Raw genomic sequence first — 144,179 nt, forward strand, 5'->3', positions numbered from 1 at the left:
ACAGCTATAATATATATGTATGTCATATTTGGATTACTATTTTTAGCTCATACGTGTTCTCAATATTTTGTTGTACTGATTCCTTGATTTTATATTAATTAGCCTATTGAAAGCTTTATTTTATAGAGGTGTGCCCCTGCATTTAGGAGTATTTTTTCTTTTGTGTATTTCCTTGCGGTAAGTGTAAGTGACTTTGAATGCAGGGTTGCTTGCAGGCCAATCTGTTTTTGCTACTTTTGTACTTTGCAGTTGCGGGATACCACACCTCTCCTTTGGCTCAACTGGTTGGAGCACTGGCTTCAAGTCACCAAGTTTCTGGGATCAAATCCTGAGAAACTCACAAAAATCTTACATTGCAAGCTTGTGCTTCATCAAGTAATTTGCAAAGTAATCCAGAAGAAGCTGAAGTAAAGCATTCATTGTGGTAAATTCACTAAGAATCGTGTCTGGTCAAGTATTAAACACCTTTGACATTGCATAGATACGAGTGAGTTTGTTTAAAAAAACCACAAATTTACTAAGAATCGTGTTTGACTGAATTGTGTCTATTGCTGTGTATGCAATCCTGTTTGCAAGTGTGAGTGTTCAGTTGTATTTGGACTGAACACAACAGAGCAGCCTGTCAGCAGTGTGTTTAGCAGAAGCATGCACAGGTCAGTGTGAACTCTGCATGCTTCTGTGAGTAAATAAACATTAAGGTGCAAATTAAAAAAAAAATGACTTAGGTTCCAAAAATAACTAAGATGGCAAGGGGGTGAATGCTTTGGCTGGGGAACTCTGCCAAATGTGTCCTCTGGCTGTGGCATTACCGCTAGTGGAGCCCAGTTCCAAAAATATGGTGGACCCCTACACAAGTTTTTCCCCATATTTTTTGAACTACGGCCAGATCCAAGAGTCCAGTGCTGGTTCATTAAATACTGGAGACCCCTACACATTTTTACCAATTTTTTTTTTTAACCAATGAGCCCGGGTCTGAATATGCTTTTGGGGGGGACCCCACATATTTTTTCATTATTATTTTAGCCATTTAATGGTTTTATTACACTCAAAAGCATTCACAGATCACACTGATCTGTGCATGGTTCTGCTAAACATGTTGCTCATGAGATAGTTTATTTCAAACTCCTGTTTTGGCCTGAGTTTGTTTAATTTACACCCCTGTTTGCAATAACGATTCTTGGTAAATGCCTGTGTTGAATTTCTTGTGTATGGAAATGACTTGCAAGTTTGGCCGATGGTGTATTTATTTCTATTTAAGTTTTCACCCGTGTTTTGCAGAGAGAATCATCCATCATGATTTTACACCCGTGTTTGACTTTAGCAAATCTCTGTAGTAAATTTACCCCATAGAAACCATACTTCCACACAGTCCCAATTTTTATGGGACAGTCCTGATTGTTGGAGGTCAAATGAGCATGATTACTTGGAAGCGAGGTTTTGCTCTTGCAGGGAAAGTGTTCTGCTCTTTGTCATCTGCATCTTACAGATAGCCCACCAATTGCATTTTAGCTAGTAATGGAGCAAATAGATTTATTGAGCCACATCTAGCTGATTCTTTTGTCTTTTGTGTGCTGATTTCACCAACAATATGCAGTTTTTTTCAATTGCCATATTCTATAATAGCCCTCAGTGCCGCATTATATACTATAGGCACACAAGTCTTTGCATTGGCAGTCCTGCAAGTAAAATGTGTAGTACATATATTTTTATTACAGAAGGTCCTTGAGGATACCAGTCAGCGAGGTTAGAAATGTTATTATGAAAATGTTTGCAATTAATCATAATTTGCTAATCCCGAAAGACTGGTTACAATTTCTACTTTTCTTCAAGTCTATTAATAAAAAAAGCAACTATTATTTTTCTGCGCTGATTTATACTTGGAAAATTTGTATAGATGATAATTTTACTTCTAAGCAGTGTTTCAAGCACGTTAGCTCAAGTTTTTGCAAAGATGAACATTTCTGACAAGCTTAACACATGCTGCCAGTTTCTCCATTGTGCAGAATATTGATCAAAATACTTCTAATTATACCTGTATGAGAGTCTTCACTGGATATGCAGGCAGCTACAAAATGAGCAATATGTCGTTTTTTCTTAGAAAAGGCTTTTGGGAATAAAAATCATTCAAAGTCACTAATTGTCTTGTACAAATATCTTTCATTTATCATAATGTGCCATTGACTAGAAGAAAAGTTAAACAGAGACAATTTCTGACTTACTGTTTTTTTTGGTCAGCAATTAAAGACCCCAGCCAAGCAGAAGGGTGCAGGGCCTCCCTGTTACTGTAGATGAGATTAACAGCTGTTCGGAGGCTTTGAACATGATGGGGCTGACGCTGGTTTTCAGATCATAGCTTGCATGAAAGTGCTCTGCGTATACCCAGAAGCTGACGTAAAAGAGATGGAGCGTTGCATTTGCAGTATTATCGAGTTTGAAGTGTTATTAATGCATAATTGTGAATGTGCATTTTGCAAGTTAGCCAAATGGTTTAAAACATTGCCCATAAATATGTAAATGCCTGGGCAAATCACGCATGCAAGGGTGTTTCATGTAAAGGTACATTTGACAATTTTTCATGCACCAGTTTGATAGGAACTGCATATTACAAAATGAGATGAGCGGGATCAGTTTCCTTGAAACCGAACCATCCGGATTTCAGCTATCCAACAGGATACGAGTCCTGACGTGGTTATCTCCGAAAGAGTCGGATTTCAAAATGAGGCAAAATGTCATCTTCCCAGTGTCGGATCTCGGGTGTTTTCGATTGCATATAAAAGTCCCTTCCTCGTGTTCGGGCACATGGAGAGGGTGTGGGCAGGCAGGGCTCCCTGAAATTTTGTAAAAAAAAAAGATAGTAGTTAGAGGTTAGTTAACAGCAGCAGCCACAGTGCATATAGTGTGTACATAAAGCCAGTAAAGGCAGGGGCACTGTATCTTTCATTCATTTATAAAATGTCATTGTGATCAAGCCAAGGGCACTGTATGTAATTAAAAAAATGCCATTAGCATTGTGTCTTCTTTTAAAGGGTGTGTGTGTTTCATTAAAAAAAAAATTGCGTTTAGGAGCAGTGTATTGTGTGATATTGTGGTCATTTGTTAAAAAAAACAAAAACTTTTTTATTTTGTAAACTTGTGTGTGTTCACTGTTCAGGCAGGCCAGGCAATGGCACTGTGTTAAACAATAACTCTCAGTAGGTGCTGTGCCACTGTGTTAGTATCAGGGCTGTCAGTCGCAGTGTGAAGTTGTCAATAATATCAGCGCTGTCAGTCACAGTGTGAAGTTGTCTTTTTTTTTTTTTTTTTTTTAAAGAAAAATTAATTTTTATAAAACTTATATGTGTTTAAGCAGGCCAGGCAGTGGTACTGTGTTAAACAATAATGCTCAGTAGATGCCGTGCCACCACGTTAATATCAGTGCTTTGAGATGTAGTGTGAAGTTGCCTTTTTTTTCAAGAAACAATTTGTATTTTTATAAAACTTGTGTGCGTTCAAGCAGGCCAGGCAGTGGTAAACAATAATGCTCAGTAGGTGCCATACCACCATGTTAATATTATAAGTTCTGTGAGTCGATATGGATCATGATCAGTCCATAGAAGAGCCGGAGCAATAAGCAAGTACTAGTGCTGCAGCTGCTGACAGTTATAATGATACTAGTCCTTCAACATCTACTAAAGCCGGTGCTCAAAGGCATAGAGGGTTTATAAACAGGGCACCTGAAATAAAACAATATTTCACATTGTTAAAGAAAAAAACATCACCTCAAATAATAAAGGTAAAGTTATCTGCTGAAAAATATTAAATTGCCAACATGCCATACACCACATGTAGGCTGGAGTACAAACTGTGTGCCCAGAAATGTCATAAATCCCTGAGGGGAGTCTAAGGGTGTTCATGAGTGCGATGTCTGAAATTTCTGATACTGTACTCTTAGAGAAGCCTCCTTCAACTATTTCTGCATCCTCTTCAAATGGCACCAGTGGAAGCAGTTCTTGCCCGTGATAAGAAGAAGGCTAATGTCATACCTGGGCATAAGACTAAAAAATCCACCTCTTATGTGCGGAATTATTTTTACCCAATTCCTAAAAACAATTGTACAATAAGTAAAGGTAGGGACAGTAACCATCTAGGAACCTCCCCCTGTTAAGTAATTTGCAGCACGTTCATAAAAAGTTTTTGGCAAAATCTGAAAATCATGCTAAAATAATAACAACAAGCAGTCCAGCATCAGCTAGCTCCCTTCTCTCACCTAGATCTCAGCACCTGCAATCTCCACTGCCAACACCTTCATCATCAATCTCATTAATGATCAGAGGTAGTCCTGCATCCAATTTGCTAAGGCTAACTGGCTTTTTCTCTATCCAAGATTTCTCAGAATATTCCTTGAGCACTAGGCCTGCTGCTCCTGGTGTATCTTCATCCCAGAAGGAGACCAATAAGACTACTAGTAGTTTTAAAAAACAATTGACTTTAAACAATCCTTTGCAAGAGGAAGCAAGTATGACAGCAGTTACCCAGTTGCACAGCGGATCACTGAAGCTATGATGGCTATGCTAGTATTAGATCTGTGTCCAATGTCCACCAATACTGCATCTTCTTTTAGACAGTTAATTGAGGTCCTGTATCCCTGCTACCAAATTCTATCTCAATTCCATTTGACCAGAAAAGCAAGTCCTCGTCTGTACCAGGACATTAAAAAACCTAATTATTGGCCTACAAAATACCATTGGACCCACTATCCACTTAAACACAAATAAGTGGACAAGTGGTACTTGTCAAATGAAAGATTACATGATTCTGGCAGCCCACTGGGTGGGTGTATTGTCTCCAGCCGCAGGAACAGCAGCAGTATCTAATTAACAACACCAGTTTATTCACAGGCAGGGACTCTCTGTATCACTAGCTTCAATAAGAGGCATACCAGTGTCAACCTGTTAGAAAAAAATAAGGGATGTCATTTTTTAAATGGCTTACCCTGCTAAGACTCTGTGTGAGAGCTGTACAGCTGGGTAAATTGGATTTCTACATTTTGGTGACCATGCTTAATTCTAGGTTTAAGTTGTACATTATGCCTTTCTTTCCAACTGAGACAGATCTTAACAGATGCAAAGAGCTCCTTGTGAGCAAGTTGTTAGCTCAAGTTATACATGACATGATTACATCTCCTACATCTACTGAGCTTTCCCAAGAGACCCACTGGTGATGAGGATGCATCAGCATACCACAGTGACACAACATTTTGACATCTGGGCAGGTCTAAAAGAATTTCCCAAAATTAGCAACACCTCTACTGTGATTCCATTGAAACTCTAACCATTCAAAGATTGTTGGAAGATTATTTTAATGACAGTGTTCAAACCAGCATGTCAAGCAGCCCCTTTGACTACTGGGGGAAACTAAAAGGCAATTTGGAGGCCCTTGTACAAACTCTCTATGTTGTACTTAAGCTGCCCACCCTCCATTGTGTACTCGTGAAGATTTTTCAGCACAGCCAGAAATCTTGTGATTGATTGGTGTAGGAGGCTACTTCCAATGTGGAAAAGATTATGTTAATAAAAATGAACTACAAATTCCTTAAGGAAGACCTTTCCTGCCAATTATGTCAAAGTACAGAGACTTCTATAATGGTAGATTCCAGTTCGGATGAGTTAAAATTGTGTGCTGATTATGTAAACACTGATGAGGGTGAGGATGATAATGATGTCATCTTTCCATGGTAGAGATCATTTACTACACTGTTAGCTGCCTTAAGCCCATTGGTAGCTTGGTTTGTGGGGGCCCAAACAAACCAACCACTTCAGCCACAAAAGTCCCTGTTACTGAAAGTGATTACTTTGTTAAACTATGCATGTCCTTTTTAATATACAACATAAAGGTGGGTGGTAGGGCCCAAGGACAATTCCATCTTGTACCTCTTTTACTAAGCATTATGCACTGTTTGGGGCATTGGTGACTGTCTTTTTGCATAGACAACAAACATTTTTATTGGTTATTTTATTATTGCCATAACACATTACAAATTAAATTTTAACCAGAAATAATGTGGTGCTCCTTATAAATGTACTACAAGGGTGTGGAGGAGGGGGAGGGGGAAGAATGGCCAGCTTCTCTTCTAAACCTTTGTCAGGAATCCTTGGCTATTAAAATTTTATTGTTTTAAGGCTTTGTCTCAGCTGCTGCAAAAAGGTATTGATATGTAGGCCACTTATCACTTTTTTTAAAATGAATTAATCAGTCAATCTTGTATTTTTCCATGCCCTTTATTCTTCTCAATTGCTAAATAATAGAACATTGATTTATATATAGTCCACTTCTCAATTTTTTTTTTTTTTCATTAATCAAGCAATCTTGTCTTTTTTCATGGTCTTTTCTTTTCTCAATTGCTGAAAAATAGAACATCGATTTATCGATTTATATGTAGTCCACATTTAAATTTTTAATCAATTAATCAATATTGTATTGTTTATACTTTATATTTTTACCTTATACTTTATATTGTTTTTACTGTGCAATGTATAATATTGTTTTTTTTTAGGTGCATTTGTGATGGTCTTCTGTTTCTCACAAGGCTATTTGAATCTCTTGTATTGTCCTCACTCCTGAGCCCTGTGATTTGCTGCATGGATCAGTTTGCAATTGCCTTAAATGTAAAGTAAACTCACATTTAAATGCTTTGTTTTAAAAGTTTGCTCCACGTCTTAAATTTTATTTTCTTAATCAATCAATTAATCAATTCATCAATCAATCAATCTTTTTCCTGCCTTCCACTGCTCTGATCTAGTTCTTGATTAATGAAAACATTCTTGGTTTCTCTGGGGTCGTATAGTTTATTAAACTGCCATCCTGTCTGCCACTGCTGTTTGGCAATGTTTCATAGATATCTTATATTCTTATAAACTGCTGTTTGTTTGTTGCTTAGTTTAGCCAACCAGCTTGCTGCAGCCTTAGGCCAACTTAAATGACTGTGTTGTCTCTAAAGCAGTCAACTCATACAATTAATTTTCTGACAATTAATTGATAAGAGATTAGAGACCATATTAATTATGTTAATTATTGGGATCCAGGCAGACTCTGATAATTAACATTCTAACTCAAGCTGAGCGCCGGAATAATTCATCATTGCTCCGGTGTGCAGACAGCTGATCTGAAAATCAGCTGTCTCTCTGAATGGTTTCACTGCTCCTTTCGCAGCAGTGAAACTTAGCACTGCCAAGTCTGTCTCTGCAGTGCTTGTGCACCTATGTAAACTTAAGTTCACACAGGCGCACAAAGTCCTGGCATCCGGTGGAAAGAGCCGGACAGGGATGGAGGGATCCAAAAGGATCCCTCTTCGCAACCCAATGACACCTTCCCATAGGGAAGGAGCGAGTGTGCGGGAGCAAACGCCATCTGAAAAAGGTGAATGCTCCCGCAGTCAAGCTCCAAAAATATTGTATTATCGGAGCTTGATGAAATTAGGCCCCCATACTAGTGTATGGGGATAGCAGGCCACATCAGGAGAGAAAGGTAAGCAGGAGAGATCTGTGATACTAGTGTATGGGGACAGCAGGCCACATCGGGAGAGAAAGGTAAGCAGGAGATATCTGTGATACTAGTGTAAGGGGACAGCAGGCCACATCGGGAGAGAAAGGTAAGCAGGAGATATCTGTGATACTAGTGTATGGGGACAGCAGGCCACATCGGGAGAGAAAGGTAAGCAGGAGATATCTGTGATACTAGTGTATGGGGACAGCAGGCCACATCAGGAGAGAAAGGTAAGCAGGAGATATCTGTGATACTAGTGTATGGGGATAGCAGGCCACATCAGGAGAGAAAGGTAAGCAGGAGATATCTGTGATACTAGTGTATGGGGATAGCAGGCCACATCGGGAGAGAAAGGTAAGCAGGAGATATCTGTGATACTAGTGTATGGGGATAGCAGGCCACATCGGGAGAGAAAGGTAAGCAGGAGATATCTGTGATACTAGTGTATGGGGATAGCAGGCCACATCGGGAGAGAAAGGTAAGCAGGAGATATCTGTGATACTAGTGTATGGGGATAGCAGGCCACATCAGGAGAGAAAGGTAAGCAGGAGATATCTGTGATACTAGTGTATGGGGACAGCAGGCCACATCGGGAGAGAAAGGTAAGCAGGAAATATCTGTGATACTAGTGTATGGGGACAGCAGGCCACATCGGGAGAGAAAGGTAAGCAGGAGATATCTGTGATATCTCCTACATTACCTTCATGATTAACGGGCCCAAAACTTAATTTCTCCAAAAGAGCTGCAGGTGAAAATTTTAATTTTCACCCACTTTTGTTAAATTGAAGTGATAATGAACAGACCCTAAGATGAGTTCTTATATATTGTCATTTAGTTACATCATCCTTTATTTTAAATCACACAATTCTTAACAGTCATACCCAGGGATTTGAGCCCAGCACCTTTCACATAGACAACAGTCAGGAAGGCTCCTGTTAGTGCAGGAGAATATTATTATTTATTTATTATTATTACCAGTTATTTATATAGCGCACACACATATTCTGCAGCGCTTTACAAAGAATATTTTGTCCATTCACATCAGTCCCTGCCCCAGTGGAGCTTGCAATCTATGGGCCTGATTCACTAAGGAACGTAACTGCGAATGCAATGGCGATTACGCATGCAGTTCAAGTGCGATAGTATGCTAATTCATTGCAATCGCAATGCTGCTGCTGCACTACATAAGAACACCCACTTTACCTTACACACATCCGTAATGTTTAGGACTGCGAAAACATCGGTACAATCACGTACCATCGCAGCCTCACGCACACTTGCACAAGTCCTGACCTTACTTAGAAATTGCTAACACCCGCGCACGTTATCAGGCCTCAGACTGTGTAGGGCATCGCAGTGTATAATTTATGCACGGCGTTGAAATGCACTGGAACGCCTGCGTTTCGTCGACCACCCTCCGTCACCACCCACAAACGGCACTTCCTGTAAATCACTCTGCGATGGGTCTGCGTAGTCACTGCGATCGCAGTCCCAATCGCAGTGGCCGGTTTGCATGGGCACACTGCGATCTATACACATGCGCAGTACGCAACAATTGGCCGATTGCATGCATATTAGCAACTACTGTGCTTTCCTTGCTGAATCAGGCCCTATATTCCCTACCACATGTACACTGCACATTACACACTAGGGTTAATTTATGTTGAGATCCAATTAACCTGCCAGTATATTTTTGGAGTGTCCAAATCAGCTGCAGCCACTCACTACATAGATCTGTCCAGCTGCAATGCTAATTATTTTTTACAAAACTATATTGTGTCTCAGAATTTTAATTTGACAGCTACTTGTAATTGTCAGTTTAAAACCATTGCAACTAGGAAGATGTATGTAGTGAGCAGCCACACATCCAATCCCCTGCAGCCACACTCTATATATATCTGCTCAGCTGTACTGCTGATTATTTTATTATTATATTATTTCTCATAATGGTGATTCGCCAGTTATCTTTGCAGGAGCAGATAGCTCCACGTGTAAGGAGTCTGACTGCCATGTGAGAGGTGATGAGTATGACAGTATTTTGAAATAGTGAGAATAGAATGTAGACAAAAATGCGCAATAAAATAAAGAGTGCAGCCACTAATCGTGTAAAGAGGTAAACATCCACTAGTTACCCAAGAATTACAGGAAAAAATATATAGAAGGATTACACCAAATAGTAAGGCGCTCTCTAAATACCACATGCAATAAAATTGAGAAAATAATAATCATGATTAATCCTGTACAGATGCCTGGGATATATGGTCACAGGGTTTGCTTCTCCTTTTAATGATATGAGCCAGAAATATAGATTACTTTGCCCTTGTGAGTACTGCTGATTAGAAGGAAGAACCACCCTCTGTGCCTGGGGCTGGCAGCCTGTGTTACCTCTTGCAGCATCTTCTCTCTCTGCCCTGCTGCTTTCTCACTCTGGATTTACCTGTTGCCCACACATCCTCTTCCAGCACCTCCATCAGCTAAGGATGAAAGGGCAAAGTAATCTATATTTCTGGGTCATATGAAAACGGATCGTCAGCTCTTATGAGAATGTAACTGCAGAATCCGGAGCCTGGCACAAGAGACAATGGGGTAGATGTACGAAGCCCAGAAGCGGTATCAGCGCACGTTAGGTGCGCTGATACCGCTTCTCCCCGATGTATGATCGGGGGTCTGGGCGGTAAATGACAGGGGCGCTATGCGCCCCTGTCATTATCGGCGCTGCTATCTACAAGATAGCAGCGCTGATAGCCTGGGCTATGCATGAACGGTCAGATCGTCTGACCGTTCGGCCGGCAGTAGCTGTCGTTAGCCTGGCGCTAGCCTATCCCCACAGCAGGGACAGCGCTGTCCCTGCTGCGGCGGCTACTGGCTCCAGGGCTCCACGCGGGGATCTCGCGATATTTGCGAGATCCCGCGCATGCTCAGTGGAGCCGGCCGGGAAGAGACACAGCGCATCAGCACTAGGCTGATGCGCTGCTGTCTCTAGCAGGTAGCGCCGGAGGGGGGAGTTAACGCTCCCCCTCTCCGGCCGATGAGATGTTTATACATCTCATCGGTAGTGCTTCCTGCTTGGCCTCGGTAAAGAGGCGAAGCGGGAAGCGTTATAACAGCACGTTAAGTGCCGCTATAATACATCTACCCCACTGGGAGCCAATAACTCCAGCAAAACCCCTGTGAGTGATGAAAATGAGGAAGTGTTATGGGAGATAGGTTTTGAAGATACCTATCATTAAAAGGAGAAGCAAACCCTGTGACCATATATCCCAGACATCTGTACAGGATTAATCATTCTGGGTGATTATTATTTTTTCAATTTTATTGCATGTGGTATTTAGAGAGCGCCTTACTATTTGGTGTAATCCTTCTATATATTTTTTCCAGTATTTTGAAATGTGTGTTAAATAAGACCTCCATTGGTTTATTGCTGATTACATACCTTAAACATCCTTACTTAACTTATCTAATAAATAAAGACAGATACCATAACAGTTTGGCTAAAAGGTCACAGCCAGGGGCGTCTTAAGAGAGGAGGGGACCCGTGTGCACTCCCCGTGTGTGCAGGGCCCCCTCCCAACTGACGTGGCTAGCCAGCCACCGGAGCATTAGTAGACTCCGGGCACTAGAGTCTGCCCAGAGTCTACTGCGCATGCGCAGAACGCCGGAAAAATGGGCGCGGCGGCCATTTTCCGGTGTTCTGTGCATGCGCAGTAAACTCTGGCACTAGAGTGTGCCTGGAGTCTACTATGCATGCGCAGAACACCAGAAAAATGGCCATGGTGGCCATTTTCCGGATTCTTATCTATTCTCATGCTTATACAGCCTTTGTATGCTATAATGGAAGAGGTGGTCAGATGGAGGGGGAGTCGGCCAAGGAGGAAATAGGGGCGGCCAGGTGATGCTGGAGAAAAAAGAAGACAAACCTATAAGTGAGAATGACTGTAAACAGAAAATTGAAAGGCGCCACCTGCCCTCCTGTGCCGTGACACGTCGCACCCTACTTACGACTCTGTCAATAAGAACCCTCTCCGGCAATGGCCACTTCTATGGGGGCTGCTGTTTATCCCTGGGTACTGTCTCTGGGATTTTAAGAAGGATCTTTCTAATTTCTCTGTGTGTCCCCTCACTGACACATGTGCCGGCTGTGCATGACCAGTGTGCGCCGAGGACCTGAACCAGGGAGCAGAGTGATAGCGTAAGCTGGGACTAGCTCTTAATGGATCCCATTTCCCAGCAAGAGCATAATAGTATATTTTTTTGAAAATATACATTTTCATGATGAAAATTTAAGCAAAAGTTATTTATCACATCTGCAGTAAAATGTGAATTGTGATAAATATGCATCTATGAGTTGTAAACATGTGTGCCATTATTGTTCTATTGTAAATGTTTGGAAATATGTTATTGTGTTTACATTTTATTGTTATGCTTGATTATGCTCTAATAAAATATATATTAGAAAAAAAATAAACAGACTCATTGCATGTGCGGGTTGATGTGCTTTTAAGCCTATTCAGCCCAGTACTGTATTCATTCTGAATTACGCTTAGGACACTCCATTAGAGTTAGATACATTTTGAAATGGTGTCCGTATAGAAGATCGACAATAAAAAGGTCGATAGTCAATAGGTTGACACCAAATGGACGACCTGCAATAGGTCAACAGGAACAAAATGTCGACAGGTACAAAAGGTTGACTAACAAATCTATTTTATTCATAAGGGTGTGGATTCATAAAAAGATCGACAGTAAAACGGTTAATAGTCATTAGGTTGACAAGCAATAGGTCGACAGGGACTAAAGGTCAACATGTACAATAGATGGACTGACAAAAGGTCGACAGTGCAAAATGTCAACAGGGTTAAATGGTCATCAGGTTCAAATGGCACAGGGCTCACTGCTGGGTTTTTACCCTCTTCCACTTGCAGTGAGAGCTGTTGGCAAGGGCAAAAGAAGAGTGGGTGCGCAGCTAACATGCTCATGTCCATCACAGTACTTTCCATTCTTCATTATTATATATATAACCGCATGTATCAAATTTCTTGAGGTTATTTTGCACCTGGACAAAAGTGATGTTTGTCTCTTAAAAGATACCCAGATAAGCCACATGTCAATTTGTGGCTTATCCCACATGATGAGATCAATCTCCGCCCCTTTTCCGGGTCTGATTGACAGCAACTATAAGGGAGAGGACTTTTAGACAGTGACCCCCAATTTCAACCTCTGCAGTTCTTCCGACAAATCACCTTTGTCCTGATCATTGATCAGGTTAATATATAAATAAAATATATATCATACCATCAGATATTATATCGGAAAATATAAATTATTTTGCTGAAATTAATATAAAATTAGATTTTCAATTTCATGATAGTTCCCCTTTAATTTGAATATCACATTATTATGAACTCAATAGTGCACCCCTTGTTCCAGAAAGTAAAATGCACAAAGAGTGAGGGCTTCGGTTTGTTTAGTCCTACTCTGTCATTCTTGTTTAGTATTCTTGCTACATTATTCAACATTCCCTGTAATCGCTGCTAGTGTTACAGATCCCTGAACAATATACAGCGACTAAGACAAATTGATCTTGTGCACTGTCAGACGGGAGCCATGCCTATCAGCAATCAATATGTACCTTGTGTTGTTTAAGCTAATATTAGCAGATGATAAATCACAGTTATTAAATCCTTTGTAACAAAATTTAGATTAACAGCAAGTGGAAGCGTGCAATGCATACCAATTAAAATGTTATTGATGAAAGAAAGATACTGCAAATAAATAGGTTTAGCAATGCAAATCTATAGCACAGGACAGTTTTCTGATAGTAAAAACGAAAAAAATTATTGAGCAACATTCACACTAGTTTCAAAAATATGGAATGGGATTTCTATGTCATTTCAATCCACCTCGCTGTATTGGGCTTAGCTGGTTTTCAGAAACACGGTATATTGGATTACACCTACTGGCACTATTTGTCCAAGCAGACCCCACTGAGCAACAGCTGCACACCCACATAGACTGGTTTGCTACCCCACAGGACTCCATGTCTGTCTTTTGGAGCCACTCACATTTTAGTCATATGTAGTTGCTGGTTGCCTTGGAGGAACCTTTCCAAGTCACTTACTGCAGAATGGGATTGATGATAGCTGGCTTAGTCCTGACTTGGTAAAACCGGGCTCAAGGCTGGGCAGTTGGGTGATGGATTGAGGTGTAAGCTTTAATCTGTTGGTCAATGGAATATACAGTAGCCATCACGGGTCTACATGATCTAATAGTCAATGTGTTCATCATCTCAAGTTGTTGTAGGTGTACTGTATATACTGTGATAGGATCACTGGTAAAGTGGTCTGTGGCAGGTACATTTGTCCCAGATTTCTGTCCTATGTGTTCTAAAAAAAACCCAGGAGAAGTCTGTGTTGTGAGCAGACTAGAATGTCGGCTTTTGGAAAAGCCGGTTTAGGACCTGGGGGTTGTGGGTGTGAGGAGAGGGTGGGCTCCACCCGCGGCCACTCCAGGTTTTGAGCCTTGCAGCCTGGTAACAGGCTCATTAGGGCTTCCAGCTGAGAGTGGCCAAGATATGCTTGATTTGTTTGGGGCTGAGTGTCTCACCTGGGAGAGCAGGCAGGGAGTTTGCTCAGAGACACTTGGAAACCTAGCAGTGAGGACTGTGCTGGGCTTTTGTTGCTGGTGAGGGTATTAGGCCCTGCCAGGCTCTTGTAGTGAGGGAAATCACTTGTAAAGTTAGAGCCCAGACAGGGCTAGGATTTATGTTTATGTTTTCTTTATGTCATTTCTGATATTGTACAATAAAGACTGATGCCGACCAGCTTGTACTCGCATCCAGACTGGTGTGCTGTTTCCCGGCTGCTGTGTGTGTAAGGAAGGAGTCCATCTATCCCAGGACAGGGACCCCTAACCCGACTGAACGTCACATATGGTGGAGAATGCGGGCAACTACACACTGAAATGTGCAGCAAGAAAAAATTTTACGTTTAAAATTTAAAGGGACAGACACCAGTTCCTCAGTGTGGATAAAAACAGTGTCCTTTGAGGTGCATAGAGGTGTTGTCGGCAGATGCTGAGAGAAGCCAGGTTTTGCTACAAACCTACACCTAAGGACAGCATGGATGAGATAGTTAAGGCCTTGCTCCAGTCTAACAAAACTCTGCAAGAAGCTATCAAAGCTCAGCAGGAAACAAACAGGACTCAACAAGTCGCCATAGAGGAAACCCAGCAGGCCTTAAAAGACGTGGTACAACAGTTAGTAGTCTGATCTGGAGATGCATCCGCTGACCCTCCAACCAACACTCGCTCCATACGCGCCAGTCACTTTCTGCAAAAGATGACCGAGAGTGATGATGTGGAAGCATATCTTGCGGCCTTTGAGAGAACCGCAGAAAGGGAGAGTTGGCCCAAGGAACAGTGGGCAAGTCTTGTGGCACCCTTCCTGTCTGGAGAACCACAAAAGGCTTATTATGATTTGGTGCCTGGCTTGAAGTATGATATCATGTTGGGGAGAGACTTTACTCACTTCTGGAAGTTGTGGGAAAGCCGATTTGTTACCGAAGTAAATAACCCCGACCCATTTGAGAAGGTTGCTGATGCAGTAACAAGGGAAGTTTCTTCCGAGTCCGAGAAGTTCCCTGCTTCTAGCCCGATTTTTGAACCAGAGTTTACTGAGATGGGAAGTATTGTTAAGCCAGTTGGTTGTCTGACTGGTCTTGAGGTCAGAAAAGAGATCTTGGCAGGGGAGCAGTCCCGTCCCTATGAAATTGTCACTAAGCCTAGGAGAAGAAAGCCAGTAAACTTAGGGCCTTTGGTTCCTGAAGTGACATTAGCAAAAACCCTGTCAGCAGTTCAACAGCAGGAAGTAAAGGAATTTCTTAGCAGAAATAGGGTTTTGTTCTCAAATGTACCGGGCAAAACCACAGTCATTAAACATGACATAATCACTTACCCAGGGGTTAAGATTAACCTAAAGCCCTGTAGGTTAATAGAAGCCCAAAGGGAATCAGTGTCTAGAGAAATGAAAAAATTTTTGGCACTGGGTGTAATTGAAAAGTTGCATAGTGAGTGGTCAAGTCCCGTTGTGCTTATTCCAAAGCCTGACGGGAGTGTAAGTTCCGGCAATTGTTTTCGAAAGTTGAACAGTGTGTCAAAATTTGATGCCTACCCAATGCCAAGGGTGGATGAGCTAATTGAAAGGCTAGGAACAGCCAGGTATTTTACCACGCTAGACTTATCCAAAGAGTATCGGCAAGTGCCGTTGGCTGAGGGTACCAAAGAAAAGACAGCTTTTCCGACGCCAGAAGGGTTGTTCCAATATAAGATGTTGCCCTTTGGGTTACGTGGGGCACCAGCGACCTTCCAAAGGATGTTAGACAGAGTTCTAAGACCCCATAGGCGGTATGCTGCTGCTTGTCTAGGTGTTGTAGTCATTCATAGTCCTGATTGGCAGTCTCATTTGCCCAGGGTGCAAGCAGTGTTGGGTTCCATCCTTAGGGCAGGGTTGACAGCCAGCCCAGAGAAATGTTGCCTAGGGATGGAGGAAGTAAAGTGTCTTGGTTACACCGTTGGCAGAGGTATAATAAAGCCACAGCTGGCCAGGGCGCCAGCTGGTCAATGCAGATACTCGGTCACGCATTCATTGTTTGGGGGCTTCAGTTGTTCCATCCCACAGGTCGAAACAAAGGGGGGGGATATGTGATAGGATCACTGGTAAAGTGGACTGTGGCAGGTACATTTGTCCCAGATTCCTGTCCTATGTGTTCTAAAAAAAAACAGGAGATGTCTGTGTTGTGAGCAGACTAGAATGTCGGCTTTTGGAAAAGCCGGTTTGGGACCTAGGGGTTGTGGGTGTGAGGAGAGGGTGGGCTACACCCATGGCCACTCCAGGTTTTGGGCCTTGCAGCCTGGTAACAGGCTCATTAGGGTTTCCAGCTGAGAGTGGCCAAGATATGCTTGGTTTGTTTGGGGCTGAGTGTCTCACCTGGGAGAGCAGGCAGGGAGTTTGCTCAGAGACACTTGGAACCCTAGCAGTGAGGACTGTGCTGGGCTTTTGTTGCTGGTGAGGGTATTAGACCCTGCCAGGTTCTTGTAGTGGGGGAAATCACTTGTAAAGTTAGAGCCCAGACAGGGCTAGGATTTATGTTTATGTTTTCTTTATGTCATTTCTGATATTGTACAATAAAGACTGGCACCGACCGGCTTGTACTCGCATCCAGACTGGTGTGCTGTTTCCCGGCTGCTGTGTGTGTAAGGAAGGAGTCCATCAACCCCAGGAGAGGGACCCCTAAGCCGACTGAACGTCACAATACATATATCATAGCATGTAAACTCTACAATGGCAGCAAGTCCTCGTTTTAACATGTTAATTGTCGACATTATGAATATGTTGACATTTCACGACATTCTGATTGTCGACATTCAGAACCTGTCAACATTCTGGTGTTGACATTCTGAATGTTGACTTTTCACACGTCACCCCATATTAATTCTGCAAACCAGGAGAGCGCTACTGTGCAATCTCCATATTGATTCCATCTGGGAGGCTTCATTCCCTAACCAAGATGGCCACCGCTTAGTCTTCAGTGCATGTCTGCCTGACACAATCTTGCTTCTGTGCTAGCCCTGCCATCATTGCATTACATACCAGTTGTCACCTCTTGTATCCTGCACCGCTACCCCAGTACAGTTAATGGCTGGTGCCTGTACATTCCGTTCACGCTTATATCTATGCTGAGAGTCTGTTACATGCTAAACTGTGAATACAGCTGTGCATCCAGTTGACTGCGGACTAAACCACCCCACTGGCTAAGTATTGGGCTGCCTTGTGATTAGAAGTTCCGCTGGTGTCTACTATTAATCTGCCGAACCACCACCAACAGTACAAACACTATTTTCAACATTAATGACCCAGCACCTAAATGCTCTCAGAACAATTGCTTATACATACAACTACAATACACGCACGTAATGTCTGACGATTTATCAGTACATATTTTTTTTCTTGAAATGATAAATAACTCAACAAATAAATATGTTAAATCTATGTTATATATGTCGATCCTATACTCGGGAGGATTTGTTTGTGATACAAATGTACAGCTCTCTCTCTGGTTAGATCACATAGTTGAACATTGTTCTTAACAGCACTGGGGGGGGGGGGGTGCTCGATAAATGTCACCTGCAAAGGAGGATGTGATTGTGCTGCTAGCGTGCAGCCACCCTATTAATTGAATCAAACCATTTAAACAGGTAAATATTTTTCTTATTACTTGTACAGTGCTCTCCGGTTCCCCTAAAGATTGACATCATAATTCATTAAATTTGATTTTTAATGATCAAGATATTTATTTGTTGGGTTAACATTGTGTTCATAAGGATTCCAACTGTTGCCGATGTATTTGAGCATATAATGCTTTTTTACTATAATGTTTCTATGATTAAATTTTTCTATTTTTAATATTAAAATAGTTATTTTATGCTACAGTATATGTGAGTTTGCCATTCTCACTACATACTGCTGAGTGACTTAATTGATAAAAATGACTAGCGTGGGTTAAGCTGTGTAGGGGAATTCTTTCCCATACATTTGAATTAGTTTTTAGTTTTTATTGGCAACACCAGTTTGAAATGTTGGTATAAAAATGGGGTGTGGCCCCACCATTATGGGAACGTGGCTCTTTGGCAGACCCAAACCTCGGTACTTTGTACCTGACAACTTCTTGTCAACCCTACTTGGTGCCACCCAATACATGACTCTATATCAAAGTAATAGAAACCAATTTAACAGAAAATTGTAGCGTTCTGTGACTTAAGGCTAAACAGAAATCAGCCTTAAAAGTACGTACATTTACATTTTAATTTAATAAAAACATTTTTAATTTCTTTTACATGTATACCATTGCTTGGGTAGAACAAGGTTATGTGTAAATTATTATTTAAACATAAAAACAAACAATACATATGCTAATAGACCTTGTCATCAAAGTTTGATTTCTAAATTTTTATGTGATTTATTGTAGATTTTTTGCTTTTAGTTGCAGATAGTATTATCTTACTCTTTTGAAGAGTAACCAGAGAGAGAATACTGTGTTATAAATAAACATTAGTCATGGTAGCATAGAAATTAATATGAGGCTACAGTAAAGTTCTTCATTTATTGTACTTAAAAAATAATCATAGTTGCAGGCTTCTGGATTCTAAAAGGTAAATAGAACAATATAACTTTGCACTCTACAGCTGTTTCCTTTATTGAATACTCTTAGGGGTATATTTACTTAAGTAGGGGTTTATAGAAGTGGAGGTGTTGCCCATAGCAACTAATCAGATTCTACTTATCATTTATGCAGCACCTTCTAGAAGATAATAGCTAGAAGCTGATTGGTTGCTATAGGCAACACCTCCACTTCTATAAGACTGCACTTTAGTAAATATCCCCTAAGTATATAGAGTACAGGGGATTTGCCCTTTTGATCACTGATCACATTCAGTAAAATAATCATATCCACATATACGCTCATACTTTAATACATTTTCTAGATTTTTTGTTATACTTTGAAGATTGTGCCAAAATGTCAACTCATTATTTCCTAGTCAAGAGTTCTCCATCCCATGCAGCCAAATAATAAGAGCCAGGCACACATTGTGACATTATTTTCTTTGTGGCTTTGGAAAACAGTAGAATGTTTCAAATCAAATGGATTTTTTTTCACTATGATTGAATTTGCAATTTATGGATCCAAAACAAATTAAAAGTATTTTTTAATAACTAAGTTCTTGCAAGGCACAGGCACATTCCAGTGTCAGACATTGCTGTCTTCTTGATTCTCAGCAGTGGAACTGATATGAGAAGTAGGAAATTGTGCTTATGTGAATGGGAGGTTTACCTGCTGCACTACCCAGTCACAGCCTTGATCCAATGCAGTTAAATAAAGTTTTGATGTCAGTAGTACACAATATGTTACATAGAAATTAATTATTTGGCATCAGTGTGTTACCTATAACTGTGTTTTATTTGACTGCATTAGCCTACAGTTAAGGTTTTGCTTGCCCTGAATTTAACAGAGGACATTATTGAATTCTCATGTCATTACTACCACAGTTATGATATTCTGTACATATGGCCAGGGACCCTTCGGTATGAAGGATGTGCATAGGAAAATTGGAGATTTAATGATACCTTGGCTCATGGGTACAAACAAGAGTATAGGCACACTAGTGACAATGTAAGAACCACAGGTTAGTGATTTGCATGCATACTGAACTGGAACCGGAGTGGACAGAATCAGGTATTGGACTGGGCAACCACTCGCATAGTGACCTGTGAAGGCCAGCAAGACCAAGGATACACTCCAGAGACAACGTGAACTCCAGGACTCAGAACAATATACTGTAGTACTGGTAGATTGGAACTCAGAACTCAGGCCAGGAATCAGAGTCTAATATAGTCAGACTACAGCTTGAGAAAGCTGCAACTCTGGTACTGCATTGACGTAAGACCCGGAACTTGAACCCAGGAGGAACTCAGAAACTGAGAGTCAGGATAAGTAATACAGGTTACTGATCACTTCAGTGTACAGACTGTATTCTGCACATTGTACCCTAGTCCTGGAACCTGCACCCTTCTCTGAACCCGCCCAAGACAATAGCACACAGCACAGGGAAACCAATACAAGGTCAGCACAATAGTATAATCAAGAAACCTGAATAACCACAGAGCACAGAATAATATAATAAAGCTAACTGGCATGCACTGTCCCAGTCGCACTGATGTAGAGTGGAGTCCACAGAGATGTACTAGGCAGTGACGTGTGGTGAGCTTAATGTCTGGGTGTCAGGATCTGCAGTTAAGCTGATCATATTGGTTGCAGTTTCCAGCCTGAGGCACTGCATTAATTACTGCCTGTCTGTGTGCAGAGTCAGGTGCATGCTAATTGATTCTCCTGTTTGTGCACAGCCCAGCTGCACACTGGTCTATCATTAAGGGAGACTTGCTCTGGTTGGGCCATGTTTCTGTAAAATTCCAGCCAGCCCTTCACTCCATGCCGGTGATAGAGTTTCTCGTGCTTCCAGTTATTCCAGTCTCCTGTCTGTCAGTCGAGTTCCAGAGTCCTGTCTGTTGACTTATTTCCCTGCCATTTGTTTCATCCAGCTGGCACGGTCCGCATACCATCTGCCGCGTGCTGGAGTCATTGAGGGAGCACAGTGTGCATCTCTGCTGTAGCCGTGTGTGTCATCTCAGTGGTGCAGAGTGCACTCCATCCAGGACGCAGGTCAGCGTCAGGCAGCTTGTGTCATCCCGGCGACACTGGTCACATCCCTGCGTCCCAAGTGCGCAATCCAGTGCACCGTCGCCAGTGTCATCCTGGCGGCACTGGTCGCATCTCAGTGTCCCAAGTGCGCAATCCAGTGCACCATCGCCTGGTCATCTGGGCGGCACTGATCGCATCTCAGCATCCCAAGTGCGAAATCCAGCACACCATCGCAAGTGTCATCCCAGCGACACTGGCCGTATCTCAGCATCTCAAGTGCGCAATCCGGCGCATCACCGCTAGTGTCAACCCAGCGACATTGGTAACAACTTCCTGCCTTGTTCACATTACATCAAAGACTTATCAGCCAAAGGCTGCATCCCAACCTTGGCCCTCAGGCTACAACTAGCCAAGACAGACCAGCCCTCAAGGCTGCATTCACAGCCCAAAGGCTGCATCTCAACCTTAGTCCTTAGGCTACAACTAGCCAAGACAGATCAGCCCTCAAGGCTGCATCCACAGCCCAAAGGCTGCATCTCAACCTTAGCCCTCAGACTACAACTAGCCAAGACAGACCAGCCCTAAAAGCTGCTTCCACAGCCAAAAGGCTGCATCTCTCCCTTGGCCACAGGCCACAACTAATCAGCCCTCAAAGATGCCTCAACAGCCCTAAGGCTGCATCACATCCTTAACCATTGGCATGACACGTCACTGCATTCCAGCCCTCAAGGCTGGTACCAGACTTTAACTTGCCGGTTCCACTTTTAACCATTAACACTGCAGCAACGAAACACCACTCAAAGGGGTACCCCCACCAACTTCCTACTCAAATCTCCACTCTACGCTATCTTAGTCGATTCCACCCTGGAATCACAACACTGGGGGGCACACATGGAGATGGGTCTGTGTGCTGGGAGCCTGTCTCACCCCCTACTCACCGTAACTACACCAAGCTACACCATACATGCCTATCCTCCCAGAATTCGCGGAAGGCTCACAATTTTTCGGGTAACCTGCCGCACCCCCGGAAGGGTAGGCACTTCTCCCGCATTCTGCCCACTTCCTAGTGAAGTGGGCAGAATGGGGAGAATTTCTGCGGCGATCTTGGGTCCCCATGTAGTCGGCGGGGCTTAATGATGTGATTCATCATGAATCGCGTTATTTAGCCCCTCCCCCTATTTAAATTTCTGCCAATTTCTCATGAAGGGGCAGAGCTTTATGATGCGATCCATCAGACCCCACCACCATCGCGACGCACCTGCTTCTCCTCCCCGGGCTTCTCCCGGGAAGGAGAAAATAAAAGTAGGCAAGTATGAGCTACACCTACTCACCCTCACTACACTAAGCTTGATTCTACTACCTGCCTTCTCTTGCTGCTGCTGACTGATCTCCAATCTCTAAACACTGCAGTGCACTTCCTGGTCACATGACACATCCCAGGTGTCCATCAGTGCTCAAGACATGCCCCTCATACTCAGAGGCATGCCTCTATTAGCTCTCTTTTTTTGTGCAGCTTGCTACCCATGGTGTGGCCCTTTCCCCAGCTGTGCAAGCAGTGTCTGACTATACAGAAGCGAGTCTGAGCTGTTGCTGCCTCATCTTTTGTCTCCCTGCAGTCCCAGGGAGCTCCACATAGCTTCACCAGTATTAACTTTAAATTTTTTTACAATAAACAAAGAAGATGTTTATAAGTTACTGTATAAATATCATCTTCTTTGTATTATTCTAATAATTTTTATGTCAAATCTGAGGAGTATGACACGGGAGGCTACTCTGACTGCATTCCCTGGTACTATTAGCATGCCTGTACGCAGCACAGAAGGTGGAGTATACAGACCCTCCAACATGACCCGTTCCATTAGGTACAAAATGCTCTGCTCCTGGACATCCCTCTTAATTAATGATTGCAGCCACCTGTGGTGAATCACCTGTCTCATCTATTACCTAGTTCAACACAGGTGGCTGCAATCATACATTAGGTGGGAAGTCCAGGAGCAGAGCATTTTGTACCTAATGGAAGGGGTCATGTTGGAGGGTAGGCAGTATATGCAAATAAAATGCAGGTAACAATAGCAAATGGAATGCATGGTGGAAGCTGCAACACTGGCAGGAATAGTCGAGGATGGTATCCAGCAAGTCGTCCATGAAATAGCAATCAAGTCACAGGAGACATTATAACACAAGGAATGAATCCTGAAAAGGAACCATGTTGTTCAGCCCATTGGAGCAGAGGATCAGATGAGCACTGCTGTGCTGCTCAGGTGCATAAGGTAATTGCAATGGAATGTCTCTGCATAGGCCTGTACAGTATACAGCAATGAAGGAGAGTCTGATCTTGACAGAAATGCAAAGACCCAGATTCATGACAAATACTAGGCCACTTCAGATAGTCTTTGATCAAGCTCCGATTTGTAATCTTCAGCCCATCAGTGGCTCTTCAGATGAAGACTGAAGTATGTTTATCAAATTAAGAAATACATTGATAAAATAATTTTCAACGTACAGATGTAAGCTCATACACTGTTACTCAAGTTGCGCCAAATAGCCACTCTCGGTCCAACAGGTACCGGTCACCTCGGCCAGGCTGTGCGGATTTTCATTTAAAATGTGCATCTTATACGCACAAATAAAACTACTGGAAGTGACAAAACTGTATTGCTAGTGTATGCAGACCACTGCAGACCACTGCAACATTTGTACATCTGTGTGCGACTAAGTCTGAATCTCTGCAAAAAGGTCTCCAATGCTAATAGCCACATCTTTCCTCACTCCAAGTTCCATTGAGCTTAATCTGTGACTTTGTAAGTGTGTAAAACCAGTTCATGTGCGGGGAAAACACCTCGCCCTGGGACTGCCTGTCCTGTGTGTGATTAGCACATAGAGCATCCAATGGGAAACCACAGCAGGAATGTAAGCAGTGCATGGACTCACTGGTTCACTGGGGGTGGTGGATTTTATGGGGGGGGGGGCTGCAGGTAAAATCTGCCACTGGCCCCAAACATGTGGCGCACTGTGCCTGTAGGAACTTTAGCAGCAGCTTTTTGAGTTACGTCAGGGGCCTATTAAGAGAGGAGAGGGCCAGTGTGCAGTCTCCGTCCGGGGCCCCCTCCACTCTCCCCGGCAGCGCACTCCCCGTCAGAGTGCTGTAGTAGACTCTGGGTCCAGACTCTTGAAAATGTAAATCAATTAAATTGCAAAGATTGCTATTAAATTGTATACAATATATTCAAGATGATCAGTTCGGTTCTGCTGAAAACGGAACACACCCGAACTTTGGGGTGTTGAGTCAAATCCCAGCTCAGGTAACTTTGGGGGTTTTCAGTAGAGCAGAGTCCCAGCTCGGGTCACTTTGGGGATTTTGAGTAGAACGGAGTCTCAACTCTTCCCCGCAATTTGGATCTCGGATCTAATAAATTGATCTCACACATTTTGGATTGCATGTAAGTCCCTCCCTCATGATTTCAGGTGCCACAAATGGTCAAAAATGACTGGAAGTGACTATCACTGATGTTAATAACACTATAGGAACAAAAACAGGTCCAAATTACATGATTTTAGCTGTTTTTATCAATTTTGTAAAGAAATTCAAAACCAAAACACACGATGATTTAGAACCTAAACCAAAATAAGGGGGTCTGTGCACATCTCTACAATATATTACTTTTGTAAATATAGGCCCTTTGTAGCAATTCATCATAAAATTATTTGTTATTACAGGTTGAGTCTCCCATATCCAAATATTCCAAAATACAGAATATTCCGAAATACAGAATTTTTTGAGCATGACTGAGATAGTGACACCTTTGCTTTCTGATGGATCAAGGTACACAAACTTGTTTAATGCACAAAATTATATTATTGTATAAATTATCTTCCAGCTGTGTATATAAAGTAGGGGTGTGCACCGGCCACGTTTTGTGTTTTGGTTTTGGATCTGGATCTTTCTTTGTGTTTTGGATCTGGATTGGTTTTGCCAAAACCACCCTTCCGTGTTTTGGGTTCTGGGTTTTGTGTTTTGGATCTGTATTTTTTTGGAAAAAAGCATAAAAACAGCTAAAATCAAAGAATTTGTGGGTTTTTCTGTTCCTATGCTATTATTAACCTCAATAACATTAAATTCCATTAATTTCCAGTCTATTCTGAACACCTCACACATCACAATATTGTTTTTAGGCCAAAAGGTTGCACCGAGGTAGCTGGATGACTATGCTAAGCGACACAAGTGGGCGACACAAACACGTGGCCCATCTAGGAGTGACACTACAGTGGCAGACAGGATGGCAGTTTGAAAAACTAGGCCCCAAACAGTACATAATGTAAAGAAAATAAAGAGGTGGAAGATGGAATTGTCCTTGGGCCCTCCCACCCCTCCTTATGTTGTATAAATAGGACTTGCGCACTTTAACAAACCAATCATTTCAGCGCCAGGGTCTGCCACATGACTGTGGCTGAAATGATTCGTTCGTTTGGGCCCCCACAAAACAAGCTTGCAATTAATCTGTCCCTGCACAAACTGGCTCTGCGGAGGCAAGATGTCGTCCTCATCCTCCTCATCTACCAATTCCTTCATCCTCTTCAGTGTTGTGTACATCCTCATCCTCACAGAGTAATAATTCATCCCCGCTGGAATCAACCACCACAGGTCCCTCTGTACTTTCTGGAGGCTGGTCTCCCTAGAAGAATTGACAATTAATTTTGATGAACATCATCTTCTCCACATTTTGTAGAAGCAACCTCCTATGCCTTTCGCTGAAAAGGTTCCCGGGTGCACTAAACACTCTTTCGGAGTACACACTGGATGGGGGGCAACTTAGGTAAAATAGAGCCAGTTTGTACAGGGGCCTCCAAATTGCCTCTGTTTCCTGCCAGTACAGGTACGGACTGTCTGATATGCCTACTTGGATGCTGTCACCAATGTAATCCTCCACCATTCTGTCAATGGTGACAGTCTCATATACAGTGACAGTAGACATGTCAGAAATTGTTGGCAGGTCCAGATGTCCAAACTTGGTCCTGTCTGTCCTGCATCACCGCCAGCGGGTTGCTTAGGATACCTAAGTTGTTTCCTGGCAGCCCCAGATGAGGGAGAAAATGAAGAAGGAGCTGTTGACGTGTCATGTTCCGCTTCAGCTGACAGTGTTTTCACCAGCAGGTCTTTGCACCTCTGCAGGCTTGTGTTGGCCGGAAAGAGAGACACCACATAGGCTTTAAACCTAGGATCGAGCACGGTGGCCAAAATGTAGTGGTCTGATTTCAACAGATTGACCACCCTGGAATCCTGGCAAAGCGAATGAAGGGCTTCATCCACAAGTCCCACATACCGAGCGGAATTGCTCCGTCTTAGCTCCTCCTTCACTTTCTCCAGCTGCTTCTGCAAAAGCCTGATGAGGGGAATGACCTGACTCAAGCTGGCAGTGTCCGAACTGACTTCACGTGTGGCAAATTCGAAGGGCTGGAGAACCTTGCACAACATGGAAATCATTCTCCACTGCGCTTGAGTCAGGTGCATAGCCCCTCCTTTGCCTATGTCATAGGTGGATGTATAGGCTTGAATGGCCTTTTGCTGCTCCTCCATCCTCTGAAGCATATAGAGGGTTGAGTTCCACCACGTCACAACCTCTTGCTTCAGGTGATGGCAGGGCAGGTTTAAGAGTGTTTGCTGGTGCTCCAGTCTTTGGCACGCAGTCGCTGAATGGCGAAAGTGGCCAGAAATTTTTCGGGCCACCCAAAGAGTCTCCTGTACGACCCTGTCGTTTTTCAGAAAATTCAGCACCACCAAATTTATTGTGTGAGCAAAACATGGGACGTTCTGGAATTTGCCCAGATGTAATGCCCGCACAATATTGGTGGCATTGTCAGATATCACAAATCCCCAGGAGAGTCTAAGTGGGGTAAGCCATTGGGCAATGATTTCCCACAGTTTCTCTAAAAGGTTGTCGGTGGTGTGCCTCTTACTGAAACTGGTGATACACAGTGTAGCCTGCCTTGGAATGAGCTGGCGTTTCTGAGATGCTGCTACTGGTGATGCTGCTGTTGTTGCTGCATAAGGCGATACATTTACCCAGTGGGCTGTCACATACATATAGTCCTTAGTCTGCCCTGTTCCACTTGTCCACATGTCCATGGTTAAGTGGACATTGGGTACAAGCGCATTTTTTAGGACACTGAGGACACTTTTTCTGACGTCTCTGTACATTCTCGGTATCGCCTGCCTAGCGAAGTGTAATCTAGATGGGATTTGGTACCGGGTACACACTACCTCCATCAATTGTCTAAATCCCACTGCACTAATGGCGGATACCGGACGCACGTCTAACACCAACATAGCAGTCAAGGCCTCAGTTATCCGCTTTGCTTCAGGATGACTGCTGTCGTACTTCATCCTCCTCTCTAAGGACTGTTGGAGGGTCAATTGCTTAGTAAAAGAAGTAGTGGCATTCCTACTTCCTCTCTGGGATGATGAACGACTCCCAGCAGCAACAGCAGCAGCAGCAGCAGTAGGCGTAGCAATGCAGGATCCTCCGGAGGAATCCCGGATAGGAGAGTCAGTCATGCCAGTGACATGGCCTGCAGGACCACTTCTGATCCTGACTGAGGAGGAAATTGACGAGGAGGGAGTTGACGGTGTGGTTTGCATGCGCTTGGATACAACAGGACAAAGGGATTTAGGTGTACCTGGACTGCTTACGGTCTTAGCAAAAGTTTCTGAACTTGACAGTAACTTTTTATGAACGCGCTGCAGGTGACGTATAAGGGAGGATGTTCCTAGGTGGTTAATGTCACTACCCCTACTTATTCCACCTTTACATATGGTACATATGGCAAGACTGTTGTTGTCTGGATTTGGATAGAAATATTTCCAGACCAAAGAGGTGGAATGTTTGGTCTTCTGCCCAGGCATGACCGTGATGGGATTTTTCATCCCACGGACAACAACTGTCTCCCCCGGTGCCTGATTTAAAAAAACCACATCACCATCAGAATCCTCCTCGTCAACTTCCTCCTCAGCGCCAGTTACACCAATATCCTCATCCTGTTGTACTTCAACAGTGACATCTTCAATTTAAATATCAGCAAGTGGACTGTGGATGCTCCTTACAGCACTTGCAGAGGGCGTGCATATGGTGGAAGGAGCCACCTTTTCCCATGCAGTGTTGGGAAGGTCAGGCATCGCAACCGTCGCCACACTTGGACTCTCCATGAGGATTTGTGATATCATCTTAGAATTAGAATGCACAGTTCTTTGCTGTGCTTTTGCCAGCTTAACTCGTTTCATTTTTCTAGGGGGAGGATGGCTTCCATCGTCATGTGAAGCTGAACCACTAGTCATGAACATAGGGGAGGGCCTTAGCCGTTCCCTGCCACTCCATGTCGTAAATGGCATATTGGCAAGTTTACCTTTCTCCTTAGACAATTTTAATTTATTTTTTAAGGTCATTTTCCTGAACTTGCCATTTGGGATTTTATATGCCCTCTACTATGACATTGGGCATCGGCCTTAGCAGACGACGTTGATGCCATTTCATCGTCTATGTCATGACTAGTGACAGCAGCTTCAGCACTAGGAGGAAGTGGTTCTTGATCTTTCCCTATTTTATTTTTATTGGACACATTTTTGTCCTCCATTTATGTGATATTGATACACGTGCGGCTAAGGCGCACACAAACACAGAAAAATATTTTATATTTTATTTTTTGGAGCACTTTGGGGGTTACACCACCCTTCAACAGATGAGCCAGGCGGCCCTTTACTTATGACACAGGCGCACGCTTGGTACTACTTTGTTGATGCATGTGCGGCTACAGCTCACACAAGTCACAAACACAGAATAAAAATAATATTTTTTTTCAGGCACTTTGGGGGTTACACCACCCTTCAACAGACGAGGCAGCGGCTCTTTACTTATGACACAGGTGCACGCTTCTTTGTTGATGCATGTGCAGCTAATGCACACACAAACAGAAAAAAATTTTTTTTTTGCATTTGGGGGGAGCACCCCAGATGGATAGAGCACCCCCTGGACAACACTACAACACCCCTTTAGGACTACAGCCTTTATGGGACACTGCACAACACAACCCAGTCAGCCCCTATGGACTTTGGAGTGGACACTGGCCCTGATTCAGAGCCGGACACTCTGACAGAGCGCTCGCTCTGAATCAGGGCCGGCCTTCTGGTTTTTTAGAGCGGCCTCATGGCTGTGGGTGTCCACCCAGAGCTATAGTGAGCAGCCAGGAAGATGGTCGCGATGGTCAAGACCATCGCGACCATCAGGCTTGCGACGAGACCACTTGTGGTAGGGTCTCGTTGCCGCAAGCCCCAGAGAGATTTTGGCTCTCACAGAGCCGAAATCTCTTCCACTGACATCACTCGTGTCAGTGGGGCCGCCCCCAAACGGAGGCGTTCACATGGGAACGCCTCCATTTGGGCAGCCACTCCCCTGGCCCGCCCACCAAAGGGGGCGTGCTGTCACTCAACATCGACAGCACGCCCCCTTTGGTACGAGACCCGGAGCGACGGTTTGCCCATCGCTATCCGGGTCTCACGCATGCGCATGACGGAGCCGGCTCCATCATGCACATGCACGCTGGGCCACCATCGACCCGCTTGCGAGCGCACAGGCCCACAGCCCCTATGGACAACAGACTAAGCACAGCCCAGCCAGCCCCTATGAAATTTTGAGTGGACACAGCCCCTATGGATAACAGCAGCAACAGCACAGCAAACTCCCATCCTCCCTCTTCACCAGTGGCGTAACTACCGTAGGTGCAGGGGGTGCAGCTGCTATGGGGCCCGGACTGACCTAGGGCCCAGCCCTCCCCTTGCACCTACGGGACAGGCCTTGGTACGCGCCCCCCCACCCTCATCCTCCTCACTCCCCTCTCCTCGAGTCGACTTACCTGCTCTGTTCCGTAGTCGCCTCCTCCCAGCATCAATCAGTGAGGACTGAAGAGATATAGCCGACCGGGAGAGGAAGTGTTCCTGCCCTGCGCAGCGCGACCATGGAGCAGGTAAGTCTACTGTCGAGGGGAGGGGAGTGAGGAGCGTGCGGGGGGAGGGAGTCGCAGACCCACTGGGGCCCGTGACAATTTTGCTCTGGGGCCCCTCTAGATCCAGTTACACCCCTGCTCTTCACTGTCCACAGCCGGAGTGAAAAATGGCGCAGACGCAGGGACCTTTTATAGAATACAAAACCCGCGAGAATCCGACAGCGGGATGATGATGTTTTGCCCCGATTTCAGATCCGAGCCAGGTGGGTAAACGCGAACCTGACTCGGATCTGGCTCGGATCGTGAGGGCTCGGGGGGGGTTCGGATTTTAGAAATCCGAACCCGCTCATCCCTAATATAAAGTGTATATGAAACATAAATGCATTCTGTGTTTAGACTTGGGTTCCACTCCAAAGATCTCTCATTATGGTATGCAAATATTCCAAAATACGGAAAAATCCATCATTCAAAATACTTCTGGTCCCAAACATTTTGGATATGGGAGACTCAACCTGTACTTTCTGTCTGTATTTTATCAGCAGAATCTTATTTTTTTATGTTCTCGCAGGTGAATAGTTTTGTGCTGAAAGTAGTAGATTTGTTACTTCCTTTTTGAAACCATAACTATAAGAGTATTATTTCACAGTGCTAACAGTCTAATATGCATCTGATACTTTAATATATATATATATATATATATAAAAATTTTAAAAACTGGCACTCTACAGGCAGCGGAACCTCTAAATGACTGGCTCGGGTGCCTTCCTACAGGATACAAAACCCCCTGTTTATTTCTGCTGGCTATATATATATATATATATATATATATAGAGAGAGAGAGAGAGAGAGAGAGAGAGAGAGAGAGAGAGAGATTGAGAGAGAGAGAGAGAGAGAGAGAGAGAGGGAGAGGGAGAGAGAGAGAGATTATGTTGAATTTTGCACATTAACATTAATTGTTTCTAAAACTGTGATTTGTAACACTCCATCAATGAATGCATTGCTCTTTTAGTTGCTGTATCTGTGCACAATAAATGATCATATTTAGGTTATACGCATAGGGCCTGATTCAGAGATGGATGCTAATGCGATCGCAGCTGTGTTTTTATATGCAACGCAGCTGCGAAAATATGCTAATGTCTTCAAAGATCACCTGAGCATAAAGACGCCCACTGCTGCCTCCTTACCTGCGACGACATGTAAATATCGGTACCATTGAGGCACATCGGCGGCCATCTTGCCGTTGCGGAAGGTCTGACCTGCCGCAGACTCGGGGGCTCTCCTTTCACGAAGAGGGCTCTCATGCTGCGTATGCACTTGCAGTGACTAATTTATGCACGCCCATGTAGCAGCGTTTAAACGGACAGACACGCCTGCGTTTTTCTGCCACACCTCCGTCACCGCCCCCAAATGCTGACAGCCTGTCAATCACTGTGCAGTGTTTTCCAAAGTGCGTCCATAATCGCAATGCGAATGCAGTGCACACGCAGTGCGGCTTATATGCATTCTTAATGGTATACAATCGCTTGATCTGCGTATGGAATCGCCATTGCGTCCATCTCTGAATTAAGCTCATAGAACACTCTATCTTCTATGCTTCTAGCATCATATAAATCGCAGAAAAGCAGGATATGAGAATAGTTGTTAAGAGTTACCACACACTGGCCCTCATTCAGAGGCGCTAGCAAGAAGCGAGCGCTCGTTCTGAATGAGGGTGGTCGCTTGTGGTTTTTAGTGCGGCCTCATGGTCGCTAGCTAAGCTGTGGGTTACCACCCACAGATTTAGCGACAGACCAGGTTGATGGTCGTGATGGTTACCATCGCGACCATCGGGACTTGCGACGAGACCCTAAGGTTGGGTCTCGGCAACCGCAAGCCCCAGGGAACTGCCTGCTCAAATCGAGCAGGAAGCTCCCCACTGTCACGGCCAGGGTATTTCAGCATGGCGCTAGGCGAGTGTTACCTGTGAGGTCATTGTGGCGCGGGCTGTCTGGTGGCGGAGCTGGTGTCTGGCGGGGGGCTTTGGCTGCACGCGTTGTTGTGCGGGCCTGTTGTCACTCTGCGCTGGTGGGGCCTGGCGGCGTCTCCATTCCGTTTGGCATGGGCGCTGCCATCTTGCCTTCTGGCCATGTGATGCAGCTGGCCAATCCTGGTGAGTCACATGTTCCCTCCGGCCAGTAACAGCACGGCATGGGGTATTTAGGAAGGGTCAGTGCCTTCCTTCTTTGCCAGTGCAACGTGTATCTCAGCCTAGCTGAGAGGGAGTTCTCTGTGCTTTCCTGTTCCTGTGAATCCGCTGTCTGCCAGTCTGCCTGTCAGCTCCTAGTTCCCACTGGACTACCCCGCTACCTCCATCACCCTTGCCCATACCTGAGTGCCTGAGTCTGCTGACATCCTGCACTTCAGTTCACTATCTGCAAAACCTGGCTTGTTTATTTTCAGTTTCACTACCTGCACACCTGGACTGCTCTAATTGTTTCTACCTGGACATTAACCCTTTTGCTCCCACCACAGAACTCTTGTGCACATTTATATTTTCCTGGACTTTTATTTACTGCCACATTATATGTCCACTCGAGCACTTATTAAAAATCCTAGTTTTATTTACAAATCTGCTTCTGTGATCGCTCCTGCTACCACCCCGGGTCCACAAATAACCCAGAACGTAACAGTTTGCACTGGCCCCATGGAGCCGGCCACGGATCAGGAGTCAGGAGTGGATTTGTTCAGGTGCATTTCTGGTCGATTAGAAAATCTGGAAAACATGCAGCATCAGATGGCTAAATTTCTGCAAGAGATGTCCAAGCGACAGGATAGTTTGCAAACTTCCTTTTCTACCCCTGAAGTACCAGCAACTACATCCGCATCAGTGTCTGGGAATACAGGAGGCAGATCATCTCCCCGCTTACGTCTTCCTTTACCTAATAAATTTGACGGCAATCCTAAACTCTGCCGAGGATTCCTAAATCAGTGTGACATACATTTTACCCTGCAGCCTGACAACTTTCCAACTGCAAGAACTAAAGTGGCTTATATAGTCTCTCTGTTATCCGGCCAGGCCTTGGAATGGGCTTCCCCACTCTGGGAGCGCTCAGATCCACTACTGGATAATTACGCAGGCTTTGTGTCATCCTTCAGGAGGATTTTCGATGAACCTGGGCGTACTGTATCAGCATCATCAAACATCATGACACTGAGGCAAGGGGTCCATCCTGTCAGTCAATATGCCGTGCAATTTCAAATTTTAGCATCAGAGCTCAAATGGAATGAGGAAGCCCTCACCTCGGCCTTCTGGCATGGGTTGTCAGACCGACTAAAGGATGATCTAGTCACTCGAGAGCTTCCTACTAATCTGAACGACATGATTTCATTGTGTATCAAAGTTGACCTACGCTTCAGGGAACGTCAGGCTGAAAAAAACAGAACTGACCGGCAAAGGTCATTTACCCCCTCCATTTCTACCCGACCCATTCCTTCTCCTACTGAAGAGGAGCCTATGCAGGTGAATCATACACACCTCTCCAAAGAAGAACGTCAGAGAAGAATGCAAAAGAACCTCTGTCTGTACTGAAGAAGAGTCTGGTCACCTGCTGATCTCCTGTTTCCGTAAACCGGGAAATGCCAAATCCTAACTGATCCTGGAGACATCAAGTTAGGAGTTATGAACCCGTCTCCAAAAATTAAAGATTTCACGATTACCATAGCCTTGGATCTTAAACCCAAACCTGTCTTTGCTACTGCTCTACTCGACTCAGGAGCAGCCGGAAATTTCATAACGTCTAGTTTCATTGATAAATTTCAGATACCTTGTTTGACTCTCAACCATGCTATCTCTCTGACCTCGATAGACGGACGCCCTCTGACTAACGGGATAGTCACCAAAGAGACTCAACCTGTATTGGTCCGAATTGGGGCACTTCATTCTGAGTCCTTAAAATTCCTGGTGATATCAGAGGCCTCTCAAGAAATTGTTCTTGGTCTACCCTGGTTACGTAAACATAATCCCAGGATTGATTGGAGTTCTATGCAGATTCTGTCATGGGGTATGGACTGTCAGAAATCCTGTCTTCCAAAAATTCGACCTGTGAGAAAGACAGTTTCATTAGTTTCTTCTGCCATTCCCAAGGAATATCAGATGTTTGCCGACGTTTTTTCTGAACAACAAGCCAATATCTTACCCCCTCATAGGGAATGGGACTGTCCAATTGAATTGATACCTGATAAGATGCCACCTCGTGGTCGTACCTATCCGCTGTCCTTGTCTGAGACTCAAGCCATGACCGAGTACATCCGGGACAACCTGGCAAAGGGGTTCATCCGCCCCTCCACTTCACCTGCCGGAGCTGGGTTTTTCTTCGTTGGCAAGAAGGACGGTGGTCTAAGACCATGTATCGATTATCGAGGCCTTAATGACATTACTGTAAAAAATCGATACCCTCTTCCCCTGATTACTGAGTTGTTTGATAGGGTCAAGGGCTCTGTCATTTTTTCTAAATTAGATCTAAGAGGGGCTTACAACTTCATTCGTATCCGAGCTGGCGATGAATGGAAGACCGCTTTTAATACCAGAGATGGACATTTCGAGTATTTAGTAATGCCTTTTGGATTATGTAACGCCCCTGCTGTCTTTCAAAGTTTCGTTAATGAGATTTTCCGGGATCTGTTATATGTTTCGGTTGTTGTCTATCTGGATGACATACTGATTTTTTCACCCTCAGTGGCTAAACATCAAGAACATGTTAAGGAGGTCCTGACCCGTTTGAGAGAAAACCACCTTTACTGCAAACTGGAGAAGTGCGTCTTTGGAGTGCCCAGTGTACCTTTTCTCGGCTATGTAATATCTGGCTCCAGTTTAGAAATGGACCCCAAGAAGGTACAAGCAATTCTGGATTGGACCCGACCTCAGACACTGAAGGCCATCCAGAGATTGTTGGGCTTCGCCAATTATTATAGACGCTTCATTAAGGGATTTTCTACACTGCTGGCTCCCATTACAGCCTTGACCCGCAAAGGTGCTAATCCTGCCCAATGGTCACCTGAGGCAGAGTCTGCCTTTCATCTTCTAAAACAGGCCTTCATCTCAGCACCAGTCCTTCGACAACCAGATCTGGACAGGCCTTTTTTGTTGGAAGTAGATGCATCATCTGAAGCTGTGGGAGCAGTCTTGTCTCAACGTTATGAAGACAACCGAGTCCATCCGTGTGGGTTCTTTTCTAAAAAATTCTCTCCTGCCGAAAGGAACTACGCCATAGGTGAGCAAGAACTACTAGCTGTAAAGTTGGCGTTGAAAGAATGGAGATATTTGCTAGAAGGCGCCAAGTTTCCATTTACTGTATTTACGGACCATAGAAATCTCCTATTTCTCAAAAACCTCCAGTGTGTGAGTCCTCGTTTGGCCCGCTGGGCAATATTCTTTGCCAGGTTTCAGTTCACCCTGACCTTTCGGTCTGGAGCACTTAATCAGAAGGCTGATGCCCTGTCGAGATCTCTCCTCTGTGATGATCAATCTGAAAATCAAAGCAATACCCCTGTCTTGGAATCAAGAGTTTTCGCCGCATTACAACTTCAGCCTCCTATGGGAAAATCATTTGTGGCCCCGGAATTAAGGAAGCAGCTTCTCACTTGGGCACATTCCTCTCGCTTCGCAGGGCACTCAGAAGACCTTGGAGTTCCTGAAAAGACACTATTGGTGGCCTTCTATGAAGGCAGACATAATGGAGTTTATCTCTTCCTGCTCCTCCTGTGCCCAGCATAAATCATCACGACAAGCTCCAGCTGGGGAATTGCTTCCATTACCTACTCCATCACGTCCATGGATGCATCTCTCCATGGATTTCGTCACAGACCTGCCAGTCTCTCAAGGTTTCAACACTATCTGGGTTGTAATAGACCGATTTTCTAAGATGGTCCACTATATACCGTTGAAGAAGTTACCTTCTGCCCCTGACCTGGCACAGTTGTTTGTCCAACACATATTTCGTCTACACGGCCTTCCTGCTGAAATTGTCTCTGACCGTGGTGTGCAGTTTACTGCAAAATTCTGGAGGGCTTTGTGTTCTGTTCTTCAAGTGAAGTTAAACTTTTCCACGGCCTACCATCCGCAAAGCAACGGCTCCACCGAGAGAGTTAATCAAGATCTAGAGACTTTCTTAAGAATTTTTATGTCATCTTCCCAGGACAATTGGGCTGCCTTGCTGCCGTGGGCTGAGTTTGCAAATAATGCTTCCTACCACTCGTCAACTAACCAAACGCCATTTCAGGTTGTATATGGCCTTCATCCTCGTGTTCCCGAATTCCGAAGCCTGCCTGTTTTCGATGTTCCGGCCGTGGAGGACACGGTGCAGAATTTTGCTGCCATCTGGACTCAAGTACGGTCTGATTTGTTGAAGGCATCCTCTCGCTAGAAGACCCAGGCCGATAAGAAGCGTAGAATAGTTCCACGCATGCAAGTTGGAAGCCAGGTCTGGCTATCCACCCGGAATCTTCGTCTGAGGGTTCCTTCTATGAAATTTGCACCACGCTTCATCGGTCCCTTCTCCATAACAGAAGTCATTAATCCAGTGGCCTATCGTCTACAGTTACCCCCATACCTAAAAATCCCTAATTCCTTCCATATTTCCTTATTGAAGCCCCTGGTCCTGAATAAATTCCATAGTGCTCTACCTGCTTCTCCTCGAGTCCAGACGGAGAGAGGAGTTGAGTTTGAGGTCGCCCAGATCTTGGACTCTCGTCTACGCAGAGGTCATCTACAGTATTTGCTGGACTGGAAAGGTTACGGTCCAGAGGAACGTTGCTGGACCGATGCTCGTGATGTCCACGCTCCCACGCTCATCAGGAGATTCCATTCTGCCCATCCGGAGAAGCCTGGTGAGTGTCCTGAGGCCACCCCAAAAGGGGGGGGTACTGTCACGGCCAGGGTATTTCAGCATGGCGCTAGGCGAGTGTTACCTGTGAGGTCATTGTGGCGCGGGCTGTCTGGTGGCGGAGCTGGTGTCTGGCGGGGGGCTTTGGCTGCACGCGTTGTTGTGCGGGCCTGTTGTCACTCTGCGCTGGTGGGGCCTGGCGGCGTCTCCATTCCGTTTGGCATGGGCGCTGCCATCTTGCCTTCTGGCCATGTGATGCAGCTGGCCAATCCTGGTGAGTCACATGTTCCCTCCGGCCAGTAACAGCACGGCATGGGGTATTTAGGAAGGGTCAGTGCCTTCCTTCTTTGCCAGTGCAACGTGTATCTCAGCCTAGCTGAGAGGGAGTTCTCTGTGCTTTCCTGTTCCTGTGAATCCGCTGTCTGCCAGTCTGCCTGTCAGCTCCTAGTTCCCACTGGACTACCCGGCTACCTCCATCACCCTTGCCCATACCTGAGTGCCTGAGCCTGCTGACATCCTGCACTTCAGTTCACTATCTGCAAAACCTGGCTTGTTTATTTTCAGTTTCACTACCTGCACACCTGGACTGCTCTAATTGTTTCTACCTGGACATTAACCCTTTTGCTCCCACCACAGAACTCTTGTGCACATTTATATTTTCCTGGACTTTTATTTACTGCCACATTATATGTCCACTCGAGCACTTATTAAAAATCCTAGTTTTATTTACAAATCTGCTTTTGTGATCGCTCCTGCTACCACCCCGGGTCCACAAATAACCCAGAACGTAACACCCACTGACATCACTACTGATGTCAGTGCGGCCGCCTACATAATGGCAGGCGTTCCATCAGGAACGCCTCCATTTGTGTAGCCACCCCCCTGCCCCGCTTACAAAACGGGGTGAGCTGTCGATCAACATCGACAGCCGCCCCTTTTGTAGTGAGCTCCGGATCGAGAGAATTTATCACTCACTCCGGGGCTTGCGCACGTGCAGTGCGGCCGCTGCGCATGCGCAGGGCCTTAACATCAACCCGGTTGCGAGCGCTCAGCACTTGCGACCGGGTCTGAATGAGACCCACTGTGTACTTTATATTTCTCAGTGTGCAAAGGAGCATTAGCTGCAGCTGAGTAAAGAACAGGAGAGAGTTTCATTAATTGAAGCAGCAATTTCTTTTACACTGTAGATAGTACATTTTGTAAGCAATATAGCCGTCTTCCATAAAACAAAGGACATGAGAAATATAAGATTTTTCCACCCCTTTGAAAATAATAACGTGGCGTTTCAGTTGGATTAATAGTGAAGAGATGGTTATTTTATTTATTCAGGAAAAATATTAATTAAAAAAATACAAAACCATTAAAATCTCCATTTATTACCGCTGTGTATGCACATATATTATCACGAGTATATGTATTGTGCTATAAGACTCTGTGGCCATGGCCTAGAAGTATCAGTATTAATTGCGGTACAGTGTTTGTTTCTCTACTTTAGCTAGAAAAAAAAAAAAAGAGTATTCTCTCCGTTGAGAACTGTAAGTGATACAGGTAGAGGGCTCATGCAGTCGCAATGTCGTACGCAGGTGGCCGATGTTTTCAGTCTGCACATGCGTCCGAGTCGGCTTGTGTGATGGTTACCACTCTAAGCAGTAGCGGATTTACCGCTAGGCAACCCAAGCGGCCACTTAGGGCCTGGCGGGTCCCTGGGGGCCCGCAGACAGGGCTGTAGAACAGAGGCTTGTTATATTATTGTTTTGCCCGGCAGACTGTCAGCACATTGATTGGACAGCTGCCGGGTGCTGCTCTGTGTCTCTGCACTCCTCTAGTCTCCCCTGCTGTGCTGTGCTGTGCTGCATGTGACCAGTAACGTCACACGCAGAGAGAGGAGCGGAGCCTAGAAGTGGCTGAGGTGCCCTCCATGCTGACATTTGGAGAGTGTATAATAGAAGGTGAGTGCCATTGCCTGTTGTGCCACATACTATGGTGCTGGCGATTGGGGGGGGGGGGGGGGGGAGAATTGTCCACCTGCACCTGCTATAGATCACAGGGGAGAGGGGGTGTTTGATGTTTCTATCACCCTCCTGCTCCTGCTGTAATCTCTGCAGGATGTGGGGAAGGGTGTTTGCTGCAAGCAAATTAAGACTGTCTTGTGCTGTGTGAATGTATAATAAATGAATGTCTGCGTCAGTACGTGGTGTCAGTGTCAGTAAGTGTGTGTCAGCCACTTGGTGGTGTGAATAAGTGTGTGTCAATAAGTGTGTGTGTCAGTACATGTATGTGTATGTGGGGGCAGTGTGTGTATGTATGGGAGCCGTGTGTGTGTGCGGCTATGAGAGCAGTGGGTGTGTGTGCGGTTATGGGGGCAGTATGTGCGTGTAAGATTATGGGGGCAGTGTGTGCGGTTATGAGGGCAGTGTGTGCGTGTAAGATTATGGGGGCAGTGTGTGCGTGTGCGGTTATGAGGGCAGTGTGTGTGTGTGTGCGGTTATGAGGGCAGTGTGTGTGTGTGCGGTTATGGGGGCAGTGTGTGCGTGTAAGATTATGGGGGCAGTGTGTGCGTGTGCGGTTATGAGGGCAGTGTGTGTGTGTGCGGTTATGGGGGCAGTGTGTGTGTGTGTGCGGTTATGGGGGCAGTGTGTGTGTGTGTGTGCAGCTATGAGGGCAGTGTGTGTGTGTGCGGTTATGGGGGCAGTGGGTGTGTGTGCGGTTATGGGGGCAGTGTGTGTGTGTGCGGTTATGGGGGCAGTGTGTGTGTGTGTGTGTGCGGCCATGAGAGCAGTGTGTGCGTGCGGCTATGGGGCAGTGTGTGTGTGGCTATGGGGGCAGTGTGTGTGTGCGGCTATTAAGAGCAGTGTGTGCGGTTATGGGGGCCGTGTGTGTGTGTGCGGCTATAAGAGCAGTGTGTGTATGGCTATGGGGGCAGTGTGTGTGTATGCGGCTATGGGGCAGTGCGTGTGTAAAATTGTATGCTGTTGAGGGAGTAGGGCCCCAAACTGATATCTTGCTTAGGGTCCCATGAGGTCTAAATCCGCCTCTGACTCTAAGGGCCGGATTCAGCAGCGGACGCTGATGCCTCCTGGTCCTAGCAGGGAGCCCCAACCTCTCCGCCGCTTGCAACCCCCCATCTCCCTGCTGGTACTGCTACATTAAAAAAGGACTAGCAGCTGCTCTGAAGCAAGGGGGGCGGCCAATAATGTTGTGAATAGGTGCGTCCTGACCATTAACTGCACCACTGCACAATGTTTTTAGCTCCGGAGTTGGTTTTATCTAGCAGTCACAATGATTGCTGCTTTAATAGGTTGGCAGCACCTTTGCAGATTCTTTGGAAACTTGATGTACTGTATGTGTTTCAGATTCTCTGGGCCAGTTTCAGTGGTTTACGCTAATTGCACGCAATGCTGAAGTTCATGTAGGTAAGCAATTATTTGCTACAGCTCATCTGAGAACTATTCTAAAAGCCAGAGACGGCCAGTAATGTCCCTGTAGTAGTGCCCAAATACCCCCATAGTAATGCCCCTGTAAAAGTGCCCATATACCCCCATAGTAATGCCCCTGTAGTAGTGCCCATATACCCCCATAGTAATGCCCCTGTAGTAGTGCCCATATACCCCCATAGTAATACCCACATAGTATTGCCCCTGTAGTAGTGCCCATATACCCCCATAGTAATGCCCCTGTAGTAGTGCCCATATACCCCCATAGTAATGCTCCTGTAGTAGTACCCATATACCCCCATAGTAATGCCCTTGTAATAGTCCCCATATACCCCCATAGTAATGCCTCTGTAGTGTTGCTTATAAGAAAAAAAACAACACTTACCTTAAACCCCGCTCCTGCATCCGCCGCCATCCTGTTCACCCAGCTGCTCCTCAGAACTGTGGGAGAGACGTCATGACGTCTCTCCCATAGTGCGCATGGGGAGAGCGGGAAGCTGGAGTTCAGGAGAGAACTCCAGCCTCCGGCTAACGCGGTGCTGCAGGGAAGGAGCGTCAGGCGTCCGGCTTGGAGCCTCCCTACAGCACCGGGCTATGTATATAAACTACATCTCTATGTGAGGTGGCCTGGAGTGTAAACTAATCCGTTGCATGGTCGTGTTATCATTGGTGTGTTCTCATACACAGTGACGCAGCCACAGATGCTATGTTCAGATGGAGACACTGCACTTGTCATAGGGCTGGTGCGCCGATGGTGGATTGTCTAGAACCACTGGCAGTGCTGCAGCGTGCACAGGCACTAAAAGTGGGTGTCTCAGGACTGGAACATTCACGTACATGCTAGTACACAAGGGGAATAGCATTTGCATATTATTGCCGCTGCAGCACAGAAAAAGATGCAGTCAGAATTAGGGGTGTGCACCGGCCACTTTTCGTATTTTTGTTTTGGATCTGGATCTTTCTTCGTGTTTTGGATCTGGATTGGTTTTGCCAAAACCACCCTTCCGTGTTTTGGGTTCTGGGTTTTGTGTTTTGGATCTGTATTTTTTTTTAAAAAAGCATAAAAACAGCTAAAATCACAGAATTTGTGTGTTTTTCTGCTCCTCTGCTATTATTAACCGCAATAACCTTAATTTCCAATCATTTCCAGTCTATTCTGAACACCTCACAATAGTGTTTTTATGTCCAAAAGGTTGCACCGAGGTAGCTGGATGACTATGCTAAGAGATTGGAGTGGGCGGCACAAACACGTGGTCCATCTAGGAGTGACACTGCAGTGGCAGACAGGATGGCAGTTTGAAAAACTAGGCCCCAAACAGTACATCATTCAAAGGAAAAAAAGAGGTGCAAGATGGAATTGTCCTTGGGCCCTCCCACCCACCCTTATGTTGTATAAACAGGACATGCACACTTTAACAAACCAAACATTTCAGCGCCAGGGTCTGCCACACGACTGTGGCTGAAATGATTGGTTCGTTTGGGCCCCCACAAAACAAGCTGGCAATTAATCTGTCCCTGCACAAACTGGCTCTACGGAGGCAAGATGTCGTCCTCATCCTCCTCATCCACCGATTCCTCACCCTCTTCAGTGTTGTGTACATCCTCATCCTCACAGAGTATTAATTCGTCCCCGCTGGAATCCACAACCACAGGTCCCTCTGTACGTTCTGGAGGCTGGTCTCCCTGGAAGAATTGATAATTAATTTTATGAACATCATCTTCTCCACATTTTGTGGAAGCAACCTCCTACGCCTTTCGCTGACAAGGTTCCCGGCTGCACTAAACACTCTTTCGGGGTACACACTGGAGGGGGGGCAACTAAGGTAAAATAGAGCCAGTTTGTACAGGGACCTTAAAATTGCTTCTTTTTCCTGCCAGTACAGGTACGGACTGTCTGACATGCCTACTTGGATGCTGTCACCGATGTAATCCTTTAACAGACAGATGCATGCTTGTCACTGCTGCTTTGAGGATGCAGGTGCAGCTACTGCCCACACAATTCACAAAGACAGAAAAAAAAGAAGAATTTTTTATTTTTTGTGGAGCGCACTTTGAGGGTTACACCACCCTTTAACAGACAGATGCACGCTTGTCGCTGCTGCTTTGAGGATGCAGGTGCAGCTACTGCGCATACATTTCACACACAAACACAGAAAAAAAGAAGATTATTTTATTTTGTTGGAGCGCACTTTGGGGGTAACACCACCCTTTAACAGACAGACGCACGCTTGTCGCTGATGCTTTGAGGACAGTATCATATGCAGTGACAATAGACTTGTCAGAAATTGTTGGCACGTCCTTCAGTCCGGACCAGATGTCCAAACCGGCCCTTGACTTATGACACAGGCGCACGCTTGGCGCTGCTACTGTGTTGATGCACGTGCGGCTACATCGCACACAAGTCACAAACACAGAAAAAAAAAGTTTTTTATTTTTTGGAGCACTTTGGGGGTTACACCACCCTTTAACAGACTTATGGGACACAGGCGCACGCTTGGCACTGCTCCTTTGTTGATGCACGTGCAGCTACAGTGCACACAATTCACAAAGACAGAAAAAGAAGAATTTTTTTATTGCTTGTGGAGCGCACTTTGAGGGTGTCACCACCCTTTAACAGACACACGCATGCTTGTCGCTGCTGCTTTGAGGATGCAGGTGCGGCTACAGCCCACACAATTCACAAAGACAGAAAAAAAAGAATTTTTTTATTGTTTGTGGAGTGCACTTTGAGGGTTACACCACCCTTTAACAGACAGACGCACGCTTGTCGCTGCTACTTTAAGGATGCAGGTGCGGCTACAGCCCACACATTTCACAAAGACAGAAAAAAAAGAAGAATTTTTTTATTGTTTGTGGAGCGCACTTTGAGGGTTACACCACCCTTTAACAGACAGATGCACGCTTGTCGCTGCTGCTTTGAGGATGCAGGTGGAATCTACATGGGATTTGGAACCGGGGACACACTACCTCCATCAATTGTCTAAATCCCACTGCACTAATGGCGGATACCGGACGCACGTCTAACACCAACATAGCAGTCAAGGTCTCAGTTATATGTTTTGCTTCAGGATGACTGCTGTCGTACTTCATCCTCCTCGCTAGGGACTGTTGGAGGGTCAATTGTTTAGTAAAAGTAGTGGTGTTCCTACTTCCTCTCTGGGATGATGAACAACTCCCAGCAGCAGCAACAGCACTAGGAGGAAGTGGTTCTTGATCTTTCCCTATTTTATTTTTATCGGAGAAAGTTTGGTCCTCCATTTATGTTATATTGATATATACGTGCGGCTAAGGCGCACACAAACACAGAAAATATTTTTTTATTTTTGCTGGAGAGTAGTGCACTTTGTGGGTTACAGCACCCTTTAATGGACAAGCCAGCCGGCCCTTTACTTATGGGACACAGGCGCACGCTTGGCGCTGCTCCTTTGTTGATGCACGTGCAGCCACAGTGCACGCAATTCACAAACACAGAAAAAATTTTTGTATTTGTTTGGAGTGCCCTTTGGGGGTTACAGCACCCTTTAGCAGTCAATCCAGCCGGCCCTTTATTTATGGGACACAGGCGCACGCTTGGTACTACTTTGTTGATGCACATGCGGCTACTGCGCACACAATTCACAAACACAAAAAATATATATTTTTTTATTTTGTTTGGAGTGCCCTTTGGGGGTTACTGCACCCTTTAGCGGTCAATCCAGCCGGCCCTTTATTTATGGGACACAGGCGCACGCTTGGCACTACTTTGTTGATGCACGTGCAGCCACAGTGCACACAATTCACAAACACAGAAAAAATATATATTTTTTTGCACTTGGGGGGAGCACCCCTGATGGACAGAGCACCCCCTGGACAACACTACAGCACCCCTTTAGGACTGGGACACTGCACAGGACTTTGGAGTGGACACAGCCCCTATGGACAACTGACTGCACAACACAGTCCAGCCAGCCCCTATGGACTTTGATGTAGTGGACACAGCCGCTATGGACAACAGCAGCACAGCGCAACACAACACTACACTACACTACACTACACTACACAGCCCAGCCAGCCCTAACTCCCAACCTCCCTCTTCACTGTCAACAGCCGAGTGAGAAAATGGCGCTGACGCGGGTACCTTATATAGGATCCAAAACCCGCGAGACCCGGAAGGTGGGATGATGACGTTTTGCCTCGATTTCAGATCCAAGTCAGGCGGGAAAAGTCGAGCCTGACTCGGATCGGCCTCGGATCGGGGGGGCTCGGGGGGGTTCGGATTTCAGAAATCCGAACCCGCTCACCCCTAGTCAGAATGGGGACTGCGTGCACCTCTGAACCAGGCCCTCTGAGTGCAATCATGCATGTCTAAACTATTTCAATAGATCAGTTTGATTTTTTTTTCAATCACTGCCAGTCACCTGCGGGATTACAAACCCGTTCTGCACATGCGCAGTATGGGTCATGCGCCTGCACAGATTCTCGATCATTGGGAATACACTAGCGTACACTGCTGAATAAGGCCCACAGATCGCAGGTGTGCAGGGCTCTGGACTAGTATTTTCCCAGGGTGTTAATCTAGCTCTGACTGCACATAATATCCATTCAGGACAGAGGAATAGGGTTTTGAGAAATATGTGGCATTTCCTTGAAACGTTTACAATAAAAAAAACACATATGGAATATATTTAAACAGTGTTGTGATTACAGTTCTATGAAGTCCTGAAATTTGGCAATATGGCCAAATTTTTATCAAGATTAGTGAAAGATTAGTGAACCACATCAATTTTTATTTTAGTTTATTGGCTTGAAATCCTTGATTTACTGATTCGCCAGATCCGAGCTCTGATTTGAGTTGCATTGCCCATACCATGTCTTCCATCTATAATTTATGTGTTGGCAAATAAAACAAAGATTGCTTTGTTTCAAAAATAAATGTGACTGGGTTCTTGCCATATAGGTTTTGCAGGGGCCATCAAAATCTGAAATGACACACAAGCAAAACAACTTTAAAGGCATTGGGGGTCATTCAGACCCGCTCGCAAGTGGGTCAACGTTCCCCACTGCACATGCGCACGACGGAGGGAGCTCCGTCGTGCGCATGCGCGAGACCCGGCGAGCGAAGGACTTTCCTTCGCTCGGAGTCTCGCACCAAAGGGGGCGTGCTGTCGATGTTGATTGACAGCACGCCCCCTTTGGTGGGCGTGCCTGCCAGATGGAGGCGTTCCTATGGGAACGCCTACCGTCTGAAGCCGGCCCCACTGACATCACTAGTGATGTCAGTGGGAGTGATTTTGGCTCTGATAGAGCCAAAATCACTCCAGGGCTTGCGGTTGAGAAACCCGACCACAGGGTTTCACTCGCAAGTCCGATGGTCGCGATGGTCTAGACCATCGCGACCATTTTGTTGGATGCTCGTATATGCTGTGGGTGGTGACCCACAGCTATACGAGCGTCCAGGAGGACACTCCATTTTAATGGAGGTGGGCCCTGATTCAGAGCGAGCGCTCTGGTCAGAGCGTCCGGCTCTGAATCAGGGCCATTGTTTCTAAAGCTATCATTATTTGTTATTAAGTGTTCTAGGATGAGTCCTGCTGTACTTTTTCCCTCTGGCTAATACTTTAACCGATCATAGTTGGAAGGCATAGTATGCACTTGACCAATGACATGAGTGGAATGCAATGGTGACTGCAATATATAGTATACAGTGTGCATTTCTCATACTGTATGTCAGTGTGATACCCCTGGCACTATAGGAGCTAATGGACACTGTAATTCAGAAGCCTGCCACTAGATGGAGCGGAAATGTGCCAAAAAGGGACAATCCACGCGGAAAGGGGATGTGGCAAACTGGAAGGGGAGTGTCCCTGTGACATGTCCCCAATTTGTCACTTTTGAGGGTAGGGAAACTGAGGTGGAGTTGCAATGAGGGTGAAGGCAGAGACACTGAGGTGAAGTTACAGGGACGGTGAGAGCAGGAACAATGAGTAGATGTTACAGAGAGGGAGAGGGAAGGGAAACTGAGGGGTACTTACTGGGAGGTACGTGGCCCGCATAATTTAACCAATTTTTTAACATATTAAAGAAATTCACTTGAAAACGGTCATGTTAGTATTGGCCATACTGTGCCCTTTAAATGCCTCCAAGTGCCTGATTATTCATTGTCAAAGGTGTACGAGAGGTTTGGTACTTTGTCTAAGCATTGGTAACTTTAATAAATATATATATTTTTCGCCCACCTTCTCCCAGAATCATGAGCACGCGAGGGAAAAAATGCATTTTGCTGTAAAATGTGTCAGTGAGTCTGGAGTTGAATTATTACATTCCGTTCCAAATACACCTTACCTGTATGGTGGTTTCTCTGCAACGTGGAACCTCTGAAGAAACTGATCCTCTCTGGGCAGACGGTGTCTCTTTAGTCGGTATTCACTATTCATGTAGTAGATCACATGGTCCAGAAGATGCCCGTTTGTGTAGAAATATAACCAATGTCATCATAATATAACAGAGGTTCAACAAGACTCGTGCCCCGTGTATCCCCACCAGCCCCTTGTGTCTCTACAACCTCCTTTCTTTACAGCCTCATGCCCCATCTCTCCAGCTTCCTGCCTCCTGCCCCCACTCCAGCCTCCTGCCTTTACAGCCTGCTGCCCGTGTCTTTCAGCGTCAATCCCTCAGCCTCCCAATGTGTCAATCAGCCAGGCCCCCCAGACCTTTCCCTGTTTGTCATCAGCCATACCCCCACCGTGTCATTCAGCCAGACCCTCCCCCTGTTTGTCAGATAGCCAGACCTTTCCCTCATTTGTCAATCAGCCAGACCCTCCCCCCATTTGTCAATCAGTCAGAACCTCCCCCCCTTCTGTCAGCCAGACCTTCCCGCCATTTGTCAGTTAGCCAGACTTTCCCCCCCTTTGTCAATCAGCCAGACACTCCCACCCCTTTTTCAATCAGACAGAACCTCCCACCCCTTTTTCAATCATCCAGACCCTCCCCCATTTATCAATCAGCCAGACTCTCCCCCCATTTATCAATCAGCCAGACCCTCCCCCCATTTATCAATCAGCCAGACTCTCCCCCATTTGTCAATCAGCCAGACCCCCTCCCTGTTTGTCAATCAGCCAGACCCCCGTCATTCAGCCAGACACTCCTCATTTTACAATCAGCCAGACCCTCCCCCTCAATTTGTCAATAAGCCAGACCCTCCCCCATTTGTCAATCAGCCAGACCCCCTCCTGTTTCTGTTATCATGCCTCCGCAGCCACCAGCGCAACGCACACTTACCTCCTTCTAGCTGCTGCTTGTTTCTCGGCATCTACTCCTGCAATGCCGCACCCGCTAGCTCCCAGGCCAGTCTTCTCTTCTGTGTAGAGCCGAGACTGAGCGCGCGTGCAGCGTGATGTCATCATGTCCAGTTGCACGAGGCAAGGGTAGAGTTGCTTAGATGCAGCATGGGAGGCGTGGCTCGGAAGGTTCAAAAAAGTAGTGTGTTAGTCCTCCCGACTCTTACTTACGGGCTGCACAGTGCAGACTGGCTAATGGGTGGTCTGCAGTGAAGGGGTCAGGGTCCTAGAAACGGCCCTGATGGTACACTGGGGACTGCTGCAGAAGCACCAGCAGAGTGAGTCTGAGATCCGAAGACAGTGTGACAGTTCTGGTAGCCACAGTAGAGATCCGTGAAGGCTGTCTGAGATAAAGCTGTTAAAGGTTAAATACATTAGGGAGATGTCCCTATTGCCCACATATTGAGAACATTGAAAGCATATTGAAAGTACTGAGTAACCCTAATACTTACAAGAGACTGAGCTAGAGACCTGAATATGCTGACAGCATGAAATACTGTATCTCCTGTTATCAGTGATCACTTCCTGGGGATAGCCGACCCTCCTGAACATGTCTATCAGTGCCTGGGCCACATGCTCTGCATCTATGATAATAATCTAGATAATAATGTAACTGCCTCAGGATAACCGGTAGCAAAATGCACCAGGGTCAAGATAAAACTTTTCCCTATATGACATATCAATGTCTACCCAGGTGAAAGGTTCCTGAACAACTGAGAGTGGACAAAGTGGTGCCTTCTGGGGAGGGGGGGGGGGGGTTCCCTACTCTTTGACAAATTTCACAGGAATCAATATACCACTTCACATCCTGGGAAACACAGGGCCAAAATAAAAATCCAGCCAGAGTTTATTTTATTTCCAAAATGCCCTGCTGCTGGAATATCATGTGCCAAGGCTAACAATCATCTGCTGTAGGATGTGGGCATTACTAACTGCTTCCCGTCTGTCTTAGATTCCTGACTCCTAATAACCCAACTCACCCGGTACAACAATCCATTTTGCCATACAGTGGAGAAGTTTCTCAGAGCAACCAATCAGCTCCTACCTATTATTTTATAAACTGTACTTTAAATACCATTTCAAAAGCGGATTTGCTGCCATGGACAACTTCTACACAGGTCCACGTCTCCAAGCTTTTCACTGCTTGATAAGCCCCACTGATGGCTCAGGATACGGCCCGGGTGAACAACTGAGAGGGCTGAAATGTTCTGGCAGATTCCAGTGGCTGGAGTGAAGCCAGGTACATGATGGGGAAGAAGTGATAAACACCTGTGCTGAAGGGAGAACTGTGAGTGAAGACGTCTGCAGCTCATCTCCACTGATGGTATCAGTGATCGATGTCATCAGCGACTATTGGCTGTGGACTGTGGAGAGGGCAGGTGGGAAAATAGAATCCAGCAGAAAGTAAGGCGTGCAAAGAATTAACTCACAGATACTGAGTGGATAAGTGTATTCTGGATTGGTGAGCAGCCCAAACCCAAGTCAACCACTCCAAAGTGTAAAAACATATAAATACTTCAGCTTGCTAATTATTATACCACAATGTTGGATATATCATCATCTGTAGCAGTACCTAGAATTTCCCTGAATTCATCTAGAGGTTGAGCAACTAACTTTGCGGCACCGACTTTACGGAACTCACTCCCCCCCCCCCCGCACAGTTTGAGAGGCTTCCACTCTAGAATCTTTCAAAACAGACTCTAGACTCACCTGTTACCTCACGCATTTCACTTATATCCCTTAACTAATGGCTCTCTTTGCTGTTAAACTTATTTCCTACTTTCTATTTTAAATGCAAATGTAAACCACTCTGAGTCCTATTGGAAAAAAGTGCTATATAAATATTATTATTATTGTTATTATTATATCAGTATATAGAAATAGATAAGAACTGTTTTTCACAACTATTCCAATTAGTGAGAGGACAACCTGAAAGTCAGAGCATCTAGCCAATCAGTGACTGTGGGGTCTATTTATTAAGCCTTGGATAGAGATAAAGTTGATGGAGATAAAGTACCAACCAATCAGCTTCTGTCACTCCGGACTCCGGACAGCGCTGCTGATCTCTGGACTGTCCGGAGGAATACTAGATGGGTGCTAACCCTATTTCTCCATGACAAAATCCAGGAGCTTTTTGGTCTCATCACACATTGGGGCAGATGTATGAAGCTCTGGAAAGTGATAAAGCGCAAAGTGATAAATGACCAACCACTCAGCTCCCATCTGTCATGTTACAGGCTGTGTTTGAAAAATGACAGTTGGGAGCTGATTGGTTGGTCGGTTATCACTCTCCATTTTTTCACTTTCCCAGAGCTTCATACATCTGCCCCATAGTAACTGATATTTGTTTATGTAAAACACACGTGGCTACAAAGGGACTGATGCAGAGTTCAGCAAACCAAATCGGGGGGTACCATGTGAACCCCCATGTCAGAGCATCTTTTGGGGGGGTGTCAGGCTGATTTCCCCAAATCTGACAGTACTTTCTGCCTGGACAAGTTTCGCTGGGTCCTGTTTTCGCGTACTTTCAAATTGAATACGAGGTAAAGCGGGCACACGCGCGATACTTTTCCGCCTACAAAACAGGCGAAGTAGGCGAAAAGTCAGGCCTGCGAAAAAGTATTGTGGCTCGGCTTAAATTGAATACGGCTCTAAGTTAGCGAAAAGTCCTGCATGTGAAAAGTATGGGACTGTTCGCTTGGACTTGAATATGCCCCTAAGGAGTAAATTTACTAAAGTGACAGTTTTTAGAAGTGAGTTTTAGAAGACACGTTGCCAATAGCAACCAATCAGATTCTAGCTATTACCTTCTAGAAGGTGCTAGTTAAATGTTAAGTAGAATCTAATTGGTTGCTATGGGCAACATATCTTCTAAAACTCACTTCTAAAAACTCTAATTTTAGTAAATTTCCCCCTAAAGCTGCATACACACACACAACGAATTTGTTACCAACGATTTTATGAATGAGTTTATGAACGATTTTCTGTCAGATTTTTGAAAGTGTAATGAACGATTTTTTTGAACTACAAACGATTTTTGCATATTCCCTTAATGAAAATCGTTCAGTTGGTCAGTCTGACTGAACTACAACTACAAACGTGAATGCGCATAAACAATAATCGTTCATCGTTTTAACTCAGAAAGTGAACGATTTTTTTCAACGATTGAACGATATAGTTATCGATAAGCGTTCAAAAAATCGTTGTCTGTGTATGCACCTTTAGTATTAAACTGGCCACAAACTAGACCAACTTACATCCAACCAGCCAACTAGTTGTTTGGTTGGAATGAAAATCTGGTAAGGTATGAAAGCAAATGACAATTAGCAATTTGCTCCCAAACGCCGGAAAATGGACAAAAACTGTCGTTTGAACAAATTGTTTAGATCAAACATTTAACAAACTTGTCTGACGACCATTTTCATCTGTTTTCTGGCATTTAGGAGCAAATTGTTGATCATCATTTACTCCCATAAGTTACCGGATTTTCATTCCAACCAATCAACTAGATGGATGGTTTGATGAAAGTTGGTCTAGTGTGTGGCCAGCTTTAGACATGTGCTCTCATGCAGGCAAAGTTCAGTGAGGTTATGCAAATATACCTGTTTGAAAGCACATCGTTTGCGGCTAGTATACACTGTGCGCTATTGCCACTGATGATGATGACAAGCATGGTCTTTAATAAATTTGAGATATCCAGAATATAATCAATTAATTAAATAAACCATATTAAATACATATGCACACCTGGTGGATAGAATCTCCAATCTAGCTACACATGAAACCAACCTAAAATTGTCCATTGTGTGTGAGTGTATAGCCGCCACTCTGTGGTCTTGTTCTACAGCCTACATGTAATGATTCAAACCTGTGCATCTGTGTTTTATCAGGCAACAAATTGTTCACCATAAACACTTCTACCATTTTCTCCAAACCGACATCAACTTCTAAACACCATTTTACCAAAGCAGGATCCTAGCACTTGCAAAGTCATCATTGTCTCCCTAAATGTTCCACGTGTACAAAATTCTCTGCTCCTGAACTTCACTCTTAACTTATGATTGCAGTCACCTGTGCTGAAACACCTGTCTCATCAATTACTGAGTTCAACACAGGTGGTTACAATCATAAATTAAGAGGGTCCAGGAGCAGAGCATTTTGTACCTGATGGAAGAGGTCACGTTGGAGGGTCTGGTATTATAGGAGTTTCAAGAAATAGTAGCAAAATAACACTTATGGAGCGTACACACGGTCAGATTTGTCAGACTTGTCAGACTTGTCAGATTTGTCAGATGAACGACTAAACGATTTGAACGATTTGAACGATTTGACCAAAGTTTTGAACGATTTGAACGATTGAACGATTTTTGACTGCATTAAAATGAATGGAATCGTCCAAGTCTGACTGCAAACCCATCAGATGTCAGATATCGTTATCTGACAAACGGGAACGCGCATCGTTGATCGTCCATCGTTCAGGCATGTCAGATATGAACGATTTTCCTTCAGATATGAACGACTGAACGATTTTTAAATCGTTATCGTCCATATCTGAAGAACAAATCTGATCGTGTGTATGCACCATTAAGCTGCATATACACACAACGATTTTTTTAATGAACGATTTGAGTAAACGATTTTTTCCCTTGAAAAAATTTACTAAAATCGTTTACTAAAGTTGTTCATTTACTAAATGTCATGAACGATTTTTATGAACTACAAACGATTTTTGCATATTCCCTTAATGAAAATCGTTGAGTTGACAAGTCTGACTGAACGACAAACTACAAACGACAAACTACAAACGTGAACGCGCATGAACAATAATCGTTCATCGTTTGACTCAGAAAGTGAACGATTTTTGCCATCAATTATCGTTAAACGATATCGTTTAACGATAATCATTAAAAAAATCGTTGTGTGTGTATGCAGCTTAAGGAGGAGATGTATCATAGCTTCTAAAAAAGACAAGTGGAGAGGTTTACCATAGCAAACAAATAGATTTTAGCTATTATTTTATAGGATGTACTAGATAAATTATATCATCTGATTGGTTGCTATGGGCAACTTCACTTGTCCTCTTTAGATGGTTTAATACATATGCCCCTTATAGAGTACCTGTTTCCTTTGTGTATTTGAAACCAATACGTTTGGGTTGTCATCCCTATTAATTCATTAGGAACTAGAGAAATTTCTGATATGTGATGTATTCTAAATAATATTGATTCAACCTAAAACATGGCTGGCTCCACTGATTCATCCAACACTTTGACTACCTTCACTGTGAGTGGGCAGCTGATGTAAGGTTCCCATACAAAGAGGGTGAAGGAGCAACTGTCTGTGGGGGAGATGTTCTAAGCCTTGGAGAAAGAGTACCAACCAATCAGCTCCTGTCACTTTACAGGCTGTGTTTGAAAAATGACAGTTAGGAGCTGATTGGTTGGTACTTTAATTCACTCCACTTTATCTCTCTCCGAGGCTTAGTTAATTGACAGTACCCCTATTTGTTAATGTCTGACCATGTGTGCCAGTTTGTGCACAACACTGAATATGTAAGGTAGGAAGGTATTGCACTACCCTTTGCATCTAGAATAGGTGGCATCTCTGATTCTCTTTAGCAAAGTCAGGTTTTGGCAATGTCTGCCCTATCCATTCATTGAATTTTCATTTTGGTATGAACCTTAATAAGGGGTGTAGAGTAAATGTTGGGCACCAAAAGTTTGAGGAAATGAACTGTAGCCTAAAAGTTGGCCACAAACAGATATATAAATATCCTTCCTCAGGAGGGAGTGAGCAGAAATCAGGGTTAACTGCTGCCTCGTGAGTTGACTGCAAGGTGTAAATTTACTAAAGTGAGAGTTTTTAGAAGTGGAGATGTTGCCCATAGCAACCAATCAGATTCTATCTTTATCTTCTAGGGGGGCCCACACCGCACACCCTGCACCCATAGGTAATTATAATTACCTCTCCGCCATTCCCAAAGTGCTGCTCTGTAGCGCCGGACCGTGCTGCAGAGCAGCAAACATTCACTTTGAAAATGGCGGCGTCCATTTTCCCAGTGATCTGCACATGAGCAGAAAAGATGTACCCGGGAAAGTAGGCACGGGTGCCATTTTTCTGGAGACCCGCGCATGTGCAGTAGATTCTGGCTTGAAGCCAGAATCTACAGCGCTGTGCTGTGAGGCAAGCCAGGCCCCCTCCTCTCTTAAAATGCCCCTGCTTCTAGAAGGTGCTAGTTAAATTTTAAGTAGAATCTGATTGGTTGCTATGGGCAACATCTCCACTTCTAAAAATTCTCACTTTAGTAAATTTACCCCCAAGTCTCTAATTGAATAGCTCCAGACACTTTTCCTGGGAGAGGAAACTGAGAGACACACCCCATGCCCAGTTGGAATGGGTTTAATGCAGAATTGGATGTAAATTAGCTGTACATTAAGCCTGATGCAGAGACTGATGCTAATGCCACCACAGCTGCTAATTTGTATGCAGTGTCTATGCAAAGATATGCAAATGTCGCAGACGCCTAGATTTGCATTGAGACACCTACTGGCAACTTTGCATATCCGAGTATCTGTGTACAAAGATGCAGCAGCGGTCGCAGATCCTTAGATAATCCGCCTCCTGAATAACCCTGTGTTCGCCTAAAATGGCCACATGTACTGAGACACTGGACTAAATTTTATACTTTTTGTTACATACGGGATAGCAGATGCGGGCTGAAACACACGCAGAAAATGGTCTTCATACGCCTGCATTTTTGCCGCCGCTCTCCCGTTACATCTCCCAGAGTGGATTAAGGAGGGGCAAAGGGGGCAAATAACCCCGGGCCCCCTTCTCACAATGGGCCCCCCTGGACCTGTAGAAAACTTTGTGGTTGGGTCCAGCGCTGCTGTGTGTTGAGCAGTACTCTATGCACTGTATGCAGTATGCACTGCAGTAAGGAAGCCTCTTTCTTATCTGAGCCCTCCTGGCTGAGACTCCGCCCCTTTGCCTCTATTAAGCCCCGCCTCTTTCCTCACTCTACCCTGTGTTTAACCTTGCCCTTCCCTAGTTTCCACCCACCACCCAGTCCTCTTATCTCCTCCAAGTACCCTGTCTGTATAAGGGCAGCCTGTCTCTACCCTCCTCTGGACCTCTGCAGTGACAGTCTGCTGAGACCAGGACACCATAATATTCCTGCTTAGGTAAGTACAGTGTATGAGAAGGTGTAGTGGTATGTTATTGCAGTCTGGGGGAGGATTAATGCTATCTGTGGGGGGTAGTGTAAATGGGATTGGGGTGTAGTAGTATTATGGGGGGTATATTACTGCCATCTTGGTGATGCGGTGGGGGTGCAGTAATATTATGGGCGTATATTACTGCCATCTGGGTGATGGGGTGGTGGTGCAGTAATATTATGGGGGGTATATTACTGCCATCTGGGTGATGGGGTAGTGTAGCAATACTGGGCCTGATTCAGAGGTGGATGGATCTGCAGGAGCAGCTGCGACAAAGTCACAGCCACTACAGTGTCTTGATGCTAATGCCGCGGTCGGTAAGCATCTTTTTGAGACATCCACCGGCCACAAACAAATCCGTTGCACCATCAATCGAACTTCAACTGCACAATCAGACATTAGAGCAACCTTTTGGTTGCTATTAGAGATGAACTGGTTCGGATCTCAGAGATCCGAACCCACCTGAATTTTGCAGATCCGAGTTGGATCCAAGCAGGTTCGGAGTTTCCCACCTGACTCGGATCTCAAAACCGAGGCAAAACCATAGTCGGAAATCTCGCGGTTCGCGAGCTTACGTCTCTATGATCAATGTAGTATATAGGGACCACGCGACAGACGTCATTTCACTCCAGCTGTGGAGGGCTGGGAGAGCTGCTCGTGCTCATGTGCTGTGCTATCTGCTGTCTGCTGTGTCAGGGGCAGGTGCACTGATAAATTCTGGGCTGGTGCTGTCTGCTGTGTCCTGGGCTGGTGCTGCTGATCCATTCTGGTCTAGTGCTGTGCTGTCTGCTGTGTCCATCTGGGCTGGTGCAGATACATCTGGGCTGGAGCTGCGTCCATCTGGGCCCAAGTTCTGGGCTCAAAAAAATGATAAAAAAAAAATATATATATATATATATATATATATATATATTGTCAAAAACAAACAAACAATAAAAGTGTCTTTTTGTGTAATATTTTTCTGTGTGTGTGCGTGTTAGGCTTAACCGCACAAGTTCCAGCCAGCAACGCAAGTTGCAACCTAGTGCTGCCCGACTCCAGTCGTCATCAATCGGTGCTCTGGGCCCAAGGTCTTGACCTGCAAAAATAATTCTAAGTGTCTTTTTTTGTGTAATCTTTTTCTGTGTGTGTGTGCATGTTAGGCTTAGCCGCACAAGATCTAGCAAGTCGGTAACGCAAGCTAGTGCTGCCCGACTCCAGTCATCATCAATCTGTGCTCTCAGCCCAAGTTCTTGAGCTGAAAAAAAATAAAAAAAATAGTCTTTTTATTGTGTGCGTGTCAGCCACACCTGGCTGTCGCTGTCATCGGCGTAACTGCGCAGGGGTGCTGTGCTCCTGTCTGTCGAGGGGCTGCTGCCCAAAAATAAACAATTTTTTTGTTTGCATGTTAGCCATACTTGTCATCGGCTTAGCGGTGAAGGGGTGCTGTGCTGCTGACTGTCAAGGGGCTGCATGAATATTGCAATGAAAACTTTTTTTTTTAAGTTATTGGGTTACAAAAAGTTTTTTTTTAATCTTAAACATAGCAGAAATGTTATTCTAAAAGCTTATAAAGTTATATGCTCTAAAAAACTAAAGCCTATATTTATTAACAAACCTATATAGACTGAGTAGACATCCTAAATTCTAAAACTGTTCTATTCAAAAACGTAAACAAAAGCAAAGATTATAAGTCTAGTGTGTTATTATGATGTTAGAAATGAATGTACAAGGCCAAAAATTGAGTGGACTACACATGGCTGATTGATCAACCATGGCGACTGGATTAGTGTCATAAGGAAGAGGAGGCTGTAAACTGGGTGTCATGTTATGAGTTGACCATATGGGGTATGTTGCTGTTAAGGGATCATACTGGTTATCAGTATCAGTGGACACATTATTATTATAGTTGTTGTTATTTTGGGTTGCCATCTCCTGAATTGTGTTTACCAACAGACAGAGACTACCTATCAGCTCAGACATAGACACTTCCTGAGGAACATAGCTCTGTTCTCTGGAGGGAAGCCAAATAGGTGGGAGCCCCTGTTCCAACATCTGAAGTTCTTATCTCTCCACATCATCTATTATAGAAAAAAAAAAAAAAGTAATCGGGCACATCTAGCTCCTCTTTCTGTACCCTGCTCACCCTTTTTGGACAGGAAGTCCAGGATGGATGGTTTGGAAGAAGGCCTAGTAACAGAAGGGGATGGTTATTATCAAGACCTGGTGGGTGTAGACTGGGAGGTATTGGTTGGCATGGAGGCAGTGGAATAACAAAGGCCTCCATGTTGTCTGTGCTTACTATTTCATATTTCAGTTTGCGATTCAGGTAGGAATAAAGTCGGCTATGGAACACAGTGACAGAATCACTGGATGTCTTAGTAACAATGTTATGCGATTTTACAGCATCCATAAAATATGGACAGTATGTCTCTTTTGTACATGTGGCTTAAATTATATTGGCATGACCAAAAGGCAAATGAGACAAAGAATCTCAGAACATATAAGAAATATAAAAAAATGCGAAAACAGATATCAGTAAGTTTAAACCATTAACAACAGTGGCTAAACATTTCCTGAAGAAACATAATAGCAATCCCGATGACCTAAAGGCATATGGCTTAGAAAAAATCAAATTGGGTATCAGAGGAGGAGACATTAATAAAGAACTCCTGAAGAAAGAATCCAAAATGATATTCATGATGAATAGTGTAGACCCATTTGGTCTAAATGAGTATAATCACTATGGCGCCTTTCTGTGAATTATTAAGGGTACGACATGAATCTCTTTGTCCATATTTTATGGATGCTGTAAAATCGCATAACATTGTTGAAATCCAGCCATTTATTAATAACAGATCCCTTAAAATTATAGTCCACATCAAAAGATCTAATTATTAATAGGATGGATCTATTTATTATTCTATTTGACCTTCTTATAGGTATATCTATTAACACACTGATACATATTGGAACACATTCTATTTGAAATCAGAAGTGCTGATATTAAGAAATAGTAAACCTTTCAATAGTAATCAGGGGAATAATCATATACACATGATAATATAACACTCTTAATCTGCCCCCCTCTTTCTATATACTTCATATAAATCATATGCATGATTCTAGCTTGGCACTTTTAGCTCACTCATTATTAAAAGATTTTCACATATATCACGGAATTCTGAATTTTATAAGTACATTTTAATTTATTTCACATCACTGTTATAATTATTTACATTAAGGGATACTACACTTATTTTAAGTTATACACAGTAGTATGATGGGACATTTTAGTCACAGGGACTTCTTTTATTATCTATATTATATCTAATAAAGGTGATGTATAGAATTATGAAACACATTAGGATTATCAGGGAAACACCGGCTAACTAATATGTACACAGTAATACTATGGGATATTATGAGAGATAGGTTTTAAGATATATCCATAGTAATTAATTATATATGACACCAGTTTAGCACTTTTAGTTTTATTTATTATTTTTATCACAGTTATCACGGTTTTGATTTGAGAATATTTCATAAGCATATGTTATATGGTTCACACTATGGTTATAACAATATAAATTACACTTAAGGGATATTAATACACTAATTTTTAGTATTTTATGGTACACACAACAGTATGATGGAGATTATGTATCACTTGCATCACAAGAATTTTTTATAATGAATGATGCACGGTATTATGGTATATTTTAGGATCATCAGTTAGACATCGGTAAACTAATTCTCATATAATAGTGTTATGGAATATCATGAGAAATAACTATCAATAGAAATTAATTAACGAATCAACTCGTATAGTATAAGGAGGTTAACACTTGGGAGTACAAATAATTGCTATAGCAGCTTAATTAATTAAAAAATTAAGAGACTAAATATTTTTACAAGTAAGAATATAGGAGATATATATAAAGAAAGAACAACAAGATATAAGTAGAAATGAATGTCTATTTAATCAATATAGAACAGATAGGGTTAAAAGAATAGATAGATAGGGTTAAAGAGGATAGAGTAACTTATAATTATATTATAATATGCTATATTTACTAACAGAAGTATGATATATTTCTCCTATACACCTATATATAAAAAATTATGGTTAACGTATGATTAACTAATCAATTAACAATATTTGCTATTTAATACACTTATAAATATACGATGTGATACCAATATACTAAATATTATTTGGAAGGATATAAGATAAGGAATGGGTTAAGCGCTGATCAAAATATAATATATTTATTTTATTTAATTGCCATATATCATGGAATAATGAATACACTGATCGGGAAAGGCTGCCATAGAAACCATGGGGGGACCAATGGGAAGAGAGAGTGAAGGAGCTACTTTCAAATCAACCTATGAAAAATCCTTAGGGGATATATAAACAGGACACGGGAGACATTCGGGTTGCACTGCTTTGATAAAGCCAATCCTCGGCGAAACGCGTGTCAGCACCTCATGCTGCCGCCGGTCTGAAAGCACAATTGTATGCTTAAATATGTATAATATACTTACATGATTGAAACTGGTAGTCATGATACTGTCGATGTAGCCATGTGTATAAACGCTAGCGGCATACATAGAGCCCGCATAGGAGAAACATAGCGCTTATACACGAGAATATAAGCAAATTAAATGGCATGTTGTTTTCACAGGCAGACATAACTGATCACTTTGTATCAGATATAGATACAATTATTTTCTAAGGAAAGTTGGGTCTTGTAACTGATATTGTGTTGAAAGAAATTTATACGCAGAACAACTATCCCATTGTAATAATATCTTTGTGATCACAGTCATGCTATTCCAGAGAGTTTTGAAATGTTATGCAGTAAATCAATTCATGAGTGAACAAGAGATAATTTAAAAAAACAGCCTCAGAATAACTACTATTACAAGTATTATTGAGTAGATACAATTGTATCTCGATTATAACAAACTTATTCCTCTGATAACAAATGATAAAATAAACTGCTACATTGTGAATCAAGTGAATACTCAGTGGATACTAATCTGTTTATTTAAAGACTCTATCAATAAACAACTATCAGTTCACTTAATACTGGTGATATTTCACATTGATCTCGACAGTATCAGGGAGCACATTCCCCATGATATTAAAATTGTACTGAGAAAAATATAGGACTATTGTTTAAGAATATAATAAACTAACAGTACATAAGATCCAGAAAAATTATATATATACATAAAACAGACCGGCGATAATGATATTTTAAATCACTTCTTTTTGTTTCTTATATATCTATGTATAGATATTACACATTCTACTCTATTTATTTTAAATTATTTCGCCTTCTAACGATTTTGGACCTAATATTATCTTTTAATGAATCTAAATAAAAGTTATATTTTATTATGCAAACAGAGAAATTGATCTAAACCACAGTGATCCCTAAAGTGCACCAGACTATTATCCTTTCTTTCTCTTTGTTTCTGCTGTATTATTATAGGATTGTCAAGTAGCACCTTCATACAAATTTATTATTATTGTAAGACAAAATTTATGAAGAGTTACGGTATTAGATCATACAACTTTATCTCTGTATCAGCAAGAATTATAGATATATGTTGGTGCGAGATCCTATCTTCTTGTGGATGCTTTTGTAGGTTGGGAAATGCCTTTATAGGAGGTTTGCAAAGCATTATTTGAGTCAATTGTTTATATTTTTTTGGAAAGCACTTTTCCTGGTCCCCTTCTGGGATGAGAAAATCAACTCCCAGCAGCAGCAGCCATGCTCAAGGATTCTTCTGTGGCAAGGACTGATGTAAATGTACTGTATCACAGTTTTTCTGTAAATGCCACCTCCCCTCCCCTTCTCCCTCATAAATTTCTTTTGAATCACAAAATTAAATTAAATTTACTACCAATCAACCCTTCCTGTCCCTGCCCTACCTTCAACTACATACATACTCCAACTACCTCAGGCCTCTCTTGAATAAAAAGTGTTTCCTGATGTGCCATGTTTGAAGTTGAACTGCCATGTGTTTGTTGCCCTCCCACTGCTGCAGCTTAGCTTAGTCAGCCAGCTATCTTGGTGCAAATTTTGGGCCTAAACAAGATGAACAAATCAATATTGTGAGGTGGTCAAAATTGACTGGAAACAAGTGGAAATAAATGTTACTGATGTTATTAATACTGTAGGAACAAAAAAAGGCCCATTTTATATGATTTTAGCTGTTTTTTTTTATTTTTTAAGAAAAAGCCAGATCCAAAACCAAAACACGAAAACAAAACACGGAGGTGAGGTTTTTGCAAAACCAATCCAGATCCAAAACCAGGGAAGATCCAAAACCAAAACACGGGGGTCGGCACACATCTCTAGTTGCTATGAATGTCTGCGGCGGTGCCAGTGAAACTGCGTCTTTCGATGCAACACTGACACCAACACGCCCATTGCCATTTAAGGCCCCGTCCAGGAACACCTATTGAAATTGCATCTCCGTTCAATTTCAATATGTGTCCCCCGGCGGTAACCATAGCTGCGCCCACCTCTGAATCTGGCTCACTATGTGGGGTGAGGGGTATAGTAATTAGAGATGTGCGCCAACCCCCGTGTTTTGGTTTTGTATATGTATCTCCTCTGGTTTTAGATCTTGATTGCTTTTGCCAAAACCACCCTTCCGTGTTTTGGTTTTGGATCTGTATTTTTTCTAAAAAAAAATCATAAAAACAGCTAAAATCACATAACATGGGCCTTTTGTTGTTCCTACAGTATTATTAACCTCAATTACATTTATTTCCACTTGTTTCCATTCAATTTTGACCACCTCACAGCTCACAATATTGATTTTTTTTCATCTAGTTAAGGGCCAAAAGGTTGCATCCAGCTAGCTGGCTGTCCCGGTTCCTAGACTGAATCAAAACTGAGTGATAAATAGAGTTGAAGACTGTGCAAAGATGATGGTTGGGGTACCCCTTGAGGATTGAAGAATTGATAGTTGATAATTGATACAGTCACTGACTGAAGGAGGAATTGATAGTTGATAATTGGTTCAGCCACTGGCTAAAGAATTGATAGTTGATGCAGCCACTGGCTGAAGTAAGAATAGTTGACACTTGGTAATCGGTGCAGCCACTGGCTGAAGTAAGAGTTGATAGCTGGCACAGCCACTGGCTGAAGTAAGAATAGTTGATACTTGATAATTGGTGCGGCCACAGGCAGTACTCTTGCGCAGCTACGTTGTTGATAAGGGCGGCTAACGCGCACACACACACAGAAAAAAAACACTTTGATTCATTATTGGGATTTTTTTTGTATACTGGGGCGTGAGCACTCCTGAATGAGGCAGCAGCCCCTTGATAAATGACACAGGCAGCACCCCTGTGCAGCTACGTTGTTGATAAGTGCGGCTAATGTGCACACAGAAAAAAAACACTTTTATTAATTATTTTCTTTACACTGGGGTGGAGAGCACCCCTGAACGAGGCAGCAGCCTTTGATAAACAACACAGACAGCACCCCTGTGCAGCTACATTGTTGATAAGGGCAGTTAACGTGCACACACACACAAAGAGAAATAAACTTTGATTTTTTTTTTACACCGGGGTGGAGAGCACCCTTGAACGAGGCAGCAGCCCCTTGATAAATGACACAGGCAGCACCCCTGCGCAGCTACGTTGTTAAGTGCGGCTAACGTGCACACACAGCAAAAAACACACTTTGATTCATTTTTTTTTTACACTGGGGGAGAGAGCACCCCTGATGGACAGAGCACCCCCTGGACAATGCAGCAGCACCCCTTCATGGACTGCAGTGACACAGGAGTCACTGAAGCCCCTCCTCTTCTGTCTGCAGTACAGCTCCTATAGAGTATAGAGTGGACAACAACATAGCCCTTATCGACAACAGCACAGCCCTGGACACAGGGCCGGCAACAGAAATCTTGGGGCCCAGTACACTATCATCTCTGAGGGCCCCAACCTCCCCTCAACCCCCCATCCACAACCACCCCCCATCCCTGACCCCACCCATAAATATTAAATATACACATAACTACACACACGCACATACATATATATATACAGTATATATATATACATACATACACACACACACACACATACACATATATATATATATATATATATATAGTATATACACATACACATATATATCTATATATATATCCGTGTGTGTATATATATATATATATATATATCCATGTGTGTGTATGTATGTATGTATGTATATATATATATATATATATATATATATAAAGAATGCCTAATAATCTTTATACCCTAAAGTCGCTATCTAGCGTTGCAAGTCGCACAAGAAATAATTGCTTTCCAGACTTTGAGTGTGGTTCCAAAGCACAAAATCTTATTATTATATAAAAAGCATTCAGTTACACGCCTTGATCTAAACACAATTTAGCGCAAAAGATTATACATGTACAAGGTACAGTCGATACATACGCATGCTCTCTGGATCCAGATTTCCCGGCATCAAATGTGAAACCTCCGCCAACAGAAAGAAAGTGATGACTAACTACCAGATATAGAGTACTTGCATATATACCCTTACAGAGATAGGCAATACAATAGAACAAGTTGGCATAATGCCATTGGTTCTTCCTCCTGGTTCTTCTGTTATGATACAGTTCATAGGTCAGTTTGTATTGTAATAGTTCAGCCCTCCAACGGCTCTTTGTGTGCATTTTCCCGCCGAAGATTAAGTCTAAACTGGCTAATAAACATTACATTACAGAGTACATTTCAATGCCTATCTCTCTATGATCCATAACTTGCAAAACGCATGTTGCTATTTCCTTGCCGATGGAACCGGAAATCTGCAAATAAACAGTGGTTTAGAATGGCACCAAACATGGTCTGCTTATCATGTACTAAACCTTAGATACCAAATATATGTATTTCACAATAGACTTGATAACATATAAAATCTTTAATATTAACCTTAATGCTAGGGAACCTTTTGTGTAAGTATGTAATGTGTCAGTGTGGGGATATCAAGAAAAGATGCTAGTATGCGTTTTTCGCCTACGTGTTTGTGGAGTACACCATGGTACGTGCTTTGCTGGGTTGTTCATATTATATGTAGTAATAAATATACGTATTGTTTTTGTCAGGACTTTTAACAGTGTTCTATTGCGTGGGAAATGCACGACGGTAAATAACAACATAGCGCCATATATTACTGATAATGTGTGAGGAACGCAAAATAGCGCTGTGTAGCCATTCGCAAAATGGGGTCATGTAGCCATTCGCAAAATGGCGTCGTGCAGATTTTGATTTTACAATTTAGGTCTCAGCCAAACATCCGGCTTCGACAATATATATATTATCTATCTATATTCACATAATAAATATATATATATATATATATATATTGTCACTTGATTTGACTTACCACGCACTCCACACAGTCTTTAGGTGCATGCTCACTCAGGCTGCTGTGCTGTCACTCAGTGTCAGTCACTCTGGCTGCTGGCTTGTGGGTGGGACTGTTATCCAGTGAGAGTGTCTGTAGAGGAAGAGTGCTGGTACTGCAGGCCGGCTGTTGATGCTGGGCGGAGCTATTCTGTGCCCGGCAGGTGGTGATTACATCCTGTGCCCTGTGCTCTTCTTCAGATTACCGCGCCGCGGTGGCATGGGGGGGGGGCGCCTGGCAACGCGCTGCAATGTCATTCTGTGCCGGACCAGACCAACTGATGGGGTAAGTGATGGATGTTAAGGAGGTTAATACATTTGTTTTGCCTACATGTGTCGGACAGGCAACAGCACCGGTTAGTTTATAAAAAACAATTAGTCGCCACGGCCCCATTTTGTGCCCCTGAGCATCGGGGCCCCTCTAAACCTCGAGGCCCGGGACGGGTGTACCCTTCCCCCCCCTTCGCTGGGCCTGCCTGGACAGCAGCCAGCCAGCCCCTATGGACAACAGCCAGCCCCTATGACAAGTGACAACAGCAGCCAGCCCCTATGCACAGCAAGTCAGCAACAGCACAGCCACTATGGACAACAAGAGAACAGCCCCTCCCTTGCTTCCTCTTCACTCTCCATAGTCGCATTGAAAATGATGGCGAGCGCAGAACCTTTTATACAATAGGAAAATCGCGAGAATCTGACAGCGGGATGATAACGTTTTGCCTAGCTTTGAGATCTGAGTCAGGAGTGAAAACCCAAGCTGGCTTGGATCTGCAAAATTCAAGTAGGTCCGCTCATCTCTAATAGTAATACCAACTGGGAGCAGATAAGGCAAACATGCACCCACACACACATACATTATATTGTAACAAAATACATATCTTATATATATAGTGATAATTCATCTGCCTATCTCTGTAATAGGTCCCCCCTGTCTGAAGTGCCCCAGGCCCCCCATAGCCTTAATCCGGCCCTGATTTCCCCCACACTATCCCTGATTGTCAATCAAACCGCAGGTAAATAGTCATTGCGACGGTAATTTATCTTGACGCATGTGCGTTTATATATAATTACTTTAAGTCACCCATAGTTTTATTATTTTACACAACACTCTTAAGCTATAACTTAACTAAATAAATAAGACACAGACAACTGTATAGAATTGGTAAAAAGAGGTCACAGCCAAATTTATTATATGAAATTAGAATTGATTAATTAGTCCTGGTGGCGAAAAAGCAGTGCTACCTCGGTCCACAGCTCATAATTAATTGAACGCTTTACCAAAATGGGGTGGAGTTTTCCCCACCCCCTGCACGAGCTAACCTGGGTAGAACCACCCCCCCTTAACTAGAATAGTGCTGGCCCCTCCCTAGGATGAAGACCTGGTTCTCCCTTAAGGTAGCAACCGACTCGCTTTTCTCAAAGGGGGAATGCTAGCCAAGCTCTGCCGCGCTAAATTGAGCCGCCGAGGAGCACTGCTTTCCGCCAACAACGTGGACAAAATGAAATGGACACGTAACGCCACCAAACAAAAAACACAGCCCCTACTAACTATTCCAATGAGGCTAGAATGTCAGATACGAAAAAACCTAAACCCTCCTCAGTGAGGTGCACTCCATCTGGCCTATATAAATGTACCTCCTCATATCGAAGACGAGGGTGCTTGATAGCACGCCCGCCCAAGCCAACCACAAACCGAGAGACTGCAGCATTCAGCTTCCTTCTTACTCTGTCTAGGGCCGCCCCACCTTGTGTACCCCGCCAGAACCTCCTTGGAATCATCTCAGACCAGCAAAGTTTAACTAGTGGCCAACGTTCCGCTACTAATTTCAAATCATGCTTAATGGCAATGATCAATTCCACTCCTTTACACGTGCCAAGGTCATTACCACCCAAGTGCACGACCAGACAGTCAGGGGTCCCCCACTTACTCTCTGACTGCCATAGCAGGTCCAAAAGGCCGCTCCACCTGAAACCTCTCAACCCTATCCAACGGACCTTGAAATGGGCTAAACTGGCCCCATTATGCCTGCTAGCCCAGTAAACAAAAGAATGCCCAACAATCCACACCCGGCAATCTTTCTCCAAAAAACCTGTGATGGGAAAAAACAGTATAACATAACGTTAATAATTTTGAATTAACTTTTAAACAACTTGAAAACAGAACGAAAACATGGAAGGGGAAAACTGAGTTGTCTAGGTGACCCAGATGGAGGTGAACAACACCAAACCTCTTTCTTTGAGGGCAAAGGTGAAAAGAACTCCAATCCCCCCTAGCGGCGGGTAGCATAAGGCACTGGGTTTCCTAAATAACAAACTCGCCAGGGGCGCCACTACTTCTGTAACTTATCGCCCCTTATATAACCCTTATAAGCTGCCGACTTCCATCTACCCAAGTGCTTGATTGCCTCCGCTGAAGAACCTGATGCCGCAGCGCAAGTTGCCGCCCCAATCCTAAACGAATGGGTGCCAAACTCTTCCGTCGGCACATCCAAAGCTATTAAGCATCTATCGAAAACGCTTGCAAACTGGAACTTAGATAAAGGGGATAGATCTTCATGGATAAGCCATTGAGCTCCCCCTTTTGGACGCTACTGATTATATCTGTTGGCTAGAGTGACCGGGCAGATGCAAGGCTCAGGGTGCGAAGGAACAGAAATCCAACGCCCCCGACCCATCTGATCCGTTTTTGATTTTTGTATTTTTAACAGTATGGCACTTTCTTTTACTACAACATTACATAGAAGCAACCCTGAGTTGACTGATGTTTTATTTTTGGCGACTAACTCCCCAACCCGTAAAGCGCCAAAAAATGCCAGCACAAAAGCCAAGCTAAACAAATTTGCCTCGAATTCACCTTTAGCTACTCCTGAGACTGCCAAAACTAAATCCCTCAACATGCACACATCTATCGGCCTACGGGAATCGCCCGGAGTCGCCTGTTCCCTCGCCCAGCCTCTCATCGCCTTAGAAATGATGAATGACTTCGTAGGATCATTCAAACCGTACATTCGCGAGAAATACGAAATGCCAGCCAAGGCGCCCGACATGGAAGATTTTGAATGACCACTCTCATGCCCCTGCCACACGAATTCAGACATACTGACAGGCAGCTCCTTACCCCTCCCGGAATTTGCAAGAAAAACCTGCCATTCATTCCAAGCTGTGGAGTAAGACCTAAACGTACCTGGAGCGAGTGCCCTCAAAGCGAGTCCCTCCATGCCGGATTTATGATCTGCCAGACAAAATCAGGACAAGGCAAACCATGAATCCTGGCAGCCGGTGCCAATGCCCTAAACCTACCCCACTGGAACCGTGACAAGGATTCCGCTATCTCATTCTCCACACCAGGAACGTGCCTGGCCTTAAAATCAATGTTTCTCAACAGACAGACAAAAATTAAATGCCTAAGCAGCCTGAGCACTTGGGGGCAGACCGACCTCTGATTATTAATGGCCTGGACCACCCCCAAGTTATCGCACCAAAATACTATTCTCCGATTGCTAAACTTTGAAGCCCAGAGCTCCACCGCCACCACAATCGGAAATAGCTCCAACAGGAGTAAATTGCGTGTCTAACCCTCCAAATGCCACAACTCAGGCCAAGCTGCCGCGCACCATTCCCCGCCAAAAAATGCACCAAAACCTAATGCCCCTGACGCATCTGTGAACAATTGAAGCTCGCGATTGGCTACAGATGAAGCGAGCCAAATGCGAACCCCATTGAACTCTCGTAGAAATCTTAAGCATACCTCAAAGTCTTCCTTCATTTCCGCCGAAAGGCGGACCATGTGGCAAGCCTTTTTGACGCCTGCAGAGGCACGCTCCAGCCTGCGGCAAAAAACCCTACCCATGGGAATGACGCGACAAGCGAAATTTAGCAAGCCTAGCAGCGACTGCAGCTGCTTCAGAGTTATTTTCTTAACTGATGTAAAATGCAGTAACAACTCGCTGATCTTCCGCACCTTTTCACAGGGGAGCCTGCATAAACTCACATCAGTGTCGATTTCGATACCCAGGTAAGATAAACTAGTAACGGGGCCTTCGGTTTTTTTGTGAGCAATGGGAACGCCCAACGAACTGAAAAGCGCCTTTGCCGAAAAAAGCAGGTCACTACAGACTGCGCTATCAGCCGGCCCTACTAACAGGAAATCGTCAAGATAATGAGTGACGCCCGAATGGCCAGTGCCTGCTTGCAGACACCACTGCAAAAAGGTGCTAAAACACTCAAAAAAGGAACAAGAAATAGAACAGCCCATAGGTAGACACTTATCTATGTAAATGGAATCGCCTATCCGAAAACCCATGTACTTAAATGATTCGGGATGCAAAGGGAGCAACCTGAAGGCCGATTCAACATCGATCTTTGCTAACAAAGTCCCTTTACCAAACTCCTGAACGATACCAAGTGCATCCTCAAATGACTGGTATGAAACACTGCAATCGCCCGGATCTAAAGCGTCATTAACTGACCCTCCTTCCGGGTAAGACAAGTGTTGTATTAACCTGAACTTTCCCTGTTCCTTTTTTGGTACCACGCCCAGCGGGGAAATGCAAAGATTTTCCACAGGCGGTGAGGAAAAAGAGCCACACATGCGCCCCAAACTCAGCTCCACCTCTATCTTTTCCGCCACAACCTCTGGAAAATCCCTAGCTAACTTAAGATTTCGTCTAGCTACAACTAAAACTGGACGAACTAGTGGTAACCTAAAACCTTCTTTAAAACCTTGTAGTAGGAAGGCCGCGTCCTCCTTAAGAGGATAACGCCTCAACCAACGCTCTAATATCTCCAACTTAATTGGAGACACCGCTTTATTAAGCACCTGTACGCTGATCCCCTTTTCCTGCTGCGGAACCACCGGGGCGATTGCAATCCTTTGCAGTGTGACTTCCCCCACAAAGCATGCACACGTGCCGTTAGCGGCAACTGGCCCCTCTGCTACACTGGGCGTTATTGAAAGCGTAGCACTTCCCCTTGCCTCCGGTATTATAACTGGGGCGGGCTGGAAAGGGATGTTTACGTCCCAGCGCAAGCTCGACAGCTGATCGGGCCTGCTGCGTCACCTCCAGCCATACCTCTACGTCCTTGAACCCAAAACTTAGAATCTTTTGGCCATCCTGTTTTTTCCTAAACAGTTCATCATACTGCCTCCAAACATTATGCCTAGCTGCGACCTGCATACCCTGCACTAAATGCAGGTACTTCAGCACATTCAGAAACTCAGCTGGGCGTGTCTCGATATAACATGCAGCAAACACATATATACCAGTCAGCCAATTCTGATAGCTCCTCCTGGCCTCCTCAGCTGCCACTCCCCCCTTTTTTGCTGCGTCTAACGCCTTCTTAGCGTCATGAGTAATGGCGAACATGTCAACATAATGACCCTTACGAATTCGCTCTCTGATTTTTGACCTAACTCCCCTTAATATTGCCGTGTTTGAGCAATGGACCGCATCCCCCGAAGCGTCTGGAGCCGAACTGGCCGCTATACTACCCGCTTTTTTGGGACTCTTGCCCTTACCCTTCAACTGTTGCACAAAGTATTTCATGAGCTTGCGCGGCCTCTCACCAGAACTAGAGGAGTCTGAAGACTCATCAGAGTGTGATAACTGCGCAATTGAAGGAACTGCAATATTCGTCTCACCTGTTCCAGACGTCGACGGGACCTCGAGCAGATGCCTAGAGGAGGAGGCTTGACTCTCGTTGTGCGGCGCGCCCACCGCGCTTACATCAGTAACGACATCCCTTGACGACGACCCGGATGCTAGTGGCTGACTTAATGTAACCTGCGGGCTCGAGACATTTGCGTTAGCATCGGGAGCCGAAGGAGGACATACAGCAACAGTCGCGGGGGTTGTGCTCTGTGGCGGGGAAGATAATGGGGGCTGCGCAGGAGGAGGAATTGCTGGGAAAGGTGGTAGGGGCGGGGCTAGAGTAGGGGAAGGTGGACGCACCACTGGGGTGGATGGCGGGGGCGGGGCTTGTGGAAGGGGGGGTTGACGCACCAGCTGCTGGCTTGCATGCTGCCCAGGATTAAATTGAAACTGCTGGTGCATGGGTGCAAAATTGCCTGGGGCGGAGATGAACTGTTGGGGAAAAAACCCCGGCGCTTGCCCGTATGGGGTGGCATAAAATTGCCAGCTCGGACCCATGAACGGGTTTGGGATTGACTGCTGGTAAACACCTTGGCTAAAATAAGGTGAAAACCCAAAGGGAGGGGTGGGGGCGTGGCCAGGCCCATAATTCAAGAACTGCTGCCCCGCATTTGCGCAGGCCGCAGCAGGTGGGAGGGGCGACATTGGAGCCAGCAACCTGGGCCAAGAGCCCCCATAAGGGGTGGCTCTATCCTGCTGCGCCAACGGCCTAGGGAAGTGGATGAAAGGGGGCCAGTGCAACAAATCTGCGGGCCCGCTACCTTGGGACCTATGATAGCCCTGCGCCCAAGGCGCTGTGGTAGACCCCAAACCTCCAGTCCCTAAGACAGAGAGGGGGGAATCTGAGGAGGTAAAAATCTCCTCAGCATCCAAAATGGCCGCCGGAGGTGAGGGGGCGTGGCTGCCGGCCGAGGAGGCCTGACGCACAGCCCCTAAAGCCACCTGGGTCAAATTAAAGCTGGGGTTCCCTGGTGTACCCGCCGGGCCTGGCAGGTTTATAATATAAAATTTGCCTGCCACTGCAGCCGCAGCGGCGGGCGGGGGACAGGGCCCCGCGCGGTCCAAAATGGCCGCCGGGGATAGCCACGCCTGTGGATCTGCCGAGCGCTCTCCGCACTCCTCGCCAACCAAGCCCGGAGGCCGGATGGCGAAGGGGCGGGTGGGAGAGAAGCGCCGGAGCTCCCCGCTGCCGCAGCGGCGGCGGGAGGGAGGAGGGGGCCCGCGCGCACTGAGGTCAGGCGCGCACCCTGGGCAATGGGAGAGGCCGCGGCGACCGATAATGGTCTGGCCGCTTCAGCCAGGCGGCGGGGATGGGGGGCATTATGGCAGGGACGGGGCATTCTCAGTTTATAATGGGGGGTAGGATAGAGAAGACAGTAATGAGGAAGAAAAGGGGGGGGGGTGGGAAGAGAAAAGAGAGTGAAAAGAATAGGAGGAAAGAGACAAAAGCTGTGTGAAAGGGAAAGAAAATATAGATAGTGAAAGCTGAAATTGAATAAATTGATACTGGTACTTATCACTCAGATAACAGAGGTACTTGTCACTCTGATCTCAAAAATGGCAAGAGGCAGTTGACTCCTCCTCCAGCCTTAAAATACAGATGTTAAACCCCGCCTCGACGGGGCAGTTAATAGGCTAATCAAATATGATTGGCAACTGACCTCAACCAATACAAACTATCAACAAAACCAGCTCTAACTAGTACTGTACCAAATAACAAACAGTGGCCCTCATGCAGAGCGCACGCTCTGAATGAGGGCCGCCCTCCATAAAAATGGAGCGTCCTCCTGGACGCTCGTATAGCTGTGGGTCACCACCCACAGCCTATACGAGCGTGCAGTTTGATGGCCGCGATGGTCGTGACCATCGCGACCATCGAAACTGCGAGCCGGAGCCTGCGGTTGAGGTTTTCAACCGCAAGCTCCGGAGTGATTTTGGCTCTATCAGAGCCAAAATCACTCCCACTGACATCACTAGTGATGTCAGTGGGCCGGCTTCTGACGGGAGGCACGCCCACCAAAGGGGGCGTGCTGTCAATCAACATCGACAGCACGCCCCCTTTGATCAGACACAATGAGCGAAGGACTTTCCTTTGCTCGTCGCGTCTGGCGAATGCGCACGACGGAGCTCCCTCCGTCGTGCACATGCTCAGTGCAGAACATCGACCCACTTGCGAGCGGACAGCCGCTCGCGAGTGGGTCTGAATCAGGGCCTGTGTGCTTATATCTTCTCAAGCTTATTCAAGCATTCGAATATTCAACTGTGTAAATATCGGCCTCCATCTCTGAATCAGGTTCACAGACACAAACTCATTATTAATTATTTTCTTAGATTTCCTGATTAAGGGCCTGATTCAGAGATGAACGCAACTGCAAATCACACGCAGATCGAGCGATTGTTTGCCATTGCGCATGCATATGCATTGCAGTGCGCGAAGGCAGCTGTGCGAACGCCGTGCATTCACGCAGACCACGGAGGCCCATTGCAGTTTGACAGGAAGTGACCGTTTGGGGGTGTCGATAGGGGGTGATTAGCAAAACGCAGGCGTGCCTGGCTTTTGATCGCCATTAAGTGGGCGAGCATAAATTAGCCACTACAATTGCATACACAGCTCTGCGTGGCTGAAGAGCTCCCTGGCCTGTGGCTGATCAGATCTAACGCAAGGATAAAATGGTCGCCGATGAGCATCGATGTTACCGATGTTTACGTAGGTATGCGTAGTCGCACGCAGATGAGAAGGCAATAGTGGGGGTCTTTATGCTGGGGTGATCTTTGCTAACATTTGCATATTTTTGCAACTGCGTTGCGTATGGAAACACAGTTGTGATTGCATTAGCATCTGTCTCTGAATCAGGCCCTAAGTTACAATGACAATAAATAGATTAATGCACTATTACAACAGAAATTAGCAGTATTTTAGGAGAAGAAGCATATAATTGTAATAAGAGGTTGAGTCTCCCATATCCAAATGCTTGGGACCAGGGGTATTTTGGATATCAGAATATTCCGTATTTTGGAATATTTGCATAAAATAATGAGATCTTGGGAATGGGACCGAAATCTAAACACAGAATGCATTTGTTTTATATACACCTTATACACACAGCCTGAAGGTTATTTTATACTATATTTTTAATACAGTAATTTGTGCTTTAAACAAAGTTTGTGTACATTGAACCATCAGATAGCAAAGGTTTCACTTTCTCAGTCATGCTAAAAATATTCCGTATTTCGGAATATTTGGATATGGGAGACTCAACCTGTAGTTAATCAGGAGGTAAAAAGTAATACTTTAGCTGCATACACACACAACGATTGAGTTAATTAACGATTTTAGTAAACGATTTTCTACCTTGAAAAAATGAACTAAAATCTTTTACTAAAGTTGTTCATTTACTATGTTCATTTAATTGTAATGAACGATTTTTATGAACTACAAACGATTTTTGCATATTAACTTAATGAAAATCGTTGAGTTGACAAGTCTGACTGAACTAAAAACTACAAACTACAAACGTGAACGCGCATGAACAATAATCGTTCATCGTTTGACTCAGAAAGTGAACGATTTTTGCCATCAATTATCGTTAAACGATATCGTTTAACGATAATCGTTCAAAAAATCGTGTGTGTATGCACCTTTTTATGGAGCGTACACACGGTCAGATTTGTCAGACTTGTCAGATTTGTCAGATGAACGATTGAACGATTAAACGATTTGAACGATTTGAACGATTTGAACGATTGAACGATTTTTGACTGCATTAAAATGAATGTAATCGACCAAGTCTGACTGCAAACACATCAGATATCAGAAATCGTTATCTGACCATCGGGAACGCGCATCGTTGATCGTCCATCGTTCAGGCATGTCAGATATGAACGATTTTCCTTCAGATATGAATGACTGAACGATTTTTAAATCGTTATCGTTCATATCTGAAGGAAAAATCTGATTGTGTGTATGCACCATTAAGGGGTAAATGTAATAGCCTGCAACTTGCAGGCATCCGTGAGTCTGGCAATCAGTGGCAATCATTTAAAAGGCAAAACCAACCTGGTTTTGCCTTTTAAATGATTGTCACTTAATAACATCGACCAGACTCGCCGGGATGTTACCGATACCTGCAAGTCCCAGACTGTTACATTTACCCCTGTGTGGAAAAAAAAACACATTATAAGCAGAGCATTTTTTTTTAATGAAACATAGTTCTGGTACTAAGAAATAAAATTGTTGGTACTCACCTAAAGTTACAAGTTGATACAAGATTTATAGTGGCTTTCACACTCTGGATACGTGTTCAAACACTTATTTTTATTTATTTCTGAAGTGGTTTCACTAATAGGGCATACACACTAGACGATAAAAGTGAACGATAACTCCATCATTCAACGATATACTGTTCTCATCGTCCAGTGTATATGCACCAAATGACCAACGATGCACGCTCCCGCAAACATGCAGGCCAATCTGACACTATCGTCAGAAAGTGCCCGTTCAGGGATGTGGCAGGATGACATCACTAAATGATATTGTTAACGATATTGTTAAGTGTGTACACCCAATATCTTTCACCAATATCTTTTACCAATATCTTTCAGCACATCGTCTAGTGTGTATGCCCTTTTAGTCCTTCCTGTTTCTGAAACTAGTTTTACAAAAGTTAAATTACAACAAAAAAAGGGGCTGGTACTGTGTACCCCTGAGTGCCATGAGAAAAAGTGAACTCATATATGAATACTTAAAAGCACAGTATTGATGGGTCCCAGCTAGGGGTGAGCGGGTTCGGATTTCTGAAATCCGAACCCCCCCGAGCCCCCCCGATCCGAGTCCAATCCGAGTCAGGCTCAACTTTTCCCGCCTGACTCGGATCTGAAATCGAGGCAAAACGTCATCATCCCGCCTTCCGAGTCTCGCGGGTTTTGGATCCTATATAAGGTACCCGCGTCGGCGCCATTTTCTCACTCGGCTGTGGACAGTGAAGAGGGAGGGTGGGAGTTAGGGCTGTGTAGTGTAGTGTAGTGTAGTGCTGCTGTTGTCCACTACTTCAAAGTCCATAGGGGCTGGCTGTGTTGTGCTGTGCTGCTGTTGTTAATAGGGGCTGTGTCCACTACTTCAAAGTCCATAGGGGCTGGCTGGACTGTGTTGTGCAGTCAGTTCTCCATAGGGGCTGTGTCCACTCCAAAGTCCTGTGCAGTGTCCCAGTCCTAAAGGGGTGCTGTAGTGTTGTCCAGGGGGTGCTCTGTCCATCAGGGGTGCTCCCCCCAAGTGCTAAAAAAATAATATATTTTCTGTGTTTGTGAATTGTGTGCGCAGTAGCCGCACGTGCATCAACAAAGTAGTGCCAAGCGTGCGCCTGTGTCATAAGTAAAGGGCCGGCTGGCTTGACCGTTAAAGGGTGCTGTAACCCCCGAAAGTACACTCCAGTCCAAACCAAAAAAAATTATTTTCTGTGTTTGTGAATTGTGTGCGCAGTAGCCGCACGTGCATCAACAAAGTAGTGCCAAGCGTGCGCCTGTGTCATAAGTAAAGGGCCGGCTGGCTTGACCGTTAAAGGGTGCTGTAACCCCCGAAAGTACACTCCAGTCCAAACCAAAAAAAAAATATTTTCTGTGTTTGTGAATTGTGTGCGCAGTAGCCGCACGTGCATCAACAAAGTAGTGCCAAGCGTGCGCCTGTGTCATAAGTAAAGGGCCAGCTGGCTTGACCGTTAAAGGGTGCTGTAACCCCCGAAAGTACACTCCAGTCCAAACCAAAAAAAAATTATTTTCTGTGTTTGTGAATTGTGTGCGCAGTAGCCGCACGTGCATCAACAAAGTAGTGCCAAGCGTGCGCCTGTGTCATAAGTAAAGGGCCGGCTGGCTTGACCGTTAAAGGGTGCTGTAACCCCCAAAGTACACTCCAGTCCAAACCAAAAAAAAATTATTTTCTGTGTTTGTGAATTGTGTGCGCAGTAGCCGCACGTGCATCAACAAAGTAGTGCCAAGCGTGCGCCTGTGTCATAAGTAAAGGGCCGGCTGGCTTGACCGTTAAAGGGTGCTGTAACCCCCGAAAGTACACTCCAGTCCAAACCAAAAAAAAATTATTTTCTGTGTTTGTGAATTGTGTGCGCAGTAGCCGCACGTGCATCAACAAAGTAGTGCCAAGCGTGCGCCTGTGTCATAAGTAAAGGGCCGGCTGGCTTGACCGTTAAGGGTGCTGTAACCCCCGAAAGTACACTCCAGTCCAAACCAAAAAAAAATTATTTTCTGTGTTTGTGAATTGTGTGCGCAGTAGCCGCACGTGCATCAACAAAGTAGTGCCAAGCGTGCGCCTGTGTCATAAGTAAAGGGCCGGCTGGCTTGACCGTTAAGGGTGCTGTAACCCCCGAAAGTACACTCCAGTCCAAACCAAAAAAAAATTATTTTCTGTGTTTGTGAATTGTGTGCGCAGTAGCCGCACGTGCATCAACAAAGTAGTGCCAAGCGTGCGCCTGTGTCATAAGTAAAGGGCCGGCTGGCTTGACCGTTAAAGGGTGCTGTAACCCCCAAAGTACACTCCAGTCCAAACCAAAAAAAAAATTATTTTCTGTGTTTGTGAATTGTGTGCGCAGTAGCCGCACGTGCATCAACAAAGTAGTGCCAAGCGTGCACCTGTGTCATAAGTAAAGGGCCGGCTGGCTTGACCGTTAAGGGTGCTGTAACCCCCGAAAGTACACTCCAGTCCAAACCAAAAAAAAATTATTTTCTGTGTTTGTGAATTGTGTGCGCAGTAGCCGCTCGTGCATCAACAAAGTAGTGCCAAGCGTGCGCCTGTGTCATAAGTAAAGGGCCGGCTGGCTTGACCGTTAAGGGTGCTGTAACCCCCGAAAGTACACTCCAGTCCAAACCAAAAAAAAAATTATTTTCTGTGTTTAGCCGCACGTATATATCAAATCGATATAACATAAATGGAGGACCAAACTTTCTCCGATAAAAATAAAATAGAGAAAGATCAAGAACCACTTCCTCCTAGTGCTGAAGCTGCTGCCACTAGTCATGACATAGACGATAACATGCCATCAACGTCGTCTGCCAAGGCCGATGCCCAATGTCATAGTAGAGGGCACATACAATCCCAAATGGCAAAGTTCAGGAAAATGACCTTGAAAAAGACATTTAAATCAGCTGAAGAGAAACGTAAACTTGCCAATATGCCATTTACGACACGGAGTGGCAAGGAACGGCTAAGGTCGATCCCTAGTATGTTCATGACTAGTGGTTCAGCTTCACATGACGATGGAAGCCCTCCTCCCACTAAAAAAATCAAAAGAGTTAAGCTGGCAAAAGCACAGCGAAGAACTGTGCTTTCTAAGAAGATATCACAAATCCCCAAGGAGAGTCCAAGTGTGGTGGTGGTTGCGATGCCTGACCTTCCCAGCACTGGACGGGAAGAGGTGGCTCTTTCCACCATTTGCACGCCCCCTGCAAGTGCTGAAAGGAGCACCCACAGTCCACTTGCTGATATGCAAATTGAAGATGTCACTGTTGAAGTACAACAGGATGAGGATACTGGTGTAGCTGGCGCTGAGGAGGAAGTTGGCGAGGAGGATTCTGATGGTGATGTGGTTTGTTTAAATCAGGCTCCGGGGGAGACAGTTGTTGTCCATGGGATGAAAAAGCCCATCACGGTCATGCCTGGGCAGAACACCAAACATTCCACCTCTTTGGACTGGCAATATTTCTATCCAAATCCGGACAACAACTGTCTTGCCATATGTACCATATGTAAAGGTGAAATAAGTAGGGGTAGGGACGTCAACCACCTAGGAACATCCTCCCTTATACGGCACCTGCAGCGCGTTCATAAAAAGTTACTGTCAAGTTCAGAAACTTTGGCTAAGACCGTAAGCAGTCAAGGGACACCTAAATCCCGTTGTCCTGTTGTATCCAAGCGCCTGCAAACCACACCGTCAACTCCCTCCTCGTCAATTTCCTCCTTAGTCAGGATCGGAAGTAGTCCTGCAGGCCATGTCACTGGCATGACTGACTCTCCTATCCGGGATTCCTCTGGAGGATCCTGCATTGCTACGCCTACTGCTGCCGCTGCTGCTGTTGCTGCTGCTGGGAGTCGTTCATCATCCCAGAGAGGAAGTAGGAACACCACTACTTTTACTAAATAATTGACCCTCCAACAGTCCTTAGTGAGGAGGATGAAGTACGACAGCAGTCATCCTGAAGCAAAACGTATAAGTGAGGCCTTGACTGCTATGTTGGTGTTAGATGTGCGTCCGGTATCCGCCATTAGTGCAGTGGGATTTAGACAATTGATGGAGGTAGTGTGTCCCCGGTTCCAAATCCCGTCTAGATTCCACTTCACTAGGCAGGCGATACCGAGACTGTACAGAAACGTCAGAAAAAGTGTCCTCAGTGTCCTGAAAAATGCCATTGTACACAATGTCCACTTAACCACGGACATGTGGACAAGTGGAACAGGGCAGACTAAGGACTATATGACTCTGACAGCCCACTGGGTAGATGTATCACCTTACGCAGCAACAGCAACAGCGTCACCAGTAGCAGCATCTCAGAAACGCCAGCTCGTTACAAGGCAGGCTACGCTGTGTATCACCGGTTTCAGTAAGAGGCACACCACCGACAACCTCTTAGAGAAACTGAGGGAAATCATCGCCCAGTGGCTTACCCCACTTAGACTCTCCTGGGGATTTGTGATATCTGACAACGCCACCAATATTGTGCGGGCATTACATCTGGGCAAATTCCAGCACGTCCCATGTTTTGCTCACACAATAAACTTGGTGGTGCAGAATTTTCTGAAAAGCGACAGGGGCGTGCAGGAGACGCTTTGGGTGGCCCTAAAAATTTCTGGCCACTTTCGCCATTCAGCGACTGCGTGCCGAAGACTGGAGCGCCAGCAAACACTCTTGAATCTGCCCCGCCATCACCTGAAGCAAGAGGTTGTGACGCGGTGGAACTCAACCCTCTATATGCTTCAGAGGATGGAGGAGCAGCAAAAGGCCATACAAGCCTATACATCCACCTATGACATAGGCAAAGGAGGGGGTATGCACCTGACTCAAGCGCAGTGGAGAATGATTTCCGTGTTGTGCAAGGTTCTCCAGCCCTTCGAACTTGCCACACGTGAAGTCAGTTCAGACACAGCCAGCTTGAGTCAGGTCATTCCCCTCATCAGGCTTTTGCAGAAGCAGCTGGAGAAAGTGAAGGAGGAGCTAAGATGGAGCGATTCCGCTCGGCATGTGGGACTTGTGGATGAAGCCCTTCATTCGCTTTGCCAGGATTCCAGGGTGGTCAATCTGTTGAAATCAGACCACTACATTTTGGCCACCGTGCTTGATCCTAGGTTTAAAGCCTATGTGGTGTCTCTCTTTCCGGCCGACACAAGCCTGCAGAGGTGCAAAGACCTGCTGGTGAACACACTGTCAGCTGAAGCGGAACGTGACACGTCAACGGCTCCTTCTTCATTTTCTCCCGCAACTGGGGCTGCCAGGAAAAAACTTAGGTATCCTAAGCAACCCGCTGGCGGTGATGCAGGGCAGGCAGGACCAAGTTTGGACATCTGGTCCGGACTGAAGGACCTGGCAACAATTTCTGACATGTCTACTGTCACTGCATATGATACTGTCACCATTGACAGAATGGTGGAGGATTACATCGGTGACAGCATCCAAGTAGGCATGTCAGACAGTCCATACCTGTACTGGCAGGAAAAAGAGGCAATTTGGAGGCCCCTGTACAAGCTGGCTCTATTTTACCTGAGTTGCCCCCCCTCCAGTGTGTACTCCGAAAGAGTGTTTAGTGCAGCCGGGAACCTTGTCAGCGAAAGGCGTAGGAGGTTGCTTCCACAGAATGTGGAGAAGATGATGTTCATCAAAATGAATTATCAGCTCTTCCAGGGAGACCAGCCTCCAGAAGGTACAGAGGGACCTGTGGTGGTGGATTCAAGTGGGGACGAGTTAATACTTTGTGAGGATGAGGATGTACACACTGAAGAGGGTGAGGAATCGGTGGATGAGGAGGATGAGGATGACATCTTGCCTCCGTAGAGCCAGTTTGTGCAGGGACACATTAATTGCCAGCTTGTTTTGTGGGGGCCCAAACGAACCAATCATTTCAGCCACAGTTGTGTGGCAGACCCTGGCGCTGAAATGATTGATTTGTTAAAGTGTGCATGTCCTGTTTATACAACATAAGGGTGGGTGGGAGGGCCCAAGGACAATTCCATCTTGCACTTCTTTTTTTTCTTTGCATTATGTACAGTTTGGGGCCTAGTTTTTCTAACTGCCATCCTGTCTGCCACTGCAGTGTCACTCCTAGATGGGTCACGTGTTTGTGCCGCCCACTCGTGTCGCTTAGCATAGTCATCCAGCTACCTCGGTGCAACCTTTTGGACATAAAAACACTATTGTGAGGTGTGAGGTGTTCAGAATAGACTGGAAATGAGTGGAAATTAAGGTTATTGAGGTTAATAATAGCATAGGAGCAGAGAAACCAACAAATTCTGTGATTTTAGCTGTTTTTATGCTTTTTTTAAAAAAAATACAGATCCAAAACACAAAACCCAGACCCCAAAACACGGAAGGGTGGTTTTGGCAAAACCAATCCAGATCCAAAACAGGAAGAAAGATCCAGATCCAAAACCAAAACACAAAACACGAAAAGTGGCCGGTGCACACCCCTAGTCCCAGCACATTTCAGATGGAGAATTTAAATAACAAAACTTTTAATTTAATATACTGTAAATTCCATCAGTAAAAGCATGCACGTCAGCATGAAGACCAATATGATTGATGTACAGTAGGCGGTTTTATTTTTCACACATATGAAATAATTTTTCATAGCTGCCCGTGCTTGTTAATAGCAATGTATTTATGTTAATTTCTTAAGAGCCTTTGTCAGAGCTTAATGATTAGTGCTAGATGGGCCCATTTTATACTGGTTATTATATGTGCAGCGACATGAACAAAAATGTTGGAATAAATGGCCATTTATTTTCTATTTCAGTGACGGGACTAATAACACTATTTTACAAATTAATTTGAATATTTGAGATAACAAATGCATTTTGAAGTAGTATTGAAGGAATAGCATTTACATTAATTCATAATAATGTTCATCATGCTGTACTTTGCCTACTTGTTCCCATTTTACCTATTAATCATGGTCCGCCTAGGCAGTCTCCAGATGTTCTGCATCTTAAAGTCTTTTTATGATGTTGATAGGTTTCACTTTTTGTTTAATGGAGGTCAGTTCTCATGGCAGAAAACTTAACCAGTCTTCTTGGTTTATTAATAAATAGATAACAGGGTAACACTGGGTTAATGCAAGCATGCACATATAACTGGTACAAACAGATCCAGCCAGGAGCTTATGGAGTTAATGCAGGTAGTGTTAGGGGCGGATTGGGATGGAAAACCAGCAAACATTGGCCTTAATAGGAAAAGACAAACAAATTGGTCCAAAATAGAAAAAAAAATAAAAAATAAGGTAAAATATTGCATGAACAAATGAGCTTGATAAAATAAAATGTAAAATCCCCATTATTTCAATCAGACATTTTTTGGACACCAAGTACCCTAAGCTATGTGCCATCTGGTTAGATAGATTATATATAGACTTATGTATACTATATAGATGGATAAAGGTCGCATTCAGTACTATATAGATGAATGGTAGCTACAGTGAATGGAGATATTTTATATATATATATATATATATATATATATATATATATTAGGGGTGAATCCGAACCCGAATCCGAACCCCCCCGAGCCCCCCCGATCCGAGGCAGATCCGAGTCAGGCTCGACTTTTCCCGCCTGACTTGGATCTGAAATCGAGGCAAAACGTCATCATCCCGTCTTTCGGGTCTCGCGGGTTTTGGATCCTATATAAGGTACCCGCGTCGGCGCCATTTTCTCACTCGGCTGTGGACAGTGAAGAGGGAGGGTGGGAGTTAGGGCTGGCTGGGCTGTGTAGTGTAGTGTAGTGCAGAGTAGTGTTGTGCTGTGCTGTGCTGCGCTGTGCTGCTGTTGTCCATAGGGGCTGTGTCCACTACTTCAAAGTCCATAGGGGCTGGCTGTGTTGTGCTGTGCTGCTGTTGTTAATAAGGGCTGTGTCCACTACTTCAAAGTCCATAGGGGCTGGCTGGACTGTGTTGTGCAGTCAGTTCTCCATAGGGGCTGTGTCCACTCCAAAGTCCTGTGCAGTGTCCCAGTCCTAAAGGGGTGCTGTAGTGTTGTCCAGGGAGTGCTCTGTCCATCTGGGGTGCTCCCCCCAAGTGCTAAAAAAATAATATTTATTCTGTGTTTGTGAATTGTGTGCGCAGTAGCCGCACGTGCATCAACAAAGTAGTGCCAAGCGTGCGCCTGTGTCATAAGTAAAGGGCCGGTTGGCTTGACCGTTAAAGGGTGCTGTAACCCCCAAAGTACACTCCAGTCCAAACCAAAAAAAAAAATATTTTCTGTGTTTGTGAATTGTGTGCGCAGTAGCCGCACGTGCATCAACAAAGTAGTGCCAAGCGTGCGCCTGTGTCATAAGTAAAGGGCCGGCTGGCTTGACCGTTAAAGGGTGCTGTAACCCCCAAAGTACACTCCAGTCCAAACCAAAAAAAAAAATATTTTCTGTGTTTGTGAATTGTGTGCGCAGTAGCCGCACGTGCATCAACAAAGTAGTGCCAAGCGTGCGCCTGTGTCATAAGTAAAGGGCCGGCTGGCTTGACCGTTAAAGGGTGCTGTAACCCCCAAAGTACACTCCAAACCAAATAGCAAAATATTTTCTGTGTTTGTGAATTGTGTGCGCAGTAGCCGCACGTGCATCAACAAAGTAGTGCCAAGCGTGCGCCTGTGTCATAAGTAAAGGGCCGGCTGGCTTGACCGTTAAAGGGTGCTGTAACCCCCAAAGTACACTCCAGTCCAAACCAAAAAAAAAAATATTTTCTGTGTTTGTGAATTGTGTGCGCAGTAGCCGCACGTGCATCAACAAAGTAGTGCCAAGCGTGCGCCTGTGTCATAAGTAAAGGGCCGGCTGGCTTGACCGTTAAAGGGTGCTGTAACCCCCAAAGTACACTCCAAACCAAATAACAAAATATTTTTTCTGTGTTTGTGAATTGTGTGCGCAGTAGCCGCACGTGCATCAACAAAGTAGTGCCAAGCGTGCGCCTGTGTCATAAGTAAAGGGCCGGCTGGCTTGACCATTAAAGGGTGCTGTAACCCCCAAAGTACACTCCAAACCAAATAACAAAATATTTTTTCTGTGTTTGTGAATTGTGTGCGCAGAAGCCGCACGTGCATCAACAAAGTAGTGCCAAGCGTGCGCCTGTGTCATAAGTAAAGGGCCGGCTGGCTTGACCGTTAAAGGGTGCTGTAACCCCCAAAGTACACTCCAGTCCAAACCAAAAAAAAAAATATTTTCTGTGTTTGTGAATTGTGTGCGCAGTAGCCGCACGTGCATCAACAAAGTAGTGCCAAGCGTGCGCCTGTGTCATAAGTAAAGGGCCGGCTGGCTTGACCGTTAAAGGGTGCTGTAACCCCCAAAGTACACTCCAAACCAAATAACAAAATATTTTTTCTGTGTTTGTGAATTGTGTGCGCAATAGCCGCACGTGCATCAACAAAATAGTGCCAAGCGTGCGCCTGTGTCATAAGTAAAGGGCCGGCTGGCTTGACCGTTAAAGGGTGCTGTAACTCCCAAAGTACACTCCAAACCAAATAACAAAATATTTTTTCTGTGTTTGTGAATTGTGTGCGCAGTAGCCGCACGTGCATCAACAAAGTAGTGCCAAGCGTGCGCCTGTGTCATAAGTAAAGGCCCAGCTGGCTTGACCGTTAAAGGTTGCTGTAACCCCCAAAGTACACTCCAGTCCAAACCAAAAAAAAAATTATTTTCTGTGTTTGTGAATTGTGTGGGCTGTAGCTGCACATGCATCAACAAAGGAGCAGCGCCAAGCTTGCGCCTGTGTCCCATAAGTAAAGGGCCGGCTGGCTCATTTCTTAAAGGGTGGTGTAACCCACAAAGTGCACTAGTCTCCAACAAAAATAAAAAATTATTTTCTGTGTTTGTGTGCGCCTTAGCCGCACGTATATATCAATATAACATAAATGGAGGACCAAAATTTCTCCAATAAAAATAAAATAGGGAAAGATCAAGAACCACTTCCTCCTAGTGCTGAAGCTGCTGCCACTAGTCATGACATAGACGATAACATGCCATCAACGTCGTCTGCCAAGGCCGATGCCCAATGTCATAGTAGAGGGCACATACAATCCCAAATGACAAAGTTCAGGAAAATGACCTTGAAAAAAACATTTAAATCATCTGAAGAGAAACGTAAACTTGCCAGTATGCCATTTACGACACGGACAGGCAAGGAACGTCTAAGGTCTTTCCCTATGTTCATGACTAGTGGTTCAGCTTCACATGATGATGGAAGCCCTCCTCCCTCTAAAAAAAATCAAACGAGTTAAGCTGGCAAAAGCACAGTGAAGAACTGTGCGTTCTAAGAAGATATCACAAATCCCCAAGGAGAGTCCAAGTGTGGTGGCGGTTGCGATGCCTGACCTTCCCAGCGCTGGACGGGAAGAGGTGGCTCTTTCCACCATTTGCACGCCCCCTGCAAGTGCTGAAAGGCGCACCCACAGTCCACTTGCTGATATGCAAATTGAAGATGTCACTGTTGCAGTACAACAGGATGAGGATACTGGTGTAGCTGGCGCTGAGGAGGAAGTTGGCGAGGAGGATTCTGATGGTGATGTGGTTTGTTTAAATCAGGCTCCGGGGGAGACAGTTGTTGTCCGTGGGATGAAAAAGCCCATCACAGTCATGCCTGGGCAGAAGACCAAACATTCCACCTCTTTGGTCTGGCAATATTTCTATCCAAATCCGGACAACAACTGTCTTGCCATATGTACCATATGTACAGGTGAAATAAGTAGGGGTAGGGACGTTAACCACCTAGGAACATCCTCCCTTATATGGCACCTGCAGCGCGTTCATAAAAAGTTACTGTCAAGTTCAGAAACTTTTGCTAAGACCGTAAGCAGTCCAGGGACACCTAAATCCCTTTTTCCTGTTTTATCCAAGGAATCGGTGGATGAGGAGGAAGAGGACGACATCTTGCCTCCGTAGAGCCAGTTTGTGCAGGGACAGATTAATTGCCAGCTTGTTTTGTGGGGGCCCAAACTAACCAATCATTTCAGCCACAGTCATGTGGCAGACCCTGGCGCTGAAATGATTGGTTTGTTAAGTGTGCATGTCCTATTTATACAACATAAGGGTGGGTGGGAGGGCCCAAGGACAATTCCATCTTGCACCTCTTTTTTTTCTTTGCATTATGTACTGTTTGGGGCCTAGTTTTTCAAACTGCCATCCTGTCTGCCACTGCAGTGTCACTCCTAGATAGGCCACGTGTTTGTGCCGCCCACTCGTGTCGCTTAGCATAGTCATCCAGCTACCTCGGTGCAACCTTTTGGACATAAAAACAATATTGTGAGGTGTGAGGTGTTCAGAATAGACTGGAAATGAGTGGAAATGAAGGTTATTGAGGTTAATAATAGCATAGGAGCAGAAAAACCCACAAATTCTGTGATGTTAGCTGTTTTTATGCTTTTTCAAAAAAATACAGATCCAAAACACAAAACCCAGAACCCAAAACACGGAAGGGTGGTTTTTGCAAAACCAATCCAGATCCAAAACACGAAGAAAGATCCAGATCCAAAACCGGTGCACACCCCTAATATATATATATATATATATATATATATATATATATTACAATACGTACAGTCCATAAAGAGATGCAGCACTCAGGAGATTTTCAATGAAGAAGAAAATGTTCTTTAAGTCATTCCAACGTTTTGGGGAACATCTCCTGAGTGCCGCCTCACTTTATGGACTGCATATTGGGTGAATTTAACTGGCACTGGAGTGAGGTACATTTTATTACATTGGAGAGAGTGCCGGTGCTGGGCCGCATACATAATATATATATATATATATATATATAATGCACATGTGGTCTGGCTCTCCCTATAGTATAATAAACAACACCGGGTACCCGCACAAATGAATGAATAGGTACTTCCCCTGGATTTCGAAAGAATATTGAAGCAATGGCAGTTATGGCAACGTTTCAGTGCCTGGTTTTAATAGTACGGCACTACTGGTCTGATGAAAGTGCCGTAATACTAAAACCAGGCACTGAAACATTGCCGTACCTGCCATTGCTTCAATATTCTTTGAAAATCCAGGAGTACTGCACCATTTGGGAAGTATATATATATAAATATATATATATATATATATATATATATACACACACACACACACACATACACACATATATATATATATATATATATATTCATACTCCCTAACAATAGACCCCAGCATGGAGACAGAGTGCAATGAGTGGGAGGGTGATGCTCAGTGCAGCATGAGGGCACAGTACCATTTATGGGAGTGCTGACTTTGTGTCACCCGGCTCCAGCCGTTGCTGCTGATGCCACCACGGGTGCAGGGGACGGCAAATGGTTATGACTCCTGAGAGGCGGGCAGGAAGAGTGCAGCTTCCGGTTTGCACTCTCGACTGAAACGCAAATTCCGGAAGCATGGCCGCGAGCCCGGGCTGGCAGGCAGTGTGAGCCGGCCCGGCAGGTAATGTGAACTGGCCCTGCAGGTGGGAGAATGGGACTGGCCCAGCGGGAACCTTCCCGCTGTCCCGGTGGCCCATTCCGCCCCTGGGTAGTGTACACACCTGTATTATACATTCAGTGGCAGCATTGGCCCATTAAGAGTAAGCTGTGGTGACACAGAGGCACTTATGATGCCTCCGCTGTATGATCCTGTCTACGATGCAGTGAGATGCTCATGTGTACACCATGTTTCAATGGAGGATGGAGAGAGAAGACACGCTTATAGGCTGTGCATACAACTAGGAGTGCAATCTCTTAACACCTCCTCTTCGCTCAAGGTTGTTTCTGGTTACACAACACAACATTCCACATTTAGGATGTCTCACCTGTAACCAAAACACAGGGTACAGTATATGCAAATCAAAACAACAATGTAAGACACATCAATATTTCAAATGCATTCTAGCCCACATTTCTGCAGAAGAGTACTTAGTACAGTACATGTAACGTCAGACCTTTGATCAACAGATTGTCTTCACTTGCTACATATGTAACACTAATCAGTTTACTATCTACCAGCTCTTTTATAAAATGGTGTCGTATGGCAATTTGCTTAGACCGGCCATGATGTCGGAGCTGGAAGAAAAATCAATTGCACCTTTGTTATCATATTCAATGCTGACAAATTCTTTTTGACTAAGACCTAATTCACATAATGCCACCTTCAGCCACAATGCTTCTTTGGCTGTTCTGTGAGTGCCATGTACTCTGCCTCTGTAGTGGATAAGGCAACAGCAGGCTGTTATCTGCTAGCTTAGCTGGTGTTTGCACTTACAAAAGTGATGTATCTAATGTAGGAATGCCTATTGTCCTTATGTCACCCCCGATCGGCATCACTTTAGTTACAAGGAACTTGTACTTCTCAGGTATATCAGGATATGTTTAACAGCAATCGAATGCTCTCTTTCAGGATTGTTTGTAAATTGGCTAACACATCTGGTTGCATGTGTTATATCTTTAGGTATACCAACACTTGCATACAATAAATTTCCAATATCAGGGGGGGGCGTGGCTTGATGGCTGAGCAGGCAAGACGCAACATTTAGAGCTCCCACTCCTTGAACCCCTTGACAAGCAATTTCACCGCTCCCAAAACCCTCCATTGTGGTAATACTGACCTCCGCAGACTCCCTGAACGTTTTTGCAGCAGCTGGGATATTTTTAGCAGACTTGGATTTAGCCGTACATGGGCCTGCTATCCGCGCAGAAGCAGAGGCCTCAATTAATCCCTGTCTCCAGCCAGATCAGCCGCCGTGATCGGCGCAGCAACAGTCTTCCTACATGAGGACTCTCTCATCTCCCCACACCTGATAGGAGATCTCCAAGTGAAGGAGCACCACCCATACATAATCAGGCCTCTCAAACATCGGAGTCTCTTCATTGCAGACCTACATGGTAAGCACTCACAAAATGGGGGAACACCATCTTGGATTCCTTTCATAACACAATGGCCTCATTATAGTTAGATTTTATTATAATGGATCCGGGAAGTGAGAAAATCACCTATTCTTCAACATATATTTGTGTGACTATTTTACAGTCTGTGTCTGCTCTTGCTCTGTGTCTGATTTGCCACACGCATTACCAACTTGCATTTTATTCCCCACATGCACATGGACTGAGACTCTAATCTATCACTATTGTGCAATTTCCAAACCTAATCATATTTGTTGTCTGACATTGCTGGTCAAGTCATACAGTATACACAAATGTAAACACTTGGATTACCAGGATTACTTATTCTATTCTGCACTCTCACCATGTGGCATTATATTTATATTTCTAGATAAAGACATTGTCATTTGTCTCAATGTGACATTTATTTTTATATAGAGCCTCATTACTAACCCTCACATCTCATTTTCTATTTTGGTTGGTAACATACACTCTGTGGTGTGATTGTTATATGCGGTCAAATTTCACCGATTTGTATATGGAAAAATACCTTTATACTACCGCCACAATGAAGCCGCAATAGCAAAGACAAGAAAAACGCAGGGCCGACCCTACAATGGCCCCGGATAAAGAAACGGAGGTTGCCACCCCTGCCGCTAAAAAAGTAGCAAATCCGCAAGACACTTACATTACTTACAACGATGTAGTCGATGCCATCAAGTCCACCATGGGTCTCAAGCTGTATCTAATATAACCGCTCAGCTACAACACCTCACTCACAGAGTCGCTGAAACGGAAGGTTGGATAAGTCTTCCAAGACGTTTCTCAACTAAAACACACCGTCAAGAAATTAGAACGCGATAATTCTCAATTGTGGAACAAACTCGATGACCTTGAAAATCGGTCACGTACAATAGGAACAACATTAGATTAGTAGGACTTCCGGAAACAGTAAAAGGCCCCTCTTTAGCTCACTTTGGGCCTGATTCAGAGCCGTTCGCTATTTGTGGTCGTTCGTTCAAAAACAAGGGGTGGCTATTCAAATGATCCGTTCGCAAATTGCAGTCTGTTCCCACCTCTAAGTCTGAACGAGCGAGCAAAACATACGCTCGTTTTTTTGATAAAAACGCCCCCTGGCCGCACGCACCATACGTCATGTCCGCTATTTATTAGATTAATCGAGTACATCGTACAGCGTATGAACTGCTCGCTATTCTTGTGGTTGGTGTTTTCAACCGCTATTTTGCGAGCAGTTCTGAGTTAAAAAAAACCAAGTGACGTGGTCAATGACGCTGCTGTATTAATTATGCACTCCCTTAAAACGCCCGTTTTGACCTTTAAGCACGCCTGCGTTCGGATCTCCACTCCCCGTTTTCAAGCACCTTCCCCTGTTACCACCCACATATGCCTCATTCTGTCACTCAAAATAGCAGGCCCTCGCTATATTGCGTACCAACGATTTTCGGCCGCACTGACTGGTTCGCGCATGCGTACTAAAAACCGTACGCATGCGCAGATGTGCGAACATCGCTCGGAACGAGCGTACTGCCGCTAGCGAGTGGCTCTGAATGAGGGCCTTTGTCCGCAATACTCTGCCTTCATTATTTGGAATTGAAGCAGAATGCCGCGATCTAGTTGTGGAAAGAGTTCACAGAGTGGGTCAACCTACTCGTACAAAAGATGCTCGTCCTAGAGTAGTTCTGTTTCGGTGTCACAATTATTTACACAAGCAAGTTTTTTGGGCTGCTTCAAAATGAAACAACTCACTAAAATGGGAAACTCGAGACTATATATCTTTCAATTATAGGTGGGTGGACCGTGCTCAATGGTGTTTCTGTGGAGCGGGGAGAGGTGGGGTGGTGGTGGAGGAGACGGGGGAAGGGCTGGTGGGGAAGTGGAGGAGGATGTGATGGGAGTATGGGTATGTGTATGTCTGTGTATCTGTAGTGCCGGGGGTGGGGAGGGTAAGAGTGCTGCACATAAAGTAGGAGTACCTGTTCCTACCTGAGAATTGAAGTGGTAAAAGATTTGTTAAGGTGCGCTCTCTATTGGTGTGGGAATGTGTGGTGCTGGTATGTGTGCAGTGTAATGTGGAACAGAGAGACTGAGGCTGTAGTGTTGGGTCAATTGGCTTATTAGTAGGCACAATGTTGCTGTGACAATCGACCCCGAGGTGGGTGGGGCGGAACAGGGTAGTAGCATGGGGGGGAAGGTGGGTGGACCCTTTTAGGGGGCTCCTTTCCACGCGGTTCTGGACCAGCGCGTTGTCCCTGCTGGACCTTTGGTCGACAGTCTTATGACCCGGCAATGGTGTGGTGGAAGTCTCTGAGGGTATGAGTGGGTGGCGGCATCCCGTACTGGTGCAACTTACCTACCGGTAGGGTGTCTGAGTGTGGCGTTGCGATATGGGAGGGTGGTGGTGATGATAGGCAGTCTCTTGGTATGGTTCTGGTCGCCTGGTAACTGTGCTCGCTGACCGCTTCTTAGTTGCTCCTGCTCCTAGTATGGAGGTATCCGTAGGTGCAATGCTTGTGGCACTCCGCGGTGTTGGTGGTCAGACTGATGGTGTCTGGACCGGTGGTGCAGCCGGACCTGGAAGTGGTCTGTGGGCCGGGTGGCTGGTGGCTGTTAGCGGCGAGTTGAGTGGCCGCGTGCCACGAGTTGGACCTGTGTGCCGCGAGGGACAGCGGGACGGCCGGGAGAGGTGTGTGTCCAGAGTGGGGATTCCACTCGCTGGAGGTGCTGGCGGCTTCCTGGAGCACTGTGTGCGGTCACAGGAGTGGGCGAGTACCGGTGGGATGGAGGCCAGGAGTGCTGGGGTCACAAGGTGGGGATGCCGCTCGCCGGAGCTGCTGTCGGCTCCTTGGACCAGGCAGACTCTTGTGCTGGCTGGGCGGATGTGCGTGCAGGCACGCGGGTGGAGGGCTCCGGTTTGGGGATAGGGCGGTGGCGCATCCGGTCTTGATGAAAGCTGTGTAGCGGTGGCTGGGGATGGAGTTGTCTCCAATGCGTTTCGGCTGTGCCTTAATCATGGAGATTACTGATGTGTGGTGCGGGTCCGTCTTTTGAACTCGAGGGTGGGCATGTGCGGCGTGATAGCCAGTGAGAATCAGGTATGTGGTTATGATGCGAGTGTGGGAGTGGTTGGGTGGGGCGGTGTCTGTGTAGGGAGGCCGGGTGGGGTTGTGAGGTTGACATCCAATGAATAGTGTGCGGGGAGTGGTCCAACGGGGAGGCGATTGACAGGTGTGAGAAAAGGAAACATAAGAATGAATAAATAATGTGACTAAGAAACCTCAACCTGCTTCACTCCCTACATCCCGTACCCTTCCCTGCCACATACACTTGCCCCCGGTACACCCATTCCCCCCTATCATGTACAGCCAACTCCCACTTACCCACAGTATCCTTATATACATCAACCTCCTCCTGCTCACGCACACATCCCTTTCCCCACACACCTACCTACACCAGCCTATCCAATGATTCTCACATAGCTTGTACACACCAGGTGTCTGCGGACCCAGCAGACACAGCCACCACCTGCATACCAACCCCCCCACGCCTACCAGCCTCATTGCCTCTTACCCGCTAGGACCCTGTCCCCTCACAACACACAACACCGTACACTACACCACAAACCAACCCACATCCCAGCTGCATGCAATTTCTCATTCTGACACTACCCAGCAAGCGACTGACATTACGTCACGCTTCCGGGCATCTACTGCTGAGACACGCTCCACACCACACCCCCTATGATGCCCACCTTCGCACATAACCTGGAACACACCCCCTATGACTCCTTCACGCTGCCCGATCATCCCCCTTAACCCAATCCAACATTTTTCTTAGTCACATTATTTATTTGTTCTTATGTTTCCTCTTTTCACACCTGTCAATTGTCTCCCCGTTGGGCCACTCCCCGCACACTATTCATAATTATTATTATACCCTTAGCTTAAGCTAAAACCCTTCATTAATGTTACATAAATCATACACTACTCCTTTAGGAGTGATATCATTGTCAGTTACTACTCTAACTCAATGTGCTGATTACTCTATTGTTCCCCTGTCTTTGTCTATTTGTCTTTTTACCCTCATATTTTTCCTTCCCCTCCAACTACTCTAATTGTAATGCAGGAACACAATTCTTTCTTGACAAATTTATCTACTTCCAAATTTATTAGGACAAAATGGTTTGAAAATAGGTACATGCAATGTAGGGGGAATTAATTCACCCATTAAAAGACGTAAACTACTAATATACCTAACCAAACAGCAGATAGATCTTGTTTTTCTTCAAGAAACCCATCTAACAGCTGCTGAGACAAATAAATTACAGATGCTTAATTGGTGCTTAGTAGCAGCTGCTCCTTATAACTCCAAATCACGTGGAATGGCTATATTAGCTAAATGTTCTTTATCAATATCTGTGACCTCTATCGATGCTGATCACGAAGGCCGATACTTAATAACTGAGGTACTCCTTAGCAAATCTAAATTTATACTTTGTAATGTATATGCACCTAATGTTTATAAAAAGACCTTTTTTAGCCATTTATTAACCAAACTATTGGTTTACTGCTCAGATTCACTAATAGTTTGTGGAGACTTTAATCTCATTTCTTCTCCTATACTAGATCGCTCCACTAGTACTGCTCATCTTACCACGCTACCCAAATTGGGAATCCCCACACTAACCACTAGATTACAGCTAGTAGATGTATGGAGGGCTACTCATCCTACAGACAAAGACTATACATGCCTATCGGCCGCTCACCAAACTTTGTCATGTATGGATTACATTTTCTTGTCTCACTCCCAACTTCCAAAAATGGAATCTTCTGGGATAGAGGCCATTGCTATCGCTGACCATGCATTGGCATGGATGATATTCCATATGGATTTATATAGGGGTCCCTATCATCTTTGGAGATTCCCAAACCATTTATCCAAATCTATTTCTTTTCGTGACAAATTGGAAACGGCATGGATGGATTATAGGCATTCTAATTTGCCTCATGCAGATGATAACCCCTCTTTGTTTTGGCAAGCTGGTAAGGCGGTTATTCGTGGAGCCATCATATCCTATGTTTCGATGGAAAATTAAAAAATGGCTACAACATACCTCGAACTCCAAACTAAACTTACAGATGCATTCCAGATTTTTAAAAATACTCCGACCCCGCAACTAAATCAGTTTATCTCACAGCTAAGGTTCATTTTGATTAATATCTTAATAATCAAGGTGAACGTTATCTTTTCTCCGTCAATTTTAAATTTCAGAAATTTGGTAATAAAACAGGCAAACTTTTGACCAACTTATTGCGAGGCACCCAATCACCGACGGTAATCCATCCATTATGTACTTCTAATGGTTCCTTAACAACATCTAGCCACCAGATCACCAGTATAATGAAAGATTTCTATACCAAACTTTATTCTGATAATACTGCAACTAATCCTATTGATAATCTGCCTTCTACTACACAACCTTCATTGCCTTTTCCTCAGTTACCAGATGAATTAGCTGAAATCTTTACTAAACCAATCACATTAGAAGAAGTTACCAAAACTATATAACATTTTAAATCCGCTAAAGCCCCTGGTCCTGACGACTTATCAGCTGAATTTTACAAAATATTACTACCATGCATTGGTGAGACTTTGGTTTCCTTTTACAATCACATAATATTATCCAAATCTATACCACCGTATTTTAATTCGGCCATAATTTAGCTTATACCTAAAACAGGCAGAGATTTAACATCGCTGGGATCTTATCGACCTATCTCGTTGCTCAATTTTTATAAAATCTTAAAATAAATATACAGTACGCAGATTGAATGAAATACATTGTACCACAACTTATACATACTGATCAAACAGGCTTCATTATAGGGCGTCACTCAGTGGTTAATGTAAGGCGAGTTTTAGCTGCCATTGAACAAACAAATTTCTCTGACTCTTCCACACCTAAAGCTATAATCTCATTTGATGCCGAAAAAGCTTTCAACCTAGTTACTTGGTACCATCTTTTTAGCACAAAATTTCGGTTTTCCTGGCGTTTATTAATATTTTAAGATTATTATACACCAACCCCCTCTCTCAGATCTTTTGCAACGGATATATTTCTTCACCTTTCCCAATTGGTTGGGGCACAAGACATACCCGTAGATGCCTGTTATCCCCTTTATTATTTGCCTTAGCAATAGAACCCTTAGCAATAGCCATACGCTCCTCACCATTAGTTGAAGGCATTCTGATTGGAAATAAACCAATAAAAGTAGCACTTTTTGCAGACGATATGCTGCTCTTTCTTTCCAAACCACACATATCTTTACCAGCGGTATTAGATATAATATCTTCTTTTTGGACAAACATCAGGGTATGAAGTAAATTTAGACAAATCCAAAATTCTCCCTATTACTGGATCAACTTCATATTTTAATTCCTCAACAGTTATTCAATCCTTTAAAATTGCCCATGACTCAATTAAATATCTTGGAATTCATATCCCTTCGGATCTCAATCGACTTTATTCAATCAATTTTACACAGATTATAAACTAAGATCACGACTATGCTAGATCATTGGAAATCTCTTCCTCTTTCACTATTAGGTCAATTAGCACAGTAATAAAAAACATAGTTTTCCCTAACATATTCTATTCTATGCAGATGTTACCAATTAATCTCACTAGAAAAGATATGAAAAAGATTACTAATAACCTAAACCAATACTACTCCTGGCTTTCTATCAATCGCAAGTTACATGGAAATCTTCTTTACTCTCCTTATATACCCTTATGGGGTAATCCAGTCTTTCCTCCCTCTCTAACTAATTATAATTATCTTCGATGGAAAGAAAGAGGATTATCAACTACTTCTAAAGTATTTGATCCAGGAGGACAATTATTAAGTTTTGATACACTACAGCAAACGTTCCAGCTGCCCAAGCATCATTTTTATATGTACCTCCAAACTAGGCACTATATATCTTCCCTAAAATCTCATACAACTAATGAAATTAATATTGTTGGCATTGTCTACCTGTGCTCTGACTAATGTAATGGGGGGGTGTTCATTCAGCAACGGTACCTTCAAGGTGACCCAAACCTTATAACTGGCAATGATTGACTGGAGGGGGGTACTGCGCTGAAATGAAATTATGATTGTGTGTGGACAGATGAGACTCACACTGTATATATTTCTCGCTACTGTATTTATTAATGAGGAGTCACAAAGCTCCAAAACAATAATTGTATACCCATATGTATGTGAATGCTGGATTATGGTTGTATGTAATTTGGGTTTGTACCCATAAATTCTGGTGAATAGTCTCGTACTTAAATGCCTGACTAAGTTAAGATAGGTTAGTTCCTGGGTAAGTAAAAGTACATACAGTGGTTGGGCATGCAGTGGTGTCTTATATTGCTCACTCTGTGGTGGGCTGGACCGGGCTGTGAGAGTGTCACTACGCGAGGTGTGTAAGCAGTGTCTGGCGGGGCGGCGTTCCGTATCCCCCAGTGCACTTACTTATCCTCTGCGTTCTTTCTGTACACCTCCGGGTGTACTTGTAATCTTCCTCTATGTCCTCCTGGTCTCCGATGTCCTGCGTCTATGGGCTGCAGTCCACACTGTGGACCTCATTCAGACCCGCTCGCAAGCGCTATGCGCTCGCAAGTGGGTCGATGGTGAGGGCCTGCGCACGAGATCAAGGTGTCAAGGTGACAAATGCACTTGCTCCGGGGCTCACTACAAAAGGGGCAGCTGTCGATGTTGATCGACAGCTCGCCCCGTTTTGTAGGCAGGGTGGGTGGCCGGACAAATGGAGGCGTTCTTGGAGGAACGCCTGCCGTTTGTAGGCGGCCCTACTGACATCACCAGTGATGGCAGAGGAGAGCTTCCTGCTCTTGTAGAGCAGGAAGCTACCTGGGGTTTGCGGTAGATGAGACCCAAGGGTCTCGTCGCAAGCCCCGATGGTTGCGATGGTCTCGACCATCACCTAGGCACTCGTAAAGCTGTGGCTGGTAACCCACAGCTTAGCGAGCGGCCAGGGGGCCACCTTTCAAAAGAAAAGCAGCCGCCCTCATTCAGAGCGAGCGCTCGCTTTTTGCGAGCGGCTCTGAATGAGGTCCTGTGTCCCGCAGAATTTATGGGTACAAAGCCAGATTACATACAACCATAATCCGGCATACACATATCTATGGGTATACAATTATTGTTTTAACGCAGGAGCTTTGGGACTCCTCATTAATAAACACAGTAGCGGTCTCATCTGTCCACACACAATCATAATTTCACTTGAGCGCAGTACCCCCCTCCAGTCAACTAATGAAATTGTTTCGAATCCATTCCTTTCTCTCCTAAAGTGGATCTCTGCACTCCCCTACAAGATCAACATGCTGTACACACATCTAATCGATAACCAATCAGATAGCTCTTGGATCTCATTACTTAATGCATGGATAATAGATATACCCTCCCTAACTGAATTACCTGAACTTTTTTCTCATTATTTCTCCTCTCTTAAATATTTGCAATCAGCCTACCTTCAGGAAGTTCATATCCGCACATTACATAGAGCTTACATTTCTCCAGCACAAAGACGCTATATGACTACTTCAGAATCTGGTCGATGCCCAAAATGTCAAATGGTCAATGCTACATTTTTCCATTGTATTTGGGATTGCAGGAAAATTAAAAAATGTTGGCGCAAAATAGTCCAATTTCTAAGCAATATGCTTTCCCTTCCGTCGACACTTAACCCGCTAGAATGTGTGTATGGTAATTTTAAATCATGGGATCTTGGCCCAAATAAAACTCCAAAAATTAGTCTAATTACTATTTGTATAACTATTGCCAAAAAAGTTATTCTCCTTCACTGGACTAGTAAATCCTTCCCTTCGCTTTCTGAAATTAAATGTAGGCTGTTACAAACTCTTTATTATGATCGTCGCACAACCATACCGGATATTAATAAAAATGTTGAGAAATTTTATCAGCTATGGGAACCTTTTATTAATACTTTATAAGAAACGGCTCGAAACCATATTATCAAACTCTTTGAATCTACTGATTGGTTCCATTTTAGACGTATTCTGCCTTCTGATTGATTATATAGGATTTAAATCTATCCCTGTTTTTGCACTCCTCCTACACCTTGATTTTAGTTCTATATATTCTATATCTTAAGATTATTGTGTTCCATATTTTTCTGAAATTGTGATCTATGACAGACACCTTCTCCCATCCCCCTCCCCTATTCCTTCTCTTTCCTAATGTGTCTTTCCCTCGTGTGGCCACAAACAGCCACCCCCCTCAATTGTTCTCTTTTATTGATGTTATTCTTCTGTTTGTTACAGTTCATTATAATGGCTATGTTAGAATTATTCTTCTGTATATGTATCTTAAGACTATCTACAAGAGATTTTGTCTTAATATGTTTTTTATCTTCCACATGGGAAAAAATTTATACCTGGGAAAAGGAATTTCAGTATTTTGCCTTACCATACTCTTTATGTGACATCCTCTCTTGTAAACTATTATCCTTGTCTTTATATACATCATTGTATTTTGTTTGTGTTTTCTTTGAGAAAAACTAATAAAAAATATTGTAAAAAAAGAAAAAAATTTCCAATATCATTTTGATAACTAGCCATATTATTTAATCTATTTCTGCCTTTGTTGTTTGAAATAGCTTTTGTTATTTTTGTGCATTTGTAAATTGGTGTGCTGACATGTTTAGCTTCTGCCATTCCAAACTTGATAAGTATTGTCTCAATGTATCCTTTTTGGTATATAGTAATGGTTCCAGCATTCAAATTTTGTATGACTCCCAGACCCAGCAGTTGGTTTGCCAGTCCAATGTCTTTGATTCTTCACCTGTCACTCAGCAACAATATATCGTTGACAATCTGGTTTTCTTGGCCTGCAAGCAATAGATCATCTACATACACAACTATGATGAATAAGCTTCTCTCCTTCCACTTATAGTATAGATAAGGCCTCATTTATCAACGAGTTTTATCATTCAAAGAGAGTGATGAAACTCTTTCCGTATGATAATGGTACTTTTCTGAAAGATGACAGTTGGGAGCTGATTGGCTCAAGCACCATTATCATACGCAACGTGTTTCATCACTCCCTGTGAATGATAAAACTCATTGATAAATGGGGCCCATAGTAACAAATTTTAGAAAGTACAAAGTAAATTTTGTACCAGCAGCAGCCACTTTGTTTTACCCTGTGCGTCTGTCGTTTCAGATTGTAAGCTCTTTGCCTATAACTAATTTACACTATTGCCAGTCATTGCTTGACTGCTTCTTGTATAATGTGTGGTTCACAGTAAACAAAGTTGGCAAATTCCTCGCTGTATCATTTATGTGGTCTACCTTTGTTACTCCTCATAGAGCTCCTGTTCTGAGCTTGATGACTTGTATCTATAGTCTCAGTTTCTGACAAACTTACAACTGTTTGCAAATCCAGCATCACTGGTTTTTGAAGTGTTGCAATATTTAGCTTACTTTTGGTTAAAGCTGTCTCATGAAAGACTATGGGCTTGATTCATAAGGGAACACACGCTAGCAGATGCACGCACCGAGACGCTGCGAAAATATGCTAATCAATGCATACGCATGGAGACCGCAGCACAAGATGCAGACGCCCAGCCCCATATTAAACCGCCCATCTCCCTTTACTCAAAGCCTGATCAGTACGCAAGATAGCGTAAACATCGGTAACATCGAGAACCATCGACCACACTTCCTGTGTGCATGGAGTCTCATCACTGCATCTCTCGCCACACTGGCTTAATTATGGATGCCCCTAAAACGGCGTGCCAACGCTCAGGCACGTCTGCGTTTGCATGACCACCCCCCTTCACCACCCACAAACGGCACTTCCTGTCAATCAATATCGGAAAGGGTCTGCGTAAACACTGCATGTAGTCTGCATATGCTTACGAGATCGCACCGGGTAGCTCGAGCACATGCAGTGTGATGCATACGCATGCGCAGTACAGAAACATCGGCCAAGTGCGTGCGTTCTCTCCTGTGCATTCCTTGCTGAATCAGGCCCTATGTCTCTTGATTTTATAAGCTTTTGATTGACAATTTCTCACAATCTGTATCATTTAATTTGTTGACAATACATGTCATGGACTTGGGATCTAACTTGTGTCTTCTTTCTTTAGGGATCGGGCACATGCTTTACATCCACATACATGGAGATGATTGACCCTTGACTTTACACCACACAATAACTCTAATGATGTTTTATTTTGACTGCCACTGTAGGTGCCTGATTCCTGAAATACCCTGCAGTAAGGTCTGCTTCTGCCCAAAATCCTTAATCCAGACCTGCAACCTTTAACATAGGACCTCATTCAGAGTCGGTTGTTGCGGCCGCACAGTCGTACGCCACCGATGTTCGCTAAACTGTGCATGTGTAAAATTCGCAATGCGCGTACGCAAAATAGCTATTACGATCAGAAATTGCTCTCTCCTTCAACTTGGCCAGGTCGTTAGTTTGAGTGACAGGATGAGGCGTTTGTGGGTGGTAACAGGGGAAGGTGCTTGTGAACGGGGGAGTGGAGATCTGAACGCAGGCATGCCTGACTATGCAAACGGCGTTTTATGGGAGTGCATAATTAACTAAGTAGTGTCATGGCACATGTGACATGGGAGGTTTTTACACTGACTTGATCGTAGTGCTTAAGAGAGGGTATGGTCAACCTTAAGGTCTACGACCAGCTCCAACTATGTGGGATGGGGGCAGGGAAAGCACTATGTGGGATGAGGGAAAGCACTATGTGGGATAGGGGCAGGGAAAGCACTGTGGGATGAGGAAAAGCACTATGTGGGATGGGGCAGGGAAAACATGTGGGATGGGGGCAGGGAAAGCACTATGTGGGATGAGGAAAAGCTCTATGTGGGATGGGGCAGGGAAAACATTATGTGGGATGAGGGAAAGCACAACGTGGGATGGGGCAGGGAAAACATTATGTGGGATGAGGGAAAGCACTATGTGGGATAGGGGCAGGGAAAGCACTATATGGGATGAGGAAAAGCACTATGTGGGATGGGGGCAGGAAAAGCACTATGTGGGATGGGGCAGTGAAAACATTATGTGGGATGAGGGAAAGCACTATGTGGGATAGGGGCAGGGAAAGCACTATGTGGGATGAGGAAAAGCACTATGTGGGATGGGGGCAGGGAAAACATTATGTGGGATGGGGGCAGGGAAAGCTCTATGTGGGATAGGGGCAGGGAAAGCACTATGTGGGATGAGGAAAAGCACTATGTGGGATGGGGGCAGGGAAAGCACTATGTGGGATAAGGGAAAGCACTATGTGGGATAGGGGCAGGGAAAGCACTATGTGGGATGAGGAAAAGCTCTATGTGGGATGGGGGCAGGGAAAACATTATGTGGGATGAGGGAAAGCACAATGTGGGATGGGGGCAGGGAAAACATTATGTGGGATGAGGGAAAGCACTATGTGGGATAGGGGCAGGGAAAGCACTATGTGGGATGAGGAAAAGCACTATATGGGATGGGGCAGAGAAAACATTATGTGGGATGAGGGAAAGCACTATGTGGGATGGGGGAAAGCACTATGGACCTCATTCAGAGTCGATTGTAAGCGGCCGCTCGGTCATACGCATCTGATGTTTCCAAACCATGCATGCACACTGTTAATTGTGTGCATGTGTGGAAGAGGCTTTGCGATCCAAAATGCTGTAGATCGTACGGCTTACGAGCAGGAAGTAGCTTCCGAGAGTTGATTGACATGAAAGGCTGTTTGTGGGTGTTGACGGGGGTGGTGGTCTAAAAACGCAGGCGTGCCTCAGTGTTTTGAGGACGTTTTAGGGGCATACATAAATTACCTGCTACGACCGACATAGAAGGCCGGAAGTAGTAAAACGTCACTCTGCGAGCAGGTTAGAGGGCTGGCTGATCGTACAGCTTGAGGTTGGGTACGTGCTCTCGCAAGCCCTAGAGTACAATCGATACTATCGAATGTTATTGATGTTAGGATTGATGTTTCTATTTTGAGCCACACAATGCAAGCAGCTAATAATCGTTTGTTGAAGCTAATAACACTGCTAATTGGCTTGTAATTGATTCATCTGCGTTTGCATTAGCGAATAATAATAAAAATAAATTTCATGGGGATGGCTTTTTCTATGCGTTTTTGTTTTAAATTTTGGAGTAATTTGCATTATTTAGCCTGCACCAGTCTTTTCATATCCTATGCTTTTTCAATACCTTGATTAACTATGCATATTTTTCATTATTAAATCAGACACGATTTCAGTAGTTTGTTCAATATTTTTATTATTTTTTTTTTCAAGAATATATATATAACATTTTTATGCATTTGGCAGCATGCAAACAATAAAGAAATTTTAAAAAAACAACAACACTTTAGAACAGTAATTAAATAATTGTCAACAAGTTAGTAACAAGCTGATCGATAGAGCATGGGAACATGACATGTGGGCATCAATACAACACAAGCGGCCGCAACCATCAGAAGAAAATTAACATACGGCGACTGACAACGACTGACAGCGATTGACTCGATCGCTAGCTGCTATCACTCGCTAGCTAGAGGAGGTGCATTGTTCACGTATGGGCGTCACTTTGGTTGCGACCGACCGGCCGTGTGATTGCTTCCTTTTTCAGTTTCTCGGTCGTTAGGTGTACGACCGACTCTGAATGAGGTCCTATGTGGGATGGGGTGCAGAGAAAGCATTATGTGGGATGAGAGAAAGCACTGTTTGGGATGGGGCAGGGAAAGCACTATGTGGGATGGGGGGCAGGGAAAGCACTAAGGACTTCATTCAGAGTCGGCCGTTGCGCTCGCAACCGTCTCGATGGTTAGTCCTGCGCATGCGCAGCGGCCGCACTGCGCGTGCGCAAGCCCCGGAGCGACAGAGAAACTCTCTCACTCCGGAGCTCGCTACCAAAGGGGCGGCTGTCGATGTTGATAGATAGCTCGCCCCGTTTGGTACGCAGGCCGGGGAGGTGGTTTCCAAAATGGAGGCGTTCCTTAACAAACGCCTACCATTTTGTGGGCGGCCGCACTGACATCATCAGTGATGTCAGTGGGGAGCTTCCTTCTCCATCAGAGCAGAAAGCTCCCTGGGGCTTGCGGTTGCCGAGACCAAACCTTAGGGTCTCATCGTGAGCCCCGATGGTCGCAATGGTGATCACCATCGCGACCATCAACCTGGTCAGTCGTTAAGCTGTGGGTGGTAACCCACAGCTTAACTAACGACCAGGAGGCCGCTTCATTCAGAGAGAGCGATGTCTTTTTGCGACCGCCTCTGAATAAGGGCCTAAGTGGGATGGGGAAAGCACTATGTGGGATAGGGGACAGGGAAAGCACTATGTGGGATAAGGGAAAGCACTATATAGAATAGGGGTCAGGGAAAGCACTATGTGGAATCGGAGGCAGGGGATAGCACTATGTGGGATGTGTGAAAGCACTATGTGGGATAGGGGCAGGGGAAAGCACTCTGGGCCTGATTCAGACCCGCTCGCGATGGAGGCGGCTCCGTCGCGCGCATGCGCGAGACCCGGATAGCCATGGGCAAACCGTCGCTCCGGGTCTCGTACCAAAGGGGGCGTGCTGTCGATGTTGAGTGACAGCACGCCCCCTTTGGTGGGCGGGCCGGGGGGGCCGGGAAGCACAATATGCGATGGGGGCAGGGGGAAACACTATGTGGAATGGTAGACAGGGTATAGCACTACTTTATGTGGGATGGAGGCAGGGGAATGCACTATGTGGGATGGAGGGCAGGAGAAAGCATTATGTGGGAGGGGATAACACTGTTGGATGGGGGCAGGGAAAATCACTTTGTTGAATGTGGGGGAAGGGAAAGCACTATGCCGGATGGGGTCAGGGCAAAGCACTATGTGGGATGTAGGAGAGAGGAAAGCACTTTGTGAAATGGGGCAGGGGAAATCACTATGTGGGATGTGGGGGAGGGAGAAACACTATGCTGGATGGGGTGCACAGTGTGGGTGGGGTAAGGGAAGGGGACAACATTGTAGGATGGGGAGCACAGTGTAGGTGGGATAAGGATAGGGGAGTGCAGTGTGGGTGGGGTAAGGAAAGGGGAGCACAGTGTGGGTGGGATAAGGGAAGGTGAGCACATTGTAGGATGGGGAGCACAGTGTGGGTGGGATAAGGGAAGGTGAGCACATTGTAGGATGGGGAGCACAGCGTGGGTGGGATAAGGAAAGGGGAGCACATTGTAGAATGGGGAGTATAGTGTGGGTGGGATAAGGAAATGGGAGCGCAGTGTGGGTGGGATAAGGGAAGGGGAGCGCAGTGTGGCTGGGATAAGGGAAGGGAAGCACAGTGTGGGTGGGATAAGGAAAGGGGAGCGCAGTGTGGCTGGGATAAGGGGAGGGGAGCACAGTGTGGGTGGGTGCAGGGCCGGATTTAGACCTCACGGGGCCCTAGGCAAGACACCGGTTTGCGCCTCCCCTCCCTTTAACAATCCTGTGCACATTACAATAGGTTTCGCTGGAGCAAGTTACACACATTATATTAAATACACATATCTTAATATATATTTGTGTATCTTGCTCCAGCCACAACTACTGTAATATATGCACAGTTATTACAGTAGTTGTTACTAGATCACATTATGTATTGTATTGTATTAGGGGGACAAACAGGGAGACAGGAGGAAAGGGGGAAATATAGGGCAAGAAGGGAAGAAAGGGGGACGGACAGAGCGAGATGGGAGGAAATGGGGAGGGACAGGGGGAATGGGAAAAAACTGGGAGGAACAGAGGGGACGGGAGGAAATGGGGAGGAACAGAGGGGATGGCAGGAAAAGGGGAAGAATATTGTAAGACAGAAGGAAAGAGGGAGACAAGAGAAGGTGGAGGAACATACAAGAAAATAAACACATACACAATAGCTAGTGACATATATATATATATATATATGGTATATTTTATATATATATATATATATATATATATTAGGGGTGAGCGGGTTCGGATTTCTGAAATCCGAACCCCCCCGTGCCCCCCCGATCCGAGGCTGATCCGATTCAGGCTTGACTTTTCCCGCCTGACTCGGATCTGAAATCGAGGCAAAACGTCATCATCCCGCCTTCCGTGTCTCGCGGGTTTTGGAGTCTATATAAGGTACCTGCGTCGGCGCCATTTTCTCACTCGGCTGTTGACAGTGAAGAGGGAGGGTGGGAGTTAGGGCTGGCTGGCTGGGCTGTGTAGTGTAGTGTAGTGTAGTGCAGTGTAGTGTTGTGCTGTGCTGCTGTTGTCCATAGGGGCTGTGTCCACTCCTCCAAAGTCCATAGGGGCTGGCTGTGTTGTGCTGTGCTGCTGTTGTCCATAGGGGCTGTGTTCACTCCTCCAAAGTCCATAGGGGCTGGCTGGGCTGTGTTGTGCAGTCAGTTGTCCATAGGGGCTGTGTCCACTCCAAAGTCCTGTGCAGTGTCCCAGTCCTAAAGGGGTGCTGTAGTGTTGTCCAGGGGGTGCTTTGTCCATCAGGGGTGCTCTGTGTTTGTGAATTGTGTGCGCAGTAGCCGCACGTGCATCAACAAAGTAGCGCCAAGCGTGCGCCTGTGTCATAAGTAAAGGGCCGGCTAGCTCGTCCGTTAAAGGGTGCTGTAACCCCCAAAGTGCACTCCAAATAATATTTTTTTTTTCTGTGCTTGTGAATTGTGCGTGCAGTAGCCACACGTGCATCAACAAAGTAGCGCCAAGCATGCGCCTGTGTCATAAGTAAAGGGCCGGCTGGCTTGACCGTTAAAGGGTGCTGTAACCCCCAAAGTGCACTCCAGACAAAATAAAAAATAATTTTCTGTGTTTGTGAATTGTGTGCACTGTGGCCGCATGGTTATCAACAAAGTAGTGCCAAGCGTGCTCCTGTGTCATACTTAAAGGGCCAGCTGGCTTGACCGTTAAAGAGTGCTGTAACCCCCAAAGTGCACTCCAAACAAAATAAAATAATCTTTTTTTTTCTGTCTTTGTGAATTGTGTGGGCTGTAGCCGCACCTGCATCCTCAAAGCAGCAGCGACAAGCGTGCGTCTGTCTGTTAAAGGGTGGTGTAACCCCTAAAGTGTGCTCCAACCAAAATAAAATAATCTTCTTTTTTTCTGTGTTTGTGTGTGAAATGTATGCGCAGTACCCTCACCTGCATCCTCAAAGCAGCAGCGACAAGCGTGCGTCTGTCTGTTAAAGGGTGGTGTAACCCTCAAAGTGCGCTCCACAAAAAATAAAAAAATCCTTTTTTTTCTCTTTGTGAATTGTGTGGGCTGTAGCCGCACCTGCAACCTCAAAGCAGCAGCAACAAGCGTGCGTCTGTCTGTTAAAGGATTACATCGGTGACAGCATCCAAGCAGGCATGTCAGACAGTCCGTACCTGTACTGGCAGGAAAAAGAGGCAATTTGCAGGCCCCTGTACAAATTGGCTCTATTTTACCTGAGTTGCCCCCCCTCCATTGTGTACTCCAAAAGAGTGTTTAGTGCAGCCGGGAACCTTGTCAGCAAAAGGCGTATGAGGTTGCTTCCACAAAATGTGGAGAAGATGATGTTCATAAAAATGAATTTTCAACTCTTCCAGGGAGACCAGCCTCCAGAACGTACAAAGGGACCTGTGGTGGTGGATTCCAGCGGGGACGAATTAATACTCCTTGAGGATGAGGATGTACACAACACTGAAGAGGGTGAGGAATCGGTGAATGAGAAGGATGAGGACGACATCTTGCCTCCATAGAGCCAGTTTGTGCAGGGACAGATTAATTGCCAGCTTGTTTTGTGGGGGCCCAAACGAACCAATCATTTCAGCCACAGTCGTGTGGCAGACCCTGGCACTGATATGATTGGTTTGTTAAAGTGTGCATGTCCTGTTTATACAACATAAGGGTGGGTGGGAGGGCCCAAGGATAATTCCATCTTGCACCTCTTTTTTTTCTTTGCATTATGTACTGTTTGGGGCCTAGTTATTCAAACTGCCATCCTGTCTGCCACTGCAGTGTCACTCCTAGATGGGCCACGTGTTTGTGCCGCCCACTCGTGTCGCTTAGCATAGTCATCCAGCTACCTCGGTGCAACCTTTTGGACATAAAAACACTATTGTGAGGTGTGAGGTGTTCAGAATAGACTGGAAATGAGTGGAAATTAAGGTTATTGAGGTTATAATAGCATAGGAGCAGAAAAACCAACACATTCTGTGATTTTAGCTGTTTTTATGCTTTTTTTCAAAAAAATACAGATCCAAAACACAAAACCCAGAACCCAAAACACGGAAGGGTGGTTTTGGCAAAACCAAATCCAAAACACGAAGAAAGATCCAGATCCAAAACCAAAACACAAAACACGAATAGTGGCCGGTGCACAGCCCTAATATATATAGATATATATATATATAATAGTTTTACACACACAGTAAAGAACAGGTGTGTTATTTAACTCTATAAAAAAAATGAAGTTAAACTTACCCAGTCTAGAGTGGCATGCTGTCTTCATAGGCAGAACACCAGTGTCCAGTGCAATCACCCCATGGAGCTCACTTGGGGGGCGATATGAGTCAGTAAGGGGAGTGAAAGTTTCCTGAGGTTCCCAGTAGAGGCTGGCTGCAATGCACACTGCGGAGAGGGGGGCTGCACTGTGACTTGGGGGAGGGCTGCATTCACTTTGACTGCATGGTGGCTGCCTAGATCTGTGCATGCTGCTGGCTACGCTGCGGGGTGGGGTGTGGGGGGGTCTTGTCAGGGTGGATCTGCAGCTGCTATCAATGTGACTACAGGGGAGGAGGGCACTGGCCATAGCTGCAGGGGAGGTTGGTTGGATGGGGCTGCGTAGATGCTGATGCGCATGCTGCTGGAGACGGAGCTTGCTACACTGTGGGAGGCTGCACTGCGGGGGGGGGGGTGGGGGTGGCAGCTGCTGCTACTATCGCTGTGACTTGGAGGGGGGGTTTGGCTGGGTACAGCAGCGCTTGTTGGATGAGCAGCACACGCTGCGGGTAGGGGGCTGGCTACATTGCTGGGGAAGGGGAACGGAGGAGCCTGGCTGCATTCGGTGTGACTGCAGTGCACACATCACGGGGCGGAGCTGATTGAGGTGAGGAGCAGGAAATTGAGCCGTGATGCTGCTGCTATATTGCCCGTGTGTCTAGCAGCAGTTCAACCAGTGCAGCAGGTCCTCTCCAGGGCTGGATTGGGGCCCCTTGGGACTCTTCGGGCCCTAGGCGCATGCCTAGGTTGCCTAATGGTAAATCCGGCCCTGGGTGGGAGTAGGGAAAGGGAGCACAGAGTGGGTGGGTTGGGGAGCACAATGTGACTGGGACAATGTTTTTGTTTCTTTTATGCAAAGCTTACAGTATATGTTTTATTTTATTTCTGTGGTCACCATTGTGTTTTACATTGTTATTCTCGGTCCTATGTGTTTTTTTTTTTTACATGTGAAGACTATGGGGCCTATTTATCAACGAGTTTTATCACTCACAACGAGTGATAAAACTTGTTGTGTATGATAACGGTTCTCCAGCCAATCAGCTCCCAACTGTCATCTGTTTGAAAAATGAGCAGAACGCAACAATCGTCCGATTGTGTGCAAATAAGCAACTGTGGGCCTAATTCAGCAAGCAATGCAAAGGAGAGAATGCACGCATTGGGCCAATGTTTTTGTGCTGCGTATGCATCGTACTGCTCATGCGCGAACTAGCCAGTGCGGTCGGGTAAGCACACGCAGACTACACGCAGTGTGCACGCAGATCCCTTCTGATATTGATTGACAGAAAGTGCCATTTGTGGGTGGTGACGGGGGGGTAATTATATAATATAAAATATACTGTATAACTACATTAAAACAAAATGATTTCTATTATACAGTATATTGACGTAAGGATGTAATATTTAGTGAAGTTTATACTTTGCAATTCAATTTGAAGGAGTTCTTGACTGTAGGCTATATAATGCCCTGCAGGGACAGCTTCCAAATAGTGTAATTCATACTTGTCAACTTCAGGTCACCTCTGCGATAGAGGAATTGATTTTCAGTATAATTTTCTTTGTTACACCAAAGCTGCCACAAGACTGATTTTTTTAAATAGTATTAGTCTGTTTTGATCCTCTACAAGACCTTTGGCTATTTTCCGCACGCACCTGTCACAGTGAGATGCTCATGCAGTAGGAATTAATGATAACGTGTTTGCTGCACACATTAAACAGCTTTAATGTCCGGAGTGATTGGATATACAGGCAACAAAAGTGTGAATTATATAAACTCCTTCCTGATAATTGCATTTAACGACACCTGTCAGAATCCCAGTGCTGGCATCCGATAGGTAAGTAGCGTGGTTAGGGAGAGGGTTAGCGGTCAGGGTTAGGCACTACGAGGGTAGGGTTAGGTTTAGGTTGCAAGGAGTGGGAGGTTAGGTTTAGCCACTAGGGGTGGAAGTTATGGTTAGGCACCGGGGAGGGAGGGTTAGGGGTAGGGAGAGGGTTAGGATACTGACTGACAGGTGTCGGTATCCTAAACAGCGGCAGACTGGGCCAGGTGGCAGGGTGCCATCTGCCCCCCGGGCCGGCACGATTTAAGCCCTGGGGGGCCACCAGCTGACTGCAGCCATACGCTGCATGCACATGACGGCATAAGTGGCTGTAACCTCATCACCGAGGGGCAGTAGAAATGGAAAGGAAAGCCACGCCCACAGCTCCGCCTCCCCTCCTGGACATTCCAACTGCAGCTGCAGACTCCTTTTATAGCAGCAGCCTGCCCAGGGCTTCTGAGGCCCCACCCCCAAACCGCAGGCCCCATCCCCTCCCTTGTCCGCGACCACCCACTTCCTCCAAAGGGGGAAGCCAGAATGGATTATGGGAAGTTAGGAGCCTAGGGTCCCCCTCTAACATGCATGTCCCTCCTCTGCCTCTACAACTGCCAGCTCTCCTCTCCTGGTCCCAGTGGCCGAGCTTAGTGTGCATGCACTGTACAGATGTCTGCCATACACAGAGGTACCCCAGCCCTTCCTCCTATACAGTCTTTCCCACCATCTTCTTTACCATTCCTGCCTTTGCCCCCACTCCCCATATCTGTGCCTCTGCACCCTCCTTTTATGTTGCTGTGCTCTTTACCATCTTTCCTCCGCCCCCTCCCCATATATGTGCCTCTGCTACCTCCCAATATTTGTGCCTTGCTCAGATTACCCAACTCACTTATTTTAACCACTCCCTATCTGTACATTTGACCCTTCCCCTTATTTGTGCCTCTGCCCTTCCATATCTGTGCTTCTGTCCCCCCTTCCTATCTGTGCCTCTGCCCCCTTCCTATCTATGCCCTTGTCCCCTTTTCCCCTGTGTGCCTCTTCGCATTTGTGCTTCTGCACCTTCACCCAATGGCTGCTGGCTGCCCATCAGCAGAGACATGACTGACGGAGGCCCAACCACATTTCAACTAGGGGTGTGCACCGGCCACTTTTCGTGTTTTGTGTTTTGGTTTTGGATCTGGATCTTTCTTCGTGTTTTGGATCTGGATTGGTTTTGCCAAAACCACCCTTCCGTGTTTTGGGTTCTGGGTTTTGTGTTTTGGATCTGTATTTTTTTGAAAAAAAGCATAAAAACAGCTAAAATCACAGAATTTGTAGGTTTTTCTGCTCCTATGCTATTATTAACCTCAATAACCTTAATTTCCACTCATTTCCAGTCTATTCTGAATACCTCACACCTCACAATAGTGTTTTTATGTCCAAAAGGTTGCACCGAGGTAGCTGGATGACTATGCTAAGCGACACGAGTGGGCGGCACAAACACGTGACCCATCTAGGCGTGAAACTGCAGTGGCAGACAGGATGGCATTGAAAAACTAGGCCCCAAACTGTACATAATGCAAAGAAAAAAAAGAGGTGCAAGATGGAATTGTCCTTGGGCCCTCCCACCCACCCTTATGTTGTATAAACAGGACATGCACACTTTAACAAACCAATCATTTCAGCGCCAGGGTCTGCCACACAACTGTGGCTGAAATGATTGGTTCGTTTGGGCCCCCACAAAACAAGCTGGCAATTAATCTGTCCCTGCACAAACTGGCTCTACGGAGGCAAGAAGTCGTCCTCATCCTCCTCATCCACAGATTCCTCACCCTCTTCAGTGTTATGTACATCCTCATCCTCACAGAGTATTAATTCGTCCCTGCTGGAACCACAGGTCCCTCTGTACGTTCTGGAGGCTGGTCTCCCTGGAAGAGTTGATCATTCATTTTATGAACATCATCTTCTCCACATTTTGTGGAAGCAACCTCCTACGCCTTTCGCTAACAAGGTTCCCGGCTGCACTAAACACTCTTTCGGAGTACACACTGGAGGGGGGGCAACTCAGGTAAAATAGAGCCAGTTTGTACAGGGACCTCCAAATTGCTTCTTTTTCCTGCCAGTACAGGTACGGACTGTCTGACATGCCTACTTGGATGCTGTCACCGATGTAATCCTTTAACAGACAGACGCACGCTTGTCGCTGCTGCTTTGAGGATTCAAGTGCGGCTACAGCCCACACAATTCACAAAGACATAAAAAAAAAAAGAATATTTTTATTGTTTGTGGAGCACACTTTGAGGGTTACACCACCCTCTAACAGACAGACGCACGCTTGTCGCTGCTGCTTTGAGGATGCAAGTGCGGCTACAGCCCACACAATTCACAAAGACAGAAAAAAGAAGAAGAATATTTTTATTCTTTGTGTAGCACACTTTGAGGGTGTCACCACCCTTTAACAGACAGACGCACGCTTGTCGCTGCTGCTTTAAGGATGCAGGTGCGGCTACAGCCCACACATTTCACAAAGACCGAAAAAAAAAGAACAATATTTTAATTGTTTGTGTAGCACACTTTGAGGGTGTCACCACCCTTTAACAGACAGACGCACGCTTGTCGCTGCTGCTTTAAGGATGCAGGTGCGGCTACAGCCCACACAATTCACAAAGACAGAAAAAAGAAGAATATTTTTATTGTTTGTGTAGCACACTTTGAGGGTGTCACCACCCTTTAACAGACAGACGCACGCTTGTCGCTGCTGCTTTAAGGATGCAGGTGCGGCTACAGCCCACACATTTCACAAAGACCGAAAAAAAAGAACAATATTTTAATTGTTTGTGTAGAACACTTTGAGGGTGTCACCACCCTTTAACAGACAGACGCACGCTTGTCGCTGCTGCTTTAAGGATGCAGGTGCGGCTACAGCCCACACAATTCACAAAGACAGAAAAAATAACAATATTTTAATTGTTTGTGTAGCACACTTTGAGGGTGTCACCACCCTTTAACAGACAGACGCACGCTTGTCGCTGCTGCTTTGAGGATGCAAGTGTGGCTACATCGCACACAAGTCACAAACACATTAAAAAAAAATTTTTGATTTTTTGGAGCACTTTGAGAGTTACAACACCCTTTAACAGACAGACGCACGCTTGTCGCTGCTGCTTTGAGGATGCAAGTGCGGCTACAGCCCACACAATTCACAAAGACAGAAAAAAAAAGAACAATATTTTAATTGTTTGTGTAGCACACTTTGAGGGTGTCACCACCCTTTAACAGACAGACGCACGCTTGTCGCTGCTGCTTTAAGGATGCAGGTGCGGCTACAGCCCACACAATTCACAAAGACAGAAAAAAGAAGAATATTTTTATTGTTTGTGTAGCACACTTTGAGGGTGTCACCACCCTTTAACAGACAGACGCACGCTTGTCGCTGCTGCTTTGAGGATGCAAGTGCGGCTACATCGCACACAAGTCACAAACACATAAAAAAAATAGTTTTTTATTTTTTGGAGCACTTTGAGAGTTACACCACCCTTTAACAGACAGACGCACGCTTGTCGCTGCTGCTTTAAGGATGCAGGTGCGGCTACAGCCCACACATTTCACAAAGACCGAAAAAAAAGAACAATATTTTAATTGTTTGTGGAGAACACTTTGAGGGTGTCACCACCCTTTAACAGACAGACGCACGCTTGTCGCTGCTGCTTTAAGGATGCAGGTGCGGCTACAGCCCACACATTTCACAAAGACAGAAAAAAAAAGAACAATATTTTAATTGTTTGTGTAGCACACTTTGAGGGTGTCACCACCCTTTAACAGACAGACGCACGCTTGTCGCTGCTGCTTTGAGGATGCAGGTGGAATCTAGACGGGATTTGGAACCGAGGACACACTACCTCCATCAATTGTCTAAATCCCACTGCACTAATGTCGGATACCGGACGCACGTCTAACACCAACATAGCAGTCAAGGCCTCAGTTATACGTTTTGCTTCAGGATGACTGCTGTCGTACTTCATCCTCATCGCTAGGGACTGTTGGAGGGTCAATTGTTTAGTAAAAGTAGTGATGTTCCTACTTCCTCTCTGGGATGATGAACAACTCCCAGCAGCAGCAACAGCACTAGTAGGAAGTGGTTCTTGATCTTTCCCTATTTTATTTTTATCAGAGAAAGTTTGGTCCTCCATTTATGTTATATTGATATATATACGTGCGGCTAAAGCGCACACAAACACAGAAAATATTTTTTTATTTTTGCTGGAGAGTAGTGCACTTTGTGGGTTACACCACCCTTTAAGAAATGAGCCAGCCGGCTCTTTACTTATGGGACACAGGCGCACGCTTGGCGCTGCTCCTTTGTTGATGCACGTGCAGCCACAGTGCACACAAGTCACAAACACAGAAAATATATATTTTTTTGGTTTGGAGTGTACTTTGGGGGTTACAGAACCCTTTAACGGTCAAGCCAGCCGGCCCTTTACTTATGACACAGGCGCACGCTTGGCACTACTTTGTTGATGCACGTGCGGCTACTGCGCACACAATTCACAAACACAGAAAATAATTTTTTTTTTGGTTTGGACTGGAGTGTACTTTGGGGGTTACAGCACCCTTTAATGGTCAAGCCAGCCGGCCCTTTACTTATGACACAGGCGCACGCTTGGCACTACTTTGTTGATGCACGTGCGGCTACTGCGCACACAATTCACAAACACAGAAAATAATTTTTTTTTTGGTTTGGACTGGAGTGTACTTTCGGGGGTTACAGCACCCTTTAACGGTCAAGCCAGCCGGCCCTTTACTTATGACACAGGCGCACGCTTGGCACTACTTTGTTGATGCACGTGCGGCTACTGCGCACACAATTCACAAACACAGAAAATAAATTTTTTTTTGGTTTGGACTGGAGTGTACTTTGGGGGTTACAGCACCCTTTAACGGTCAAGCCAGCTGGCCCTTTACTTATGACACAGGCGCACGCTTGGCACTACTTTGTTGATGCACATGCGGCTACTGCGCACACAATTCACAAACACAGAAAATAATTTTTTTTTTGGTTTGGACTGGAGTGTACTTTGGGGGTTACAGCACCCTTTAACGGTCAAGCCAGCCGGCCCTTTACTTATGACACAGGCGCACGTTTGGCACTACTTTGTTGATGCACGTGCGGCTACTGCGCACACAATTCACAAACACAGAAAATAATTTTTTTTTTGGTTTGGACTGGAGTGTACTTTCGGGGGTTACAGCACCCTTAACGGTCAAGCCAGCCGGCCCTTTACTTATGACACAGGCGCACGCTTGGCACTACTTTGTTGATGCACGTGCGGCTACTGCGCACACAATTCACAAACACAGAAAATAATTTTTTTTTTGGTTTGGACTGGAGTGTACTTTCGGGGGTTACAGCACCCTTAACGGTCAAGCCAGCCGGCCCTTTACTTATGACACAGGCGCACGCTTGGCACTACTTTGTTGATGCACGTGCGGCTACTGCGCACACAATTCACAAACACAGAAAATAATTTTTTTTTTGGTTTGGACTGGAGTGTACTTTCGGGGGTTACAGCACCCTTAACGGTCAAGCCAGCCGGCCCTTTACTTATGACACAGGCGCACGCTTGGCACTACTTTGTTGATGCACGTGCGGCTACTGCGCACACAATTCACAAACACAGAAAATAATTTTTTTTTTGGTTTGGACTGGAGTGTACTTTCGGGGGTTACAGCACCCTTAACGGTCAAGCCAGCCGGCCCTTTACTTATGACACAGGCGCACTCTTGGCACTACTTTGTTGATGCACGTGCGGCTACTGCGCACACAATTCACAAACACAGAAAATAATTTTTTTTGGTTTGGACTGGAGTGTACTTTCGGGGGTTACAGCACCCTTTAACGGTCAAGCCAGCCGGCCCTTTACTTATGACACAGGCGCACGCTTGGCACTACTTTGTTGATGCACGTGCGGCTACTGCGCACACAATTCACAAACACAGAAAATATATTATTTTTTTAGCACTTGGGGGGAGCACCCCTGATGGACAGAGCACCCCCTGGACAACACTACAGCACCTCTTTAGGACTGGGACACTGCACAGGACTTTGGAGTGGACACAGCCCCTATGGAGAACTGACTGCACAACACAGTCCAGCCAGCCCCTATGGACTTTGAAGTAGTGGACACAGCCCCTATTAACAACAGCAGCACAGCACAACACAGCCAGCCCCTATGGACTTTGAAGTAGTGGACAACAGCAGCACTACACTACACTACACTACACTACACAGCCCTAACTCCCACCCTCCCTCTTCACTGTCCACAGCCGAGTGAGAAAATGGCGCCGACGTGGGTACCTTATATAGGATCCAAAACCCGCGAGACTCGGAAGGCGGGATGATGACGTTTTGCCTCGATTTCAGATCCGAGTCAGGCGGGAAAAGTCGAGCCTGACTCGGATCGGACTCGGATCGGGGGGGCTCGGGGGGGTTCGGATTTCAGAAATCCGAACCCGCTCACCCCTAATTTCAACACCACATAATTGAACCTAAGGAGGCCAGGTAAGCACAATTTTCAGTAATTAAGCCGTGTATATGTGTGATATTTATTTGTGTGTGTATATGCGTATGTGATGGGCGTGTGTGCCTCTGTGATGTGTATGTGTGGTGTATTGTGGTTTATGATGGTGTGTACGTGTGATGTGTGTGCGGTGCAGTGTGATGTCAGGGCCGGCGCCAGCCCAAAGTTTTTAGTAAGCGAGTATATTTTTTGCGCCCCCTATGCAGAGCCCCTTTTATAGTGCCCCCAGTAGTGGTCCCTCCTGTGCAGTGCCACTTGTGCCCCCAGTAGTAAGCCCCTTATATAGTGCCCCCAGTAGTAGTCCCCCTATGCAGTGCCCCCAGTAGTGGTACCCCCTATGCAGTGCCCCTTATATATAGTGCGCCCAGTAGTAGTCCCCCCATGCAATGCCCCCAATAGTGGTACCCCTTAAGCAGTGCCCTTTAAACAGTGGCCCCAGTTGTAGTTCCTCCCTATGCAGTACCCCCAGTATTGCCCTTTATATAGTGCCCCCAGTAGAGGTCCCCCTGATGCAGTGCCCCCAGTGGTAGTCCCCCCCTTGTAGTGTCCCCAATGGTAGTCCCCCTCCTTGTAGTGGTCCCCCCTTGTAGTGCCCCTAGTAGTAGCCCCCCTTGTTGTGCCCCCAGTGGAGGTTCACCCCTCCTATGCAGTGCCCCCAGTAGTAGCCTACTGCAGTGCCCCCAGTAGTAGCCACTACTAGTAGTCCCCCCCTTGTTGTGCCCCCAGTGGAGGTACCCACCCCTATGCAGTGCCCCAGTAGTAGCCACCACCTTGTAGTGCCCCTAGTAGTAGTCCCCCCTTGAAGTAGTCCCCCCCGTGTTGTGCCCCCAGTGGAGGTTCCCCCCTATGCAGTACCCCCAGTAGTAGCCACCACCTTGTAGTGCCCCAGTAGTAGTCCCGCCCTTTTTGTGCCCCCAGTGGAGGTTCCTCCCGCTGTGCAGTGCCCTCAGTAGTAGTCACCCCCTTGTACTGCCCTAGTAGTAGCCCCCCCCTTGTAGTAGCCCCCCCTTGTTGTGCCCCCAGTGGAGGTTCCTCCCGCTATGCAGTGCCCTCAGTAGGTTCCTCCTGCTATGCAGTGCACCCAGTAGTAGCCACCCCCTTGTAGTGCCCTAGTAGTAGTCCCCCCCTTGTAGTAGTTCCCCCCTTGTTGTTCCCCCAGTGGAGGTTCCTCCTCCTATGCAGTGCCCCCAGTAGTAGCCACCCCCTTGTAGTACCCCTAGTAGTAGCCCCCCCTTGTTGTAGTCCCCCCCTTGTTGTACCCCAGTGAAAGTTCCACCCCTATGCAGTGCCCCCAGTAGTATCCACCCCCTTGTAGTGCCCCTAGTAGTAGTCCCCCCTTTGACACCCCCCCCAGAGTTGACACGCATAAAAAGTAAAAAAAACCACTTACCTGAATCCCTGCTCAGGCTCCTGCTCCCGCCGCTGCCATCCGCTCCTCAGTCCGTCCTCCCGGGCCGGGCCGCTCTATGGGAGAGATGTCATGACATTTGTAAAGCTGGGTACACACTGGAGCAATCAGCGATCGCTCCGACTTTACTGACGATTTCCCTTGAGTCCAGAACAAGCGATATTGAATCATGAGGACACACTGAGCGATGTAGATGATATGTCGTTATGAAATGGCAAATCGTCCCGACATCGCTCCAGTGTGTACCTAGGTTATGCATTGCAACCTACAATGTAAGCCATGTCTCTGTAGTGTCCCGTTAGATGATGAGGACTCTGGTGCCAGAATGAATTGTAAGTCTGGAGGGAGGTTTCATCTCTTACATGTTGGAAATTATGTGTGTGCAGGCTTTGATGTTGCAGAGTTGTGTAGGCACACACCAGCGGATGTCTCTATGAACAGCCCAGTTACGTAACCAGGCAAGCGGATCAATGTTTGGCTCTACCACAAGGGTCTCGTCGCAAGCCCCGATGGTCGCGATGGTCTTGACCATCGCGACCATCATGCTGGCCGCTCGTTAAAGCTGTGGGTGGTAACCCACAGCCTAGTGAGCGGCCAGGGGGCCGGATCATTTTTAAGATGCAGGCCACCCTCATTCAGAGCGAGCGCTCCCATTTTGTGAGCGCCTCTGAATGAGGTCCATAGACCGTACTTCCAAAGGTGCTATACTTCCAGTATGCAAGGCACTTGGAGAACAAAAAGTGCCAGCATGCCCGGAAAGTAAGGGCCTGCTGGCACCTATAGTTCCAGTGTAAAAAAGAAAAATTAATTAATGACAGGAATCATACACAGAATGTTTTAATCTTTTATTACACGCACTCACAGTAGTCCTTGGCGGCTATCGGTCCCCTTGTCCAAGTACAGTAGAAATCTAGGGGTATATTTACTAATTGAAAGTTTTTAGACATGGAGATGTTGCTCATAGCATAGCATAGCATAGCAACCAATCAGATTCTAGCTACTGTATTATCTTTTAGAAGGTGCTAGTTAAATGTTAAGTAGAATCTGATTGATTGCTATGGGCAACATCTCCATTTCTTCAAACTCTCATTTTAGTAAATATACCCCTTACAGTCTTGGAAAGTAAAAAAAAACGCAGTCGTCTAATTCATACTGGACATGCTGTACACTACAGTACGTACAGCGCTACCCAACATATGTCACTTACCAGGTGGGTCACTGCCATACTGTGCTAATTAGCTAAGAATCGGAATGCTCTCAGCCAATCAGCGGACAGTTTCCACTTTTGAAAATTCCCCTCTTCGACCTAGGAACTTGGTACTAACAAATAAGCAAGAGATTTTACTCCCTTTGTTTATAGATCACTTTTGTTTTAGCACTCCCAAATGTCTTTATATTTCTGGTACAGATGAGCGGCTCGGATTCCTTGGAATGTGAACCTGCCCGAACATTAGGAATCCATTAGGAATCCAAGTCAGTCCGACTCAGGACCTCATTCAGAGCCGCTCGCTCTGAATGAGGGCGGCCGCTTTTCTTTTGAAAGTCTGCCTCCTGGCCGCTCGCTAAGCTTTAGCTAGTGACTAGGTGATGGTCGCGATGGTCGAGACCATCGCGACCATCGGGGCTTACAACGAGACCCTTGCGGTAGGGTCTCATCTACCGCCAGCCCCAGCCAGCTTCCTGCTCTAACAGAGCCGGAAGCACCATACTGACATCACTGGTGATGTCAGTAGGGCCGCCTACAAACGGCAAGCGTTCCTTCAGGAGTGCCTCCATTTGTCTGGCCACCACCCCACCACGCCATCAAAACAGGGTGAGCTGTCGATCAACACTCATGAACGATTTTTCCATCAGATTTGAACGATTGAACGATTTTTAAAATGGTTATCGTTCAAATCTGCTGAAAAATCTGACCGTGTGTATGCTCCATAAGAGGTAAATAAGGGGAATGCTGCCTTGCACTCCATCTAGTCCCTTTTCCAGATGTAACAAAATCTAGGGCACATGTAAATGTGTTTTATTTAGAGATGTGCGCCGACTCTCGTGTTTTGGTTTTGGATCTGGATCCCCCCTGTTTTTTTTATCTGGATTGGTTTTGCCAAAACCTCACCTCCGTATTTTGTTTTCGTGTTTTGGTTTTGGATCTGGATTTTGGCCCTCATTCAGAGCCGCACGTTACCAACAGTACGCTCGTTGCGTTCCGATGTTGACTAACCGCGCATGCGTCGGTGTTACACTGCGCATGTGCGTACAGCAGATTGCGAGCTTTTTTTCTCTCGTTCCTAAAATAGCGTACAGGAAGTGACATGTCAAATGTGATTGACAGAACAGGGCGTTTTTGGGTGTTGACGGGGGTGGAGATGGAAAAACGCAGGCGTGGCGAGGCGTTTTTGGGGCGTACATACATTAGCAGATGCGAACGTCAAATGTGTTCGGACCGTCACATACGTCACTGGAACATCCTCTTTCCCTTCAAAATGCTCGCACAGTTTAGGGTCTGGATTACTCGACCACATTGGCGATGGCCTTCTCCTCCGTCCCGGGACTCCATGATGTTGCAGCGATTAATCGCGGGTGGTCACAAAAGCAATTAGTGTTGTATTGAAAACCGGCTTGGTATGTGTTTGGAAAGCAGTTTATTGGGATAGCACAAAACCGTACGCAGGTGGAAATCATACCTGCTAATGTCAGGATTACACAATCAATTGGCGTACATTTTTTGGGGTTTTTTTTGGCCTCAATTTGTTGTTTATGGCCTATTGTGACAATAATGTCATCATGTTTTAATTAGCTCCCCTTTTTTTTTTTACTGTGGAATTTGCATCGTTATGTGATTTTTTAAACGTTCCTTAAAGAGGCCTTTTTTTAAAAAAAATTAAATGGTTTTTTGTGTCAGTTTTTGCCTTTAGGGCCAGGATTAAATGTAACCCATTTGTACAATAATGTCACAATACAATGTCAGATTTTTATCATAAATTTATTGTTTAAACACAAACCAATTGGCATAATATTTTGTTTTCTTTTTTTCTGGCAAAGATACTTTTTAACAAAAATAAATAATCAATAACTGCTAACATAAACGTACAAAAATAAATTAAAAACATTTCACAAGAAAGGAGAGGGAAGTTTTGACCAGAAAGGAATATGAGCCAAGCACAGAAGGAGTGTGGGAAAAGTCGCCATTGCTGTCACCGTTTTTTCGCCCGTTTGGATGGGGGAGGGTGGGCGCCAGACCGGGTCCGGGATGCCATCGGGCTGGCCTGTCCAGAGGCAGATGTTGTGGCCTCTGGACTAGGCACAGGGCTAGGCACATTTGGAGGATTGGCTGATGTTGTGCCAGAGGTGGAGGATCCTGATGTTCCGGCAGGAAGGGAGGTCGGCTCCACCATGTGCTGGCGAACGAGCTGCTCCAGGGCATCGGCGATGCGGATGTTGGCCCTGGTATTTTCCGCCAGGGCCTGACCAATGGTCACGTTGGCCGCAGCATTTTGCTCCAGGGCCTCAGCCACCTGTATCAGACTGGCGTCCATCCTCTGCAGAATCTCTGTATGGAAATCCGATTTGAAATTGAGTTCTGTGAGGAGGCCCACTGCCTGCGAGGGGGCACGCCCTGGACTGGCTTCTGCAGGGTCCTCAGCCGGATGTACTGGTTCCTCCCCTGCAGAGCCAGCAGAAATTCTGCGGCCAAGGCTTCCCTCTGGAGCAGACTCATCCGCCTGTGTCTCTGTTGGAAAAATGAGAAAAGAGTCACATTAGAATCTACATATTGGCACAATAGCATTTCAGAGTTGGTGACATCACAATACTTACCTGAGCCAACATGAGGAGCCGCAAAGTCTGGCATGTCCGTATCCATGTTGGACACACCAAACACCTCCACAGGCTGCACACACCCCTGTGCCAGCTCTTCTAAATCCGTCAACTCCAATGACACAGGGGTGGGACCCCCACCTGTCCCCCTTGCATGCCTAGCCCTGTCCGCGAGTTTTTGCTTTAGGCGATATTTGAAGTCGCCCCATCTGTGGGGAAAAATGGAAGCCATTATCCTTTGGTTTAAAATGGTGTTTGTTTTTAGGGGGGGGCAAGGGTTTACTTACCGCCGTTTGACATCCCGGGCTAGACGGACATAATCACCCACCCTATTGACAGCAACGGCTACCTCTTCCCACATTCTCCACTTCTGGCTTAGACTCATATTCCTGTCTGCCTGTGGCAGGATGTCCACACACTTCTGGATCAAAACCTCCATCTCCTTTCTTGTGAAATGTGGCTGCCTTTTTTTTTTGGCCGCTTTGGCCGGAATACTGGGCCCAGCAGCCTCTTCCATGTCATCCTCCTCACCTATTTGTGTAAATTTACAGAATTCACAAAATCACAACTTGCCTAATCTTATGTTTCAAATTAATCATTGATAGAAAATGCATGAAAGACTTACCGCCTGACTCTTGGGCATTTTTTCCCTGGTCTGTCGCCATGTCTGAGGTCCAAACAAGAAATACACCAGAATTTGAATGTGTTTTCGTGACGTATTTATACATGCGTCCTTATTTTGCGGCCCTATGATCCCTCCTTAATTTGTGCGGGAAACGAAACACTATTTATGGCTTGGTGTGTCTCAAGTCGAGGTGGCGTTTTTGGATTGTTGGAGGTTATCTTGGCTGGAGTTTATTGATTGCGTAGAAAGGAGTTGGCGGTTGGAGATTCGTTTGTTGGTTAGATTTGCGGGTTTTTTTTCCGTTATCTTTGTTGGTTTATATTTTTGGGACCTCGTTTCTTGATTTGGTAAGTTTTGTGAAGTCTAACTTTTGTTCAATTGTTGTTTCATTGTGTTTCATATATTTTGTAATTTTTGGATCCATAATTTCTTCTATTTTAGATTTTGTTTATTTTCGACCCCAAAGACCTTTTGATTTTGAATCTTAGATATTTGCTCTTGGTAAGTCCATTTTTTATCTTGTATTTGCAAACTAATTAGCGCATTTTTAGTAGTTACTCTTGTGACTTGTATTAGCGAACTAATTAGCGCATTTTTAGTAGTTACTCTTGTGACTTGTATTAGCGAACTAATTAGCGCATTTTTAGTAGTTACTCTTGTGACTTGTATTAGCGAACTAATTAGCGCATTTTTAGTAGTTACTCTTGTGACTTGTATTAGCGAACTAATTTGCGCATTTTTAGTAGTTACTCTTGTGACTTGTATTAGCGAACTAATTAGCGCATTTTAAACAGCTTAATAATCATTCTAACTTTTTGGTGGTTTATCTTTCGCTTTTTGAGCCAACATATCGACCCGTTTTGATGTACTGTGTTAAATGTCGCTTTGCGGTTTTGCTAAATGGGTGTTTGGCATATTTTAACTTTGGTCTAGCACAAAATTTATAAACAAAAATGCACAGAGTGAAATGTGTCAAGTAATTTTGGTGTTTATTTTCAGTTTGGACGTATCATGACAATACCCCGGCATGTAAGCAGCAATGGATGGTATCATCAAGCTAAGTTGTTTTAATATAGTTTTGGGGTGGGTCAAAAGCCTTACTTTCAAATCTTTGAATTTCAGGTTGATCTGGGGCGGATTGTTCTGGCCATGCTCCCGGAAGCCGACCAACCTCAATCTCATCCCAGGCGTAGGCATCGTAGGCATGCAAGGCCCCAGATATTTCGAACACGTGTCACCCTTTTTGGAATGCCCGATGATGAGGTTTTAAGACGCTACCGTCTACCTCCCAAAATCATCATAGACACTCTCTCATTAATAGAAAGTGATCTTGAGCGGCAAATTGACAGTCCAACAGCAATACCACCACTGACGCAATTTATGGCGGTGTTACATTTCTGTGCCTCAGGATCTTTTCAAACAACGGTGGGAATAGTGGCGGGCATCTCCCAATCCTCCTTTTCCCGGATCCTGAGGGCAGTGATGGAGGCACTTTTCAAGCACCTCCATCATTTTATTCAAATGCCTTTGGATATGGGTGCCCTTAGTGTGGCCAAGGCCAATTTTTACCAAATAGCTGGCTTCCCACACATCATAGGGGTTGTGGATGGTACTCACATACCACTTCAGCCTCCAGCACGGCTGGAGGCAATATTTATAAACAGGAAACACTATCACTCCCTGAATGTAATGGTGGTATGTGATGCCTCCCTCCAGATCCTGTCCCTGAATGCTAAATTACCAGGAAGTGCACATGACTCCTTCATCATCCGGCAATCAGGGATATGGCAGAAATTAACCAACCTACAAGCTGGTGATGCGTGGCTTCTGGGTAAGTGGAGACCTTTAGTACATAACAATGTTAAGCTTGATACACAGTGTTCCTGATGTTGTCTCTTATTTTTCACAGGAGACAGTGGATACCCTTGCATGTCCTGGCTGCTCACTCCTTATTTGGCTCCCACACCAGGCCCACAAAGTGAGTATAATTCCGCACTTACAGCCACCAGGCAAGTGGTGGAGCACTGTATCGGCCTTTTAAAAGGCTGATTCAGATGCCTCCACCGCTCTGGTGGCGAGCTCATGTATTTGCCGGATATGGTGTCGAAAATTGTGGTCCTGTGTGGGATATTTCACAACATCGCCATAAGGAGTGGTGTCCCAATGCAGCCAGAGGATGCCTTACCTGAGGATGGCCCCCCGAGGTTGGTCGGAGGTCAGTATGTGGGGGGGCCATACGCGATGATGTGGTGGCCAGATTTTTTAGGTAAGTTTGACCAAAACTACAGTGTTTATACCTAATGTGTTTGTGTTTGTTTGCGAACATCTAATTTATTTGTATTTTTTTCTCCATCTTCTGTTTGTTCACATAATCTTTGGCACTCCAACGCTCACTACTTCCTGCTACCCTTACCAAACCTGGATCTGGTGATTTGGGGCATATATTCTGGAACCCATATCGCAACGCCATGTTTGTGGAATCATGTTGGCATGGTCCTTCGTCAACCAGTTCTTGATTGTTTTTTTAATTTAAATATTTTATTTGTATGTGTTGTATTTGAGTTTATCACTGTGTTTTTTTTTGAGGGAGTGACCACTTTGATTTCTCATTTATGTTGTGAATAAATGTTTGGAGAGTGAAATGGTCTTCCTTTTTTTGGACGTTAACAGCAAGTGTAACCAGGTTAACACACCTTACATTTGACTAAGGGGTAATCCAGTACTGACACCAGTTGATGTAAACTGAAATATGTTTTCAGGTTCCCAACCCACACCAAAAGGAAGCCTGTCCAAACCTTTGGATTTGGAAGATTGGCCTAAGCAGCTTGCACACCAACTAGGAACCTGTAAAATGTAGAAATATCTAATTGACACTACAGCCAAAAAGGGAAATGACATTGTTACTGTTCTGTGTTTCTTGTGGCTGTTTTACATACAAATACAAAACACAATCTAACTTTTAAAAAAGGGAAATCCTTGCAGGAACAGTCAACTTATGTCAGGGAAATTTTTTTTTGTTTTGGAAAAAAAGAATGAGCCAGAACGTATATTCGAAATCAACAATTTATTTATAAAACGAAAAAAATCGAAAAAAACTACTGGCGAAGGATGCCAGACAGCCGGTCAAGGCCCACAAGAACGCCAATGACATGTTGGCGCATCTGGCCAACACATTCGACCACCTCTTGCCGACGCCTCTGTTCCTCTGTGGGTGAGAAAAGTGTGTGGATTAATAAAACAATAGGGAAGCCACATTAAAAAAAAAAAAAACACAACGAAATCACTCCTAAACCTAAAAAAAAGAAACCAAAACAAAAAGGGGGTGCTGCCAAAAATACAAGGCCTATGTACAAATTCCCACAGGTGTGATATGTGTATGTTGAAACCAGTAGGAAGAGGTAAAGGCAAACTGCTAAATCACCAAAAGTAAACCCAAAAATCACGAATAAAGGCACGACACATGATTACATACAAACAGTTTGTGCTTAAAAAAAATGCGAAAGAAAAACATACCGGGAGCCAAAACGGGCGCTCTGGAAGTCCCTCCATGTTCTTCCTCGGAGGAGCCTTCATTCCCCAAAGAACGGGGAGGGGTAATGACGGACTCCGGGGAGGGGGTAATTGGAAGAGGGGTGGGTGGAGGAGAGGGGGAAGTGGGACGGAGGGGAATGAGGCCCGACAGTTCCGGGAGAGGGTCTGGGAAGGCTGGGGAGGAGTGGGGTATAGGGGAAATATTTGGGGTGGAGTGTTGGCTGGGGGTTGGGGATAGTGGCCGGGAACGCCGTCTGGCCGGACGGTGACGGCGTAGTCTTGGCTGTCCACCTAAAATATGTCAAACAAATTGAGGTTAGTTTCTGGCCAAATCCGGGGCCCAAATAAAAAACCAAAAACCACCAACAAAAAACATGCAAATAGGAGTAGAATGAAAAAAACAGAAATAGAGGGAAAACATGCACACGCAGATATGAGGACAAATAATAAATAGGACAGACAGGAAAACATGCACACGCAGATATGAGGACAAATAATAAATAGGACAGACAGGAAAACATGCACACGCAGATATGAGGACAAATAATAAATAGGACAGACAGGAAAACATGCACAGGCAGATATGAGGACAAATAACAAATAGGACAGACAGGAAAACATGCACACGCAGTTTGCCCCACAAACACAAACATGAAAACCACAATACATAACACTTACTTTCCAGTATCTGCATGCGAAAGCATGCCAGCAAGCGGCGCGTTCGCCGTTGCAGGTCTGACCACCTGCGCTCCAGCTGCCCGATGTTGCGGCGTGAACCTAAGGACCGCAGGCGGGACCGTGCCTCCGCATACGCGGAGCGCTTCTGCCTGTTGGTGATGGGTGGAGGCTGGCTGGTGATACGGCGATCCATCACCTCCGTAAGCACCAGCAGCTCGCGCCTGGTGAATGCGGAGGCTCTCATGATGGCAATGGAGTTTTTCATACAAAACATTTTTGATAAAGTGTGCAAAAAATTTCTGATTGGCTAATGTATTTTGGAAATTAACAGGAGCAATTTTATTGGTTAGTGTATGAGTCATGTGTTCAACAGGGCCAGAAATCTCTGGAGATTTATGATAGGCTTGATGCAGTGACATGCGTTTGCAAATTTAAAAAAAGAAATGAACCCCGGGAAATATGCGGGGATCCACAGCAATAGAACAATTGTTTAATTGTGGTTCACATGTTTTTTGAACAATAAAAGCGAATGTTCCACCCGTACGTATTCTGCGGGTAAACACAAACACGGACAAGAGTAAAGTTTCTTGCATTGTGTTGAAAAAAAAAAACCAATTAAGCTAATTGATACATTGATTGGCATGATACGATTGAGGGAGGTAGGCAGAATAAAGGAGCAGGTAATCGACATCTGACAAGGCCACTTCCGGTTTCACTTGTGCATGCGTTCCCTTCAAGCCATTTCGGGGATGTACGCTCGCTATTTCGCACGCTCGTTAGTTAGAGGAGGGGTCGCCTGAGTTTAGGGAGGAATTTTAGATGCGAACGAAAATACGAGCGAGCCATTGAATTTAAATAATTTTGTACGTACGCCTAACGTACGTGCGCCCGCTTGCGAGTGGGTCTGAATGAGGGCCTTTATCTTAAAAAATCATAACAATAGCTAAAATCACATAATTTGGGCCTGTTTTTGTTCCTACAGTATTACTAACCTCAGTAACATCTATTTCCAGTCATTTCCAATCAATTTTGACTACCTCACAATGGCCCTCATTCAGAGGCAGTCGCAAGAAGCGATCGCTCTATCTGAATGAGGGCGGCCGCTTCTTTTTTTTAGAGCGGCCCCCTGGTCGCTAGCTAAGCTGTGGATTACCACCCACAGCTTAGCGACCGACCAGGGTGACCATTGGGGCTTGTGACGAGACCCTAAGGTTGAGTCTCGGCAACCGCAAGCCCCTGGGAGCTTCTTGCTCGGATCGAGCAGGAAACTCCCCACTGACATCACTGCTGATGGCAAGCGTTCCGTCAGGAATGCCTCCGTTTGTGAAACCACCCCCCCGCCCCGCCTACAAAAAACGGGCCGAGCTGTCGATCAGCCGGCCCTTTTGTAGTGAGCTCCGGAGCGAGAGAGTTTCACTTTCGCTCCGGGGCTTGCGCACGCGCAGTGCGGTCGTTGCGCGTGTGCAGGACCAAAACATCGAGCCGTTTGCGAGTGCTCAGCGCTTGCGACCGTCTCTGAATGAGGTCCAATATTATTTGCTTCATCTAGTTAAGGCCAAAAGGTTGCATCCAGCAGTGCTGTGGTGCTGGCAACGTTCTAGTGAAGGGTACCGGCGGTGTCCTCAGTGCAGGTTTGCTGACTGTGTCGGTAGTGCAGGGGTGTACTCAATGCAGGGTGCCGGCGGTGTCGGCAGTGCAGGGGTGCCAGCGGTATCCGCAGTGCTTGTGTGCTGACAGTGTCGGCAGTGCAGGGGTACTGGTGGTGTCCTCAATGTGGGAGTGTCGGCAGTGTGGGGGTCGCTGACGGTGTCCTCAGTACATGGGGCAGCAGTGCAGGAGTGTCGGCAGCGGTGGTGTCGGCAGAGGGGAATGCTGCCAGTGGGGGTGCCGGTGGTGTCAGCAGCGGGGGGTGCCGGCGGTGTCAGACGGCGGGGGATGGCGGGCACCATCTTCTTCTTCAGTGTTCATTTTCAATGGTTTTAAGACAGGAGTTAGCGCTCACAGAATTTTTCCCAAAAAGGGGGGGGGGGGGCTGGAAGGGGGAAAGGTTTTGTGGGGGTATGCCACTAGCTATTGGCTCAATAAAAAGTGTCCTGACCTCCTTAACATAGAGTAATTTCACATAAGGGAGCAGAGCAAGCGCTCTATGGTAAGAAGGATGTATTCTACTTAAGTGTTTGATATGTGACAGAATAATGGTTAAATATATAAATTGGAGTAGATGTATAGATAATTTTAATTGAAAACAGCTAGGCAATAACTGTAGGCAGAGTGTTCGTTTTGTAATGTGGGCTAAAGTCGGAATGGTAGGCAATAACTGCAGGCAGGGTATTCGTCCTATGGTGAGGACTGCAATCAATAAGGTAAAATCAAAGAATATGCCCTTGAAAAAGTCCCAGATTGGGAAGAAACGCGTTGGGGACAAAATGTGAGCTTTTACTTTCACCTGATATCCTCTCAGTTGTCATATATACATACTTGCATGTCACATATCAAACACTTAAGTAGAATACATCCTTCTTACCATAGAGCGCTTGCTCTGATCCCTTATGTGAAATTATTCATTTTCAATGGGTTTATTGGCTGAGAGCCGTGACAGACAGCTCTCTCAGCCAATCAGCGTTTAGCCCGCTCAATACAAAACCTCGCGACCCGACAGGTTTTGCCTCAGGTGAGGGATCCGGGGCAGGCAGGGAGATCCGACCATCGCTCGGATCGCCCCAGATCCCTAAAATTCGGGTGGGTTCGGATCTCTGAGATTCGATCCCGCTCATCTCTAGTTTTATTAAACCCACATTTTTCCAGGCTTACTTGAAATTTAAGCAATTGAAGTCCAGTAAATAACCTGAAATGATACAAAATTGTAGACTGCTACAGGTTTAAAAATAGTTTAGAACTGAAAAATAATGTACATTTCAGAGTTAGAAACAAAGGCCCTGTCATGGAATATGTAATGTGTTAAGAACACAGCTGTTCTATAGTAAAGCAAAAAAATGCTCACCTGGGCCATGACGCACCAGGGCGCGGCTAAGGGGGGATCTGACAGTGTACAGAGTGTCCGTGCAGACTGCACAGCCAGCGGGTAAGCCGCTGTCACTGAGCAGACCAAAGCTTACTCAGTCTGCCCGTCAGAAACCCTTTGCCAGGTCATATCTGAATCAGTCCTAATGCCAATAAATTGAGCTCCCTTATGAGTATGGATGCCATCTACCTGCCACAAAGCTTTAATATTAATCGGCGGTTTCTCACCTTGTAATATGTAGGGGAAAAAAGTTTTGTCTTATTGCCAAGTCTTTAAAATTGATCATTTCTATGGGGTGAACATTCTATCCGCCAGCTGAGCAAGATCATTATCAAAGAAGATGTTTTTTGGCGATAAATAATGTCTGTGCCTCTGTCAGGGTGGTCTTGAATTGTTAATAGGCATCAGTGAGGTCACTTTGTGCTTTAAGATAAATTGCTGAGAATTTTTTCTTTCTTTAAGAAACTGGAACTTTCTTCTGCTACCAGAAGAATGCTGTATTTAAAGATCCAAAATGTATGTGCATGCAGGGTAATAGCACACGCATTAGAGAATAAGGGGCCTATTTATCACAATAAATTTAGCAGAGTATGAAAACACCCGTTATCAGATGATATCCGAAAATGTCTAACATCCCCTGGGAGTATCTGCTGTAGTCCCCCATTTTCGCTTGCAAGCAGCCGAAGGAGTTTCGGATGGTGCTAGCCCTTAGTAGCCTATAGGCTACTCTTGCACAATTGTTTACAGATCCTTAGTATCCCTCTCCGTCAGCCCCCACTGATGCATGCAGAGCACGTCGGCTGACTGGACATGAAGCAAAGTGATAACATAAGCTATCATTCTTCTTCCAGCTCTTTGCCCGGACAGGCTCTTATCAGAAGAGATAAGAGATTTTTGCTCAATTCCAGCAAAAATATTTATTTTCACTTTGCGAATTTAGCCAAAATATAATATCCACGCTGCATTCAAAATGCGGGATGTGATAAATAGGCGTACAAAACTTCTATACGCATAATCTGCCATAGGCGAATCTGGTGAAAAAGAACAAATATAAACAAAGAAAACACATACACCCAATAATTTGTTATTAGAATTTAAATTAAGCCAAATCATTGGTACTAAAGTAGGTTGTACAATGATTGCATTCTGTTACAGTTACTTTCCAAATTATAACAGCTGGGAGTAAGTAGAGAAAAGTCAGCATCACAGAGAATATAACGTTTTGAATAATCAGTCTTATTTTTGGTATTAATATGTGAGTGGTCTACTTGTGTACACTGTAACCTAATCAACATTCTTGCTAACCATTTGGGAAATTAGGGCCTGATTCATTACCGATCGGAACTGCGATTATGCACGCAATTGGATGATTATTGCGTACTGTGCATGCATTGTAGCGCGTGCGCGAAAGCTCCACTGTGATGGTACTGCGATCGCAGTGTCCACGTAGACTCATCACAGAGTGATGGCAGGAAGTTAGCATTTTGGGGGGTGGAGCCGGAGGGTTGTTTGGCAAAACACAAGCATGCCAGTGCGTTTGAACGCCGTTACAGGGGCGAGCATAAATTAGCCACTGCGATGCCATTCGCAGCTTGGGCTTTCACTACGTGCGATGAGGTTAGCAATTCCTGAGTAAGATCAGAGCTTGTGCAAGTGTGCGTGAGGCTGCGATTGTACACAATGTTACCGATGGTTTCACAGACTTGCAAAGTATTACGGATGTGTGTAAGGTAAAGTGGGCGTCCTTATGTTAGGCTGTGACGGCATTGTGATAATGGCCCTCATTCAGAGCCGTACGCTCTGAGCAGAGCGCACGCTCTGAATAGGGCCGGGCTCCATTTTCATGGAGCGTCCTCCTGGACGCTCGTATAGCTGTGGGTCACCACCCACAGGCTATACGAGCGTGCATTGTGATGGTCGCGATGGTCGAGACCATCGCGACCATCGAATTTGCGAGCCGGAGCCTGCGGTTGAGGTTTTCAACCGCAAGCTCCGGAGTGATTTTGGCTCTATCAGAGCCAAAATCACTCCCACTGACATCACTAGTGATGTCAGTGGGCCGGCTTCTGACGGGAGGCGTTCCCGTGGGAACGCCCCGTCAGGGAGGCACGCCCCCGGCACGCGCACCAAAGGGGGCGTGCTGTCAATCAACATTGACAGCACGCCCCCTTTGATCGGACACAACGAGCGAAGGACTTTCCTTCGCTCGTCGCGTCTGGCGCATGCGCACGACGGAGCTCCCTCCGTCGCGCGCATGCTCAGTCAATAACATCGACCCACTTGCGAGCGGACAGCCGCTCGCGAGTGGGTCTGAATCAGGCCCAATATTCATTAGCATAATTTTGCAGTGAGACCGCGTGCTTAATCGCAGCTGCCATAGCAATAGCGATCCGTAATGATTCAAGCCCTTAGATAGCATGAATAAACAGAACATTACCACGTAATTTTCTCAGTACAGAATATTTTCAGTTCAAATAAATCAGGATTGGTACGTTGCATGTCAAATGAAAGTAATTTACAATGTGCTAAACAGTTCTTATTATTTTCACATAAAACTGAAGTTCTTTTAGGATTACATAAGAAGTGTCAAGTTAATAACTGTTGTTGTTTTTGTGTTACAGACATATGAAATGGACTGGATGACAGATTTAAAAAAAATAGACCTAACTCCTCATCGTGCAGTTATCCGCTACCTCATCATAAAGGGTATAACACCAACAAAGATCTATGAGGACATGGGGCCTGATTCAGAGCCGGACGCTATTTGCGCTCGCTCGTCCAGAAAAAGGGGCTGGCTATTTAAATTAACCGTTCGCTCTTTGCGGTCTGTTCACGCCTCTATGTCTGAACGAGCAAACAAAACATGCGAACGTAATTTTGAAAAAAACGCCCCCTGGCCGCTCGCATCATACGTCATGTCCGCTATTTATTAGATTAATCGAGTACATCGGACGGCGTATGAACTGCTCGCTATTCTTGTGGTTGGTTTTTCCTACCACAATCATGCGAGCAGTTCTGACTATAAAACAACCAAGTGACGTGGTCGATGACACTGCTTTAGTAATTATGCACACCCTTAAAACACCCGTTTTGACCGTTTGGCACGCCTGCGTTCTGATCTCCACTCCCCGTTTTCAAGCACCTTCCCCTGTTACCACCCACAAACGCCTCCTCCTGTCACTCAAAATAGCAGGCATTTGCTATTTAGCGAGCACATGATTTTCGGCCGCACTGACTGGTTCGCGCTTGCGTATTAAAATCCGTACGCATGCGCAGTTGTGCGAACATCGGTTGGAACGAACGAGCGGCCACTTACGAGCGGCTCTGAATCAGGTCCATGGTTTGGACACTAGGGGAGGCTGCTCCTTCTTACAGCAAGAGGGGGCAGCATCGCAATCAGCGAGTCATGCATCTGTTAATTTCAATTTATATCGTACAAGTTCAAGTTAAAGGAATAAAACACTTAGGGGCTGATTCTCGGTCACATGGAAGTCTGAATGTGGCCACATCTTGTTATTTATAGCAATCTGCACAGCAGCCGGCATACAGTGCAAAGATTATAATATCTCAGTCGGGTTGGGTACGAGATGCTAGCGTTCGGGATCCTGGCTGTCAGAATTCCGACGCCGGTATCCCAACAGGGTTAGGATACAAACACCTGTCAGTAAGTATCCTAACTCTGGGCCTGATTCAGACCCGGTCGCAAGCGCTGAGCACTCGCAAACGGGTCGATGTTTGCCCACTGGGCATGCGCACGACGGACCCGGCTCCGTCGTGCGCATGCGCAAGACTCGGCTAGCGACGGGTCTCGCACCAAAGGGGGCGAGCTGTCGATGGTGATTGACAGCTCACCCCGTTTGGTAGGCAGGCAGGGGGGGTGGCCTGCCATTTGTGGGCGGCCCCACTGACCTCACCAGTGACGTCAGTGGGAGAGCTTCCGGCTCTATTAGAGCCAGAAGCTCTCTGGAGCTTGCGGCCACGAGACCCTACCACAAGGGTCTCCCCGCAAGCGCGATGGTCTTGAACATCGCGACCATCATCCTGGCCGCTCGCAATAGCTGTGGGTGGTCACCCACACCTATGCGAATGGCCAGGAGGCCGGACAAAAAAAAAAAAGCTCCGATTCAGAGCGAGCGCTCGTTCAGAGCGTCCGTCTCTGAATCAGGCCTTCAATCCCTAAACCTAACCCTTACCCCCTCAGCCTAAACCTAACCCTCCCTCCCCATAGCCTAAACCTAACTCTCCCTCCCCACAGCCTAAACCTAACTCTCCCCCCGCCCTCCCGCAGCCTAAACCTAACCCTCCCCCCTTAGTGCCTAATCCAAACCATCCGAAAAAGTGCCTAACCCAATCCCCTAACCATAGCCCTCTCCCTAACCCCACCACTAATCATTGGGATGCCGGTGCTGGGATTCTGACTGGTGTTGGGATTCTGGCGCCGATAGGCGGGATTAAAACTACATCCCTCTCAGTCATTTCTCACTGAGTTGTCTGTGTGTAAAGTGCACGCCATTTTCAGTCACATCTTTTTCACCATGATGATGGCTGCTCCTGCGGCTGGAGAGCTGGGGACACCGCCATCACAGAGAGGTGCACTACCCTGCATACGGGCGATTATTCACATAGGACTTATGATCCAGGCAGTTATTCACATATAGTAGGACTTATGATTGCTGTAGGTGACCGGAATTGTGACCACATTAGGTGCGGATCAGAATCAGGCCCTTAAGCACCAATCACTCAAAATGTAACCAGTCAGCTAAGCCCTTTCTGCGTAGACAGGGTGAGCTGGGCTGGTGGGTCTGGCACTGTGGGATTCTTCTCACTCATTCAGCTCCCATTTTTAAACTCTTGGGTCCTTGGAAAACTGTCTTACATGGCCCTGAAGGTGGCTCATATGTCAAAAGCAGAGTGATACACTTGCATATAAAGTTAAATAAGTGTTTCTCAAACTTGGTCCTCATGGAACCCTAACATTGCATATTTTCCAGACTATCTAGCTGGAGCACAAGTGTTTCACTAACACAATAGATCTACATATAATACTAATTATTCCTGGGGATACCTTAAAAATATGCACGGTTAATGTTCCATGAGGACCATTGCAGGTGCTGGTGGGGAGAGATGATTGCTTTCCTGTTCTTAGGACCTCATTCAGAGATGTACTGTGCGCTATACCGATTTTCACACAGTTGATTATTGGCCATTGGCAAAAGCATCAAGGTACATTACTGTAGTCTCTCACAATGACTTTTCAATAGCAACTTGATTGACAGGGGCCTTTTGGGGGTAACGGAGTGGCAACAAAAATCTCAGGCATGTCCTGACTATTTTCGTGGTGTCCTAGCCTGCATTTGTGATCCCGTACACGGATAAAGAGGTTCCGTTGTCTCAGTTCAGACGGCCATTCTGCATGACCATATGGCTACCCAGATGATCTGCGATGGTGGCTGCATATTTGTACGCAGTTGCTTGGATTTCAGATAGCACCGGTGGACGTCTCAATACATACTGTATCCCGGCATCTGCTACATTTGCATATTTTCCTACATCCACTGCAATTGCATTAGCGTACATCTCTAAATCAGGCCCTTATAGCGCATAGACAAATGCTACTGTGTTCTTTTCCTTACTAACTTGTAACATTTGTATTTTAAACAACTTAAAGTATATTGACAGGACATTTGGCCTTTAGCTCACTGACTACCTGGCACTGAATAAAATGATAAAATGATAAAATCAGTAGATTAAATTACACTTAGCTGACCTTTCTCCAACCCATTTTCTAGATTTTCTTAATACTTAAAAGATTGTGCCATCCTGTTAGCTGACAAAAATATTCCCATAAAGCTGAATGTGGAGACTAGGGACACATTGTGATTTTATTTCCAATGCGGCAAATGTTAGAACATTTCAAAACAAAAGGACAATTTATTAATATGATAAAAGCTGCAAGCTACGAAGCTGACACTAGTCATTAAAATTCCTTCTTGTCCTGTTTCATACCTCTAAGACACAGACACACTGACACAACCAAGATCTCATTCCAAGTGCTCAGGCATCCAACAATTGCTGATGAAAATTGCTTTTAGCAGAACTAAAGAAATAGTTTAATTCCAGTTTCAGGTTAGTCAGAATTTGGCAGATGTTGACCCCACAAACCAGTTTGATAATTACCTGCTTACAAATTGGTCTTTAAGCTTTAAGAAACAACTGAAAATGGTAATGTGAAAGCATACATGGGACTAGGGAATATTGTTGTCAGACTTTGGGAGTGTTCAACGAAGATTTTCTTGTGTGGCAATTTAATCACATCTACTGTCGTTGGTAATACGATTTTGCATTTTATAAGCACATTGCAACGTGCCTCGAATCTTTAAGAGATTGCATTGCAATACCAAAGCTGGCCATTTGGTGGACTCTTACAGCACGTTGATAAATAACATACTATGGGGCCTATTCATTAAACCTAAAAATTCTCTGGAGATAATTAGCTTTACAACTCGCATGGAGTTCTACCTAATTATAGGTGGAATTCATCCATTCATTCCACCTCTCCATAAGTATCTATTCTGAAAAGCTGTCATTTTTGCGATGACAGCTTTTCGGGAAATAGATACTTTTCCCTGCCTACACTACCTTATTGCATCTGGAAACAGTGCTGCGCATGCGCTGTTACATCTGTAAAACCAGCGCATGCGCAGCACTGCCTACAGATGCGTTAAGTTTGTGTACCCCCCCCTATGGGGCCTATTTATCAATATTATTTTTACTAAGGTAAATGTGAAAAAGGGTGTTTTCCCACACTTTTCACATTTTTCATATTTTAGGGTCACATAAATTTATTAAATGGCAATTGGAGTAATTTTTGTGAAAAACTACTCTATGCCTTTTAATTTTTCATGTTTTTTAGTATGCAGATCTCATTTCCCATACTTGTAGTGAGAAAAGTGACCTGCCTGAGATTTACTAAAGATAAATTGTTTAAAAATAAGTGGGGAAGCCCTGTGATAATAACATCATCTTCAGATGGCTATTATCAGGGCTTCCCACCGGTTCCCCGACTCCTATTCTGACAGGCAGAGCAGAGCCGGGAGCTAGCCCCTGTGATCAGCTGTGTGATCTAAATAGACCATAAACTGATCACTGGGGAAAACAAAATTGTTAATAAAAGAAAAAAAAGGTACCTACTTCCAGATGTCCAGTGATCGGTGATCTATCTCCTCTGGTCAGCTGGTCTGCGAGCTCCTGCACTGCACTGTGACCCTGGTAATCTCAATTTACAGCATCAGCTGACCAGGGTCACAGTATAGGAGGAGCCCAGAGACCAGCTGATTGGAGGGGAGAGCTCACCAATCACCGGCCAGGCAAGTGCTAGCCTAAAATAAACAAAATAGGTACTACCCAGTGCGCTATCCAATGCAGCCTATACCCCACAATAAAAAAGAGTTACACCAGAACTCTAATTCTAGAATAATATAACAAAGCTGTACACTGGTTTTAGGTATATCAACAGTGTCAACTCCACAAAATACACCAAACACTTCAGGTGAAATGATAGCCGGGGTTGCCCCCCACGCAGAACACTCACAGCTCAGTGCTGGTCACATGGGCACGTAGTATATACTTTTATAGACTCCCCAGAAAAAAATACTTTCTCCTTCAGTCTCGAGTAGGTAAAAAAAGCATTTATTCATAAAGCCAAAAATAGGTCCAGGTGGTTAGAAACATTTATTAAAATATCCAGCAGAAAATATGATAAAAAATATATTAAAAAGTCGACAATAGGAATTCATACCCAAAGGTGATTAGATGTTTTCAAAAAGGTCCTATGTTCAATAGCAGATGTTAATTAGGATCCCTCAAAGCCTTGAATAGTTCTTTTATGTCCTTTTTGGTATGTCCATATAGATTTGCCAGAGGACTCCTGATAAATAGAGCCCTTGGTAACTTTGCCAATCCATTAATCAGACCCGCCACAAAACTTGCTTCGATGTGGAACCCTCCAACCTCTCCCAAGGCAAATATTACACACTTACAGTACCCTTCCTTATGAATATCAAACAGATGCATGTGCTGTACATTACTCTACAGGAATAAAGGTAATTTTAATCCAAGGGGGAACACAAACAATTTTAACAACATTGCTGGTAATGGGAAAAATATGGCATTTGTACTTAAAGTAACGTCAAGTTAAACTTTATATTTGTGTCAGTCCTTATGCCATATTTTAGGGCTGCAGAAAGACATTTACTGTACTGTATTCCTTCACCATTTTACTAATTCATTCAGGCCGTCTTCTCATTGTCACAAGCTATTGTAATATCGAGTAGGAAAAATCCATTAACAAACATGAGCACAGAAAGGACTCTATTTATTAACATTATTTTTACTAAAATAAAGTGAAAAAGGTTTTATTCACACCCTTTTCACATTATTTTAGTTTCACCTAAATTTACTAAAGGGCAATTGGAGTAGAATTCGTAAAATTCGACTCCAAGCCCTAATTATCACATATATTTAGTAAACAGATCGCATTTCCCATAATTGTAATGGGAAATGCAATCTGCCTGAGATTTAACAAAAATAAATTGTGAAAAAATACCGGGGGAAGCCCTGTGATAATAACACCACCTGCGTTATCCAGGATTTCCCCCGGTTACCGGACTCCTGCTCTGCTCTAACGGCCCCAGTGATCAGCTTTGTGGTCCTAACAGAACAGTGCTCCGGTGATGTCCTCCGTGGCTCAGGTCAGCTGGTCTCTGTTAAGGGGGTTTTGGGTTTTTTCTTCTTGCTTTTGATTTTGTTTGTTTGTACCTGCAGTTGTCTGCGTATTGTTTTAATCTCATATGTCTGAAGCAAATATTCTATTTTTATTCTTTTAAAAACAGATTATAAATAATATATGAACTCGCAAAGTGTTACCCAGAATTATATACCTTTGCGTCTTTAGGATAATTTAATTTCAATAAGACATTGCACACAAGATCAACTCAAGTAAAGGTGTATTTATATAATCAAACAAATTGATCTTCTTAAAGTTCACATACATAAAGTATATCATAAAACAGTATTTAAACTTCAAAATATTAGTCAAAATAAAATATATGTTATAAAGAGATTATGAGAGAGAAAAAGAGAGAGAGCGCGAGAGAGAGAGAGACAAAGAGAGAGAGAGAGAAAGTTAGCATGGTGAGAGATGGGTAGGTATGTTCTGTGTAGGGGATGGGATGGAACTTTGTCCAAGCCTCATGGAACAAAGATAAACTCCATTTTGAAACTCCCATGAGGATATCACTCTGCAGGGCCAGTTCCAAGCTCTGATCTGCCTTTTAGAGCAGAGCAGGAGTCCAGTAACCGGGGGGGACCCTGGATAACGCCACCTCCAAGTGGCTTTCTCCGGTATTTTTTCACTATTTATTTTTAGTAACTTTGGCCAGACCCCCCCTCTCCCTTAATTATACTTACCTGCATGATCCGGGCCTCCGGTGATGTCCTCCATGCCTCCGATCAGGTGATCTCCCATACTGCACTGGGACCCGATCACCTGATGACCGCAGTGCACTATGGGAGACCAGATGACCGGAGGGGAGACATCACCAGAGGCCCGATCACCGGTCCCTGGAGTCAGGTAAGTAAAAAAAATTTTGACAATTGTTTTTTCTTTTTTTTACAGTGATCAGCTTGCGGTCTGTTTAGATCACACAGCTGATCACTGGGGCCTGCTCCGGGCTCTGCTCTGCCTTTTAGAGCAGAGTAGGAGGCCGGTAACCAGGGGAGACCCTGGATAACGCCACCTCCAGGTGGCGTTATTATCACAGGGCTTTCCCCGATATTTTTTTACAATTTATTTTTAGTAACTTTGGTTGGATCACATTTCCCATTACAATTATGGGAAATGCGATCTGCTTTACTAAAAATAAGTGATACTTAGGGGTTGGAGTAGAATTTTACGAATTCTACTCCAATTGCCCTGTAATAACTATAGGTGATACTAAAATAATGTGACAAGGGTGTGAAAACACCCTTTTCACTTTATTTTAGTAAAAATAATGTTAATAAATAGAGCCCAGAGTGTCTGGCTGTCTGCCTCTATGCCCTCTCTGGACTGTGTGGGAATGCACCCCCCTCCTGTCTTACCTGATAGGTGCAGCCATAAAAGGGGTGTTTCAAACCTACTTGAGTTACGACAAAAGCCAGAGAGATCTTGGCCACATGTATTGATTGAAATGTTAATTGGGTTGCAGTGAGAGCTGGCTATGGCTAGTTTCACACCTGCCGGTTTTGGCCGGCCGGGCATGAAACAGGCGGCAGCCGGACGGGTTTTTCCAGGCACTCAGTGCCTTTCGCAAGCAGCGGCTTTGAGACGCTTTTAATGTGTTTTTTTTCTTTCTATTGGGCATGCGTAGCAGCAGCTCCTGCTGCACATGCCCGGCTGGCACAAGCCCATGTGTGTGAAAGGAAACTTTGTTTCCTTTACACCACTGGCATGCAAGGACGGCACAGGCACGGCACGGCAGCCATCCTGCACAGTGGATATTCCTGGCTGTTACACGGCAACTGTAAGGATCCCACTGCTTCCCTGTTATCTGTTTTTCACACCCGGCAAAAAAACGGTCAGCTTTTTGCTGCCCGGTCAAAACCGGTAAATGTGAAACTAGCCTATATGTGTGGATATGTTAAGTGACCAACCAAACTAGTTTTTGGACTATGGAATAAGTAATATTCATTTATATATATATTGGTTGATTAATAATTAGTCTACAAATTGTGATATTAATGTACACACTCCTTAACAGTCTCCCATCCTGCACTGTGACACGATCAGCTGACTGGGTCACAGTGCATGATGGGAGACTAGCTGACTGGAGCCACGGAGGACAGCACCGGAGCACCAATCATTGGAGGTAAGTGAAATTACGGGGGTAGGGGATCACAGGGGGGTGGCCGCGTGGGGGTCGCGATGGCGAGGGCCGGTCGGAGCATGCGCAGGCACCTTGTCACTGTATTTTTTCAGAAAAATACAGTGCTAAGGCTGCAGAGGGGATTCGCAGGGACAGAGCTTCATCACAAGCTATGTCCCTGCAAGGGATTTTTAATAAATCCCTGTGATATTGCCTGAATTCGCAATGTGAATTCAGTCAGTAATAACACACTAGAATCTGCATTTTAATGCAAATTGTAGTAAATAGAGCCCATAGAGTACATGAGAAAATAAATACTATATGCAAGTAGTTTCTACTGAAGAATAATTACATATTATTTTACTTGGACAAAGTTTTGAATGAAATCAAGGTGTGTACAGTATCTTCTCCTCCTACTCATGAGTATGCAATGCATAATGTACTGCAATGTCTAAAGTGTTGGTCACAGCTTATTAAAACCACAGGAGTCATAAGGAGGCATTGGGGGTGGCTCCGGGAGACTTGGCTTCTCTACCGGGTGGCCGGGAGCCCCACTTGATTTTCGGGAGCCTCCCAGCCATTTCTGGAGAGTAGGCAGGTATGCTAAGAAGTGAGTATTAAACATGGGTGCAGGGTGTGCGGTGTGGGCCCCCCTGGACACAGGGGTCCATGTACACCACACAACATGCACCCATTATAGATACACATATTACTAATATTATCATTTATTTTAAGGCATCACAAATATCTGCAGCAATAAAATGTGGATGTACAGCATATTACATAGGAACAGGAAAAATGTTGGTCATTCACAAAACACTGTACATATGATGTAATAGGGAATGTATGTAATAAGTGCTTTAAAGAACATGCAGGAGACAATGACACAGAGATGGAGGAGGATAGAGAAGACAAGTAGACAAGTAGCAGGATCTATGATTACTGTAAATGAAATAAAAAATTACTACAGTATCTTGTTTTGCATTTTAACACATGATTGAATACAAAATTACTAAGCAGGTGTGTGGACCCTATTGATGCCATCTTCTAACAAGAAAGATGCAAAGGTCCTTGGTACTGTTGAAGAGAGCACTTTGCGCACTTTCCTCATATATGCTGCATCTCCATAGAGGTGCACCACAGTGCATGTGCGACCTCCAACTCAATGTGCCTACTGCGCATGCACACCATTACCGCGCGTCTTCCTCTATTGTCCTCCAGATAGTAAGGACGTGCCCCTTAGTGTCTCCCAAAAGGAGATTTTGCCATAGCCTCCACTGGGTACATCTATGGCCACTGTGTCTCTTCTGCTAGCCGCCTGGTGTATTTCACCGCATACCACCAGCATTAACCCGCTCTTAGTTGGATCTGCTTAATGCTATGTGTTCCTACATTGTGCTGGAATAACTTTGTGTTGTCTCACATCCTGCTGTTCTGCCTTTCCTTGGTTAGGCTATTCATCATATGGACTGACCTCCATCACACATAGCTGAGATCAACACAGGTTCTTGATGATCCCAGCTGCTCGGCCTGATGTGCTTCTACAAATTTGGTATTGACTGGCTACCAGTCAGCCCACTACTGCGGGTTCACTAATCCATGGCCTTATCCTGATGGAGATTGCCCACTGCTGCTGGAGCTATCTGGTAGGAACCAAAATTCCACCTACCAGGTTATCCCACGTCAAGAACAAGAACTGTTTGTCCTTTTAAAACCTGTTATTTATCCAATGGTGAGGTGACATCCCTGGGTGCAAGTTACCAAGCCCCAAGCTCTGGTACTAGGTGCTTTAAATGAAGAGGCTCGCTGCAGGACAGTTAGTGGACCTGTTTTGTCCACTCCATCATATTAACAAGGGGAAGGAGGGTGGGGGTTTGGCATTTTAGGTGCAATAAAACTATCCACTTTAACCCCTTGAACGCATTTGTGATGTCACAGGGCATTCAGCTGATCCTGGCTTCCTGTGTATAATAGTATAGGGGCTGACCGTTTGGGACTTCCTGTGGTGGGTCCTAACAGCCTAGCAGGTTACCTGGCTTCATGGACACAGGATAGTATACCTATCTGCACTTACTGTATTTACACTGGATAACAAGGCATCCTAAGCCATAATACATATTCAATATACTTCTGGTCATGCAGTACTTTCAAGTGTAAACATATGTCCATATGCATCCTGTAATTATCTGTTCCTCCTGCACTAAACTGAGACACAGAAAACAGGCTGAAAAAAGTGTACTGTCAGGGTCATTACCCTGAGAAGAGCCGGACTAGGGCCCTCAGGTCATCATACAGGGTCCAATTCGTAGAGGGACAGTGCGTTGTATACAATAAAAGAGGGACTGTTATTGCAACTATAACCTGGTGCCAACAACTGTATATCACAGAGGAGTATTGTTTGATGGTGGCTTCAGATTACAAGCAGTCTATGGAGCTATGGTATAGGAGACTGCATCACCAAGAACATGACAACATACAGAAACGTCTAGATGGCATGGTGACAGGGATGTTAATTAACAACCTAGAAAAGCCATAGTGTGAAAGTTGCATGAAGGGTAAGCAAACACATTGTCCCCTTCCAATGTCAGTGTTCAGAGTGACAGCACCATTGGAACTAGTGCACATGGACCTTTGTGGACCTATGGAGGTGGAGTCAATGAGTGGTACCGCTACTTCATAGAGCCTATAGATGATGCTACAAAGATGATGTGCCTATACTTCCTGAAAGGCAAGAATAAAGTAATCAGTAAGATTGCAGAGAACAAGAATCTAGTGCAAACTCAAACAGTCCTATAATTAAACGTGCTGAGGTATGACAATGGTGGAGAACAGAGATCTTGTTACTTTTCTAAAGATGAATGACATACAACACCAAGTAACGATTGTCTACACACCTGAACTGAATGGCGTGAGTGAGAGGACAAACGGAACAATCTTTGAAAGAGCAAGGACTATGCTAAGTGATGCAGGTCAAAAGATTGTCGGCAGAGGCAGTCCAATCTGCAGTGTATTTCAAAAAACGAGCACCTAAATTACAATGGCAGTTAAAGACAAAACACCATTGGATGCGTGGTCTTCACACAGTGATTTCCTGTTTTCACATAGTGATTTCCTGTTACTGTACATAGAGTATAAAGACATGACTTGTAGACATCATATTAGCTATTATTTAACAAAAATGTACAGTATTCATGCGCCAGCAGCCAAAGTTTTTCAAGTGAGAGTCTGAGAGTAAATATATGACATGGCCGATGCAAACTAGACAATATTTTGTCCGATTCAGCAGGATGGGACAACATCGGGCACATCGTTGACGATGCACGCTCCCGCATGTTGTCAGCAACATCGCCCGTCGGACCTGCATGCAGGTCCGACGGGCAACATCATTACGAGGGCTATGCTGCCGAGTGCATCATGGCCCCTGCTGTCGTGATGTTGGTCCCGACATCGGCAAGTGTGTATGAACTCGCCGATGCCGGGACCCCCGCCAGGTCCCGTCGCTTGTGAGATCATGCTGTTACCCAGCATTACTCACATGAAGCTATGATTACTTCAGTCTAACTCCTTATTTGATTATTTTACTAATACTGTAGTTCATTTTTGAAACATATGGTTTTGTATCACAGGAATATAGAGTGGCTGTGATAGGATATCTCTTTTTTTTTTCTTTCTTGCTAATGGCACATAGGGCCTAATTCTGAGGTGGGAGCAAAGCAAAAAAAAGTGCACCTTGGCGAAACCATGCTGCACTGCAGGTGGGACAGATTTAAAATGTGCTGAGAGATTTATATTTGAGAGGGGGGGTGTCCAAACTCTGATCTAAATTGCAGTGCAATAATGAAGTTGTCCAACATTTGTGGGTTACATGCAAAAGCAGCCAGTATTTATTCTGCATGCAGGGCTGATGCAAGGTTTCAGGGCGCCCTAGGCAAAGGTTCACAATACCGCGCCTGTTTTCCCACAAACCCTCCGCCCAGCTCACAGACACATACACATCGCCCTAATAATATTCACATGACCCGAATTAAAGGGATGATTCCCCCTGCAGTTCCCCCAGTAGTCAGGGCCCCTGTAGTGCCCCATGTTGTAATGCCCTTGTAGTTCCCCCAGTAGTAATGCTCCCTGCAGTGCCCCCAGTAGTAATGCCCTTGTAGTGCCCCCAATAGTAATGCTTCCTGCAGTGCCCCAGTAGTAATGCCCCTTGAAGTGCCACCAGTAGTAAGTGCCCCTGTAGTGCCCCCAGTTGTAGTGCTCCTAATAGTACCCCCATATGATGCCCCCAGAAGTAAGGCCCTTGTAGTAGCCCCCCTCGCGCACACACATATATACACACACACATAAAAAAATACTTCCCTTAAACCCCGCTCCAGTGCCTGCTGCCGTCCATCCCTGGTGCTCGCTCCACGTCATGACATCACTCCCATAGTGCACTGCGGGACCCGGAAGCCGGGGGGGGGGGAGAGGAGGAGCTAGGCGCCCGCTGGTAACACAATCTCAGCGGGCACCCAGCAAATGGAGGGTGCAGGGGGTGCGGTCGCTGGGTCAGCGGGCTCCTTCAGCCGCTGGGCCCCATAGCATACGCACCCCCCACACTCTCCGTAGTTAGGCGGACTCAGAAGCGCCAGCTAGTGGCCGGCGCCCCTAGGTAGCTGCCTAAGCTTGCCTAGTGGTAGTGCCGGCCCTGTCTGCATGCAAAAATATATATATATATTTGCATCCCTTGCATTGCAACATAGTTTATCCAGGTGCAGTTACTTTACCTGCACTTATTGGCTCTACTCCCAGCTCAGAATCAGGCCCATACTGTATTATTTGCATTTAGCCATACTTACTAACTTTATAGCATTTCTGTCAGGAGAGTAGGCTAGTATGCATTTAGCAAGGGATGTTAATTAGAGATGTGCGCCGACCCCCGTGTTTTGGTTTTGGCTTTGGATCTGGATCTCCGCTGGTTTTAATCTGAATCAGGTTTTGGATTTTTTTTACTCTGTGTTTTGTTTTTGGATCTGGATTTTTTTCTTAAAAATCATAAAAACAGCTAAAACCATATAATTTGGGCCTGTTTTTGTTCCTACACTATTATTAACCTTAATAACAATGATTTTCAGGCATTTCTAGGCATTTTTAACCACCTCACAGCTCACAATATTGATTTCACTATTTTTCCCCAATATAGGCCAAAGGCTGCAGCGAGCTGGCTGGCTAAAGTAAGCAACAGAGCAGCGGCACAAACGCACGGCAGTTTAAAAAAATATCAGACATCTATGAAACATTGCCACACAGCAGTGGCAGACAGGATGGCAGTTTCATAAACTATAATAATGTCAGTCGGCAATGCCCCAAATTGTGCCAAATGTAAAGGAAAGAGGTGCAAGATGGAATTGTCCCTCCCACCCACTCTTATGTGGGATATTAAAAAGGACATGCACAGTTTAACAAACCAACCACTTTAGCCAATAGGACTGACACTTTCATGGCTGAAACCCTTGGTTTGTTTGGGCCCCCACAAAACATTTTTGTAAGGACTACCTTCAATTATTAAGGAGGAGGTTGATGATGAGGGTGTTGG

Source organism: Taudactylus pleione, unplaced genomic scaffold (assembly GCF_031769625.1).
Source record: "Taudactylus pleione unplaced genomic scaffold, aTauple2 ptg000043l, whole genome shotgun sequence".
In the NCBI taxonomy this organism is placed as follows: domain Eukaryota; kingdom Metazoa; phylum Chordata; class Amphibia; order Anura; family Myobatrachidae; genus Taudactylus; species Taudactylus pleione.